The following is a 144,179-nucleotide window of genomic DNA, read 5'->3' as shown; positions in this document are numbered from 1 at the left end:
AAATCCATGCTGGCTATTCCCTATCACCTTACCACCTTCCAAGTGTTTGCAGATGATTTCCTTAATTACTTGCTCCATTATCTTCCCTGGCACGAAAGTTAAACTAACTGGTCTGTAGTTTCCTGGGTTGTTTTTATTTCCCTTTTTATAGATGGGCACTATGTTTGCCCTTTTTCAGTCTTCTGGAATCTCTCCTGTCTTCCATGATTTTCCAAAGATAACTACTTCATCAACTACTTGGTGAAGGAATCCATCAGCAATCACATCCAGGAAAATCTGTGCCCTATTATTATTACTAGCACTTGTCCTCCAGTCTATATTTGGGAAGTTAAAATCTCTCATGATCACACAATTCCCATTAGTATTTACTTCATTAAAAACATTAAAGAGGTCTCTATCCATATCCAAATCAGATCCCAGTGATCTATAGCACACCCCAAGCACTATCCCAGGGGAGGCGCTAGTAGCTTTCTTCCCCAATGTGATTTTTGCCCAGACAGACTGTCTTATCCATTCCATCACTTCTTATTTCTTTACAGTCTACCTTATCATTGATATACAATGCTACTCCACCACCTTTGCCTTTATTTCTGTCTTTCCTAAACAGCACATACCCTTCAATACCTGTACTCCAGTCATGACTACTATTCCCCCATATTTCTGTTATCCCTATAATATCTGGTTTCACTTCCTGCACCAATAACTCTAGTTCCTCCATTTTGTTACCTAGGCTCCTCGCATTGGTGTACAAACATCTTAATTTTTGCTGTTTGGCTTCGCTCACATTCTTTACCCGATTAGGCACAGACATTCTACTGCCAGTATCACCTATTAGACTGGTATCTACACTACCCTTCCTCCTTATGTCCATTCTCCTACCCACGGCTGTATCCTTTCTTACTTTGTTTTCTTCCCTCTCAATGTTAAAATCCGGCATGGAGGTTACCTGAACATCTCCCAACCATCTCCCCCAAATTCCTAGTTTAAAGCTCTCTCAATCAGTTGTGCCAGCCTCCATTCTAGAAGTCTATTTCCCTCCCTACTCAGGTGAAGTCCATCCCAAGAGAACAGTCCTCTGTCCATGAATGTCTCCCAGTGGCCATACATCCCAAAGACCTCCTTATAGCACCACTGCCTGAGCCATCTGTTGATCATCATAATCTTGTCACACCTTTGTGGCCCTTCTCTAGGAACAGGCAGAATCCCACTGAAGATCACCTGAGCCTCGATTTCCTTAAGTGTCTTCCCCAGCCTGGCATAGTCTCCCTTGATACGTTCCAGTGGAAATCTAGCCGTATCATTTGTTCCCACATGAATGACAATCAGTGGATTCTTTCCCGCTCCTGTTAGGATCCTCTTCAGCCTCAGGTCCACATCCCAACCTTAGCACCCAGCAGACAGCACACCCTTCTGTTTTCTGGATCATCTCTGGTTACAGCCCTGTCTATTCTTCTCAGTAAGGAGTCCCCAGTCACGTAGACCTGCCTTTTCCTGGTGATGGTGCGATTCTCTGGTCTAGCCCCAGTTTCCTCTGGCTGCAAGTCCTCTTGATTCCTATTCTCCCTTGCAATCCTCTGCAACCCATCCCGTATCCTCCTGGGGCTCATATTTGGTGTTGTTATCTCCATTGACTCTTCCCCTCTTCCTATAGGACTAGCTGCTCTTCTCTTCTTCCTTGCCCTCTCACCTTCAGCGACCACCTGCTGTGCCCCTTCTTCATTTTCCAACTCTGTAAACCTATTCCTGATCTCTATTTCTCCTTCACTAGCCCGTCCTTTTTTCTGCCTGGTTCTCTTAGTCACATGCTTCCACTGTCCACTTTCCTCACCCAGCAGTCTCCCCTCAGAGTTCTTTGGTCCTACTTCCATCTACAAGTCTGAGCTTTTCCCTTTAGTCTCCTCATGTCTTTGCTCCATCATCTGCTCGAACCCCCTTCTAAATTCAACCAGAGTTTCCACCTGCATCTCCAATCCTCGGATCTTTTCCTCCATCAGCTCTATCAGGCAGCACTTCATGCAGACAAAACTCTTTTCAGGTACCCCCTCCAGGATCATGTACATGCCGCAGCTTCCACATCCAGTCATCTTCATTGGGTCTTCCACTGCTTGGGTCACTACCACTGCTGCCTCTGTATCTGTCATAGCCTTCCCACCTAAATCCTGTTAGTCCGGGAAACAAACAAAACAAACCACCACCACCCACAGCAAAACAACCCCCCCAAGAAGCACCAAAACACTGCCAGAACACCACACACTCCCTTCACTGGCCTGTCTGATCCTCTGCCTGCCTCTTAGTCTTTCCCCCAAACTCCCCTTGCAAACTCCCACTCAAACTCCCCTGTTTACACCTAATCAGGGCTCAGCTTCTCTCCCAGCACACTGCCCCTACCAGTCTCTACACATACAAATACAAATAGCTACAAATACCTTCTCCTCCAACAGAACTCCCACTCAAACCCCACTGTTTACAGCTCTGTTTGCATTCACTATATTGGACTCCAAAGACACAAACTTAATTGAATAAGATTTTTCAAGGATATTGCAGGAAATTGCCATATCTGTCATAGCCCAAACAAACATTCTCTCTGGAAAAGTATGTGCCAAGTACCCAATTATGCAGAGAAACAAACTGGACTACCGTTCATGACAAACATGAGAAGAGTTGGAAGGGGGAAGAAATATCAAAAGCAAGCTCTGGAAAAGTGGTCTGTAATCTTTCTATTTTATGGCAATGGAAACAGGTATGACTCATGGTCAAGAAAGCGAGGAGAAGAGATATCCCACCTTTCACATGCCATCTCTGTATGGGCAGAACACTGACCAATCACTTAGGCAAACCCCTGAAAGATTAGGTTGTATATATAAATACACATTTTTTTCTGTATTTTTTTCAATGCATGCCATATGGACATTTGAGTGCTTCCTACCAATTTGCCTCACGTGATCATGACCAAGGAACAGAAAAATTGGAATGTAAGAGAGATTTTGTTAATAAGCCATTTTAAATGACACTTTTATAGTCCACCTCTCAAAGGAGTACAGTGCCAACTTTGTTGTGAGGCAGATGGTAGTGAAAAAGGTAGATGCGACTCTGATCATTTAGCAGGCAAATTAATTTACGTGACAGTAACCAGCCTCCAAATTGGGTTTATTGACTCATTACAGTTTCTCCAAAATGCCAAAGTTTTATATTTTAAAGAAGCTGAAGGTTATTTTCACAGGTTTCAAAAAAGAAAACCGAATAAATCCAAAGCTGTAGAAGGCCTGCATTAAAGATATGTAGCTTAAGATCAAGGATTTCATAGATGAGCTAAGAATCTTGAGGAAATCCCAAATGGTGATCAAACTCACTTTCTCCAAATGTAAGTGGTTTTAGTTTATTAGTAATGCCACCTCAAGGTGGGTGCAATTAAACATTAATACCGAATCTATAAGTGAAGAAAACAAACTGAAATGTTATGATGATCTATTCCACCAGCATTTAGATACTTAAACATTCATTGTTTAAAGAAATTCCTAAGCCACCTTCAGTTTACAAAAGGTCGAAAGTTCAGAGTGAAAAGTAACCATGGACCCTTGGCCTACCTGTTCAGCTTTCAAAGTTTTATGCCAAGATATTGCTCCATATAAACTAATAAATACCCTCCTTTGGAAAACTCTGTAGCTTGACAGAACAGACTAGATTAAAGGATAACATAGTAGCTTTAACTTTCAAACTCTACTTGCAATTCATTTAGGCAAGCATACCTGTCTCTACTTCTGCTTCACCCTCCTCCCTTTCTACATTTATCTGTTTATTCACTTGTGGACTGTTTAAATCCTAGATTGTGAGTTCACTGGGACAAGGATTTACCTTGTTGGTACAGTGCCTAATCAATGGTGCCATAATATCTGTTTGAGGTCTTTAGTGCTATCACATTGGAATAATAACTAATAGCAATCCTAATTTTGTTGGTTTAAATCTCACTGCTTCCCTTATTTGAATGCAGTTATTTCTGGTGTGGTGCTGTAAATCAGAGATGATTATATACATATATATATATATATACACACACACGTGAAATCAGAGGAGATTTTAAAAGGTTTCTTTAGAATTATAGTGCTAAAAGCTACACAACTCTATTATACTGGTATAGCGAACTCTGATCTTAATTATGAGAGACGCTTGTATGACATGTCATGAAATAGTCCCAATCAGGTACACACACCAAAATTAAAAGCTTAACACACTGATGGTGGACTGGTGCAGGGATGTGGTACAAAGGAAAGCATGGGCTTGAATATGAAACATTGCCTAACAGTGAGTTCTATTAGACTGTAGAAAGTTTCCCAAGGGAAGCTGGGGAAGATCAATGACTTGAGTAATCTAGAATTATTCTGGACGAAGCCTGAAAGAGTCTACTGGGGGGGGGGGGGCAAATAAGTATTGGCAGGGAGATGAAGAAGAGTTATTAAATTCAATAACCACACACCTGCTACAGCAAGCACAAGAAAAAACGAAGGAGGTGGGAGTATGTTGGGGTTATGGGCAGAGGCTTCCCACATAACACTAATCCACAAAAGTATTAGGAGGGAGGTACTCCTGCCATATCTTATGGTAGTCAATCACACAAGTTAGAAGACCCTGAAGCATGTGCTGGAGCTAAGGCTTCTTTCCCTCAACACAGTTTCCTTAGGGAAGAAAAAAGCTGTTTTGATGCAATGCACTTAAGCTCTATCTGATACAGCTAGCTAGGGTTTTTCTGTCAACGACTGTATTACCTTATAGCAAAAAGAACAGGAGGACTTGTGGCACCTTAGAGACTAACAAATTTATTAGAGCATAAGCTTTCGTGGACTACAGCCCACTTCTTCGGATGCATGTTATTCATATAGCTGGAGTAGCGTAACTTAGGTCAACTTACCCCAGTAGTGAACACAAGCCCTAGAATCCAAAGGTTACCACGAGTTCTACACAGGTCTTCTCAGTCAGCTCCAGGCTAGGGCCACCCGCACATAATTCCTGTGGCTTTTCCTCAGCTGCACTCGCCTGCCTAGCTCCTTCATTGCAAGAATTTACTGGAGCTTAACTGCCAGGGACTCCTCAGACAGCACAGTGGTGAAACTAAAAAATAATCAGTCAATATTTTGTACTGACACTCTCTTCCCCTTCCCTTCAGTCCAATGTATTCAGACGAGACCCCCACCTCCCCTCCCTACGAGCATCCTTCTAGACTCTTTAATCTCTAGAGTCTGACCTTACCTCTAGACTCTGTCCACCCAATACAGATGCCAAGGAACACCTGGGTGCAACAAGAAATTCTGTTGGTGATTCCTCACGAAGATGGTGGTAACAGTGTGTGTCTTGTCCTCCTACCTGAGGATATCTAAGCCATGGTGGTGCTTCTGTGAGGTTTCAGAAAGGGGCGTTATGATATGACAGAAATAGCCCTTTTCAGGTGGGGCTCAGCTTTTTCCATCCCTTTGTGAAGGCAGTAATTTGAGCCTCAAATAAGAGCGAGGAGAGAACGGTGAAGATGTGGACAGTAAAATCTCTGTGGGGTGGGGTGCACCCAACCCAACTGGATTCACTAGTGTTCTTTTCAAGTCTGATTTGGATTGTTATACAAGCCTATCACTATCTAAGTATTTATTTTTCCTTGGATGACTGAGCTGTTCAGTGCGTAATTCATCCTCTCAAGGAAGTGGATGAGATCAGGCTATTTCTAGTGGGTGGGTTGTGCCCATTTGATCTGAGCTGCAGGGGCTTCCACACATCATTGAATAAGTGGGCTCCTGCATGATAGTGATTACCCTTAGTGTGAAGAGAATGGGCCCCCTCTCTCTGTAGGCGTAATGATGGTGAGGTAACACAGTATGCTTGATATAACCAGCTATGATACAACAGCATAGGAACATAGGCTAATTTTACTACCACTGATAAAATAACAATGTTCTTAGAAAAACTACTTTGATGATATAAAGGACTGACAAGGCCTTAATACTTTTCCCATCTATAGATCAATCTAGCCACAGGTGCTGCTAGTGTAATGCTTTCTTTTAGCATATAACTATTTTAACCAAAATAATATGTAAAAGTTTGCAGCTAACTCATGCATGTTATACTAACACATTTACTATACACAGGTTCAGATATACCAGCAGACTTGGGTTGAAACATAAAACTTATCAATATTAGGAACTAATTAAAGTCTTCTGTCCACAACAAGGGAAGTGATTTTTCTAACTATTTTGCAGAGCTAGACTCAGCTGTACTATTTATCATGCAATTCAAGAGGTCTGTAAATGTAGTTAAAATAATTTCCATGAGAATTATTAGCAGTTTGTAACTAACATAATTAATGGGAACCCACTAGCTAGTCTGGTGGTTAGGGTACACACTGAGGAGGTGGGAGATCCAAGTTCAAATCCCTGCTTTGGTGATCAATTATTTATAAAAAGTGGAATAGTTTCAAAAGCTATTGATCAGTACCAGAATATTCCATAGCCCAGTAGTCTGGGCACACAGCTGAGAAGTAGGAGACCCAAGTGGAAATACCTTCTTAGAGAGGAAAACTGAACCTGAGTTTCTCACATCCTTGGTAAGTACCCTAATCACTGGGCTACGGTTATAGGAAGGGTAGCATTCCTACTACCTCCTCGTCCCATCATACCCACCCTCCTGTTTTCTGAATCAAACCTTCTAAAAGGAATCAAAAAATCAATTTCAGATTGAATAAAACATGATTCATAGGTTCCAAGGCCAGAAGGGATCATTGCGATGATCTAATCTGACCTCCTGTCTAACACAGGCCATAGACATAATTCCTAGAGCAGATATTTTATGATGTTATTGCCATGAACTGTGACCGTATAGATCATTGTTGCAACCAGGGTCCTATGGTTGCACCAGCTCCTGTACAGAGGAGGTCAAGTGGGGTGTCTACGGGAAGGTGGTAATTTGTTGGTTATGATTATGCTGTCTGTATGTGTGTATCATTTTTGTATTTGAAGTTATGAATATTGGCTAGCTATGTACTTGTATCTCAATGTGCTTGATTCTAAGTAGCCTTAGTGAAGCATTTGGTCAGCTTCTTGAGAAAGGACTAGTCTCAGTAAGTGCCCAATCAAGAAACATTTAACTGACAATGAACTTTGGGAGACGCCAATCCACACCTGAGCTTTCCTGGGAACATTCAAACTAACATGTAAACAATGGCGTCGGCCTGCAAAAAGCTGAATCGTTCATGGACATGTGACTTGCCTGGTGGCTACAAACTGCATCTTGTTGCTGTGACTTTGCACAGAAGAATAAAGGTGTTTCCGCCCACAAGAGAGAGAATATAAAAGGCCCTGGAAGCCTCTTCATTTTGTCTTCAGCTGGCTCGAGAGATGGCCTCTCCACCCCCAAGAGATGCCTGAAAGAAACTGGAACAAAGGACAGTAACTAAGGGGGCGTGAGTGATTGCTGGACCAGACTAGGAAGGAGTCCAGTCTGTGAAAGAAGCTCATTGGGACATTTCTGAGGGTGAGATTCACCGGTATTCAGTTTCCTACTGTATTAGGCTTAGACTTGCATGGTTTTGTTTTATTTTGCTTGGTAACTTACTTTGTTCTGTCTCTTATTACTTTGTTCTGTCTGTTATTAAATCCTACTTTTTATATTTAATAAAATCATTTTTGCTTATTATTGAACCCAGAGTTAGTGACTAATACTGGGGGGAGCAAACAGCTGTGCATATCTCTCTATCAGTGTTATAGAGGATGGACAATTTATGAGTTTACCTTGTATAAGCTCTATACAGAGTAAAACAGATTTATTTGGGGTTTGGATCCCATTGGGAACTGGGTATCTGGGTGCTGGAGACAGGAACACTTCTTAAGCTGTTTTCAGTTAAGTCTGCAGCTTTGGGGCACATGGTTCAGACCCTGGGTCTGTGTTGGAGCAGACTGGCATGTCTGGCTCAACAACGCAGGGTTCTGGAGGCCCAAACTGGCAGAGAAAATGGGCTCAGAGTTAGTCTCAGCACATCAGGTGACAGTCGCAAAGGGGTCTCTGTGACCAAACCCATCACAAAAACATCCAATCTTGGTTTAAAAATGGTCAGTGATGGAGAATCCACCATGTCCCTTGGTAAATTATCCCATTGGTTAATTACTCTTACTGTTAGAGCTCATTATTAAATATTTGTTCCCCATGTAGGTACTTATAGACTAAACAAGCCCTCTCTTAACCTCTTCTTTGTTAAACTAAATAGATTGATCTTCTTGAGTCTATCTCTATAAGGTGTATATTCTAATCCAGGGATAGGCAACCTATGGCACACGTGCCGAAGGCGGCACGTGAGCTGATTTTCAGTGGCACTCACACTGCCTGGGTCCTGGCCACTGGTCTGGGAGGCTCTGCATTTTAATTTAATTTTAAATGAAGCTTCTTAAACATTTTAAAAACCTTATTTACTTTACATACAACAATAGTTTAGTTATATATTATAGACTTATAGAAAGAGACCTTCTAAAAACATTAAAATGTATTACTGGCACGCAAAACCTTAAATTAGAGTGAATAAATGAAGACTTGGCACACCACTTCTGAAAGGTTGCCAACCCCTGTTCTAATCCTTTAATCATTCTCCCAACTCTTCTCTGAACTCTTTCCAATTTGTCAACATTCTTCTTAAATTGTGGACAAGAGGACTGGACACAGTATTCCAGCAGCAGTCACACCAGTGCCAAATGCAGAAGTAATATAACCTGTCTACTCCTACATAAGATTTCCATAATTATGCATCCAAGGATTGCATTAACCCTTTTGGTCACATATTGCACTGGAAGCTCATGTTCAGCTGATTATCCACCATGAGCCTCAAATCTTTTTTTCAGTCACTGCATCCAAGGCTACAGTCCCTCAAACTGTAAGTATGGCCTACATTCTTTGTTCCTAGATACGTACATTTACAATTAGCCATATTAAAAAGTATATAGCTTTCTTCAACCCAGCTTATCAAGCGACCCAGATCATTCTGTATCAGTGACCTGTCCTCTTTATTATTTACCACTCCCTCAATTTTTGTGTCATCTTCTAACTTTATCAGTGATGATTTTGCATTTTCTTCATTTATAAAAATGTTAAATAGCTTAGGGCCAAGAACTAATCCCTGCAGGACCCCACTAGAAACACTCCCATTCGATGATGATTCCCCATATACATTTACATTTTGAGACCCATCAGTTAGCCAGGTTTTAATCCATTTAACATATGCCATGTTAATTTTATATCTTTCTAGTTTTTTAATCAAATTATCATGCAGTATCAAGTCAAATGCCCTACAGAAATTTAAGTATATTATACCATCACTATCATTACCTTTATCAACCAAATTCGTAATCTCCATAAAAAATCAATTTAGTTTGACAGGATCTATTTTTCATTAACCCACATTGATAGGCATTAATTATATTACCTTCTTGGATTTTTTTATTGAGACCCAATTAATTAATTTGACACAGATGGATGTTTTCAATTTGCTGAATTTTTTTTTTTTTTTGCAACTTTTTGATTTGGTTTGAGTGAAATGAATTTTTGTTTGTTTGAAACTGCCAATGAACAGAAAAATCAGTTATTTACCCAGCTCTATGTATAAGGCCACTCAATGGTTTGTTTATTCTCAGTTAGGGCTGGCATACCATTTACAGTAATTTGATTAATGTAATCCCTCTCTTCTCTGCTAGTAAATTATCCACAAACCTATTTCAGTTTCTATGAATTTGCTACTAAGAATTATTGAACAAGCTTATGCAAACATGCTTCAACCTATAGGTAGGTTGTAAAGCATTCCCTACTACTGTTGCTTAGAGAGTTTACCATTTGTAATTTACTATCTGTACTGCGTGATTGGTCATTTAAGGCCATAGAATTGCATTTGATTTCTGATTCCTGCATGTGTACCACTATGGTATCAAAACATCTGTCTGGATGACTCCCAGAACCACACAGATCTTGGAAGAGGTTGCATGAATAATCATGTAAATATGTATGTATATGAGTATTTTGACATTCTCTCTGTGAACATTCATTACTAACAAAAAAAAATCACTCAGATGAATGTTTAGAGAAAGTGAATAAATGGGGTCACAGGCACTAGGAAAACAAATTTGTGGTTATTTGAATTGTTTGCAAATACCCTTTTCCCCCACTATACACCATTTTCTTCTTCTCAAACAGGCCCTTGATTCGAGAAAGACATCATCACCAGCTATAACAAAGTGCAATATATCTTTAGCAATACAACAGTTTTCCAAGCCTTCTAATAATTTTTTTACCTCAGTAAATTTCTTTTTATTATTTGTATTGTAGTATCACCAGGAGAGGCCTCAACTAAGATCAGTGCTCAAAATGGAGACAGCTCTTGCCCCAAAGAGCTTACAATCAAAATAGACAAGGTGGACAAAGGATCTGTCAGGAGAAAGAGAGATACATTCAAGCAGAAAATTGGAAACTGAGTCACAGAGAGAATGGGCCAGATTTGCACAAAGTGCTCGGTACCCAGAGTTGAGACCAGAAGGGAACTGCTGTGTGCTGAGCATAGGAAAATCTGGGCACTTCACTTAGGTTCATAAATGGAACTTGCTGGGTATGGAATTCTCTATTAAAAAAAAACTGGCTATAGGTCACACAGGAAGTCTATGGCAGAACCAGGGAGTGAACCAAAATATCTTGCCTTAACCACAAGACCAAACTTCTCCCTGTAAAAACCTTTCAGCAAAGGACTCCCTGTCTCCCTTTATCGAAGGCCTTTCCTTAACCTTTGCTGAAAAGGCACTTCAGGACTCCCTTTGGAGAGTATCACTGCCTCTTAAAGCCTTGCCATCCTTCAGAACAGAGGAATTCACCGGTCCCTAGCTGCCAAGGGAACAAGAGAATGGGCCTTGAAAGCTGTCTCAACTTCCTTACTTGGGAACTTTTATATACCTGCCAAAAAGTACAAATAGGAGTGCAGTTTAAAAGAGATGCGTTTCTTATAACTAAGAAGGTCAAGATCATACATCATTTTTTAGTACATGCTATCACTGAAGACCTATGAGTTGCCCAACATGTCAAAGGAGAAAAGGACAGTTTTTCAAATCTCTGTTATATTGGTATTAATAGAAAACAGCAAGATGGTGCAGTCATCAATAAACTAAAAATATCCCTGGTGCATAGTCAAAAGCAAAGTAGCATAGGGTTACCATATTTAGTGCCTCCGAAAGGAGGACACTTTAAAGGGGCCCCAGCCCCGCCCCCGCCCCAACCCCGCCCCCTCCCCAAAGTCTCCGCCCCCTCCCCAGCTTCCCACGAACATTTGAGTCGCGGGAAGCCTGAAGCAGGTAAGGGTGTGTGTGTGTGTGGGGGGGAGGAGGCGCGGCCCACCCCCGGCACCGCAGGTCCCCAGCCCGTCCCCCGAGCCGGCACCCGAGTCCCCGGCCGGGCCCGGCACCCGGCCACCCCGAGCACCGCCGGCACCCGGCCCGGCACCCAAGCCCCCGGCCCGGCACCTGGCCCCCCCGAGCACCGCCGGCCGAGCCCCCGGCCCGGCACCCGGCCCGGCACTGCCGGCCAGGCCCCCCGAGCCCCCGGGCCCCCCCGAGCACCGCCGGCCGAGCCCCCGGCCCAGCACCCGGCCCGGCACCCGAGCACCGCTGGCCGAGCCCCCGGCCCGGCCCGGCACCCGAGCCCCCGGCCCGGCCCCGGGCCCCCCCCGAGCACCGCCGGCCGAGCCCCCGGCCCAGCACCCGGCCCGGCACCCGAGCACCGCCGGCCGAGCCCCCGGCCCGGCACCCGGCCCGGCACTGCCGGCCAGGCCCCCCGAGCCCCCGGCCCGGCACCGGGCCCCCCCGAGCACCGCCAGCCGAGCCGCCGGCCCGGCCCGGCACCCGAGCCCCCGGCCCGCCGACCGCATGTCCGATTTTCCCGGACATGTCCGGCTTTTTGGGATTTCCCCCCGGACGGGGATTTGGAGCCCAAAAAGCCGGACATGTCCGGGAAAATCCGGACGTATGGTAACCCTAAAGTAGCATGAAAATTAAAGGAAAAAAATTGCACTTGCCAATAGTGTCCTAAAAAACCCCTTTTAATGTAGACTCATTCTATACATGCTGAAAGTCAAAAAAGGCCTTGTGTGTGTGGATAAAGAGTGTTCCATTTATGAAAGCTTTCTATACAGTGCTTTATTGGAAAGAGTGGCTTTATGAGTGAAAAATCAATGAAAAAGAGTAATACATTACCTGACTGACTATAGTATTGTATTCTTATACAACTGGACCGGAATAGATGGGTTATAGAGTGCCTCAACTTTAAAATCCCACCTGTCCTGCAGTGTGAAATCCACTGAATGACACTGAGTTTCTCTTAATAAAAAAACACTTTTTCTGCCAAACAAGTGACATTTTAAGGCTTTGTGACTGCATACAACAGGCCCGAATTCCAATACCTTGCAGCTTGTGCAGTCATGTATACATATACATTTACATTTCCCACTGCACCTTTGTGAGGTTATTTGTACCTGTGCAAATCAGGCCTGTTAATATCTATATGGATGTATTTTTAATCACCAGTGACCGATGCTAGATCAGGCACATGGAAGTAGTTCCCAGCATCACTGCAGCTGATCTTCTACTTTATTGTATTAATATGAATCTCTTGGTGTCAGTCTTTCAGTCACAGTGAAACAATTGGCTAGATGAAGGAAAGACAAATGAGTAAGTACAATGCCAAACTCTCCTGTGTCACAGCTAATCTACTGGAACTACAATTTCAAAAGTTTCCTGTAGGAATTTATGAACACATAATCAAAAGGTAAGATTTATCTAGAAATGACAGATATATACCTTTGGATGACTTTGGCAAGAGAAGTTGCTGCCAGCCAGAAAGTGAGATGTTCTCTAATATGACTGGCCTCGCTGCTAGCTTATGTCAATAAAACCAAGTCAGATGCTAGAATCCCATATAAAGCAGAAAATTAAAAAATAAATACAGTAACTTCACCAGCCACGAAGATGCCCTGGAGACTGTCTAGGCCCAAGAGATAATCAAAACAATCCTTTTTTCCACTTTGCCTAACTCGAATTACAAAAACAGAATTTTCTAGCAAATTTTAACAAAGAAACAAAAATTCATTTTTGGAAAAAAAAAAAAAAATTCCCATCAGACATTCCTGAAGCATATACCACAAAACAAGTGGTCTTATTTAAAACACTGCCCAGCAAGGAATTGGGAGACCTTAATCTTTCAGCTTAAACTTCTGCTTTTCTTCATGCAATGAGAATTCAACATGCACATGGTATAAAAGAAAGAGTATGTATACACAGCCTGTGTTTTTCTGGGACACAAAACAGTTCTTATGAGTATAGTGCACCTCCTCAGCAATAAAAAAGGGAAAACAAAATATAGCAGCAGTTAATATTTACCAGCTCAAAGCCAGGTAGAGGAAACAATCTGCAGCTAGCTGCAAAATTGCCACTTTAGGACTGCAGTTGCTGGTCTCAACCAGATTTAAAGAGCCAGCCCCCCAGAAAGGAATGCTGGGGGAAAATGTTCCTATATGAGGGTAACCTAGCCCTGGGGATAGTTACTAGGGACTAGACCAGGGGTAAGCAACCTATGGCACGCATGCCGAAGGCGACACGCGAGCTGATTTTCAGTAGCACTCACACTGCCCGGGTCCTGCCACCGGTCCGGGGGGCTCTGCATTTTAATTTAATTTTAAATGAAGCTTCTTAAACATTTTAAAAACCTTATTTACTTTACATACAACAATAGTGACATATTATAGACTTATAGAAAGAGACCTTCTAAAAACGGGAAAACTTAAATCAGAGTGAATAAACGAAGACTTGGCACAGCACTTCGGAAAGGTTGTTGACCCCTGGACTAGACAATCACAAAGAAAGGGGCTTCTGGGAAAGAGGCTGGTTCTGTGGTTTACATTCCATCACTACAACACAGTTGTTATTCACATGATAAATATGGGAAAATCACAACCTAGAAAGACTAAATGTTATCAACTCACAAATGAGATTGAAATCCTTAGAGACATTGTGATCTCAGTTACACTGAATTCAGTGGACTTGCTCTGGCTTTTCAGTGATATAACTCACATCAGAATCTGGCCTAAATCCATTCAGTCCAATCACTTTCCCCCAAGAGTTACTCGCTTTCTAGCTGTGCTCTTATAGGCTTATTCAGTCCGTCAACCCTATCACTGACAGTGTGGCATACTCCTGAAACCAGGGGAAAGATATATTATTTTAATTATGTTGTATTTAAAACTCTTTTTCTCTCATGTAAAGAATATAATGTTCAGGCTAATGGAGTACTTTGTACTTGCAGAAGAAGATTTTTGCAGTTATCAAACCCCCTTTACTTCACTTTGGCATTTAATGACCAGAAAAGCCTTTTAGTGCTCAAATACATCTTCCTCCATTAATATGTAAGCGAGGGAATGGTCCCACTATTGTGGGAAACTTTCCTGGCTTATACACTACCCCAGTGAAATGGGCTAGCGAAAGGATCTGAGTCCTCGCTCCCATATTATTTATCCAGAGGCCTGCCTGACCTCAAGGGCTCCCCTTCCACTCTCCTGTGTGGCAGAGTCTTCGTAACCCAAACAAGACTGGGCCCAGGATTCCTGGGGGGGCTCAACCCCCAACCTTATCGTGGTCACTTAAGGCAGGGGCTAGGCAAACTTTTTGGCCCGAGGTACAAAATTGTGGTGCAAAACTGTATGGAGGGCCAGGTAGGGAAAGCTGGGCCCCCCAAACAGCCTGGCTCCCCCCCATCCGCCCCTCCCACTTTCTGTCCCCTGACTGCCCCCCTCAGAAACTCCCACTCATCCAACTCCCCCCCCCCACTTCTTGTCCCCTGCCCGCTCCCTCCCGGGACCCTTGCCCCTACCCACCCCCCGGGACCCCACCCCCTATCCAACCCCCCAGCTCCCTGTCCCTGACTGCCCCAACCCCTATCCACACCCCCTGACAGGCCCCCCTGGATCCTCCCCATCTAATCTTCCCGTTCCCTGTCCCCTACCCCCCCAAACCTCTGCCCCATCCAACTGCCCCCTGCTCCCTGTCCCCTGACTGCTCCCCAGAACCCCCTGCCCCATATCCAACCCCCTGGCCCCAGCCCCCTTACCGTGCTGCTCAAAGCAGCATGTCTGGAGCTGCACCTCCTGGTTGGAGCCAGACACGCTGCCCTGCATGAGCGTGCAGCCCCACCGCCCAGAGCGCTGCCTGCACGGTGGCGTGGCTGCAGGGGAGGTGTGACAGTGGGGGAGGGGCCGGCAGCTAGCCGGGCAGGATGGTCCCGCGGGCCATAGTTTGCCCATCTCTGGGCTAGGGTGTCCCCACTCCAGGGTGCTATCTCTGCACTGGACGTTTCCCTGACCCACTGATCATTACATACAGTTCAAAGCAAATACAATTTATTAAACAGCAATCAGTTAAAAAAAATAAGGAAAAAATTGGAAAGGTTAAAGGAAAACACATAACCCTGCTCTGTGGCATGGGGACATCACAACCAGAATCTCTGGAATATAAGGGAAGTTCACAGTCTGCTCCTCACAAGTCCCAGGCCTCCTTCTCAGGCCCTGGCTGTGCTGCAGGGATGCTGTTGGTCAGACACTTGCTCTGGTGGTGGCCGCACGCCCTCAGGCTTTAGGTGGCAGGACCCTTCTTCCCAGCATCGCCCCCACCCTGTCGGGGTTACGATCCCTCTCCAAAGTCTGGCCTGCAAGGCCTCCTGGTTGGTGGCGTTTCCCTGTGCTGGGCTCGCTGCCCAGGGTCCCTCTCGGAAGTAGTTTTTTAAAAAAAAGAAACCATCAATAATTTTGCCCCCTTCTGCTTCCTTAAGAGTACAAAAAACATTAATTATTTCCTTTCTTTCAGTTACTGATGGTATGGGCAGTTAAAGGAGTGTATTTGTAAGGGGACTGTTGTCCGCTTACTAAAACTCGCTCTCCCCAGCTGCTCCCCACACGTGGCTCTGGACTGCTCCAGCCTCAGCTCCAGCTCTACTCTGCCTCTGCACTGCTGCTGCTGCTGCTCTGCCTCCAGCTCCCTGGGCTGCTTCTCTGTAGGGTAACCAGACAGCAAATGTGAAAAATTGGAACAGGGAGTGGGGGGTAACAGGAGCCTATATAAGAAAAAGACCCCAAAATTGGGATTGTCCCTATAAAATCAGGATATCTGGTCACCCTACTTCCCTGGCTCTCTGGCTCTGGTTGCTGCAGCTCTCCTCCCAGCACAGGTCTGCTCTGTGGGCTGCTTCTGTGACTCTGCTCCCAGAACTGCTACTGTTCTGGCCCCTCTGGATCTGGTACAGCTCTGCTCCACAGCTCAGCTTGGGCCCCGGCTTTCTCCTTAGCTCCGGCCCCACTCTGTCTGACCCAGGCAATTCCAGCTCACATGGAGGACAGGACTCCCCTGGCCTCCTGACTCCCTGATTAGCCTGCCCACCCTGTCAATCAGGCTGACGTGGAGCATTGGCCTTTCCCCATAGTTCCTGGGGACTGTCAGTCTTAGGGTCCTGATTTCCCATTGATCCTTCCCCTTTCTTTTGGTACTGGGAGCTAGCCAACCAAAACACCCCCACTGAGTTTTAGTAAGCGGACAACAGTCCCCTTACAAATACACTCCTTTAACTGCCCATACCATCAGTCACTGAAAGAAAGGAAATAATTAATGTTTTTTGTACTCTTAAGGAAGCAGAAGGGGGCAAAATTATTGATGGTTGTTTTTTTTAAAAAACTACTTCCTGTGAAAAGTGATGTCTTTTAAACATGGTGTGATTAGAAAACCAAATACTTTTGTCATTTCCTGTGCTGATAGTAACTTAAGCCTGGAAGGGGCCTCCTGGGTCATCAAGTCCAGTGCTTTGCAATGGCAGACAATCCTGTCATAATACTCCCATTCATAAACTCATCAAGCTCCATCTTAAAACTAGTTAGGTTGTTTGCCCTCACTAACCCTGCTGGAAGGCTGTTCCAGAACTTCACTGATGTGTCATGTCCTTTTTACAATAGACCAGATGGTGACACTTACTCATGCGGGATACCTTACACCAGGACTAGTGCCATGATGTCAATGGAGCTACTTATGGAGTAACATACTCCAGAAATAGCCCCATTACAGGTATAACAGTCTGACTCTACTGGAATAGAGCTTGTAGTAGGACTAATGTTCAAGTGGTTGACTTTCACTTTAAGAGCCAGGACATTTTTTTTTTCAAGCACCCAAGTAATTTAGGAGCTGAAGTCCCATTTTCAAAAGTGATTTAGGCACTTAGGGTCTGATTAATAAAGATATTTAGATGCCTAAAGATGCAGATATGCACTTAGTGGGATTTTCAAAAGCTCCTAGGTGACTATGTCCCATTTTTGTTTTGTTGTATTTTGTTTTGTTGCATTTTAAGAAATGTTTTTGTTATTACAGAATCTAATCTGCATTTTTCAGGATGAATGTGACTGTAGAAAAACAAAAATATTTCTAAACAACATGAAAAGTGAATGCACACTAACAAATTTTTTGAACTAATTAATTATGGCGCTTAAGGTAGTTTCTATTTTCAGCATTTCTTCTTTACCTCATAGTTTGCTTTGAAGTCCTGCCACCTATTGGTTAATCAGTGCAATAATTTTATATGATGGATTGTTTTCCTGCAATGCCAGAGAAGGAAAAATACTAACAAAAAAAAGTTACACTTCCTTTACAAAAATTTGACAGCTTCAGAATTCCCTGAATGCTGAGAAGTCTTTTAAAAAAAAAAAAAAACAACAACAGTTAAGCAATCCAGCTTCTTCCCATCCCAACTGCCTTATAATTTATCATCACCTACTATCACCCTATATGTCTTAGGCTGCCTACCAAACCTTGACTTTTTCTCTAAAATGTCCAAAAATTCACACAAATATCAAAATACCAAATCCCTGGGAAATTATAAAAATCTCATTTACTAGTCAAAGGTTCCATAGACTTCAGCATTATTTACTATTAAAATGTACATATATTTATTGCTACAAAATAAAGTTATATATACAAACATGCATGTGCTACATTTACTTACTTAAATCCTCAACAACATATGATCAACTCATTTCATAACAGCAAACAGATCAATCATCACATTTTGATTCATAAACATATTCTTCTCCACTGCCAACACCTCACACTATGAGAAAATGTTCAGAACTCTAGACTTTTAAGAAACAGTATATAACATCAACAATATACTTCCAACAATATATTTCTACCATAAAAGACTACAAGAGGTGAAGTTAATGCTGTGTGGGCAATGTACGACAAGTGGGGTGATAGTAAGTGATGAACAATGATAGAGCAAGGGGAAGTAACTGGAACCCTGTTCATTTCTGGACTTTGCAATGTTAGAATCTTTATAAATGAAAAGTGATATTTTTATGGGGAATGTTATTCAGACTCAACTGAAACTCATTTTCAACCGTTAACTCTTTTTAACTAAGATTTTTGTTTAGTGGTTATGTTACTTGTATGTGTCACTATTAAGTTTTTGTTGGTTATATTTATCATTATCAATGTCAACGCACCCCTTAGCATCCCTAACATCCTCTGGGCTAGAATGAACTAACAACTGGTTCTATTTCTATTTATATGTGTCTCATTGTTTCAGCTAACAATTGAAGCTCTCTCTATCCCCTGCCTTCCTGGCCAGAATAAAAGCGGCAGTGTCATATTGGCACTTGCTGAGAAAGCATGTGCAGAGGAAGCAATGATCATCTTATAGTAGCTGCGGCTCAGGCTATCCAACAGTATCATTGTCAACACAACTTACCCTGACACCTCTAGCAAGTTGTGTTGTGATTATTCACACAAAAGTGTCTGTAAAGAGAAGACAAATATTTTAACAAAGGTTTGAAAAAAAATATCACCAGCAAGTAACTTGCAATCTGTTAACAGTTCAAGGAAATACAAGGAAAACAAAACTGCTTAATTCAGAAGCCTTGGTGTGGTCTGTTCATTATTTTGTGTGCCCAAAAAGAATTCACGAAAGAGCACTCAACACACTGACAGTATGACAAGGGCCAATTTGTGGATAACTTGTCAACAGCTTGAATGAAACTCTAGAAATCCATAACAGGTGCTCAATAGCTATAATCGAGTGACAGATGGATTAGATATATGAAACCACAACAAACTGACTGAATGGGAGAGGGAATGAGGGTGAGTGTGGGGGGAGGTTCATTAACTCTGGAAGAGAGCAAAAATACATGAATTATTAAAGAAGCTGCATGAGCCAATTTATGTGTATGCTTCCTGCTCATCTTCAACATGACTGGGAAGAGGCTCTGCTGTGCCAGCTGCACATGTGCAGGAAACTACACACAACAGCCGCGGTTTCATATCTTAACTCTAGGCAGGGCAAGCACCAAAGCTTGGCATATGCTTTTACCAAAAGCACTGTTTTATTTCAGGACGTGTATAGGAACTGATTTAGCAATTTACTTAACTGTAAGTAGTCCCATTGAAGTCAGCAAGACTATCCCTGTTCTGAGACTTAGGCCCATGCTTATGCCCAGATGCCTACCTGTATCTTTAGGGGCTTGCTGCCTAAATACCTTTGAAAATCTGACCCTTAGAAACTTCAGAAAATATTACCCAAGATCTATTAGACCCCTCAGTCGGTCTCCCAGCTAAAACAAGGTATTTTTTAGTGTTTGGGGTATTCTGGTGTTAATTGTACTATAGGGCGAGGTTTCCACCACATCCATTTGGGGGATCTCTTCAGTAAAATACATTTCACGATCAGAAAATTTCCCCCCTAATATTTAGCCTAAACTTCCCTTTTCTCATTTTCCTCCTGTGCATCATACAGTGTAACAACACAAGCTCAGATTTGCGAAGTCATGCTATCAAGACACAGTGCTCTTCAGCAGTCTAGGGAAGGAAACAGGAGCCTGACAAGTGTAAGAAGTTTGCAGTGTTGTTATAGCTATCTTGGCCCCAGTATATTAGAGAGACAAGGTGAGTGAGGTAATATCTTTTCCTGCACCAACCTCTGTTGATGAGAGAGAGACAAGTGTTCAAGCTTACACAGATTTCTTTTTTAGACCTGAAAATATTACCTCACCCACCTTGTCTCACTTAGGCTAGGTCTATACTACCCGCCTGAATCGGCGGGTAGAAATCGACCTCTCGGGGATCGATTTATCGCGTCCCGTTGGGACGCGACAATCGATCCCCAAATCGGCGCTCTAACTCCACCAGCGGAGGTGGTAGTAAGTGCCGCCAACAAAAAGCCCCAGAAGTCGATTTTGCCGCCGTCCTCACAACGGGGTAAGTCGGCTGCAATACGTCGAATTCAGCTACGCTATTCACGTAGCTGAATTTGCGTATCTTAAATCGACTCCCCCCGGTAGTGTAGATGTACCCTTAGTGTAATGTGTAATGTTGGTTTGCTTTTTAAAGTGACCTAGCAATTGTTCCTGAGGATGGGCATGTGTGATCTCTCTCATGGGAGTGGATTCTGTGAAGTTTTGCATTGTGCTTGAGCAATGCATAAAAGACACTGGCTGACTGGTTATTTGAGTGAAAAATAAAGGTTTGTGACTGCTAAACAATATTTCCATGACTTTTGCTCTCTTTACCATAATCATCTTGTGATTTTCCAACTGTAAAAGAAACTACCATTTTCAAAATTTCAGTCTGGCCTATGCCATTTCCTTGTCATGTAATCCCCAGTTTCTGCTGGATCAGAAATCCATGTAATCATAAAATACAGCAGTATTAAAAGAGTACAATGGGTTTTGAACTCAAGCCATTGTCCTTGGCTTCCTACACACAGGTATTACTAATAAGCCAAACAGCTTACTCCAATAATTCTGCTAGACAGATCATAAAGAATTATCCTAAGCTTATTCCAGTAGAAGGCAATGATTCTCATACACACAACTCAGTATAGCTTTACATGTCCTATTATCTTCTAACACAAATGACTGAGCTCCTTATAGATACAGAGAGTAAATAACAATAATGTGTCTAGTCTGTTCATCTCTTTGTTTATTCAGTATACACAATTTTTCGTACCCCTTCCAACTCACAACCTTTTTTGTGGCTGAGCCTTAGAACTGTTAGGATGTTTATGACTAATGTAGCAACAGTATGAATGTCCTGCGCATGATGGAAACCAGGAGTCATAAGGTCCACTGTAAATGAGTGAGGGCAGTGTATACAATGAAAAAGGAGGATTGATTGATCTATCTATAAAGAGACTTATATGGCCCTTATCTGAGTACCTACTTAATGGCACATAATAGCTGTTGGACTTTTTAAGTTTAATTAATATCTTTCTTATGTAGGGAACCCAGTTACTTCTATGGATAGAAAACGGTTTCCCTAGGATTTTACAGTGTATTAGGATTTATTTGGGTATAAAGATACTCCTTCATGGGTAATTTAGGAAGATGTATTTATCGCTAATTCCTGCTACATGCTATTACTTCTGAATTACTTTGGGCTAGATTGTGCCCTTTAGAGCCATGAATGGAATGCAGGTGTACTCAAGGGAAAAAAGTTACATTTTAGAAATGAATGAGTCCTACATTACTGAGTATCTCTTTCTAAATGTATGGTAGCTAATTGACACTGCCCCAAAATGTACAGGCATTTGTTTGCCTGTACATTTTCTTTGGAGATCATGAACACCTTGTGATATCAAAATCAGGGGTCAAAACTGATTCTTTGTTTCAACTTTAGGGATAATTACCTGTATTTCACATATGGAACGACCCTCAGCTTCTAATAATTAAGGAGATAGTCAAGTCTGACAGGGCATAGATACAGAGTGAGTAAATTATATACAGGTGAAATATAGTCCTATGCAGAGGACCAGCAGGTGTCTGTGCATCATGTAAGTCCCACTTAAGTTCTGAAAATCCCATAAGTGGGATTTCAGTGGTGGATAGATTTTATGTGAGCCCATAGGTGGGTCATAGACCTTGTGCTCGCCCAGGAGGGAATTTCACCTCTACAGAGCAGTGACCAAGATGAGGAAAGAAATTAAGAAGGAAAAACTAGTACACCTCATAAGATCCTTAGTTCAGGGAGCATCATGTTGTTAAATGCTAACACAATGGCTAGTACAATCAGACCCCAAGTCCTAACTGGAGCCTGGAGAACCTCCCATCAAACAAGTAAATAATGTTAATACACCTCTACCCCGATATAACGTGACCCGATATAACATGAATTCGGATATAACACGGTAAAGCAGTGCTCCGGGGGGGCAGGGCTGCGCGCTCCGGTGGATCAAAGCAAGTTCGGTATAACGTGGTTTCACCTATAACGCGGTAAGAATTTTTGGCTCCCGAGGACAGTGTTATATCGGGGTAGAGGCGTATTGTGGCTCTTTGAAATAGTTTGCTAACAGCATCAGCCTGTGATAGACCAGTAACGTGGAGTGAGCAATTAAAGTTTATTAAAACAAAACCACCAGAGAATGGTTTCATGATGTAACCTATTGAAGAATTTGCGAGCCCAGGATGGCACTTTTATGTGCTTAATTGTTTCTCCCATTGAATTAATGAAGCTTGTCAGCCTGGAAAACTTGAAATTAAAAAAAAAAATCTGTTCACCATGCGAGTTTCCCAAACTTGTTCAGATCTGATTAAATGTCTTTTTTTTAATTTTGGCCGAGAAACCCATTTTATGTATATTAGCCTTGGATCTGGCAGGGCTGCCCCATTCCAGATAAAGTAAAAAGCATATGCTGATTGCATGCTTTTGTGACTATGCCTCCTTTGTAATGCACACTATAATTATCACCATGTAGAGAATTTTTGCCTGTGCGTGCCACAGCTGCTTGTGGGTGAAACAGCAACTATACGTGAGTACACAGATGTTCATCTATTTAACCACTTCTTTGCAATACAGGCCTGAGATAATTGCTTGGATGTCAGTGCTCTTCAAACATCTAATTCAGTGCTGAGTCTTCAGGAAACCAATCAACCTTTGGACTAGCTCATTTTATTAAATAAAAACAAAACTAGTGAATTGATCTGGTGCAGTTGTGACAACTAGGAGAGATTGTCAACTCAGTCTTAAACCTGTAAGGAGATTATGTTTTGAACATTTCTCATCTCCTCCTAACCTTTCCTGGGAATGTCAGTAACAGCAACGGCCTTCAGAAGAATAGATACAGAAGGAAGGTGATGGGATACACTTTACTGGAACAACATAACTGTTATTATACACCAATTCTGAGGGCCACAAAGGTCCTTTCTGGGCTGTAAGTGAATGAATTGATTGCACATATGATTAACTCTTTGCACTTCCTTGAAAGAATTTCAAAGTGCTTTACAAACATCAGTTGGGTCTACTGCCATCAGTGGTGGTGGGGACAGTATTATCATCCTCATTTTGAAGACGGGAAACTGGGGCACAGGAGAAGTAAAAGTTGTATTTCCAATCACGCCCTTCCAGCCTTCACCTTATGTACATCTTCAGTTGCATACACATGTAATTGCATGTTAACACAGCAGATGCAAACATCTGTATTCAGTCTTTAAATAATCAAGACACCCATGTGAACCCAAGAGTGAGAATTTGCACTGACAAACATGCACCTCATAGGCATTAGGATATTTGAAATGTGAATGCAGGTGCGAGCACATAGAGGCAAGTATGCAGATATGGAGGCTCGTGTCTGAAAATACTTCCTTAATGACTTGCCCAAGCTCACATAGGATGCACAGGAGCTAGGAACATAACACAAGCCAGTGGACTCCCAGTCCTGTTCCTTAACCACAAAGCCACCTTCTTCCCTGTTCTTGTGGAAGGATTTTTTTTTTTTTTTTTGAGGGGAAGATGTTCTCTGGAATTTCTCCATCTATGCTCTTCAATCTGAAATGCCTCAAATTATAGCAACCCAGCAAAATCCATTAATATACATCCTGGGTCATTAATCCCTGAATAGCCCCTAGGAGCAACTGAGGAAATCTAGAAAAACAATTGCTTTTAATATAAATTCTCCTAGCTGACCAGTTCTTGGGCCACAGATTCAGGCCCCCATTCAATTTTGTTAGTGCTTTTAGCCTGAAACAGGGTATGTGAATTTCATGCAAAACAGTTCCCACGTAACTCACTGTAGCCCTAGCTACCTGTGTTTATGCTTTGCAGGCCAAAGTGCTGGGAATATGAGTTTCACCCAAAACATTCCCCACAGATGTCTGTGCTGACTAAGTTAAAGCACTGTAAACGATGCCATTGATTGACCCAAGTTGACGTTTTAGGTATTATCAGGAATCACTGACCCGGGGCATGACTCTCTCTAAAAAGATTTAACTCACAGTTTGTTAACAACATATATACTTATAAGGATAATCAGATGTTGTTATATTTAAAATCAAAGATTGGAAATAACCCTTATGTGATAATACTTGTATAAATTGTACTAGCCTTTCTATATATTTCATTCCAGTGTTGGAGCAATTTCCCTATTATTAAGATTTAATAATATATATGTGTGGGGGAAGGGGAGAAGAGTTGGGAGGGAGGATGCACAAACTCTACCTTAATTTCCAATTCTTCCATACCTTCTCTGGCTACACACCTACCACACAGACTGACAGTTTTGAAAGCCAATCAAATTGCTCTTCTATCTTACACAGACAAAATCTAATTGACAGAAGCTGAGTCAAGATTTCAGTGATAAGGGTTGATACAAGAGGGGAAAAGAGTGAAAAAGTATTGAAATGTTGGTGGTTAGACAAGTTTGCTCCAGCTAATGCTGTGCACGGCATAGGAGGCTGCATACCCTAGCTTCTATCCCTTTTTGTAAATCAAAGTCTCCAAGAAAGCCACTTCTCAGTGATACTTCTTTAATATACATCCTCTCCTTTGCCCCATGTATATTTCATTTTGCAGTCTGATAATTGCAAATATGAGTGGAGGCAGCCTGTACCATCTGGCTTGTTAATAACAAGTAGGGGATAAAAATATCTAATGCCTTGATCTACATACATATAAGAATTACCCCATGAATAAACAGCTCCCTAAAACCCCAGCCTACCAGAACAAAAGAGAATAGTCTGGGTTTAGCTCATTTTTTAAAAAAGTGTTGATGATCACAGAGAGAACAAATGACTGAGAAAATAGAGGAATAGCTACAGAGTTGCTTGTCTGAAGTTTTGGTGGAACAAAAACTAAAACGTGGGAAAAATAAGGCAAAAATCAATGTATTTTTCACTCTTCACACTGAAGCATAGCAGGACACTGTACAAATAATATAATTATATTTGCCGCCTTCATGAGCCAAAAAGTTTGCCCAGTACTGTACAATTGAAGTTTTGGTTTAAAACCAGTGACAGATTAATCATAAATGAATCTCAGAATTGAGATAATATGACTTGGGGGCATCACAGCTAAAGTATATAAAGTTACATGTCCTGAAATGTGGAGTAAGAATTGGAAGACTGACATTATCAGAAAGGCGTACAAGTTCATTTACATATGAATGGCCAAGACCATGCCAAATCTTGCATGTAAATAGTGCAGTATTGTAATCAAAGCTTTAATTAACTGGAAGCCAGTGTAAAGCTGTCAGCATTGGGGAAATAAACTCTGATCCTTTAGTCTGGATGAGAAACCTTGCTGCTGTATTTGGAACCTCCTGGAACTTGCACAGCACCTTATCAGACAGGCCTGCATTGTCTCATAATCTGGTGGCGAAAAGGGCATCGTTGATACTAAGTCGGCATTAGTCTCAGACAGTCAATGATGGCTGCATTCATCCTCTGTTCCCAAAGTGACAAGAGAGAATTCAATTGTATTGTGGGAAGACTGAGCAGCAGGACAGCAATTTTTCCAATTTTTTCACCCATTCAGAGTTAGAATAGTAAGGATTAAAATAACACAAGAGTTTTGGAAGGGATATTCACCTTCATGCTTCAGGGCATAAACCAACCTCTAACTGATGGGGAGACAGGAGGCAACTTTCCCTGTAGATGGGTTATCACATAACTGTTTACTGCAGGATTTGTTGCACTTTCCTTTGAAGCATCTGGTCCTGGCCGCTGTTGGAGGTATGATACTGGACTTGATGGCCCACTGGTTTGAGCCAGCCTGGCAATTCTCAGGTTCCCAAATTTTAATCTCTACTGAAGATGAAAAATTGTCACCAATAAAGGGCCCTTAACCATAAACTCAAATACCTGAAAGGTAAAAGGGCCACATGGCAACACCTTATCATTTGTTTTTAAAAAGTTGTGAGTCACTGAGTTTGTAAAACTTCTGTCGTACCAACTGTGACGGGGTTGGGACTCACCACCTGACGCCTCCTACTGGTTGTCTCGGGAATTAGCTCTGTCCAGTGGAGCACCCCCTCCTGGTGGTGTCCCATCCGTCATCTCGCCCTCGGTTGGCGTGTCCGGAGCCGCGTTGCTCCCAAGCTCTTGGTGTCCTCTTTGAGCCACTGCCCTCCGGCAGTGCCCCTTAGTCCATCCTTGAGGGGGTGGGGGGGGAAATCAATCAGCTGCCTCTCTGCATCTTGGCCGATGTGGCCAACTGCACCCTCAAAGTCACTCCCCTCTTGGCTGGGTTTTGGTGCAGCTCTAGATGGCTGCTCCATCAGCCAGATGCAAGGCAAAGGGGGAACCCAGGCCTGCCCACTACTCTGGGTCCCAACCCAGGGACCCTCTAGTGGCAGCCGTCCTGTCCTCCTTCTCTCCCTCTGTCTGGCCACGTCCCTGGACCGCTTCCCCTTCGGCCCCTCGCACCGGCTAGGCCCTTCCCTTCAGGGCCTGCAGCGTGACAGACTCCGGGCTGGAGTTACCCTCTGCTCCCCCGGGCCTGCCCAGCACTGCGCTGTCCCGGGTGCTAGTTTCCCGGCCTGGAGACAGACCTTCCCCTGTTGAAGGCCTGGGACAGACTGCCTGCTCCTGTCCTGAGCAGCCTTCTTATAGGGCTGAGCCTGGCCTTGATTGGCTCCCTCCAATCTAGGCCCTGATTGGCTCCCTATAAGTCCTTCCCTGATTGGCTCCCTGTGTGTGCAGGCCACTGGCCTGCTGCAGCCCAAATTCAGGGAGTGGGGCAGCCACCCCACTACACCAACTAACAGCATTAACTGGACAATATTGCTGGAGGAAATTATGCAATCCAGGCATTATAGGAATAAAATGAGAACCATGATAGCAGCATAAAATAACCCAGCATCGGGAAGCATGTAGGTGCTTTGATTTTATACCAGAGCTGTGGGGATTTGTGTTGTATCTCTCAAGAGTAAAATGGACACAGTTCTGAGGATGCTGAAGAAAGGAACCATATAGAGGTCACTCCTGCACATCATGTTCCATAGTATTCAGTGCTACCAAAAGCTAAAGATTGACATTTTATCAGAATAAGTGAAGCAAGGTGGCCATCAGCAATGGCCATAATACAGGGCTTAATCCTGCAAATGCTTCCTAATGGGCATAATACTTCCATGGGAAGTCGCATCTATCTCAATACTACTTCTCTAACAGTATAATAATTACTTTGCTCATCAGTAGTCCTCCAGGTGCATTACAGATGGGGAAACTGAGGTGAACTGACTTGCCCATGATCACCCAGAAGGCCAGTGGCCAAGCTAGGAATAGGCTCCTGAGTCTAATACTCTATTCGTTAGGGAACACGGCCACCCTACAGGAGGCACATAAATGGACTACTCACAACACTAAAGCTCTAAACTCCTCCCCTGCTCCCATGAAAGATAAAGTCAGAGTGCTTGACATCAGCCTCTCTTTTGCTTCTAAGTCCAAATTTTGCACTCTGTGGAGCTTCTTGTTTTAGGGCAAACAAGAGAGTATGCTAGAGTTTGTGAGAGTCCAATTAAAGGAGACCAGGGCTCTCAGATTTTGAGCCACAACTCCAACTTTAGCAATAAAGTGAAGACAGACATGAGTGGACTCAGTCCCTGTGGCGGGGACAGTCTTTCCTTTGGCTGAACTGATCCACATCTTCAATTTAATAGGAAGTTTGAGGTTGGATTTAGGCTGATTCTTATTCTGGCTTTAGCAGTTTGTTCATCAGTAGTAAAAAGATGTCTTAACGGTAACAGACATGTTTGTCTGGCCATTGATTTAAGTTTGGGGCATTCAAGGAGTTAGATTGTCTTTTATTGTATGCTTATACTGCACCCAGAACAACGAGGCCCCAATCCTGACTGGGGTCTCTGGCTGCTATTGTAATACAAATAAATTATAGTAAAATAATGATCATAACATAAGTAGTAACATTCAGTGTCCAGTTTGAGAGAGATGTCAAAAGGCCATGAGTCTGAGAAAAAATGGAGCCATCACCCTCTGTAAATCAGGCCCTTTTAAGATGTCTCATGCTGGGCACTCAAAATCACTAGTTTCATTTGAAAGTCTTGACCAATAATAACAAAGAGGTAAAATAATAGTAATGCAAAAATAATTATACAATAGCTGAAAAAATCCCCCCAAATACTTGGGCAGTATCCCCCATTAAAATCCTTTAACAATGAAAAACATTTGAACAAGAAATATGTATCACTAAGTCAGACAAGAAATCAGGCTAATCCTTAATGAAATTATGCATAAGCTTGGCTGACTAAGAATGGCTAGAACACAAGAGGCAAAAGAAAAACAAACCAAAATGAGATTTTGAAAGGTAATGAAACTAGGTCACTGTCCTACATTACATGAAAGATGCATGCAGATCCATCACCCCAGCACTGTTTTATGCCAGATGAACAAAGGAGATTGTCCACTAAAGTCGGAGTAATATATCTGCATAAATTATAAGGCAAACTTTCAGCACAGCAGAAGTCCCAAGGTGATTAGAATTTACACCACTGAATAATATTTTAAACACAGACAGTACATTAGCCCACAGAGAAGCTTACGTTCATCATACCACTGCATCATCTCATCACTTCACATAGTCAGAGGCTATAAGACTGGGGGGTGGAAGTGCATCTAGCAAAAGTATACGCACCATATTAAAGGTAAAGTTTGAGTATTATTGGAAATGTGCATATTATAATTACAGAGCTAGGCCAATAGAGCATGGAGGAAAAGGTGATTTATTCCCACTTAATTGCTAAATATAAATATAATTGCAGTAGAGAACAGAGTTGGATTGCTACACATTAGGCTTGAAGACTTTGTCTCTGCCAGTTAAGATGCCAATTTGTTTTCATGGATTAATCAAATATCAGATTGTCTATCAGATTGTGTATCAGATTGTGACTTTGGCTGGTCTTGTTCTCCTTTCTGGTATTTGAAGCGCCAATTCAATAAAGCACTTAAGCTCATGCTTAAGTCCCATAGAAGTTATTGGGACTTAAGCACATACGTAAATGGTTTGTTGAATGAGGACCTATGGAAGAACAAGTTTTTTTACACACACACACACACTCTCTCTCTTTCTCTCTCTCTCTCAAATCTGCATAAATTATAAGGCAAACTTTTAGCATAGCAGAAGTCTCTAGGTAATTAGAATTTACAACGCTGAATAATATTTTAAACAAAGACAAATAGTGATTTAAACCACACACACATACAGGTTTTATCATCCATTTTGCCTCAGAATGATTTATTAAATGTGCTACAATAGCAGACTGGAAATGTTTTAGAGGTTATTTCAGACAGAAGGTCTTTTTTGTGTTAGATTAAAAATAATTTACCTGGGCTTGTTTACATAATTCGGCCTCTGTCGTGGAAGACACTAATTTCAATGCTGGACATAAAAGCAATAATTTTGGTGGCTAGTTAAAAACCTATCCTGTAACAGTCTTTATGTAACAACAATTAAACTATTTCACATACCATTTAATATTTTCTATCAAAAGCCCCTGGGAAAAGTGTGTTTGATTTCCTACTCACTAATTTCAGAAGACTGTAAGCACTAGAGAGGGTATGTCTTCTTGTGGCTGCTGCCCCAAACCCACAATTTTGGGGCCAGTGGTCTATACCACACAAGATGATGTCAGCTTTATCATGAACCGGAGGGCACCATGCGCGTGGGAGGATCAGATGATACTGTGGAGCTCAGTCATTTGCCTGGCCCTGCCTCTTTCTTATTTCTGTGATTTGACGCAGGTAGTGCACTCACACAAAGGCTTCTACAGGGTCACGGCCTGTCATGGACATTCCATGCCTACCTCTCCATACATATGTATAGATGAGACCTTCCAGAAGAGGAAATAACCTTAATTGTTTCAAATAAATATTAACACGAATGTCAGGGTCTTGCTTATATTACTAATTAAAGGCCAGATTTTGCTGTCTTAGGTGAGTAATCCTATTCACCTGGGAAGTGAGCAGGAGGTGGTCCTAATTGAACATTTACTTTCAGCGATTATGCTGGTAGCTCTAAGGTATCTTGAACCAATAAGCTGATGTAACACAAATGATAATGAACTCCCTTGGACTAGAATTTGCAAGTGCAGCATGATTTAGTGATTTAACCAGAACTGGAAGTCAGGGGATATGGGGCCACATTCAGAGCCCCATATTAAAAGGGTGATTTTAAGGAGTTGCCTAAACTCTAACTCAACTAGCTTAGCATATATTAAAGACAGTGGGTATGATCCACACAGTTACTAGGGTGCCTACGTCCTGTTTTCAAGGGACTAAGTCCTGTTTTTAGGCACTGCTGCAATCCACAAAATTTCTGCTCACCTGCTGCCTCACCCTATAGACCAGTGGTGGGCAACCTGCAGCCCGCAGGCCGCCTGCGGTAATCCACAGCTCCCAATGGCCACGGTTTGCCATTCCCAGCCAATGGGAGCTGCGGGAAGTGGCGTGGGCTGCAGGGACGTGCTGGTCACCGCTTCCCGCAGCTCCCATTGGTCGGGAATGGTGAACCGCACCCACTGGGAGCTGTGGGCGGCCATGCCTGTGGACAGTCAATGTAAACAAACTGTCTTGCAGCCTGCCAGCAGATTACCTTGTTGGGCTGCGTGCAGCCCGTGGGCCACAAGTTGCCCACCATTGCTATAGACAGTTAAACTTGGTGCCTAAGTTTTTGCCTTTGGACATGTGCACTTCAGCCTCACTTTAGGCTCTGGGGCACCTATCTCCCCACATGGGCATGTGCACTGATGCCTCACATTACGCATCTGGACACCTATCTTCCACCTAAACCCCAGAGTGATTCAGAAACAGGGAAAGACAGGCATCCGGCTTCCCAAGTTATGTGTGGGGAGCCCGATCTGGTCGGTAGCCTCTGAACAAGCCTCCTAGACTGGGCCCCTCAGGCAAGTTTGCACACAACACTCAGGACGCACAAAACACTCACATTTACACAAAATCCTTTTTCTACTGCTCTGGTAATGTACAGGGATAATTTATGCTATAGTGATGTAAAGGGGCCTACGTGTAAATGAAAACCAAGGACTCAGACTCATTTACACACATATCAACTAGGTGTGTAATGTACCTGCTGCACATATTACCTCCTTATATGGTCCACTGAGTGAGCAAAAGGTGGTCTAAACTGGTGTGGTTTACCTGCAGAGGGTGTGGAAACAAAGGGTGAAGGAGAAAACTAAACAACAGTAGCCCAGTTTTCACTTTACCTTACAAGTCAATTTCACCTTCTTCTTAGAAATAGACTTGAACCAAATTTTTAGATCTAAACATCCCTGAATCTGGAGACAGGTTGGAATTCAAACCTGATATGGATAAGGTTGTCAACTTTCTAATTGCATAAAACCGAACACCCTTGCCCCACTCCTTCCTCAAGGACCCGCCTCTTCTCTGAGGCCCTGCCCCCACTCACTCCATCCCCCCTCTCTTTGTCACTCGCTCTCCGCCACCCTCGCTCACTTGCTTGTTTTCAATGGGCTGGGGCAGGGTGTTGGGATGTGGGAGGGGGTGAGGGCTCTTACTGGGGGTACGGGCTCTGGCGTGGGCCTGGGGATGAGGGATTTGGGGTGCAGAAAGGGGCTCTGGGCTGGGGGATGAGGAGTTCAGAGTGCGTGAGGGAGTTCAGGGCTGGGGCACAGGAGGGGATTTAGGATGTGGGGTCTGGGTGGTGCTAATCTCAGGCGGCCCTGGTATTTCCCGGTGATGGAGGAAGTCCTCATGGCTCCCGGGAAGCAGTAGCATGTCCCTCCGGCTCCTAGGCGGAGGGGTGGCCAGGGAGCTCTGCATGTTGCCCCCGCCCGCAGGTGCTGCCTCCATTGGCTGTGGTTCCTGGCCAATGGGAGCTGTGGAGCCAATGCTCAGGGTGGCGCCTGCAGGCGGGGGCAGCGCATGGAGTCCCCTGGCCAATCCTCTGTGTAGGAGCTGGAGGGACATGCTGGCTGCTTCTCGTGAGCCATACAGAGACTGCCTGCCCCGCTGTGGCCAACCGGACTTTTAGCAGCCTGGTCAGCTGCACTGACCGGAGCTGCCAGGGTCCCTATTCAATCAGATGCCTGGCAACCCTAGATATGGATCCGAATTTTTCAAAAGGCCCCTCTATCTATAATGAGCTGTACCAAAACCCCAGCTCCAAACACTTCCAGATGTCAGGGGTGTCCAAAATTCACACGTGGATCCAAATTTTGCATCTTGGGCCTATCTCTACTTCCAACTCTGGACATGTTTGTTTTTCCAGCATTTGAATAATTTTCAAATGGTGTGACTTTGCCCATCTACATCAATTCTACTCCACTATCTTCCCTAGTTTTAGCCCTTCCACAAAAAGCAACAGAGGGTCCTGTGGCACCTTTAAGACTAACAGAAGTATTGGGAGCATAAGCTTTCGTGGGTAAGAACCTCACTTCTTCAGATGCAAGAAGTGAGGTTCTTACCCACGAAAGCTTATGCTCCCAATACTTCTGTTAGTCTTAAAGGTGCCACAGGATCCTCTGTTGCTTTTTACAGATTCAGACAAATACGACTACCCCTCTGATACTTTAGCCCTTCCAGTTTCACATTTATTTTAGTGAATTAAAGTCATTCTCAATTTAGCCACATAAGATTGGAGTCTAAGAATTGACATGTACATTAAAGATAGTAAACTATTTTCTATTAACAAAACTAAATTATCCTGTTTCCACTTCAATTGACAATGGAACACAGAATCAGTTAGAAACTGGAAATATCTTCTTTCTAAAACCAGCAGATTCTTCATTTGTGCAATGTCTAACCACTGCAAATCTCAGCAAAAAATTGCACTGAAATGGTAGGTGGCTCCTAACTGTTACAAACTTTACAATGGCTTTTATGTTTAAATACCATTTAGCAGCTGTTAAAGGTCAGCACATATCCTTTCCTTTGCTAGTGTAGAGTCTGAAACTGCCAAGAAAAGAATGCCTGGTGCATTAAATAATGTTTAAATGTAGTAATTATTTTCTTGATTTCTTTTCCCTGGGTAATGAAAGGGATCACTTAAGTATTTCCATTTTTTTTCTTACTTCCATCTGACAATGTAAAACACTAATTAAAATATTTGTACCATAAATTTACTTACAGGGATGACACATTTTGTACACAAAACAAGCAAAACATCTGACACATTGTATTGTGCCAGGTGCTGCTAAGAATGTGCAATACAGATTGTCATCTGAAGGCTCAACACCCCCTCCCCAAAACTTGCAGCGATGTTTCATTATCAATTTTATTTCCTACCATACACCAAATGTACAGCACAGAACACAGTTTTGTTGCTTTGATGTAAGAAATATTAATTGTATGAAGAAACAGTATACAAACTACTCCAAATTAAAAAAATGCATACATCATTGCTTTTTACAAAAGGTCTAATTTACAGTATAGCTCATCAATGCAGTTTAACACAAAAAAGAAAAAAAAGAAAAAAGAAAAAAAATCAGTGCACATTACAAAACACATCAAGTACAAAGGAAGCAAATAAATACGAACATACTTCACAAAACATCCTGAGCAAACAATCCAAACACAGACAAATTAACCTGAAGCCATCGTAAATCATAGTAATAAATATATAGGTTGGCAAGAGATTTTTTTTTAAATGTAAATTAAATAAAATATATAACAAATTTGTTAAAATATGTAGTTAATTACATTTTAGTCTTTGTAATGAGTGAACTCATTTTGTATGCATTTAACAAGTATAGCAAATGTTTGCTTTTTTTTTTAGCAAGTACAATAACTTTAATAGCAAATTTTTGTTTGGTGTCCTCCTATTTATATTAAACAGCACATACGGTAGCTTTTTGAAAAATTGATTTAAAAATAAACACAGCTTCTAAGAACATACATCTTCTTCTGTCTAAACTAAGATTAGAGGGTTAAACCAACCCTCAAATGAAAAGCAAGCCCCACCTAATGCAGAACAGTGACCACAGTGCATGAGTTGAATCACCTTTGAATATTACTTTTTGTGCAGGAACAGTAATAATATATTTGTATATGTCAAGCCTGTGAATGCCATCATATTCAGTCTAAATATAAATGAGGCTAATAAAAATAAACACTTTCATTGTAGCACAGAAAAATTAAACACACGCTAGATCCATGTATACATTTACACTGAGGCACATATGCACATGAGGTGTGTGTGCATACAAAAAAGGCAGTTTAGCTGGTTGTTTATACCTTTTTTTTAAAAAAAATAAATATAAAAAAAACTTTTGAAACAGTGCTTAATTACTTACAATCCCTGAAATAGACATTGCCTCTGGTATAGCAACTACTAAACTCTGATTGATTCAGAAATTCAAAACCCAGGCTAACTGAATACAGATGCACAGCTAAGTACCTTTGAACATGTGTGCGTCTGTGTGTGTCCATATGTACTGTAGCACTTGGCACCCTACCAAAAGACTGGCAACCGATTCAATACCAACATTGTCTTTGTGTATAAGGAGGGGTTAAAACCAACCAGTGCATTGCTACAGTTCAGGTTAAGAGAAAACCAATTACAGTGAGACTGGAGTATTATTTTTCTCCAGGTTGCCGCCTTCTAAGCTTCTCTCAGTTCCAACTAGTACGATAAATGCCATTTCAGGGGAGATTTGTTGGATTAACTGGTATGTACAAAATCTTCAGTTTGGATGCTTTTGTGTTTTGCAAATACAAATGCATAATCATATTGGTCGCTTGTCTAATGTAACAACATACTGTACTAAAAAAGTACTAGTCGTATCAAATCATCTCTCTTGTTCAGGGATGATTAGTTTTTCTCTCTGAACTAACTTGGAAAAAAACTGCATTGTTAAAATAATTCTGAAGTTCTTTTGAAACATTTTAAATAATTGTTTGCGTAGGCTAAAACACACAGCCAAGTCAAATGCTTTGCTGATTGCTATATTTCATTATTGCTAACAAATTCTTCAACACACTGTGTTCCAGCAAACTGTGCTTTTTAGAGCGCAGGTTCCCCACTAGTGGGAGCCATTTATCTTTTCATTCCTTGCTTCCTCACATCTTATGTTACTGCAAACCCATTTCTGATACAAAGCCATTATAAAAAAGCAGGATGTGATGAAAATAAAACTAGAACAACAGTTCGGTCATTTGTTACTTTCATAGTATTTTTTTTCTTCCTGTACAAACCCAGCAAGATATTTAATTTACAGTATAACTTTCAGTCTATTTAAAATCCCATTGGAAAATAAATTAATAAACACATTTGTAAAAATATGGCAGGCCGCAAAAATGCTGTTAAAAGATAAAAAAACACAACTCTTTGATTAGAAATAAATAAAAATATAAAAAATAGTTGCACACACTTTTTACATTCACTTTACAAAAACTGAGTGCAAAAGAAGGAAAAAAAGGAATTGTACTGAAATAAATACAATATATTAATTGAGTGCATTGCTGTTAATACAAATAGTCTGTTGTGTTTTCCTTCCTTTTTATGTCAGCTGGGAAAATTAGTGCAATGTTGCAATTGTAAATGCAGCACGGCAACCTACACGCCTTAGCAGTACATGAACTCCTAACAGATCCATCTGGAGTTTACTGCTGTTAAGTAATTTCTGTTGCCCAGCAGCCTTCACATCCTACACATGGATGCCCTTCACTGCCTGTTTGATACTTTCCAGCAGAGCTTTGCATTCCGGGGAATAGTCCCGTTCCAGATTGCTGTACATGTCTGTGAGTGTATTTACATATGCTTCGAAGTTCTGCTCACTGATTGGCCCCTAAATGAAAACAAAACATATTATACCAATTTCAGAAGCCAAAATTAAGGCCTCCTCCCCCCAAAAAGAATGTTAACAGACAATATGCAAAGTGACAATATGTCGGTCCTGTTTGAAAGCGACTGGGGACAGCTGAGGTCAGACGCATGGCAGGCATCCAAGTTACTGATGGGTTTGTTGGAGGTGAAGGGAGTTTAATTTGTTGTGGGAACCACATGCTTGCCCTCTAAGGCCATGTCTTCACTACCCGCCGGATCGGCGGGTAGCAATCGATCTATTGGGGATTGTGAGGCATTTATCTTAGGTGTGCCCTGCTCTTTAATTCTGGCCAAATTCTGTGTGCCTTACTCAAACATGTACTGCCTCAGAGTACAGTGGGACTGTGTGTAAATAAGAGGAGGAGGATTTGGATCTTAATGGGCGTACATTGTTCTTAGCTCCAGAGGCAGTTACAGAACAAAGTACTACGACAATGGTGGGTGGGGATGAAATGGGGTAAAACCTTATGAGCAAAATGCACAATCTGGGTTTTAAGAACAAAATGGGGAGCGTCTGGGTGTGGAGAGAGCGAAGAAAGACAGGTAGAAAGAGAATGCACACACATACTGAGCCAAATCCTTAATGCCCTGGTTCAGCAAGTACTTAACCAGGTGCCTAACTTGAACCAAGTGAGTGGGTTCCACTTACTTCAGTAGGAGTATTAAGCATTTCCTGAATCAGGCTCTCAAACCAAACTTTTATTATCTTCAGTGAAGGGAGTTGGTCAATTCCCAGCCAAATTACAGGGCAGAATCAGTAAACTCCTCGCATGTTTGCAACATTGTGACTGTACAGTAAAATGAATATAGGACTCGATGAGTGCTGTCAGAGATCCAATTGAATAAGACTCTAGAGCCTCATCTCAACGGTAGCAGGAATTGAGAGTGCTCATCACCTTACAGGAGACACTCATTGTTTCACAGGACCAAGATGAAGGCCTAATCTATCCTAGACTATGTTGTAATTCTTTTCCGGCACTGATGCAGTTGTATTGGTGCTAAGAGGTAATTTAGTTGGAATTCAGACATATACAACATTGCATCGTGAAAATTCTTGGATCTGGCTGCACTGCACTTGGTGATGGACATAGTTGGGAGGATGGGGAAAGGTGGATTTCTGCTTCCCTGATCCTCAGCCTGACCAAGTCTGAACCAGCACCTGACATAGCTTAGAGCATATAGGCTCCTGTAAACTAGGACAGTCCCTTAGGGATCCTCCTATGAGTCTGGGATTCCTGAAGTGCAGTGAACAGGGATCTCAAGGAACAGGGATCCAGAGCACAGAGCCACCAAAGGATTCTTCCCTACATCAGGGAAAATTCAGAATGTGACAATCAAACTCATTGCACATAAGAGTATCGATTACAGTTACTTCCAGCCTGAGCTACCCAGAAATGCAAGGTTCCATCCTTAAGGGTACCCATATCCCATTACCAATCCCAGAGACATGCAGTATAGTTTGATTTTAAATAAACTAATGTTTTACACAGAATGGGATTCTATTCCTGGAGGGTAAAGCATGGGCAGTATGTGAATATGGCTCCTCCCACTTGGCCTTTGGCATGATTCTGTTTTGAATGAGAATACACACCAACCACACTGAAACTTGTATAGATGGGCCTTAGGAAAGTGAGGCAAACATTTATTCTTGCATGGATGAAGATTGTCCCATGTTACTGCAGTGCCTCGAAGTCCAGGACACTTTCCCACACCTGAGGACTTAGCTTAACCCTGGATGGGACAGGGACACTCCTTCAGGTTGGGACTAGCATAAAATACGTGCCTTGCATCAAATATTTGCTTTGCATCCTCTTATACCAGGACAGAGTTTGGACTCCACTACCTCTCTATATTTCAAATATTGGAGCTAGTAATATTCCAAACTTCATGCATTTACTGCATCATGCTCGTGTAGAGGGAGAGTAATGAAGCGTGGGGAAACTGATTAAACCCTGGAAGGCAGTCCCATGTGAGATGGAATGGAACCCACATCAGTGATGCACTGAGTGACCACTCTGGCCAAACGTGTAGACAAATGCTCTCAAAGAAGCGGCAATGTTTTTAGCTACAGACTTACCATTTGTGGAAGCTGAATGTCGGCAAGGCTGGTGATGAGGGCTTGGCTTAGGCCAGCTAATTCCTTCAGCAGGCTCTCGTTGTTCTGCTCTATAAGTTTGTTCTCTTCTTCTATTGTTTTCAGATTGCTCTCCATAGATGTGATCTAAAATCACACACACAACAAGACCCTTGGCAGCATTATGATTGGAGGTTGAACCCAAAATGAAAGGTTTCCCTTGGAAGAGGGAGCACAAGACTGTGAAAGCTGCCAATTGAGATCTGAACCTCAGTTATGTTTTTATAAGAGTCGCGCATAACATGGCCACAAGATATTCATAATAGGGGATAAGTCACATTAATTCTGAACCAGTGAACTCTGCTGTTGTTTCACAAGGAAAACTTATTTAAATGAAGCTGTAGACAGTGGGCCTGCTGAGTGAAGAGTGTATTGTGTTGGGAAGATGAGTTCCGAAATGGATTAGAGACCCCAGGTCTCAAGCTGCCAGGGAGGTGGAAGGGTCATTGTGTAGTTGGGAATGGGGAGTGTGGCCTCAGGGTTGGGGGAAGGAAGAAGAAAGCTGATGTTTACATTGCTCTTCTGTTCTCACAGCATCCCTGCTGATTGACTATAATAGCTGCAACACTGGTATTAGCTCTTGTGCTACTTTTCTGCCCTCCCCCTGTGTGGAGGTTAGAGTTCTGAACTGATTGGGAATAGAAATAGGCCAGAGAGTGGAGACAATAAGAAATGAAATATACCGGGGAGGAAATTGAGAAGTTGTGTATGGAACAAATATGATTGTGCAGTCGATCTCTAGACAGACAGATGAAAATATAATTTTTGAAGAACCAACACTGAGGTTAGCAAAATGACATCCTTTTCTGGAGAATAACTAACAAGAATGAGAGAGCTTGGAATGTACACATTTGTGAAAGTTTGCATGCAAAAAACTGTGCTGAAAAGCTCAAGCTAGAGATGCTGGGTCCTGATTCTCCACAGCCTAACATCTTGTATAGTAATTTATATCTGTGCAAAGTGTGTGAAAGTGCAGCATAAATCACCACAACCCCTGCTCTTGAGTGTCTTGATACAATCACAACTGTTGGCCAGGTCAATTTAAGAAGTGACGGGCCAAAGACAAGCAGGGGATGTGCGGATTCAGCAAGTCTCTAGTTCAGGCTATAATGCAGGTGATTCACCAATAATAAATACCACACAATTGTAATTTGAGGCCACTATAAACTATATTGAACTTGTTTGGGATGAAGTTGGATTCATTCTTATTTTTCAGGTCTATTACCCTTCAGGAAGTTCCACCTAGAATCCTAATGCTCCTAACATTCTGAGACAAGTTTCACCAGGTGAAATAGAATTGAGTATATATGTCACCCTGTGTATTTACATACTCAGCTCAACCTGAACTGTGGACCTGCAACCAGCACCTTCACCATAAACTCACTCATATACATATAATAAAAAATGGAAAAAGATCAAGAGATCTGTGCCTTTGCAATAGCTCTTACCCTACCTAATGCACTGCACAGGTTAGCAAATGCAGCCGCTGTCTGCTATCTACTGTGCAGAAGCAAAATTCAGACTATTTAAAATAAAATATTCATTAGCTGAATATGGTGACCAGAACTAGGGAAAACTGTAAATAATAATAATAATAAATATCTACTCTCAGTAGTAGTTAGAGTGTGTTAATAAGAATTCACAGTCTTGTGACCTAATGGCTTCATTATATTACTATGAAGCCTCCTTACATGGGTTCTTAAAATGCCCACAGGATATCATATGCAGGCGTGTGGTTAACAAAAGAAAGTACACATTTTATACAGTAAATATGATTTCCTTGTTTGCTAAGATTAGTTCCCAAAATGCTTAGTTCCTTTTATTCACCCTGCAAGTCTTTTCTACTAATACGCAGGCGTTCACTGTTAAATGGAAAAGCTTGTCAAAAATTATTTAAAGCCACAATGCAATGGCATGTGTGTAGATGAGAAAAAGGATACATAAGCTTAAAAATAACATTACATATGTACATTAGAACTGATTGAATTGTTTGCTTTGTTGTTATACCTGGGTTTGAAGTTTCATCATGTCAGCTTCAATTTTAAGATTGGATTCATTCAGTTCTTTTATTTCCTCATCCAAGTGTCTGATTTCCTCATCACTCTCGATACCTGCAAAAAGGTGAATGGACCAAAGACAGATTTAAATGTGAACATGTGAAAAGAAGTAATATTCTGTGGGTACCTGTGCATTGAACTGTGTAGCACAAAAAAACATGCTTTCAGATTAAACTGGGGATCTTTAAATGGGTTTTTACTGATGATGTTTGTCAAAACTGCACCCTGTGTTGAAGCGTCTTTGAAAGCAGGAAGAGAGATCAAGGGTCAAAGGGTAATTTGAGTTTCACTGACCTACTGTATTTCCCTGTCAGAGTGGGTCCCCCCACTGTTCAGTAAAACAATCAACCACAGCAGGGAGAGAGATGTGAGAGGGAAAGAGGATCTGTGGGCATTGAGAGAGGAAAATCCAAAACACAATCTTTAAAAACAATAATGCAGGGTATGTTGTGATTTTGGTGGAGATTTTTAGATGTAGCAGAAAAGTAAGAGCAGTCCCTCTCCCCCGCCTCCTCCAGGGGGATCAGATCCTCATAACTCCATTGGCTTCAATAGAGCTATGGCGATTGACACCAGCTGAAGATCTACCCTGGTCCTGCAAGGAGCTCTGTATGGGCTGACTGATAGAGAAGGATCAGGGCTTTAGTTTGCTGTGATACATAGTGTGGTTTAAAGTACTGTGAGAGGGAAATTGTAGAGAGGCCAAAAGAGGCAAAAGGAGAAAAAGCAGCACTCACTCTTCACACCTACCAGCTGAAAAAGAACAACCCACCCAAGCCTCAATAAAAGCCTGATCCTGAGATGTACTGAGCATCCACCACCCCCAGTGATGAACGTTTTCCCCTCACTCAGTATCACTCTGGGTCTTATTCTGCTTGCAGATTAATTATTTTTATTTCCATAGCACCTACAGGCCGCTAAGCTCAGCACCCTATTGGGTTGGGCATATTACAAGCACACAGTAAGAGACGGTCCCTGTCCTGTAGACCTTACAGTCTAAATAGACAATATGGACAAAGGGTGGGGAACAGAGAGAAGTGAATTCACTTACCCAAGGGTAAAGAATACCACAGAAGTCTCCTGAATCCTGTCCCTGGGCCCTACCCACAGGAAACAGAATCAAGTTCCCTATAGCTATTTGACAGATGTTCCATTCTATTTAATGTGGGGAGAACTGTCAAAGTATTGCACGGAGACTGAGCAATACAATATGAAGTTAATGGGAACGAGGTAGCTAAACTCTGCTTTACACATGTATCCCTCTGGGGGTTTGTTTGAAAATCTTTATTTAACTGAGGTAACTCCTGCTGGTTTATGAATAACACAGAAAAAGACAAATCCCAAACCTGAATCAGACTTAGCTGTGTAGTTGTGTACCCCACATGTTATGGTCCATGGATGTAAATGATGTGTGAATGACATGTATCTTCTGTGAAGAAATGTTGTTACTGCTTTTAAAGAAAGAGAACGTAAAGGCATTTATACCCATTTTCAGACCCCTTTACATGGTCAGTGTAGTGTAAAGAGGCAACGTGTAAATGAGAATCGGGTCCCTAGCAGCTGTATAAATGTAATCATCATTTGCATGTCTCCTTACCCCCACTTGCTTTAAGCTTGATAGTCATTAGTTCTTCTGAGATTTTGCCCTTTTTTATGGCTTGTGCATTCAGAGGACACCCTGACAAGCTAGAAAAGATAGAAAAAATGCTGTGACCCATGTGAAAATGGAAGCAATCCTTTCATAGCAATATTACAGTGCTCATGTTCAGACCTCTATTCCTAAGGTCATGTCAGCAGCTCCATTATAACCTTGTTACAGGGAATAAAATAATTCACAAAGAGCAATTTTAGCTGTAAAAAATAAATTCTGGCTTGAAAACTGGCACCGAAGTCTCAGCCTCGAAGCAAACTATTTTTACAGACATTTCAAACAAATGAAAATAGCAGTGGGAGCTACTCTAAGGTTATGTGAATGTGATATTTACAGAAATCTTGAGGTCATATTGTCCCATCAATTTTTAAGCAAAACTTTCCATTGTGTTTATTGACGAATTATGCTTCAGAAAAAAGGAGGCAGTAGCATCCCTTTGAATGCTGAGTTTACCAACTAAAAAAAAAAAAAAAATCTGACATGAAGATTTTCACTGTGCCTAACTATAGTATCATTTTGATGATGCATAATAATGACCAATATGATGATAACTCTGGATTCATACTATAGGCTGCAATAGCTTTTTAAAAAGATTTTATTATATATACACCTCTACCCCGATATAACGCGACACAATATAACATGAATTTGGATATAATGCAGTAAAGCAGTGCTCCGGGGGGGGGGGGGGGGGGGGGTGGAGCCGCGAACTCCGGTAGATCAAAGCAAGTTCGATATAATGCAGTTTCATCTATAATATGGTAAGATTTTTTGGCTCCCAAGGACAGCGTTATATCGAGGTAAAGGTGTAGTCACTTTGCTTTTTGATGACTGTCAGAGCTATTTGCTATTTCAAATCTTACAATTTTGCACCAGTGGGACAAAGCCATGGTTTTACTTAGCTTGTGAAAAATAAGAGTTCTAATGAAAGTGGTGTTTCCACACAGGGAGCAATGAGGGCTTCTAAGATTTGAAGAATAGACCACTATTTCTTTGTCTTGAGCAGACTACTGGCCAGAAAGATGTCCCAATGCTAGCAGGCCACCAGAAACTTGTTCAGTCTTCTCTACACTGGGAAAATGCATCATCTTACAAATCATGTTAACTAGTGAAGTTCTTAAGATTTTTTTTTCTCCTTGTAATGTCTTCAGGGCTGGATCTAGAAAGCACAGGTCTCATGTAAGTTTTCTCCTGCATGGGGATGGCTGGTAAGAATTTTGCAATTTGTGTAATAACAAAAATAATGCAATTGTTGCTTTTGCAAAACCTTGTGGTGAAATTTCAATAACATTTTGGATTACCTACTAAAGATACACAATCAATACTGGTAATTTCAAATATGTCTAGCTACCTTCTTGTACCAAAAACCTGTAATCAGACTCAGGAAATCTAGAAAGATCTGTGAAAGTCATTGTCTCCTGGGCAATGTTAAAAACAGTTCTAATCTCATGCAAACTCTCAAGTTATTCAGCCTCCTATCACCTCAACTGCTATATAAACTCTTTATAAGAATTCAGCATAATTTAATTAGATTACAGCTTTATTTTTTTAAAAGCAACACTACAGTGGATTGTCAAGAAAAAACAACAAACAAGAGAGAAAACACAAAATTATACCTTCTGTGGGTGACAAAAACATTATTTACATGACCCAGCCCGTTGCAGCCTGGCAAAGGACAGTGTGGCAGCTCTTGTTTGTTCAGTTTCCAGGATAATGAAGACCCATTGAGAGGACTCTCCTTCTGTCTCTTGGCAGCCAAAGGACAACCAGAAGCAGTGCGATGAGAAGTGTATTTACCTGATATGTGACCTTGGCCATCACAGCCTATCACTGGACATCTACAGAAACACAGCAAAAGAATCCTTATATTTACTCAAGAGAACAGAAGACAATAGTCTAACAATAACCATCTAAGAAAAGGAGTCTAAGTAGCTACTACGCTGTCTGTGCAACTGTATTATGGCTTGAGGGTGGTGAAGTACTGGAATGCGTTACCTAGGGAGGTGGTGGAGTCTCCTTCCTTGAAGGTTTTTAAGGCCCGGCTTGACAAAGCCCTGGCTGGGATGATTTAGTTGGGAATTGGTCCTGCTTTGAGCAGGGGGTTGGACTAGATGACCTCCTGAGGTCCCTTCCAACCCTGATATTCTATGATTCTATGATTGATCCCGAGAAGCACCTGAATGTCCCACTGACGTTCGTGAGAATGAGGGGTGTTTGGCAAATCTCAGGATTAGGCATTTCTAATACAGCTGTATGCCTTAACCACTTCAGCATTGACATCATATAAAACTATGTCAAAGAGAAAAAAATTGTTATCAGAGGGGGGAAAAGAATCACATTTTAACGGGTTTGTGAAGAGGCAACATTTTTTGTTCTTTATTCCAATTTTTGGCAAAAAACAAAAGGTGGTTTTCTGCAGGTGGAAAACTGTTATTTTCCAAATATATTCCAAATACTTGCCAAGGTGAAACCTGATAGTTTTGCAGAGCTCTGTCAGCATTAATGAGAACATGCCTAGGGCCTTTCATATGACATACCAGACGTCTGAAAGACAATCACTAATTGAAATACTAAATAGTAAGAGCAGCACAGGAAATAACTAAGTCCTTTGTTGTAAATGAACTGGTCCTACATGCCTTGGCAGCTGATTGTTTATTTATTTATTTTCACAGAACATATATTCGAGTTAGCAATAAAGTTGATTTATGTAGAGTTATCAGTTCTTGCCTTAATTAAAATTTTACCCCAGTACAGAAGAGGGATGGCATAAAGCCTATATACCACCTCTATCCCCATAATCCACATTTTCAGGGCTTAATGTGTGACTTGTGGTAGCTCTTTGCATAGAGATGGATTTCACCCTTTGTGTCTCCAAGTGTGATACATGAGATTTTGGTGAATGTTTGCAAGAATTTTTTAATTGGATCCAGGCTTAAATTTCACCACTGCTACAGTTTATTGCAGCAAATATAGCAAGATTTTGCCACAGTCTGAAATGTTGTGAATTTTAGACTGTGAATTTTCCTAAATTTTGCCACACTTTGTGTCAGATAGGACTGGAATGAAATGTTCCACCAGTTTCACTAGTTGTGGAAATATCCTTTATCTTAGCTTTAACAGTAGGACACACCCATGTACGTCTAAGAATAACTTGCACATTTCTTGGGATATACCAAGCACCATCTTGTTCTCCCTTTTGGCTGATAAACTCTTGCTTCTGCACTTACTTAAGTTCAGGGTCTTCTTTTTCTTCCTTGGTAGGAGTAACTTTGACACCACCTTTCCTGGCACGAGGGCAACCAGACAAGCTGAAAGAAGTACACAAAAGAAAAACAATTTTGTTCCGCTGACACGTTCCACGATTTCCCACAGCTTCACTCCCAAACAACTGAATGATTCTTACCTTCTGTGTGAAGCATAATTTCCAGTCACATGACCAGAGCCATCACAACCAGGTGTGGGACACCTAATATAATGCACAGAGCAAAAGAGATGACTTTTTAAAAAGGAACAGATAAATTTGTCTTCAGTGGAAGAAACAGCAGTGGCGCTTTTGCTGAACAAACACAACTAGCTCTTGCTGATATTTTTTTCCAGTAGGCAAACTGCTTTCATGTTTTCTTCTATCATTGTTTTTTTAATAGGGAACTTGAAATATATTGTATAATACAGCACTGCAGATTTGAACAATATATGTTAATGTTTTCATAGCAAAATATTTCTTTTCTTATGAAGGAGCAACTGTGGAAAAACAAACATGTAGCTTTTTATTTGTTGACTTCTCTGTGAAATAACTGTTATGTGTTTATTTGATGTCAGACTTACAATGATCAGCACATTTTCAATATAATCTCCATTTTATAGAAGGGGAAATTGAGGCTGAGAAGTTATGTCACTAAAGGTCACAGAGAAAATCAACATCATAGCCAGGAGAAGAACTCAGGAGTTTCTGTTTTTTAGCTCTGTACACAGAAAGGAGACCACATCTGTTTTACATAGGATCTAACTGGGTATTTTATTTGGCAAGTGGGCCTTGATTTTATTTTAGAGTTCAGGGGCTTTTCTGCATGCAGCAAACAGAAGCTTTCAAATTTGAAAGTTTAGTAACAATATATTTCAGCATCCTAATGGAAGGAATAAACCTGTATCTTACTGTTATGACCATACTTTCTCACTGGTGCTCAGATTGAATAGACATGTTGGCTGTGCCAGTGCATGTGGGGCAAAAATCTGTCTGGGGATTGGTCCTGCTTTGAGCAGGGGGTTGGACTACTGATATTCTATGATTCTAAAGTCTACTAAAGTTAATAAGAGCCTTTTCATTGACTACAATGGGCTTTGGATCAGGCACTTGCTGGTTGAGTGGCAGATATTTAGGTTCAAAATGAACCTTGTACATATTTGAAGAGATTTTCTCTTTTGCCGTAAGTGTTCCTTTTAAAAATTCAGAAAGAAGAAACACACCTAGGTGTACAAAGCAGCACTAACAGCACAAGGAAAACATTTACCTTCAGATGCTGTGCCAGGTATTTGTGCATTTTTGTACAGTTTTGAGCACTAAAGCTAAGCCTCCCCAAGGGCCTTTGAACACTATGTTTTTTCCAGAGTATCAGAATTACAGAAACATCTGTGCCAAGTAACCTTGTACTGATCCACTATGGAAATTCACATTGTTCAATAACCCTCTACACGTCTCAACATCTTACCCGTGGTGGAAGCATTGTGGTTGGGTGATCTAAGTACAGGCTTACTGGGATACTGTATTAAACACCTAAATATACAGTTGTAAACTCTCTTTTAAAGGTACAGTTGCACCTTTTAGAAGTGTATTATTCTAGTTTTTTACTGCATCAATATTTAAACCATGATAGTTGGGGGGATCAAGTGGGTTTAAAGAAATGATAAAGAACTAACTAATATTGGTAATTAATCACAGGAATGACTGATCAAGGGACGTAGTGGATTTTCCATCACTTGAACTTTATAAAATAAGACTGGCTGCCTTTCTAAAAGATATGCTATAGCTCAAACAGAAATTATAGGCTTGATGCAGAAATTACTGGGTGAAATTCCATGGCTGTGTTATGTGGAAAATTAAGCTAGATGATCATAATGGTTCCTTCTGGCTTTAAATTTTGGGAACCTTTATCATCTCAGGCACCAGGTAAGGTATTCTGTACTAGTCCTTTTCTGTAGAAATCTGTGTACCAATAAGCCTCTAATTTTAAGTGTCTTCAATCTGACTAAAGTAACCACTTTTAAAATCTGTCCTTCACTGCAAACTGTAGATTAGCTGAAAATCAGAAAAGGTATCTTGCTGGCTTAGTGAGTCAAAATAGAAGGCAAAAGTTTAACTTGATTATTACAAATTGAATGTGAACATTATTGTAAAATATATGCATCTGTTCTTTTTGATGCCATATATATCTGTATAACTATGTGAAATAAAACTAGGACGATGGTCACTGGGGGCTTGATCCTGCAAATCCTTGTGCATCTAAGGATATAGCTACATTGCAATCAGCATTTGCAGTGTACACACACCATGGGTTTTTTTTACTCATGTAGTCCCTGTGAACTAAAAGGAAATACTGATGTGAGTATAGCTACGCAGTTGCAGAAATGTTTTCAGGATCTGGGTTTAGGGTTTCTTTTCTCCTTCCTTCTTCATATATTTTTTCTAGACAATGCTGTAGAAAAATATACCTTTTTTAAAATGGGATTTTATTTAAAATTGGATAGAGCGAAATTAGTTTTTGCTCAAACCTGAAACTGGATGATCTATGTGTAGCAAATAATTTTAGTGGACCCTTTTTTCTCTTTTCAAATGGTCTGGGAACAAATTTTGAGTTTTACTATTTTGCTGGTCATCTGAAATTCGACGCTGAACACTTCATGAAACCTATTTCTGCTTATGGGCTGTTCGTGAACTTTGCCTATAGCTTCCATGACTCACTCGTTATTCATAGCATGTGGTTAGTAACTCAGGTCACATGTTGTTGCTTCTCTTTCCTTATTACACAACTGAAACTTTATAAGCTTTAGTTAAACAGTATCTATGTGGGTATGCAAATGTCACTGTTCACATGTGACTATGTGGGTTTGCATGCAGAGCAGCCATTTATTTTGTTTGTGGGAACACCCATTCAGCTCTGAGTTCATGGAAAGCAAGTAAAAGCGCTGAATCAGCGACTGATTTAGAAATTGGCACCATTTTCACAAATCTTTGTTCTGTCACTCTTTCCACAGCTTTATTCAAACCAAATGCTGGGGAGGTGAGTTCAGCAGACCCCAAGGTTGAAATCTCATGCCACTGTGTCAGCACCTCAGTAATGACTATGCTCTAAGAAAAGTTTTTACCTCTTGCCCACATAGCTGGCCTTTTCCTACTGCCTTTGCTCTGTCCCTAGAGAGCAGGCTTTCCTTGGCTAGAGTCACACAACATATTTTTTACAATGCAGGGCAGCACCTGAATATCATGACTGGAAACGGCTTTGTTTTATTTTAGGAAGTTGACAAACTTTCTAGCTAAACCCTGAACTTAAAACCTGGATTTGGCCACCTGTACTTGAAACGCCATTAAAGCAGTGTAAACGTACCATCATCAGAACTTACTTTCCTCCATTTGGACTGAGGGTGACTCTAAATATGGGCAGGGTGTACAGGCCCACAAACCCCCACTACGTTCTAAGCCATATATGGCAGGACCCCATTTACTGATGCAAAGAGAAAAGAGGGCTGGCAAACCTGTCAAAAGCTACATCTACACTACAGGCAGGGGACTCACACCTGTAGCTTGCAGCGTAGATGTAGCTAAAAAGCACCAACCATCCTTTTACTTCACTCCCTTCTGTTGACAAAAGCCGTCCATTAACTAGGTGATTGGCTGCCAATCCCTCTCCCGACTCCCATGGCCAGCTGTGCAGATTACTGAGGTCTGCTTAAGGCCCTGTACATCTGCCTATCTACTGGGGCCTGCAAAACCCTTTTGTGTCATTTCATGGTGAGAAATATGCAACACTGATTCATATGATTTGACGGCTGCCTCAGTGACATTAAGCTGAGGGTATATCTAGTGCTGGAGGATGAAGACTGAAGATTTGCAGGCTTGGCTTGTTTTGGTTTTCAAATGTCTGAATACTTATCCTAACCTCTTTGATCTAGAAATCAGACGGGGTATTTTGTGAGATCAGATTCTTTGTAAGACTTCGATACTTCCTGGCTCCAGCTGGTTCAGAAATACCATCAGAACAGCCTCTCTTTCAACGTTCGGAGTATCTGCACCAGGTTTGGGGAAGTGTATGGATATGAAGAGGTGCAAAAACATGAAAAACAAAGAAAAGTGAGCCCAACTTTTCTTAAAGGCTTTGGTTTCAATTTGTTTTCACGTTTGGGACAAGGGGTTGAACTGGCTTTTATTTTACAAAGATCAATTCTCTTACCTATTAAATAGCTGCATTTGTTTGGGAAACATGCCAATATGAGATAAACAGCAATCACCAAACCAAAGCCTTTTTTTCTATTGTCATTACTTACTTAAGCTCTTGAGAGTTGGCAGCCATAAGGGATTTTAATGTCTTGTCGGCTAATGGGCACCCGGAAACACTAAGGAAAACAGATGTGAAACATGTTTTCTTCAATATGCTAAAACAGAAAATGATTTTTCTAGAATAGCATTAACTATTTATTATGGAATAGAAACAGTCTCCCCCCCCCCCCAAAAAAAAAACCCAAACCCACGCTTGCTGTTGGCAAATGAGAGCTAGATAATACAGGGTAGTCATTCTTTAGATCAGAGCAGGTTACTTGCTCGGAGCCAGGTTCTCTCTGGTCCCAAAGCAGTTATGTATGGAGCTGGTTAGACTACAAAGAGCTTTCCCACTCTTTTGTGTTGCCAGCATAAAGAGCTGTAGTCCATATTGTTGGGGAAAGGTAAGGACTGCTTCCTCCATACATCCAAAGGGAACGGCAGGAGATGGGACCATTGTCCCAGCTCAGAGAGGAAATAAGGGGCAGCACACAAAAAGCATTTGCAAATTTGAGAACTTCAAAGCCATCTGTACTAAAGTTTGTGGAAACCTACTTTTAAATCCACTGCCAGGTTTGGGAAGTGTATGGATATGAAGAGGTGCAAAAACATAAAAAACTATTTCATGTTTGCACACTCATCCACTTAAGGACGCACAAACAGTACCATATGACTTATCTAACCAATCTCAGCTAATCCATACAGCTTGCATAACAAATAATCACAGTGAACTGTTTGTAATCAGCTAAAAAAAACCTTGAGATATATACCACAAGAAAAAACAGAGGCTGAGTTTGCTGGGTACATTAATTGGCTGAAAATTATTTGCCCAATTATATATAACAATTATATTATTGTTATATATAAAACTATTAGATGCTGACTGTACATAAAGCAGCTCTACTTCCTGTTATGAGTTTTTGTCATTTCTCACCTGCGATGTGATGCATAGTTTCCTGTTACATGACCACTGCCATCACATCCTGGAGTCGGGCAGCTGTGTATAGAAAGTGCAGTTAGAGTTAAGACTGTTTCCAAATGATGTAAATACAGTTCACCCCCCACTGCTAACCAACAACCTGCCACATACTTCACACCAACTACATTTGACATGATCTAAAATCAATGTTATCATCATGACAGTATCACTCTCGATCTAAGTATGTGGGTTAGAACACAGTACAGTTGTGTAAAGTTTCATAACCCATGTGAATCAAAACAATTTTATGTATTTCTGGGTTAGCTGAAACCACCATATGTTTTGCATAGATTTTGCAGTTACCACAGATCATGGTGCAGTCTGGGTAGTTTCATTACTGCCAGCTATTTTTTATGACAATTCATAGATTTTAAGGTCAGCAAGTACCATTATGAACATCTAAGGCTGACTTCATGCATAACAATAGGCCACAGAACCTCCGCCAGCAATGCCTGCACCATGCCCATAACTTCTGGCTGAGCTAGAACATATCTTTTAGAAAGGCATTCGGTCTTGATTTAAAGACTTCCAGTAACGTAATTAGATGTCATTGTGACTTCCAGGACAGACACAACTGACCATTCATCCAACTGCAGCCTGGAGTGAACAGGTTCAATTCCTTAGGAAGCTTCTGGGCTATATTCAGCAATAACAAAAATGATGATATACATGTAGTACATTGGCAAAATTGTTCCATGTCTCCACTAACATCCCACGGGCTTCTACCAGCTGACTGACTTATTTCCATAGCTCAAATTGTATAGGTGTGCACTGCAATGCCACATCTTGAGTTCAATCCTTGCTAATGGCCCTAGTAAGGGGATCATAAATTACAAGATTAGTGTAAAGTGAGTGTAAGTGGCAAAGCACTAAAAAATTGCTCCAAAGTAGTAAAATAAGTCTGACTTAGGCTATGTCTACACTACAAAATGATATCGACCTAACTTACGTTGGCATACAGATATCTTTGTTATTAAATCGCTTGTGTGCATGCGCATTTTGCTTCTTGTGTCGGCAGTGCACATCCTCTCCAGGAGTGCTTGTATCGATTGCATTGTCAGTGTGGGGCATTATGGGACGGCTCCTGGAGGCCAGTAACAGTCAACGTAAGCAACACACTGTCTACACAGACACTGCATCGACATAATTACATTGACTGTGACTCTGCGCCGCTTGGGGAGATGGTGTTACTAAATCAGCGTAGAGAGGCACTTATGTCAGCAGGAGCCAAATTTATGCGAAGACACTTCCACAGCTAGGTGGATGCAAGGCAGCTTATGTTGACCTACCCGTGTAGTGTAGACAGGGCCAGCTTTAGGCACCGCGGGGCCCGATTCAAAGGAGCTGCCACTGAAGTCCCACCGCTGTCCGCGGCGATAGCTCAATCACTGCCGCGGATGAAGGTCCCTCCGCCGAAATGCCGACGACGACAGTGCCGGGACTTCGGCGGCAGCTCAATCAGCTGCCGGTGCTTTCGGTGGCACTTTGACGGAGGGACCTTCCTCCGCGGCAGCGATTGAGCTGCCGCCGAAGACAGTGGCGGGAGTTCGGCGGCAGGTCCTTTGGGACGTTGTGGGGCCCGATTCCAGGGAATCGGCTGAATCGCTCTAAAGCCAGCCCTGAGTGTAGACCAGGCCTTACTCATTGAGGCCTGATTCTCATTCACACTTAAGTCCCTATATACTGCTCTAGTGGTGTAAAGCAGAAAGGACAGGAGCAGGGATGAATTACATGTACGCACGTTGTAAGGCTCTTTATGCTGTTGGAGTTGTATGAAGGGTCTTTAATATACCTGAAAATCAGGGTTTGAGGGGCCTTTATATTGACTCAATCAGGGTCTCAAACCAGCCAGATGTGCTCCATCAGAGTTCTCCAGTGTAGAGGAGTCCCCAACAGGCACAATCAGTGTAGCTGGCTCTACATCACCTCTTGCAGGATGGGTATGGCCAGGGTGTTTCTATGACCTGGCTATTCCAAGTTGCTGGAATGGCCCATTGGGCCTGTTGGAAATCATCCTTTGTGTATAGATACAATTTTTTTTTCAAGGACCTATGTCATTATAAGAACTTCCTCATGATGGAGCCACTTGTATTGACTTGTTCAGTATGTTCTGGGCTCAGTGGGCACACAGTACATACTGTCTGCCCCCAGTATCAGCTATGGATTCTTCATCCAATGTATTAAAAATGTTTCTTGTTTCATTGTCTGGACAGGTGCACTTTAGCTATACATTGCCACTCTGTGTGCAATGTATCCACTGTGTATATGTTAAAACTGGATGCAATTCTTGTAAGTAATCTGATAATATGGTGAAGAAAGGACACCCAGTTATTATGAAAAGAAGGAAAATGTTTTTATCAACATCTGGAAATCAGCCCATATTACAAAGCAATAAATATCACAGAAGGAAAGACATTAGTGTTTTTAATAAATTCACAACTGTTTTTTGTTGTTGTTGTTTTAAAAGTGGCAGAATAAACTCAAGCCTGAGGCCATTTAGGTCATGAACTGCAATTGCAGATACAATATGGTGAGCAGCCAATATGCAGATTGCACTACCAGAGGTGAAAGACTCACTCTACAGAGTTTTCCCTTAGGAAACGTAATTTCCAGAGACAGAGATTGAGTCTCACTGACTCAGTGCCACTGAGTCTGCAAAGCAAATAGCAGGACAAGGGTTGATGTCATGGAGTTCAGCTGTGAATGAGTCTGCAGTGATGTGCTATGGACTATCATCAGTAAGTGGTGCAGACTGCTTTTGTCTTGAGGCGCCTACCAGGGTTGGGAGATAGAGGGGAAAACAGCAATGAAATATGTAGACTGAGTCCCAGGTGAATATTAAATTAGAGACAGAGCAGTCTATGGATGTCAAAAAAATGTTTTAGATGTTGACAATGTTTTGATGTGAATCCAAAGATTTTTCAAGGAGCATGGCCAGGATTTTAAGACATGATTAGTGGTCTTGGGTGTCCAAAAAGAGACAGTTGAAAAAGGACTAATTTTCAGAAGGTGGGTAATCAGCTTTTTCTGAAAACAAGGCCCCTCTAGGGAATCTCAAGCTGAACACCCAAAATCACTAGTCATTTCTTAAAATCTTGGCCTGTGCATGCAAACTGGCTACTGGCATTACACATGTAAACAGACTGGTGAATAACATGACCTTATTCAATCATTTTAAATAATCTGCCTGTTTGGAAGGTCTCAGATCTAATCCTTATAAAACTAAGTTATTAATTTAACTTCCTTAATCAGCACATACACTGCTTTGTTCCCTGCCACTTCAGGCAAATCTGTAGAAGTCGCAGTTGGTTTTGGTTTTTATTGTTTTTAGAAGATAGGTGCCAAGTGACTCTTCTGTGTTATTCTATATGTTTCCACAACTGTGTTGCTTTATCAGATAACAAAATGGCCCAGTCTGTGTTAATGCTCAAAAGCTGCTTCGTTTTCCTACTTTAAATCTGTTTTTTAAAAGGAAGTGAGACATATTATAGTTCAGATTGTGCAAGTAAGGGAACAGTCTGTTTACCCTATAAACACCTTGAACAAGGACTGTTTCTTCATCTATGTTCAGTACAGTGCAGAACCTGCTGTTACTGCATAACAAATACTGACAACAAGGACATGCAGAAAGGAAATGACTCTGAGGCAGATACCCCACATTCATTTGTGGGTTGAGCTCTAGGACACAGGCCATCTTGTAAAAAATGAAGGAGACTGTGGGCCTGATTCTCCACTCACACAAGTTTTACACTGTTGTAACTTCACAGGCTTCAGAGGAACTTCTACTGAGTTACACCAGTGTAAGTGAGAAGAGAATCACGCTCTGTATATTTGGGATCTGGGGAGAGCAGACAGTTAAATATTATGTAATGTACAAGGCTACAAGGCAGAGACTATTTTTTTCTATTTTGAGCAATGGCCTTAAAATACTTTGTCCAGCAAGCACATTATGTTGTTCAACATCTGGAGTACATGGAATGTACCTGGGGACAATGCTGCTCACTAGATTTTTTTTTACAGTCAGTGTTACTTGTCTTACATTCAGCACCAGCATTTAACAAGTCTGAACTCCTGTAATTTATTGTAAATGAACAGCTGAGGTTTCTTTTAAGAATGATCCTTTAATCTAAAGCATATTGAATTTATCCTCAGTCTGTATTATTCTCATACAAAGGAATTTCAGACTCTTGATTTAGTCCTTGAACTAAACTCGTCTGAAGCTGTTTTCCTCCTTACCTTCCTGCTTGAGAACTCTGGGATCATCTGGTAATATGCACACATAATGTAACGTATGGATATGGATGCTGATTTTCCATTATCTTATAGAAGGGCAGCACGCATCTTAGAACTACACTCATGGTGACATCTACATGCCATTCTGACATGGACATCATTGTGCAGTATGTGTGGTAACCTCTGCCACCCTCATTGTCTTTAGCTATTAATCTTTTCTCAGTCTGCACATGGTTCTCTGCAGATAGGCAGGATTGGGTCCTTAGTGAGTTGTTTGTCTTTATGGTCCATATTTTTTATCGGCCCTGCTTCTTTTAAATCCTAGAGCTATGCCCTGGATTCCTACACAAAATCACTGCAGGGGATCTCCATGGAGGACAGAGGGGAATAAAATCTGTTTTCCACAACAGTAATAGGAGTCTCAGAACAGCCACTCTGCAATCATTACTACAATCCACGTGTGTAGTGGTGGCTGCTGCCATTTTATTACCTCTGTGCATGAGAGGTGGGGTTAGACAGTAAATCTATACAGTCATGAATCCTCCATTCAGGCCGACAGTCCTTTCCTGACTTGCCTTGACTATAACCTCACTGCTGCCCAGTCCAAGAGAGCCACAATGGAACACTCTTGTGTAGGAAGCAGTGGGTGCAGAATTCCCCTGCACAGCTCCTCCAAAGCCGCTGACTCACAGACGTTCTGCTGTGCTTAGTGTCTTTAGTCTTCACAGAGGAGAAGAAAGGAAAATGTGACATTTTTGTGACTCACGTGATGAGTTCCTTCTTGAGATCTCTTGGATGGAGCTTGGGTTTTGGACTCGGTATGGAGACATCTCCTGGATACTTTTTTTCCTCCAGGTTTTCTGGGGAGCTCAATGGATCTTTCTGAAATATCAGATAAGAATGTCACAAAGGGTTTTCTCTCTTCCCTGTCTTTCTTATATTCAACCAATCTTTTGTTTTTGTGTATGTGTGTGTGTGTGTGGTGGGGGGGTAACCTCTTGAAGAACATACAGGCAAAATTATCTAAGCTTTCAGCAGTGACGGAGATATGATAAAAGATTAATGCACCATATTTTCAGAGGGATAGATGTTTTACTATGTGCAATGATTTATTTGTAAAATAATTCCTAGAGGTCTGGAAGCCACACAAGATCTTGAGGCTGTATCCTGGTAAACAGGGTTTATATTTGGAAAATGATAATGCTAGCGAAAGAAAAAATCCATAGAGAAAAGAAGGGGAAAATACAGCCCTTGGCCTGAAAGTTATTGAACATTTTGAGTTACAGAACCTATAGTTTTGCAAGGGGGGATTACTCTTGTTTTCTTCTGCAAATAAATCACTGTGCTACTGTATGCTGTACAAATAAATATGATTGTACCATAAACAAATAAATCATTAAGCTGCAGTCTAGGAGATGTAAATGCAAAACTCCCTAAGAGTGTGGCATGAAGTGATGTTTTAATCTTATCCAAATACTAGAGTCTTGTTATGAAAAAAAATCACAAATGTTCTTTGCAATTTTCTTGCAGAACTGTAGGAATGGTCTTCAGTTCTAACCTGGCCTGTTCATTTGTAGATAAAAATTTAAATGTTACCATCTGTTGTTTTGCTGTTTAATGGATATTATAGAGACATAGTAGTCACTCCATTGAAAAGACATTTTGGAAATCTGAAATATTGAATATTACATTTTCACTTTCTGAAGACTTCTCTTTTTAGAATGTCATTGCTTCAAAATGGCTTGGTCTAGAAAGTTCAAGATTGTTTTGTCCTCACTGAGGACTAGTGGGTTTGAAATTTTTTGGAAGGTTAAGTGGTTCATTTTGGAGAGATTCATTCTGAACACATAAACCTTTGAGAAATCTCCAGAGTCCCTGGCAGAACTATAAAGTCTGTAGAATTCCCAGCTGGGATTCATGCCAGTTTATAAACGCCACTGGAGCAAGGAGACACAGATAAGTAGGCTTTGCAGAAAAGGCTTAATAGGACCAGAGATTGCCGCCTAAGATTGGGACAAGAAGCACTTTGGTCCTGCAAAGCTCCCAGACCTAGTACCGTAGGTGCTTCTGGCACTGTACAGTTGACAAGCTCTCCAGGACCAGGGCTGGGGAATTGTGGCACTTACCTCCAGGTCCGGCGGTAAGCAATCGATCTTCTGGGATCGATTTATCGCGTCTTGTCTAGATGCGATAAATCGATCCTGGAAGTGCTCGCCATCGACGCTGGTACTCCAGCTCGGCGAGAGGAGTACGCGGCATCGACGGGGGAGCCTGCCTGCCGCGTCTGGACCCGCGGTAAGTTCGAACTAAGGTACTTCGAATTCAGCTACGTTATTAACATAGCTGAATTTGCATACCTTAGTTCGAAATGGGGGGTTAGTGTGGACCAGGCCTTAGAGGATCTCCAGGACTGGAGAGAACCACAGGGACAGGGACTTCTGTGAAGCTGATAAGCACAGAGTGAAGAGAGCAGCAGAAACTGGGGTGAATGTGGACTGCAAATGGAGCTTCTGCAGGGGTGCTGGAACAATTTGTATAATGGGAATACTGAGAGCCATTCAATCAAACTGTAAACCCTGTACTTAATGGAAACCACTTAAAACCATGGGGTGTGACTGCACCCCTATTCCAGCACCTATGAGCTTCTTCCTAGTGGGGGTGTTGCTTCTGATAAAGCTTCCATATGCTCTCCAGTTCTGGCAGCTCACCTATGCCAGTCTGTAGCTGGTTCCTTTACATTACTTCCTTCTGCTTTCAGGTATTGGCTATCTATTGCCTACTATAACTCACAATATATATACACACATATAAACATCATCATATTATTGATAAATCAATTACTGCTAATTTTTACAACTGCATGTGTGAGGTTAGATTGTTTGGGAATCATCTCATATGCTACTATAACTAACATAGAGAGTACAAATATTTTTCTTCATTTTTTTTCTACACAGTTTTTTCATGGTAATTATTAATACTTTTAAATGGAGGAAATTCAACTAATATTTTAGGCTTTAGGGATTTTGTTTTTAAAGGAAATTTTCAGATAAAGATAACCTTAAAAGATCCCAAAGGTGTAATTATCTATTACTTTATTTTACTTCAATTTAATTTTAATTAATATAATATAAATATTTATTCATTTAAAACATTATTAAAAAGTAAATATAAAAACCTAAACCTGTGAAAGTAAATACAATTTGGAGTTAATGTTAAAAAGCAGCATTTGAAAATTAGGAAATTTAAAAAATGTTGTTCAAAAGCCTAAATATCAGAGTTTTGCCATTGATTTCAAAGGGGTCAGCATTTCTCCCATCAACTTGAACTCTGCCCTTTACTCTGACCACCCTTCCTTATGTACTTTTCAAGTGCTAACTGTTGACCCCTACTATCAGAGAGGAACCTCAGCACTGTAGCTGCCTATGAAGAGCAAATCCATCATTAATCAGAAACAAGAGACTGGTACCTCCCTGCATCCTGCAGCATGGGCCAGAGACCCCAAATAACTTCACAAGCCAGGCTTAATGTCCCTATTTACCTGCTCCAGCCGGACTGCATTTTATGATTTTATGTGTGTTTTATGTTGCCCTCTAGTGTCCGACTCACATAGAGGATAAGGGACCTATTGATGCTCCCATCAAAGGAATTTGTTCTTTATATCAAGTGGAAGATGTGTGTGTGTGTGTGTGTGTGTGTGTGTGTGTGTGTGTGAGTGAGTGACACAGAGAGAGAGATACACCCAGTAAGTGTCTGATATGTGCAGCACATACATTCATTAGATAGTGTTGCTTGCAAGTCACAGAAGGCCCCATTGAGCTGCTTGGGACCCTAAGCAATTGCTTAGTCTGCTTATGCCTAGTGCCAGCTCTGGTTTGAATGTTTTGACTTTCAAACATCTGGGTTTTCAAATGTTAACTGTGAATTCCCTGCATTGCAATTTGAATAATTCCCTGCATTGCAATAATGTAAGAATACTCTTTTATATTAACAGGTACTTTCTTACAATCTTAATTCCACTGTAAATAAAGTTTTTTTGTCTGAGATTCTTTGCAAAAGAAAGACATGTTTTAAAGGGAAGCACATAGCATGAAAAAGGTGCTAATTGAGATTAAGGGGATAATAAAAATCTGTCTTTTTCCTGTTGAAATTCTCTAGTATATGTCCGAAGAAGGACAGAGACAAACATTTAAACCAATAATTTCCCTTAATAGTTTGGGGGATATTGTTATTATTCAAGCAGCATGAAATCCTGGGGGCTGGGGAAGTTAAAAATTGCAGTAGAAACTAGAAGGGAGGCATGATGCAAAGGGGCCATGCAGAAAGACGCTGAAGTTCCTTGCATGCCAGGGGAGGCTGGAGGAAGCAAACTGGGCTATGTTCATGGCCAGCTGGTCCCTGACCATGCAGATCCACTGGCAATAAACACACGTATGGGCTGTCCATTGGCCCCTGAGTAGCTAGTCTTGCCCATACCAACTTGCATTAGCAGCTGCAAGCTACTATTGCAAGTTGGAGCAGAGAATTCTTTCCTTGGCTTTGCACATATAGGGCTGAGCATGTAGACCAGGTACCTGGGCTGTGCACTCCTCTAGTGGATTTCATATTTACTGTGTGACATAAATCCTTTATAGAATGGGTCAAAACCCCTCCCCCCATCATCCATCCCTTTTTTTTTTTCACTTATGGTACGTGGATACTTATCTCAGTTAATTAAGTGCAGAGTACAATTTCTAGACAGCAGAGTTAGAATGAAATGTTATTAGAATTCTAAAGCATATTAGATTTTAAAAAAATCAGAACCAGAGGTCCATTTTCTATAAAGAGAGTGTGTGTGTATTCACATGCGGGCACAAAAGAAAGCAAGCGAGCAATGAAATTCCATTAATGTACAGATGGAAGTTTATATTGATTTCAGCAAAGACCAGAACATAATGGTAACATGAATAACAGATAATAGCATCTGGCACTTTTAACATTTTTAAGCCCTGAAATCTTTGGAGAACTGACAGTTGAACTAAACTGACAGCTCTGGTTATTTCTCGGTGCTTTCCTTTTTACAGAGATGTTGAGCTTTTTCCAAATTCAGAATTTTTTTTTAGGGGGCATCTGGACAGGCTATTTCACTAAGAGAGAGAAAGACAATATTTTCTGGAAATTACCACCAAAATTAAGCAACTGTTGTGCATATGAACCAGATAACAATGAATTAGAAATAGATATTATCATTCATTTGCTTTGCATGGGGATAACTGCCAGACTTCTACTTGCAAAACAGAACCATTGGCCCTGAGACCATTGGCCAAGTCAATGTTCTCTGGGAGCAGAAGTGCTCAGAGCAGAGGTCTTGGGCCAGATCCCTGATTAGGGACAAATTGCACACAGTGCAGTCCATTGAGGTGGTGGGGTGCAAAGATGGCTGTATACTCAACTTTGTGGCCTCCTCAGTGATGGCACTGATGCTGCTTATGCAGTGCCTGCAGTCCCCACACCACAATTGGCCAAAACTGCAGTAGGGGAACAGTGTGGCATAGGGGTGTTCTATCCATGCCCTCTTTCCTCTAGCCATGATCCCTATTCTATGCTACGCTGGCAGCAGGGAGGAGGAGTGGCATGAGAGCTCTTTGCCAGGTCTGCAATACCAGTGGATTCCCTGGCAGTGGGATAATTTTCTCAAGGCTGGATATACCTGCTGGCAGTGCAGCACAAAGGGGCCATATTGCAGGGAAGAATCTGGTCCTCTTACTCACTACATAATTTAAACCACTCTCCAGCCACGGTCTGTCTTTTCTCAATAAAAATTGTTATTCTAGACGCTTAACCCTGGGTTACAGATCAGCATCAGCAGAGTGGGGATCACAGCACTTAGCTCTCCAGGACATGACAGCTACCATAAGACCACCTAACACTTGGCAGCCTGTCTTGTGTAGTCTCGTGATGGCAACTGCCTGTACCCATCCTGAGAGTTTTCTATTCATGTGACTGATACCCTTTTTCTACCAGGCATTTTGAAATACTAGAGGTGAATCCCCATCCTCAGCTCTAGGTGGATCTATCCTTGTTGAATATGTTACTTTATTAAAGTTCACCAATCATGATAATTCAGAAAAAAAAACCACTTCTATAATAACTACAATGCTAAAGTGCTACTTTTCTACTTCATGCAAATACAAATGGGATAGCCATATATTCGACCCTGAACTAAAACTCCAGATCTGAACTATGGGGAACTTTGGGGCTGGAACAGAACTCTGCAACTCTGTCCATTACCAAGATTTCATTTAGTTACTTGCCTATGCATATTCTTCACCACGATAACAAATCCATCCAAACCTTCTTTGAACCCTATTCTGGCAGTTAAGTTCAAGAGAAACATGCAGCCAAAAAAAGAAATAAGAAAACCAGAGGACACTATGCTGCCAACAGTCAATAAAAAAATACACAAAAGGGGCAAAACAAAGACACATAAAGCAAGAAAATTATCAGCACTCTTGGCTCTCCTGGACACGACAGCTACCATACGGCCACCTAACACCTGGCAGCCTGTCTTGTGGAGTCTCGTCATGGCAGCTGCCTGTACCCATCCTGAGAGTTAGTTTTGGGTGATTTATTTAGGTTTTTGTATTTTTGGGCTATTTATTTCAATTGATATTCCCTAATTCCAGCAATATATTGGGAAGTGTGCATTTCTGGAATTTTAATCTTTGGACCCTGCAAGACTCACAATAGAATGATGTGAGCACTGCACACCTGAAACGTGTCAAAGAAATGATAATACTTTTTCCCAGTGAAAAATTATTGTAGGATTTCATGCCTGTATTTATACATACCCAAACACAGAGATGTCTGGAATGCACAAAATAATAAAGTTGCTTGGAAGAATTACATTGCACTTCAAAATTATAAGGTTACTTTTACTTTTTAAAAAGACCAAAAATATACTAGTTAGGTCATGACCCTCCAGCCACTGGAGAGTAGGGATACATTTTCAAAAATGGGTTCTAATTTTGGATGCCTTAGGTTACGCAGGTTGAGAGACTTGCATGCCCCATTATTCTGGTTAAAACGAACAGTTGCTTTACAAGTGCCCAGCAGTTCTAAAAGTAAGGCCTTAGGGCCAAGATTTTCAAAAGTGACTAATGATTTTATGTGCTGTATTTGAGACACCATTAAAATTGGCTTGATTTTCACAAACTGCTGAGCACCCACATTCTGCAAATCAGTCTTCGTTAAGATGTATCAGATTGGGTACTCCAAATCAGTCATCACTTTTGAATATTGAGGCCAGGATATCTCAAGCTGGGCATTCAAGCACCCAAGATTAAAGGCCACTTTTGAAACAGAGGGCTTTAGTGTCAGTTCTTCAACTGCTCTAACTGAAAAGCTGAAAAGATACCTCTTTCTCTTCCTCTTTCCTGCCATGTGTCTTGCTATAGTTGATTGGCATATCCCAGCCCTCCTGTTCACAGAGAGCCTGGTAGAAGGCTGCATTTACCAGAATGCTGCTTGTTTTGAAGGGAGAAGAGGAAGGAGTGGGAAGTGCTGCGTTGGAAGAAGTTAGAGGCATAACCTTGTCCTGGTTTCGGTTCTTTTTCATGCTCAAATCCAGAGTGCCATTTTCATCCACTTCTATCTCAGCTCCCTGATATATAACAGGAAATAGAGAAATGTTTAGACAATGCTCAGTTTGAGACTGCAACATAGCCATGTGGTGCTTTTAACGGATAATTGTAAATGCACGCTTTTATTTAAATTTATCTGAGTCTAAAACCAGCTTTTGGATTTACATCAGTTAATGTTTAATTCTTAGGCAGACTTAAGTGTAACCTCAGTAATGCTCTCCAGGCTTCTGAGCTTAAACACAGTAAGTAGCATTTAAATAAGATGCTTCTAAAATGTAAACTATACATGCTAAATCTGAGTTTATTTAAAAAAAGTTTAGCTTTAAATCTTCTTGATCTTTTTACTCTTAGAGAGAACTATGACCCCCCAGTCACAGTTGAAAGCATTAATGCACTGCTTAGTTCATCAACAGCATTATTATTACATTTCCACCCTCTCCTCTCTCATGCCCCGGAAATATTACAAGATCTGTAACATGGCAGGCGGAAATGTGCTAAAACAGATGAAGGAGAATTTTCCCCTGATGTTTCATACATCAACTGAAAATAACATATTGCCTTAAGCAGAATTTGACTTGGAAAGCACCTTTAAAAAGATTTACTACAAAACAAGTGCCAGATTGTGCCATTAAGGCACAGACCTGCAATAGGAGCAGGGTAGAGCCACACCGGCATAGGGAGAGGTCCAGGAGGCACCATGTACGATTCCTCTCAGAGATCTCCAGCATACACTCTCCTCTTCAATGGGCTAGTTCTGCTGGCTGGTACGTGTGTGTATGCTATGGTAGGCCTCATCCTTGCCCCTCCCTCTCTCCGTATGTCATCTTGAGACCTGGTAGCAGGGGCTGCCACTGCCTTTCTTAGGAGCACAGGGAAGGGAAAGTTCCTTGTTCCCTCCCCCTCTCCTTCCACAGCTGACCATAAAAGCGAATAGAAGACAGAATTCTTGGGCTGGCAATTGTGTCCTTGAAGTGGGATTCAGTAACAGAGGCTACAAATATACATCCTGTGTACTATATAATTTAGGCAGGGCTGACCCTAGGTTTTGTCAGTATCTGAAGTAACAATCCAGCTCTCCCCCTGCCTGTTGGGTTTCCTCACCTCTGAAAACACATCACCCACACACCTGGCCTGTCTACAACCTCATTTAAGGAATTGCAAACCATCTCCCTGTCACTTGTTTGTGGAGTTTCCACTGCCTCTGGGCATCCCCATCCCCTCTGCATGGACAGAAAAGCCATGAGGTGGCGCTAAAGGGCACCTCTCAAATCAAGGAGCAATGTTATATGTGTGTGGATGGGGGCAAATAAAAAGAGTCAGCTTCTGCCACAGCTCAGTTATTAGTCAAATGGGACCATGGAATGAGAATCTGGTTTCAGGCTGTGAGTATGTATGGCTTTCTGGCCTCTGGAAGAGCAGAGACCTATAAGAGTAGCCTTATTGCATAGATTGTCCAGTCTTAACAGGCCAACACTGGCTTTGGGGTTATGGGCTGACATCAGAGTAAAGATGACTTATCAGGCAGTAAGTACAAAGATGTCTGCAGTTAACACTATATGTTCCCATTGCTATTGTTTTATTATTTGTATTGCAGAAGGGCCCAGAGGCCCCAGGTAGGGCTTGGGGCCCAAATGTGCTAGATACTGTATAACCATAGTAAGAGACAGTCACTTCCTCAAAAAGCTTACAATCCAATACAATGGAATGCGGAGTTCTGCTTCAGTGTTGATGGTATGATAGGCCACCCTGACTGGACTCAGATGGAGCACAGGCACCATCCAGGTAGCCATGTACTAATCCTTCAGTGGCACCATTTTAAAAGAATGAATGAAATCACAATGCCCATTTAACCATAGGGTGACTTCCACATTGTGATCCACTTCAAATCATGGTACCAGCAGCAGTAATGACATTTTACTGAAAGAGGCCTAAGATTTGGTAACATAATTAGCAACTTCCTGGCCTTTATAAGCATTTAAAGGCCATCCAACAATTCACTGTTAGTATTGCCCATCTAGACTTTCTTCAGCAAAGGAAAGCAGTTTCCTCAAGCATATTTGTTGGCAGGCTGTGAACGCAGATGGTAGCCAGTGATCCAGGCCTACATTTTCAAAAATCATGAGCGATTTGGGGTGGGTCAATTTTTGGGTGCCTCAAGTTGGGCACCTGAGACCAAAACATACAAAGTCACTAGGCATTGTTGGAAATGAAGAACTTAATGATCAACTCTTGCTGTGGGGCCAAAAGCCTAAGAGAGATGCACTAGCCTAGTTCCAAGGCCTACGCGGCTAGCTGCTTGTGCACAATTTAGAAACTCAAAGGCACCTCTTGTATTTGTTTCTCTTGCATGACAAAGTTCACATTTTCAATCACTCAGCTTAAAGAGAGCTATGCGTTATTATATTTATGGGAAGTAAATACACTTCTAATATGTTCATACTAAGATGCTTTGGTTATATCTTTCTGCCCCTTTTTAGTAAATAGTTTAATCTCCTGTGATAGTTTTAAGCCCTGAATTTGACAGTACAGCTTATCCTGGATAATAACTTAGTAACCACAACATCTTATGCCATCTGTATAATATCAAATACATTTTTATACCAGCATTAATAAACCTTAGTTACAAAAATCCAAGATATTAACTATATCTTTGCCAAGTACATTCTCCAGGATCCGACAATATAGCTTGGCCATGATTGCCCCAGCGTTTTTTGGCTTCACAGTTGATATGTAACTATAGCAATGAAACAGAGCTACAGTAATCAAGTTTAATGACCAATGTAAAGTAAAATGCTAAATATTGTAGTTGGTGACATTTTTCATAATAAAAAAAACTTGAGTTAAGTCTGCACAACCAACATTCACATAAAATTCCAGACCTCTGTGACAGATGGCTTAGGAGAAGAAGCCATGTGACTGGGCTGCAGTACTTTTATAGTACAAAAAACCATAAATAGTGCAGATTCTCTGTCACTGACAAAATATCAACTACTCTGAAGGCGACAACAACAAAAAATTGAACAAAAACAGTCATAGTCCTCCCAAATTAAATTGCAGATTGCAAAATGTCAGGAAATATATATCATCACTGGAAATAGGGCATCATTCGCTGCACCAATGAGATTTGATTGATGGGAAGAACATTTACTGATGTGGCTATTAAGAGATTTTCCAGTGCTTTCCCAAAATTCACACAGAAGTTGGGTTGTGCAACGCGCACCAAATTCCAACCAGAAAAAGCATGGATTGTATGCATTTGTGAAGCAGTGTACAGATGGGGTTTAAGTGAGCTCACAGATGCACACAACAATTAAATATAGTAATGGAAAAATATTCCCTTTTGCTCATAGTCGGATGGATCACAAATTTACAGCATGGCTTTTTATTCTGAACACTCTGCTGCATTCATTGCATACTCCAAATGGTGAGGAAAAAAGGATGGTCACAGAGACTATTCCAATTTTCTTTTCTATTTTCATCCTACCTTCCTCTGAATATGTCTCCTTTACTTATTTTCCCAGTATTTATTTTAAAGGGAAATTAACAAGACAAAAATGCCAAAAGTTTTTGTTAGACTACAGCTACGAAATAAAAAATAGAAGGAACGTATATTTGACTTGTAATATTTGGTTCCTGTTCTAAGAGCAGTTTTGACTTCAGTAAAGACCCAATTTTGATCCTATTGAAATTAACGAGGGCTACAGGAGGACTGTTTGGTTTCACACCATGACACCTTTCAAATAAGTTCACTATAGCAATGTAAAATGTACAAGTTCTTAGCTTAAAAATTGAAGTAAGTATAAAATATAAATCTGGCCAATGAAGGCTCACATGCCTGATTCTTTCCTATATTAAATCAGTAAAGGGCCTGAGTCTAATCTCGTTTATGCTGATGTAAACTAGTAAACAATTTTGTGAAGACAATAAAGTGAAACCAGTGGAAAACCAATGTAAGAACAGACCCATGCTAATGGCATTCAAGCTACTCCTGATTTACTCTGATGTCAATGAGAGTATAATCACCCCCACATGTCTGAGAAACAGCTGGAAAAAGGAGTTTAGAATGAAAAATGAGAGAAAAATGACTAAAACCTATTTCCCCTTTTCCCTAGGATCTGTGCTGTGAAACAGATACAGCAAAAGTGCCACGCTAATATGAATACCACAAAAATTGTACACAAAAATTACTAGCCACTTCACAACAAGGATTTAATAGCTTAGATTAATAACTGAGCTTTGTCGTGAGGTCTCACAATCTGACTTCTTTATTTTATAAAACATATTACAGAACATTTCCTAGTACACTATGAAGTATTGCCATTAACCATTAAAACTGAACTACATTAATCTACTAAATGAACAAGGTATGGCCCATTATGATGGATTTAGCCCTTGCTTTTGTTTTTGTTGGCTCATTTGGTAACTCACAATATTTAATATTCTGCAATGTCTCTGAAGTAACAATTCCAAGTTAGGCCTTTACACTACAGTTTGATCAGCATGGTGAATCATTGTTTCCACATGATTCTCAATGCAGAACTGGGGTCTTAGGGAGGTTCTACTGTAACATGTAGGGCTTTCTATCCGTTCTTTGATTGTCCAGAGAAAGAAAACCACCTGTTATTTTGTTTTCCCACTGTGCAATAGATGCACTTGGAAAGCTCAGTCTGGTTATTACTATTCTAAAATACACTTCATTTTCAATATAAGAAATATCTCTGGAACCAATAAATCTATAAAATTACTATGAATTCTTTAAGTGTGTACACTATATTACTCTTTGAATGAATGTGATTCCTAATGTGCCTGCATTCAAGGCATTATGCTGGGGGGAAACGGTTGCTAACAATTATTTAAAAAATGTAAGCACTTGGGTCCCGATTCTGCAAAGACTTACACCCATGCTTAACTTTAAGCATGCAAGTTCTTCCATAAAAGTAATCTGGAATACTCAGATGCTTAAAGTTAAGCATGGGTGTAAGTGTTTGCAAGATCAGGATCTTATGCTACCCTTGACGCTGTTTGAGACACACACACAAAGACACAGTCCTTGCCCTGAGCAACTTGCAAACTAAAGAAAGAAAGAGAAGAACACTGCAATGATACAATATCTGCAGCCGTGTAACAATGCAACAGCTAGAGCTATTCAGTGTGTCGTTTTTTATTTCAGAAGGTCATGCTAGCCATTGGCCTTGTTCTGCAAGCAGATTGTTCTGTATTTAGATTTGAAGATGTTTGGGGTAGGGGTTTGTCTGGTAAGCATGCTGCCAATCAACTGCATTATCTACATAACTGATGCAGTCGTCATCATCATCTTCATCAATATCCAAGAATGGACAGATGACATAGTTTGTGTTTTCGGGTTTTGTTAAAAACAACAACAGTATTTGAACTTCAAACATTTCAAGCAAGTGTCATTTTTTTGTTTTCTTTCAAGGCACTGTGTGCATATGCCATTTTGTCTAAACAGGTGGGAAAAACACCAAAACATTCAACAGAATGCTTGGCAAGCAGCAGTGATGAGGATAAAGATAGACTGTACTGTGTGCTTCTACCTCTCTGAGTGGCAGCAGTGGTGATGGTTGTAAAACAGAGAAAATTTCTGACAGGACCTGCTATATGCACTTGCATTGTGATAGAGAATATGGGCCTGACCCAACTTCCAATGACCCAACTTCCGTTTGCTTCAGTGGGAGTTGGATTGGGCCCTATGCTGCGAGATTGCGATGCAATGCCTGATTCTTTTATTTGGGTTGAGGACTGTATCTGTATCATTTCTGTATTTCAGGGGCCTAGCGTAGCAGCATCCCAGGTGGTTTTATCTAGAAACCAGCTCCAAACCTGTGAATATCACAGTAATAGTACCTATTTTCAAAAAAAACCCAAAACAAAACAAAAAAAACATTGTAAAGGTTTCCAGGATGGCCACTATATTTTGTATGTAGTTGGTTGCAAATTAATTGAGGGAACTTGGAATCCAAATTAATTTGGACTGAAAGTAAACCCAGTCCATCATGAGATAATTTTTATAGTTCTATCTGGTCGATCCACACTGTACATTAATTGTCGCTGTACTACTTTTCTGGCTAAGAGCACTGCTAAAAGTATAATGTGAATTTCCCCCCCTTCCTTTATTTAGCTCAGGCTACTCACCTTCCTTTCCCCCTGAAACTTAGAAATGCAGACATTTTTCCAACATAGTTGAAGATATTCCAAATTCACCAAAAAAAAAAAAAAATGAAACTTGCTATTTTTTTTAAAACAAATGTAATTTTCCACTTAAGTATTGGATATGTTTAATGAAAAATGACCCATTTTCAAGGCAAAAGGGCAAATGCTTACTAAGAAATTAACAAAGTTTTAGAAACCAAGACAAAATTTGGCAGACATGAAATACTAGAAACAGCACTGGGAAATGACTTTTGTAAAAATAAACTGTTCAGATATATTTACAGATATGCACTTTCAGCTACTCTTTGAGAAGAAATCCTGCCGCTGCCTCTGCAGACACAGAGTAACCTGAATGCAACAGAACCGGTGCAGATCCATCCACCCATATCACTCACATCAGCAAGGTATGCCATTGTGCAATGGTGGGACAATACTTAAAGGCCATGCAGGAGATAAATACCTTTGCAAGTCATGGAGCTCTGATCTGCAGTGGTGCTGTCTGTACTGCTTTATTTATTATTTTTTGGCAAATGGACAGGGTGTAGGAGCAGGGCCCAGGGATCTGGAGCTACACAGTCCCAAATTAAGCCCCTCACACAAAAATTTTCAGGTGTGGCACCTATGTGTATTGCTGAGAACAAATAAAGGAAATAATTAACAGTTGTGTCAAATGAATCTATTGCTGTTATAGATTATTTGTGCACAAATGCAATATATAGTAGATAGAATCCTTAGGATCTTTTAGACAATTTGAAAAATACATAAGATGTGCAAATACTTAAATGTTCCCGTAGCAAATATCTGTCACAAAAATTCAGGAACATTTAAAAATAGTTGTAGGTATTTTTTAAAAATCACTTGAGTTGCGGTATATTAAAATAAAGATAGTTCCCCTTATTGGAGATACAGTTTCCTAGAGAGTCTATTTCCATATTTTCCTCTAAGAGCCCGATTTGCTAAAAGTAATAAATCGCTAAAACCATATAAAAAAGGGTTGTGTGTGGTTTTGGCCACTGACTCAGTTTGAAGGTTACTTGCCTCTGTTCTGGCAAGAAGCTAATTCTGATTCTTCTGTCACATGTTTTGTAGCACTGGGCTGTCACTGTCCGATTGAAAGTCTGGCAAAAGTGGAGGCAGGCAGATGACAAGGTATGCAGATGATTTTCTTTTAGGCTGCTAGTCCTGGGGCTGAGAAAGGAATAAACTGTGTGCCCCAAGTGTCTCTGAGTGTTGTACTATTATGTTCAATCCCACTCAAGCCTACCATGATTTGGCAAACATGAAGCAGGTGTAGAATAGAAAATCTTTGGGTTTTGCGTGGTCCCTTTATTGCTCTTTGCTGGCAAGAAAGGTCTGTTACTGAGTTCAGCCAAAGGCTGGGGCAGCAATTTAATTCAAGCATTGGCATCAACCTCCCTCTCAACACGACAGTAAACCTCTACTGAAGTCTGGCGTAAGAAGCTCTCTGTGGCTAATGTCAGAAATGGATCTGTCAACTAGGAAAGAATCCACTCTTTCCTCTGGGCTCCTGGTAAATACTTCTCTGGGCTGACTGACGTCTAGCTGGGTGGGTATGAACATGGCCCCACATTAGAATATCTGCGTAGTGGAATCCCCCAACATCAATTTCAGTACCCTGGCTGTGACAAATGGAAATCAGACTCAGCAAAATAGGAGAGTCCACTTTGCAGGAGCGCAGAGCTCAGAACACCTAAGGAGGTGTTACACCAGCTACTGGAAAGAAGGGATTTCACACAAAAGAATACCAAATCGCCTATGCGATTGTGGAGAGCAGGAGGTCCAATGAACATTGTAGGCCAACAGATGTGGAAACTCCTTCCAGCCAGATTGAGCCTGATGTCTAAATAGGACAGTGATGGACATATTAGAATGAGATAGATAGATAGATAGATAGATAGATAGATAGATCCTGAAGGCCCACGCCAAGTATAAATATAATATTTTATGTATTATTTTAGTACATGTCTTGTCTTACACCAACAGTTTCCTCCTGACCAGATTGTATAACTATAACCATTCATCTTCTCTTTAGGGCAAGGATATGTATTTGTACAATTTCTAGTACAATGGGGCTGCAATACAAATAATAAACAAAAATGCTTCTCCTATTCCCATGAAGGAGGTCACAGAAATGTATCTTGACTAGTTGCATCAGCAATGTGGTTCTATGTAATGTCACATAAAATAAGGCTACTAAATCATAATGGTAACTCTTGTGAATCACAAAGAACAGTGAGACATCTCAGACCAAACTGAAAACATGACTCCAGTGAAACCCACACAAGAAGCTACTCTTATTAGGTGGCCTTCAGTCTTAAAGAGTCTTGTCCGAAGTATCTCCAAACACAAAGGGTTTGGCTTTCCTCTCACTTACACCAGTAAAAATCAGAATTAACTCCACTGAAGTCAGTAGAGTTACTCTACAACTGCTGTAAGAAAGATCATAAGCAGACATAATGAATATGCTGCTGCTCCACCTTTCTTATAAAACCTCTGTTAATCAGCTGATTTTTATCAATTATTTGAATGGTTGCTTACCACAGGTTTCAAGATAAGGAAAAATCCTTCATTAACAGACCCAGCTCCATTACCTACCAAAAAATTATTTGATTTGGTCTTTCCTCCTCCCTCCACCCTTCCATGTACTTTGGATCCAGTTATGAAGATAATCAAAACCTAATTCCTGCAATTTTTTTTTCAGAAGCAGTTAGTATGTTACTATTTTTTTCTGTCTCTCTTCAAAAGAGCATGCAAACAGAAGCCTCCTTTTGAGATTTAATGCAGTCACTACCATGAAAGACAGTTTATGCACACATTTCAGTAGCTAGCACACCCTCCAGGTTCTTGGACTACCCTACCTTGGCAGCCAGACTCTGCGGTTTGCTGGAGAGGATCTCTGCTGCTTCCCTGCAGCGGGTGGAAAGGTTCAGGATAGCAGCAGCTGCTGCTATGTGGGTGTCTTCACTACATTGACCGTAGCTATAAGAGTTGGCATGACAAGGGCTCTGTGTGTGGGCGCTAGCACTAGGCAGTCGATTAGAAAATTTCACTGGATGTGAAAAATGCTTTGCTGTTGAAGAGAGATTTGATTAGCAATTGCATGTATGTGGTTTCCCCCATTAAACAGATTCATTTTTCAGGTTATAATTTCATACATTAAGTTATGTGAAGAATACATTAAAAACAGCCCTTTTTCTATTGGTTACTTGGGACTGCTCTAAAAAAAATAGGCTCAGGGATCAAATTATTTGATTTTTGTCACCTTTAGTATTTACATTTTTACCATAAAAATTCAAAGGGATAAACTCTGTGGTTCTTACTCAGGTTTTACTCACTCCTGAGCAAAGACTGAGTAAAAATGAGCAGGGATCTCAAGATTTGACCCCAACATTGGTCTTGCAACTTACTTAACAAACATATTGGGGAAAATAATCAAATTCATAAGGATTTTCATTCTTAGAGCACCATTGTGTCAAAATAAGATGGAAGTGTGAAGGCTTAGGTAAAACAACATTAAGGCTATAGCCTGCTTGTCTTACTTCTGTGAGCAGCCCATTATTCAAATGGGATTACTTGGATGAGTAAGGTGAACAAGATTTATTGGAGAGGCTGGGGAAGTGGAATACAAACATTACCCCTTGGGGACATGTGCAGTATCATGTTAACGAAAATCCCAATTTTTAAATGTTAGACTTAAAAAATACAACCAAAGAATATTCAGAGCTAAGGTGGTACTTAATTCATCTTGTTGTTCCTCTTATAGCTGTTCTGGAATATTATGTAGGTACCAGACACAACGAACTCAATTAAGAATGAAGAGATTGCCTTACAGGTGAATAGAAAAGCTATTTTACATGTCAAAAATGGAGTACATGGTTCTATGTTTCTCCCCTATCACTAACATAGACTCTAAAGCAGAGCAGGGAGGTGCCCTTCTTTGCTCTGTGTTATATCATTGACTGTGATAGGGGAAACCTAGAACCATAAATTCAGGTCTTCACAAACAATAACAATGCATCCTTTCATCTGTAGCTCTTAAAGTGCTTTACAATGATGTGTAAAAGAGGAAACAATATTCAGCTGTATTTTAAACAAATACATATCTAGAACCTAAGCAAAAAAGAAGAAATAAGCAAAATCATAATTCTTTATCAGCATCATGAACATAAGAACATTGCTGCACTTAACCATGTGTTTGTTATGTAGCTGGGGATTGAACTACAGAAGTTGGGATCCAGCTATCAATCCCCAAGATTAAATTCCCTTTGGATTTAGTTTTTTCGCCCATTATACATTTGAGGGCTACATTAAAAGTTTAGGTCAAGATCCAAACTTCCCTAAAATTTTGGGATGCTTTGATTAAAAGTATAGGTCAGACCCAAAAGTCATATCATCCCCAAAACAATATTTCTTTTGTATACTGAATACAATTGAGCTCCGTGCTTGAATGTTTCTAAATATTGGATCCATCTAGTGAGAACTGAGACTGACAGCCCAATTCTGCTCTCCCTTATACCAGTGCAAATTACTGTAAAGCCGAGTGTCTGGAAAATCATACTATAAGTCTATGCTTTTTATCAGTTAGTTCAACTGATCTGAGTCACCGAACCTACTTAAACTAGAGTTTGATTTAAGGTGCTTCTTCCATGATCCACTTCAAAGATACCACCAAAAAAACCCCCATGTTATTAAATGAGCGTGTGCAAAATCCAAAGAGTACTAATAATGAATTTATAGATTCTTATTTGCTTAGGCTGCTGAACAAAACTCTACACAATTGCTTTATTATTCCAACCCTTCATGCATTCCCATGTCTACTATATTCATGCACTCTTACACTTTTGTTTTTGCATTGTAGTAGCAGTTGTGTATTGTGCAATCTTCGCAAGCATGATGTTAGAAAATTCAATTAATTATATGATGTTCTTTTGAAATTGTATAATGAATTTATTTGTATATATATGCAAACATTTCAAATATAAGCACTTCAAATGCAACTGTTAAATAGACTTGTACTTGTGCAAACAAATAACTAAAGGAGCATGTCCACTTCTGTGCACAAAATTAGAAATTGCTCATGCAAGTACCCAGTAACACACAAATCTGTTTGTGTTTGAGCATGCCTATTTTACAGGCCCAACTTAGGTTTCTACATTTGTAAATGTGGCCTTCAGATACTCCAATATAAATAGGCTTGGCAGGATTAGATTTTTATCAGTCAATGTCAGTAAACATCGTACAGACACAAAATGATGAAAAAATATTTCCATTGATAATAATTGAAATTTACAGATAGGCAAAGTAAGAAAAATGCTCCTTGAGAACTTATTAGAATTTGGTTTAAGGATATTTACTTTGTATATTTTGGCATGTGGTATTGACAGTTCGTGTTTGAACAGTTGTAAAGATTGAACTTTTTGAATCTCAACATCTACTGTCACTAAACAATTTTTGTCTGACCTCCCCTATTGTCCGACTCCCACATAATTTCCTGCCACTGTGAAAATGTGTATCAATAAAAATTGAAAAAATGTTTTTTAAAAAAATATCAATATTGTCTAAAAATATCAACATAAAAAATAAAAATCAAATTGTGCCATACCTAAATATATACATATAAGCTATTAATAATTTGAGAGCTAAAAACAGGGTCTTCTTTATTATTATTTTTTAATTGCTGCTTTTCTGTTTACCTTAACTATGCCTCTCCTTTGTTTTTTTTGGATTATGTGAGCTGTGTAACATTAGGTTATTTTTTTCCATCTTCACTTTCTTTGGTTATATTTGAATGATAGCAAACAAAACAAAAATTAAGAAATACTTTCATGGCCATTGTTTTGGATCCACATTCCTCTGAACCCAGCTCTCACACAAAAGAAACCCCCTTAGGATTCTACCATTGCCCTCACAGCAATGGCATCTTTTGCCAAGATTTTGTGCACACATTAAAATAGCTGTAACAATAGTGATGTTATTAAGGGTTGACGCAACAGAGCAAAAACTTATTGCAGTTATCTGAGCAGATCCTACAATGAAGAGGATCTATACATGTAATTACTCATAACAGTGTACTAAATTGTGATACCTTACTCACACTGAGTAGTAGCATATTGCACAAATAGTCCCTTTGGACACATCCTCAGCTGCTGCAAACTGGCATAGCTTTATGGATGTCAATGGAGCTATGCCAATTTATGCCAGTTCACGATCTGATCTCTAACTTAAATGGAACTACTCATGGTGGAATAGTACCACATGAATATGGGTATCACAATCTGGCCCAACAGGAAAGCGACAAGTCAAGTATTTTCTTTTTTACCATGGAATTGCTTTTAAAAGCATAATTAACAAATAAGATGTTGTAGTCACTCCAGCAGATTTTCAGGTATACTGATCACAACGGGTTAAAGACATTTGCTAGTGTGCATTATTTCCTGAAACAAGAAAACTCTCAGATAAATAATATTTTTCTTTCAAGAATGATGGGAGTTTCAAGCTTACATTCAAGGAACGGTGGGGTTTTTTGGCCTTGCACTGCTGGTGCCATTGTGCGTTTGCCAAAGACTTGTGCATCAAAGCTGGCATAGTCAAATGGTACTTTCCCAAACTTCTCTTGCTCTTTTGTCAGTGTGGCTCTGGGAGAGGTGGCTGGCTGTGCAGTTCGGTAATTGTACTGAGATAGCTCGAGCTGCTTTGCTAAGTTTGTCCTGCAGAGACTGCCAGAGGGAGAGTGAGAAAAACAGAAAGGACAAACAATAAGAACATCTTTTTCAGTACTTTGCATTGAAAGACAGGATATAGTGGGATGGCACCTGCCAAAATGGATATAAGTGAAGATCATAAGCATTGCCTTTATAGAAGCCTATTTTAGGGTGTAGACGTCAGTTACAAAAATGTATTTTGTGGCTGATCTAGTGGTCTAGCAATCCTGTAACTTACAAACAGAATTACAGTTCTGCTTATAGATTCACTACTGTAGGATGGTGTTTCCTTTCTTTAAAAAAGGACGAGATCATGCTTGGTCTTTTGCACATGAGTCAGCAGGGGCTTGTAGAGCTGTGGATAACTACCATCATTCTAGAGGTGGGCCTTCTTGGCAAATAAATATGATAGAGCATGGTCCAAAGTAATTGCTTCTGCTATTTGTGAGGAAAGAATAATTAACAATGTGTTATTCCATTTATCTACTGTGCAGTAACTACTTGTCTTCAATAATTTCCTAAGGACTTTTCATACGTAGAGTTAAGGCACGTGCAGTTGGCAGACACATTGACACAATATTCTGTAATGGCTCAGAAGGAGCCATTATAGCCAATCATGTCAATAATCCACAAATTAAAGTGCCCCCAAATAGGCCTGAATATAATAGGCCATGATGGTGCTGATGCCAATGATGTGCAAATTATGCAAGTCTACAGGATCAATAGGACTCTCAGACCAAATACAAGCTCAATGAGAGATTTTTTTGGTTAGGATTTTTTAAAGCACATTTTTGCTACTGTAGTATAAAACATAAATTAAACTGAATAACTGCATTACAGTAAAGTAACTGGATGGGTCAATCAGAAATCTGTTATAGAAGAGAAATAGAGCAATGAGAGTGCTTAGCCCACTTAAATACTACTACACTTACAATAGTTAGATGCTGCTGTGATTGCCAAGGGTTTCCTTTGCAAAGGATCTCAATATAAATCAGCATGGAATCCCATGCTGCAAAAACTGGGATGAGCTCACGAAGCAACAAGATCTTTAACCAATCCTCAGGAGCCAAAGCATTGCAGCAGAGGGACAATTTGGGAAAGCTTCTTAACAAGTAACTCCAATCTAATCAAAATAGGAGGCTGGTTAACACTAGGAAGGCACTCCAGAACCACCACTGAAATAATGGTTTTGTGTTGAAATAATATTTTTTAGATTTTATTACTCATCTTTCAAGGACATGCATGTAGTCATTTAATGTTAGTTGAACACACAGGGACTCGCTGAGTGTCCTTTGGTTATCACAAGTCATAATCAGTTTTGCTACCCACATTTTTGTATAGGGTCAGCCTGCTACAATGAACTAGGCTCCCTCAGTAGCTCAGAGTTAAAAGCTGTAAGGAACGAAATCCCTTACAAAATAAAGCACAGCATTTGGACAGAAATACCTGTGTGAGACATGTCATGTGAGACTCCTACCTGTGAACCTGAGCGTGGCACTGTCCAGTTTTAGGAGAATCATGCTGATTTTTTTCCTGGGACATTGCCAATTTTTCAGCTGCAGCAATTGGACAGCCAGAAAGACTGTTTAAAAAAAGAGTGGCATGATTTGAGTTACCAGAATATGAACTTATCTTTCAGTCCTAAAGGACCTTAGAGGATTTCATAAATTACAGATGGCTTCTCCTACCACTGAGTTGTAGCCACCGCTGAGATGAAATGTGGCAGCTGTTTAACAATGCACAGAAAAAAAAATACACACCAATTTAAGCCAAAAAGCAAAGAACGCTGGAGGGTGAAATTCAATGGGGTTCTCGAGGCTCATGCAGACCTTTCATGCCACTGTTATCTCAGAGTGTCACTGCATGTAGGAAGGCCATGGGTGGAGCAGCTGCATTGGGTGGCCTCCTCATTGGTGCTAAACAAGCCTGCACTGAGTGTGTTTGAAGCATGTCAAAGAATCTGTGACTACCAGGGTCCAATAGGCCCAACTCCACCTATCACCCCCTCCCCCCCCACACACAGTAGAAGTAGCAGCTGCTATTTCAGATCCAAATTTGGCTGTTTGGATCCAGATTTGGGGTCCATCCCATTATGCAGAGATGGGTCAGATGTGAAATTTGTATGCTTCTTGGGTGAAATGTTTGGAAGTTGAACCAGGCTAAAAGTTTTAGGCTGTTCAGATCAGAGGTTCTGGGCCAGGCAAATCTCTATTTAATTTTTTTTAAAAAAGGTCTATTTTGCCCTCAATGTCAGGTGAACTATTGAATAAACACTATTACAGATTGATAGGAAGGCGGACTTTGGCAGAAAATTTTTTTTAAAAATCTGGCGTATGATTGTGAAATAGGTACATATCCTGTCTCAAGTTATGTTGTCTCTTTGCTGCTGATTTCCAGTTTGCCTCAATTCCTATCCATTTATAATTAGCGGTACTGATTTATAATATAGTTGGTCTCAAAGGGGCTGTAAATGTGACCGGCGTTTTCAAACAAGAAAATGACTAGAAACATTTCCATTTCCTGTCCCCGACTCCATCCCCTTATTGTTTGTTTATCCACCTGTCGCATCTTGTCATAAACTGTCTTCGTTTTACTCTTATATACCATGACTAGCACAATCAGGCCCTGATCCATGATTTTGGCTTCTCCAGGCAACTGCAATATAACAGTAAAAATAACAAGCATGCACTATGTATGCATACAGCATGTAGGACAATGGGGCTCTGATTTTGGTTGGGGTGCACATCTATTTATTTAATAATATTTCATTTACATGATTAAGTTTCACATATATTTTGTTTCATTACTGTAGTTTTAAATCTCATCTCTGAATTAGGAATCATGGATTCTGTCATACCTGGTACTGGAGATAATATTTTTGATACTATTCTGAAATTTAATATTTAACACAATTGTGTAGATTAATTGCTTGATTATAAATAATATTAGCTATCGGTCAATCAGTGTTTGCAGTACATTATATTGTTCATATTCCTGAATTCCAAATATATGTGGCAATTTCCTCCTAGCTATATATTAATTTGAATGGATGCTAACTGATCTGGATTACCTTCTGTGTGTGTTGCGATTGCTGTTGACATGTCCTCTTCCAGTACATCCTGGAGTGGGGCACTTTAAAACATTTTCATGCATGGCAAGAACTAAACACAAAGAAAGAGTAAAGGGTAGCAACATACATATAGTAATCTCTCTCTCTCTCTCTCTCTCTCTCTCTCTAAGGAGCATTTTCTTCTAGCACCATAAAAAATTCTCAAGTGTGATGCACAAAAGCTTGTCTTCTGATTTTGTACCCTCTAGCTCAAATGAAACTTACAAATTCAGAAAAGATGGTGCTGAGAGGCCTATGCTATAGTCTCATGTTGTGTCATCCGATGGCCCCTGCCTGGTTTAAATCAGTGGGCGGGCAAGCTTTAAATGACGTCAGCACTTTTCACTCCTTATGCTGGAGTAAGAAGATGATACATGAGTGCAAAATCCATCTGTCCTGGACACACTCCTTTTGGCTCTAGCTCCACCCACTTTAGTTTGCATCCCTTACTCTCTTCTGCTCGGTATGTATGTAAATCCACCTTATACCAGTGGACCCTATCCCCAAGCTGTAATTTGCACATTCAGGGATCTCTGACAGCATTTGTGCCATTGGAAGCCATTGTAGTGACAATTGCATCAGTAGTGAATAGGAACATTTCTCAGCTCCCCAACCAGAGTAGCTGTTTTGGATCTGTATTTATCAAATGTGAAGTAAAACATAATTCTATAGCTTTCTACATCTCCCTTCATGCTGTCAGCTCTACGCTATCCTTTTAGGTGTACACTGCCTCAAAAGATTGTCTGATTGTTAATCAACTGGGTTGTTCTGTTAGTAAGCAAATTTTGATTACAGATAATCATTTTGCACCCAGCAGAACAGTACTGAGCTGATTGGAAGTGTGATAATTAACAAAGACTTGCTTTTTAAAAAAAGTTAATGTTGTTGAGGCCTTCCAACTGCAGCAGCCTGGTTAGCTCAAGAGATGTTTCCATAAATACAGATTTAAAAAACGAAAGCTACAATTAAGAAGAGGACACTGGTAAAGTGCAAGTATCCCTTTAATTTGTTGTTACGAATGCCACTACCAAAAAAAAAAAAAAGAAAACCAGTCAGACTGACTAAGTTGTTCAAAGTAATAGTTTCACATTCCATTTTGGCTTATTATATATCATTTCACTGCATCATGTCAGAAGACGACATACCCAGCACAAACCAATGTAATCAGACTGGCACAGCAAGAAATGAATGGGGAATTCAGGCTGGGCTGGCCACACATAGGTTAGCGTAATACAGTCATAGGAGAGAGGCATGCTACGAAGCAACTGCCGGATTCCCTCTCCTTGGCTGGTGGAGGTGACCCGCTTGGTCTCAGTGGAAGAGGGGCATACCCGTCACATAGCTGAATGCACACATCTGAGCCTCCAGTTATTTGACATGGGAAAACAGCACACTCAGACAGGGCTATGTGCCAGCCCAGCTATAATGGCCAGTGTGTGTGTAGGTGTGTGGGTATGACCTTGTTGTTCCTCTCCAGCCCCTTCAGGGAGGTTCGTGCCACTACAGGTGCTAGTTTTAACCAGGCCTTGAACATCACAAGTGTAAGGACTGGGATTGCAACTCTACTCTGCACAGGAGCACCAGAGTGGCAAGCTCATCGAACCATCTCCTGCCTTGTGCATCTGCACAGAGCTAGCTACAATCCAGCCCTGAGTGTTTACATTGAGTGTCCAGTATGAACTCACATGACTTAGAGACTTAGGCCTGGTTCAGTTGCTCTCTGTACTGTAGGATGATACTCACTTTCTAGTGGCACTCTGACTTTATGCGGACAGCCTGAGAGACTGCGGTGATGCGGGTACAGCCCAGTCACATGCCCTGTGCCATCACATCCTGGGATGGGACATTTGGTTTCTCTTTTTTCAGGCCTGGGTGAATCTGTAGAGAAATCAAATAAGGATTTTGTCCGGTTATGGTTTCCTGCCTGCACTCAGCTGAGTGGTCTTAGAAGTGTGAAATAACTTTTCTATATTTCAGATGCAATTTCCTCCCAAGGCTTTAACTTGGACTTAGAGTAACTACACAATCTAAGCATCTCTTTTGATTCTCACATTGTCTCTTTTAAACAATGACTTTCACCTCCCACTATGCCATTGTGTGCTAAACATACGCGGCTTAGGGATTGTGATGTCACTTATTCCATTCAGAGCCTCAAGCAGGACACAAGCCACATCCATTAAGCCAGAAATCTGGCAACAGCAACCAACAGAAAGATCTAAAAAGGAATAAATATTGAAACAGAAACAATCTTTTATACTGTTAATGCCAGGTTCTGGGAAACTGGGATCACCAAATAAAAGCTGAGGGATGAAACAAACAAACAAAAAGCATTGCAACCAGGAGCAGTTCCTTAAATATCCCAGATCTCTAGGTTGTTGGTCCTTTGTTAAGAAACTGAATACATGTCACTTTACATCTGAGAGGCTAGGCAGGCAGCTCCCTCTGGTACACATGGCAGCACTGCTCTGCAGATCAGCCCACAATGAGAGTGCAAACATGGAATAACTGATACCCTTTCACAGGGCACTGTCTCAGCCCACCCTTATAACTACCAACGTACAATGAGGCAGAGGCTGGGCTCCTTAGTGCATTTTTCAACTTCCAATTTCAAGGTACTAGCAGTGTGCAGGAAGTGCCGATTAGAAAGTGTTTATTTTGATTTTGAACGCAGAATCGAAAAGGATGAGAAGGGAAGTAATTCTGATCCAGAAATTCTCTTGTGAGAGGAGACAGACCGCAGTGGATGTATAAATTGCTGAGGATGGTTTCAGATCAATCTGTGATTGACTGCCAACAACATGGAGTTGAGGGGAGATAAACAGCTGTAGTCAAAGACAGGTTAAAGCCACCTAGTAGGCTATTTTGCTAGGCTACGATGTAGAACCAGAAGCAGCTGTGGGGTTAAACTTTCTGGCAAGCCTTTAGATAAGAAAAGTATGGAGGAAAGAAAACAGAATGAACATCAACAGGGAACCACAGTGCCTGTTAGAGTCACAGCAAATCAGAAGTAAGAAGTCACTGTAGGAAATTGTTTACAGCACTAACAGAGGACAACAAGTGGACCTAAAACAAAAAAAATCATTTATTTTAATCTTCCATTAATCTGAAATCTAAGTGCACGTAGTGTAAAAAATTAAGTGGAAAGAGTAGGATCAGTATAAGGTAACAAGTATATTTAACTGGCATAAGCACCACAAAGAAAAAAGGAAAAAAAAAAAAAGAAAGAAAAAGCTGAGAAGGATGTGGAATTCCCAACACAATTGGTATAAGAAATACTGGCCATAGTTGGATTTTGTAAATGAAAAAATTCCAGACCTAGTACAGTACTGTAACAAAAAGCTGTCAGAGCATATGGAGCACATGGGGAAGTAGAGTGAGAGAAGCTCAAGATACTTTTTCTATGAAGGTTATCTCTGAACCAAACTGCAAACTAAGTGCTTGCTTGAGAATAATCAGGAAGGACCAGATTTTGCCATTCTTACCCACATTGTGCAGTACGCTACTCTGCAAGTATCCCCTTGAGTCCAATGTGACTATTCCTGGAGTAAGGGTGAGTATTCCACATGAGTAAAAGGATCAGAATCTGGTCTGAATTGATTATGGTTATCTGAGCAAATGAGGGCAAGGATAAGTATATGAAACTTAGGAAGGAGGCTGACTAGCATGTATGTACAGTGCTAAGGGCATTTTCATCGGTAAGCTGTATGTGACTTTCCACAGAAGAAGCAGGTAAATGCATACTCTAGTTAAGTGGTACAAGAGGGATTATACAGTGGTAACCCTTAAAAAAATTGCCAGTTATCTTAGATTCTAAATGCCTTAGATAACCGGTAAGTAACTTACTTCAGCATTTGCAGTAAATATTGAGACGTACTCTAGGGAATACTGCATATATCAAAGGAATCATATTTTTTTATCAAAGGCAAAAATGGCAACTTTTATAGGGTGACTACTGCTTTACTTTGTGTTTATAAAAGAGAATTCCTGGGAAAGATTAAAGTGAGTGTAAAGTGAAATCTTTTGATGTTCCATAGTTATTCTCAATCCATGAATTCCATATCAAATGTGCCCAGTTTGCCAATCAATACAAGATCTTTTTAATCTCCGGCATTACAAGCCTGACATGGTATCTGAAAATGGAAATGTGTTCTCTCTTTCCTAGATTACCACAAATCATCAGAAACAATAACAATTTTGGAATTTAGATGGCAATTTTTCTGGTGGTGAATGAGGCTGAAGAATATGGCTTGTTACAGAATCTTTACTTTTGACGTAACATCCCGTTCAAAATTGTTTACCAGCTGTAGAATAAATGTTTGAGCCAATATGAGTAATCAAAAATATTTCTTACGTTTGTTATTATAGATTTGTCTCCCACCAATGTCAATAACTTTGGTTTGTCTCCTTTCCCCAGCTAAATGCTCCAAAAGAAACCTGTCCAATTCTTTGTAGGTGCTGTGAAACACATGACCTTGCTCTGCCTGCAGAGCTATCGCTTGTTCTAGCAAACTCAAATTCCCTTTTGTTTTGTCCAGGTCAACTGACATGTCTGTAGTTTCTGATAGGCACTCATCGTCTTCCTCGCTTTCAGGGAATGGATTCTGAATTCTCTTGTCAAAAGGATCAACATGAGATTCCTGCAATTCTCTTAGCTCTGTTTCTGAGTCACAAACTGTTTCACAGGGGCGAAATTCTGCTTCTTCAGTCTTAATTTCTGGAACTTCCAGAATGTCTTGCCGGTTACATCCTGCAATATATCTCTGAGTTACATGGGGCTTTATGCTAGTGTCTTCTGAGAAGTTTGAGGAACTGTCCCATTCATTGTCCAAAATTTCAGAGCTACTTTCATTGTCTTCAGATGAACAGTATTGTGGGTCGGAAACACAAATCTTTTCTTTTCCTTCCGATGAGTTAATTGTGTAACATTCATCAACATCATCACTTTCTGTCTTTAAGGACTGGATGCCACTGTCATTTAGGTTCTCAGTCACCATTTGAACTGGTGCATCTTTTGCTAGTTTTCCCATGTTCATTAAAGATTTGACCACGAGGTCCTGGTAGCGGGTGTAGTTGTCCTTCGTTTGACTGGAGGTTTCTTGCCCAGCTGAATGAGAGGTTTCATCAGGTGATTTTGTAGTATTTTCTTCTATAAGGAAAAAAAGCAAGGGAAAAATGAATGCTTTCTATAGAGAATCTTAATCGTGATCTAACCTGGTTTCAATCTTAAATGGGAAGAGACTTATTTAACAATCGCTGTTTATTTACTCAAGGATACTCTGAAAATCCTTAAGAAATAACACCCCCTTTTACCAAGACAATATCTGAAATTACTGCTGGTATATAACCATCACAAACCCTTCTAAGATTAAATCTGTGTAGTGTGGCTGCAGAGCCCTTTGAAAATAGAATGTTTTTGCATTTTTCTTTGTTGAATATATAACATTCCTTTGATCTATTTTCACTCTCCTCCATGTCTAACATGCCCAAATATTTCTCAGAATGGGTCCCCAATTACTTTTCAAATCACTTCAGATTGCATGAAAGACCTTGACTGAAAAGACTCTATGGTTTACAAAGGGCAAGCTCTTGGTCACCATTACAGTTGCCACACTAAATGATACATCAGGTCATGCACAAGCAAACAGAAATGGTTCTTATGAATAGACTCTTAAAGGACTGCTAAAGACACCATTGAAATACACCCTGTGTTAATAAACATCTTTCTTTGGACGAAAAGCAGCAGCCAGCAGGTAGTAAAGGCTGCGTGTAGGTAAGGGTGTCAAAGTTGGAAGACAATATGCCTTTTGTATCTCATTTAATTTTTTATAAAAACATTTGCTCTAACAAGGACACTCAAAAATACATCTCCATCATCTTTCTTTCTGGTAATTATCTCTCTAAAATCAACACTGGTTTGCCAGGATCAAGTAAATATTGCCATAGTAACTAAAAGCATTTTTGGACGAAGGGAAGAATTTAGTCACAACACTAGCCCCTTCAATAATGTTGATTATAGGGTGCATTCTTTTGTTGGGATCTATTCAACATTAACTGAAAAATTTAACATTTTACTTCCTAGAAAGAAGGATGGATAAATAAGCATATAATATTTGATAAGATGGACCCATCCTCTCCTGAATCAGAGGAACTCCAGGTTTAAATAATAAATTAAACATAGTCTAAAATGCAAATGAAGTTTCTCTCAATAACACAGCGAGCTATTAAGAGAAAGTGTAAAGGGTTATGATAATTTTAAAGTATTATGAACGACAGAAAACAAATAAAAAGCATTTTCAGTGAATATGTCCAATTCATTGAACTATTCTCTCAATCCACTTAACTACCCACATGTGTACAATAATGATTTATAGACATTATACCTAATTATGCATATTTGGGCTGTGTTAGAGTGCCTAACAAAAGCTCTAGAAAGCAACAATTACCTCTGTTGCTTAGCTACATAGTTTAAAATATTCCTATTAAGTGCAGATTATTGTGGAGGGGAAAAGAGGGACAAAAATGCACATGTGCACCACAATGCATTTCACTTTGCTGCTGCCAACCTGTTAGCATTTTGGGTCATTTCCAGTTTACATAATTGTTTGGTTCAACTGTTTGTTATATGTTAAAAGAAAATATTTATTAATTCTTATTCTTCTTCAGAAAATTGGACTCATATTGGGAGAGGTGGCCTCATGCACTATGTGCAGATAGTTGTGTGTTTTGGGTATTTTTTTTAAATGTCTGCAAAGCTCGGTGCAACTTTTAAACCAGCTCATCTCTTACTATAGACTTTGAAGTCATCTGAATGAAAAAGTTTGCTATATTTTCAAAACATGGCATCTAGTAATGATGATTGTGATTCCTTGTGGTTCTGTAATGAACCTCTGACAAATAAGTGTCTATGATTTAATAGCTTATCTCTCTGCTCTGCTTGGAATTACACATACTCCCATCACCAGGCCATTTTGATACAAATGGCTCTAATTTTTTTTATGAACAAGTATGCTTGATACATGCCTTTCATTAATTTACTGGGTAAAAGATTGTACTAACCATATTACCAACAACAAGATTAAAAAATAATGACTCAGGCCCCCCAAAAATCATGAGATTGGTTTAAAAATTATGAGATTTTAAAAATGTGGATTTGGGTTTTTTTAATTGCCTTCTGTTTTTTGAGCCTTTGTGGTTCACATGTTGAAGTTTTTTTCTGTAACCACAAGGGCTGGAAACTTACTTTAAGAAATTAACTAATGCTGATATTTCTTGAAATTGCATCACTCCTGGAGTTGGGGCTTTCAGACAAAAACCAAATATTGTGAGATTCACAATAAAATCATGGGAGTTGGCAACACTGTATCAAGATACAAAAACGTTATTTTAAAACACTCTAACTCTATACCATGCTGTCCTGCTCTCAGAATTTTCCTGGAGTTGTACAGAAGATAGACACAGGAGAAAGTGTGCACATTTATGAGGATTAAAACACTGAAGTTATGGAGGTACAGGGTACAATCTGAATCAGCACAGAAAAAGTCAGTTAAAGCTTTTTGTGAGACTGCTGGTATTATGAGATGGAAATACTTGTAGGAGGTCAGAACAGCCACGAAACAGCAGAGTTGTGCTTGCTTGGTCGGTAGTAAGTTTGGCTCACTGATTGCATCAGAATGGGACAGTCAGTGCACAATTCCCTACTAGTTTAAGATATATTTTAAAAGTAACCCCCCCCCTTCAGCCCTCCACAGGAACTTGCAAGATGTACCCACAAATCTGCATTCCAAAAGAGACCCCTGATAGAAGATTGACCAAAAATAAAATCCTGACCCCAATGAAGTCAATAGCAAAATTCCCATTGACTTCATTAGGGCCAGAATTTCACCCATAGTTCTCTTACCTGGATAATAAATTTGGCTTTCAATATAGACATATAAGTATACATTCCAGTTTTGTAACAGCTATACGTACCAGAAATGTACAGGGTATTGGTTTTCAAAAACGAAGATTATTCTATTCTAAGTAGATGTGGGTATAACTCTAGATCCAAACCCCCCTAAAATTTGGGAATCTGCATCAGAATCTGGATCCCCAATTCTGGGGCTTGAGGACAGCTTCCTCTTAAATAGAGGCACCATTACTTTTTCATATTATGTATGATTTCAGATTTCAGATTATCTGCCCATTTTCCCTAGATATTGACCTTTATAACCTATTGACAACTATTTTCTTTTTAACAAATGCAGTATTGATTCCACTGAAATCTGAGACCACTTTCTTAAGTGTTGGGCTAACAACTTATGCAAGGCTCCTCAAAGAAAAAAATAACTGCCAATTTATTTTGAAAAGTATTCCATTAATTTTGAATATATAGTTGAATGGTGAAGGCAGAAAACATACATACATAATTTATATATATATATATTTAAATATATATGTGTATTATAAATATATCTCATATTCTTCCCTCAGCAGTCACATTTTGTAGCACCTGCATGGTAGAACTTTCTATAAATTGTTGAGCATGTTTGGGTTGGGTATTATAAATACAGTGCAGAGTCTAATGATCAGGTTAAATAGAACACAGATAATAGTCACATGAATAAAATTGCTTTGGTAAATGTTAAAGTCAACATTTTGTTAAGCAGGTGATTGCCCCCACCCTCATGCTGAATATATTAAAGTGAAAATCCTCTCTTTACAAATTTGTTTTTCTAAGTAGTTAGTTTTTCACTACATGTTTAGCCTCATTCTTTGACAGCCTATATTAAGAAGCAGACACCATTCCTTATCTGACCTGCAGTGATGGCAGGTCTCTGTGACCTACACAGCATTAACGACCATAGAAGGAGATGTTGTACAAGGTCCTCGTTTTTGAATTACCATATTTATATCCAGATTGCAATGTATTATCTCAAATCTACTCTGAGCCCAAATCATTCTACATTCTTTTTGAAAGCATTCAGTTTGACAGGCCTCTTTTCTTTGAGGGCAGGGAGTTTACATTAATTTGGAGCCATTCTTCATTGCTACCTGTAGCAGACGTGTCATTTGTTTCGAGGACGTTGACATCTTCCTGCAACTCTGTTCTGTCCTCATTTTCTTCTCTGCATTCCACAGTGGGACTGTAGTGACGGGGTTTCATTAACAGGGACTTCCTTTTATTGACTGGAACTCCTGAAATCTGTTCTTCAGCTTTTCTCTTCTTAGCCATGGAGCATTTGTAGGCACTGCATTGATTTAAAAACAGCAATAATGAAAAGAAATTGGACATTATTGAACAAACAGCACTGTCCTATATTTTAATTTCAAGTAGAAAAAATGAGGCTGGTAAAATGCTAATACACTTGCACTTCCAGCCAGCTGTGTTTAGAGGATGTTTAGTTTTAGCTCTTGGATCTAGAGAGCAGGGCACAGACAAATCCATTGCACCGGTTCTCTTTCACTGCTACCAAAGTCTGGTTATAAAAATATCCTTAATCCCAAGTAAACATATGTTAATTTAAGCTCTGTCCTGCACTAGATGAAATACACCCAGAAAGGGATGAGAAAAGATTGATATTGATTTGCTAATCCTGAGAAACAGCTAATGTGAAAAGTATACCACCAGTTACACTGCAGCATACTGTAACTTTATAACCCTTCTACTTACATGGGTGTGGATATGTGCTTGCTTCTTTTGCATTGCTGCTCGTCGGTTTTTTTTTTTTTTTTTTTTTGGTTTGTTTGTTTGTCTTTGATGGGTGGGTGAGAGTCCATTTTAAGATGAATGCATTTTTTCAGTGTGAAGACTTACATATTTAAGGGCATTTTTTTGGTGTGATTTAAAGTATAAGTATAAGTATATATAAATTACCATGGCCTAGATTCACAAATGTACTTAGGTGCCTAAACTCCAGACTTAGGCACCTAAATCCCAGTTTTAAGCTCTACTGCAATTCATAGTACTCTTACTGAACCCTGTAGGCATCTAAACTCCCTTTTACAGTAAAAGATCCCTAGGGATCCTATATTTCTTCCCCTGAGTCTCCATTCAGACACTTATCTCCCACCTAAGCCTCAGAGTATTTCACCAGCCAGGAGAAGGTAGGTGTTTGGCCACCTATGCCATGTATAGGACCTGATCCAGTAGGCTCCCTCACAGCATGCTTACTGGATCTGCCCCCTCAAGCAAGTTCACACAACGCAACAACAGCTGCTTCCACCTCATCACTTTAGTGCAATGGTTTGTATATTGACCAAAGATGTGGAAGGCCTCCAGTTCAAGTCCCCCCTCTTTCAGAAGGGGAAAAGGGATTTGAACTAGGCTCTAAACCGCTCAGGTGAGTGCCCTAGCCACTAGGCTATGGGATATTCTGCTATGAAGTGCCCTCAGGCTATGTCTACAAGCTAGGGTGTGTTGATTGTGCTGCTTGTGTACACCTACTCATACTAGCTTTCATTGAGCCAGCACACGAATAAATAGCAGCGTAGCCACAATAGCACTGGAAGAGGCAAAGGAGGCATGGCTTAGACATGCCGACTACAAACCTGCCTGAAACGGGTGGGTGCATACTCGGCATGGCTAAGCTGTACCTCCCTGCTGCTGCTACTCAGGCTACCGCAGCTACACTGTGATGTATACTCCTGCTAGTTCAGCCAGAGCTAGTGCAAGTACTTGTATGCAGGGAAATCACACCCCTAGCTCATAGTGTAGACATAGCCATAGTCTCTTCTGTTGAAGCTGTTTCATTGTGGATAAATAATTAAAAAGCTATTTGAGCCAAAGAGAGACAACAAGCAAGAGAGACAGCACAAGCATGAGAACGACTCAATAAGCCGGTGGTTACAGTACACACCCAGGATGTGGGAGATCCAGAATCCCGACCCCTTGCTCTCTGACTTGTATTGTAACACTGGGCTAAATGGTAGAAGGCGGGTCCTCCTCTTCATTGTTGTAGTGAAAACAGCACAGGTGCCTAACTCCAAAGGTAGTGGATCGCAAATAGAGATAGGTGCCTTTCTGCAGATCAGACTTGGGTGTCCCTTCTGTGTGAGTATATGTGTGTGTGTGGAGGGGCCTAGGTACCTAACTCAGGTTTTGTGAATCACAGAGTGCTCCTGTGACTTTCTAGGCTCCTGAAAGCTAGGTGCCATGACACTTAGTGTCACAACACCCTCAGTCCTTATGTGAATCCAGGCCTTTTCATTTAGGGGAGGTTACACTACGTTTTTGCTATTGATTTGTATAGATCTGTACACATTGGGATCTGTCCACAAGAGCTGAAATCAGATATATACTTCTGGTACACATGGTGTGCCATATTCCCCTCTCCATTACACTAACGCACTCCCACCAATGCCAATGGGATTGCATCAGTGTCATGGACCGTACAATGTGTCAATTCACTGCTTTATCTATGTCCATATATCTTGTCTATTTAAGGGTTTTTTTGTGGCTGCCCTATGCCTCATTGTAACTGAGCAAATTTCAATAGGTTTCCAAGTCATATTTCTACAGACATAACATGATGTGCATGGAATGCTGATTACTACAACATTATCTCAAGGGAATATGAAAACAAACTTTGGTTGAACAGCTCAGCTAATGTGCATGACCAGGAACTACAATATATACAATATTTGGTTCCTATAAAATACTACAAATAAATAAGTAAGTAAATAAATATTTTTCCTACATATCATAGGCCAGATCCTTAGACTTTATGGGTGCTGTGCCATTTACTAGCTGAGAATGTAGCCCTGTAACTTGATTATAACTTTTACATATACCTATTTATAGGTCCGCAAAACAAAAATGTGTGTGAAATATGCTATACCTTCCACAGCAGGTTGAGTAATGTAACATTTTGCGGTGGCTATTTCACATTTGTGCAAGCTTTTGGAGTGGAAGGTTAGCAGAAGATCTAAACATATCTTTCAGTTGCAACAAGACCTGAATATCTATAGGTCTGTCAGCTATCTAGTATATCTATGTATTCAATATAGCTCCCACCAGGCTAGCATCTGAGTGGCATGGCAATCTAGGTCAGTGGTGGGCAACCTGCAGCCTGCGCAGCTTCCTGCAGCTCCCATTGGCCAGGAACGGCGACCCGCGGCAACTGGGAGCTGCAGGCAGCCATGCCTGCGGACGGTCAATGTAAACTCTGTCTTGCGGCCCGCCAGTGAATTACCCTGACGGGCCGCGTGTGGCCCCTGGCCGCAGGTTGCCCACCACTGATTTAGGTGACACATCATAGCTAAGAAGTCAAAATGTGACACTTCACTAAAAGATGTGCCTCACAACACAATATTCTGCAACCCTTTTCTCACTTTTTGTATAAGTAATTTTTCATTGTCGTCATTGTTCTCTCAGACAGGAGAATACAGCTATGTAATATGACTAATAGCATTCATATTATATCTGTCACAGATGAAAAAACTACATTTATGGATCAATGTAATCCACTCATTGGTTTCTAGACCCTAGGGAGCATCATAAATCTACACACTGCCCTTGGGTACTGGATTTCGTATTTGGCTCTCTGATTTAGCTGCAAGATTTGCAAAAATCCATGTCTCCAAACAGCTCCCTATTGGTTACACATATTACAAGGCGCAACAGCATAAATTAATCCTTCCAAGATATCTTATGTGTGCTAAATTGGCTCAAGTTCTGATTGTTTTGGATGGTAGCATGTGACTAAACTTTAAGCTTTTTGTTAAAAAAAAAATCCATTTCTGTCCAAGAACCTTTTTGGCAACCCACCACTGTAAACATGAAGGATATGGAAATATGAAGATCTGCAATTTTAGGAGATGTTAGAATGCTACCAGTGTGCATCTTAAACAAAGTGGTTGCTCTTGATCTACTGAATACTAAACTTACTGTGAGTGCCATTAAAACCTGGATGTTAACCACTTGCAGTAGTTAAATGTATTATGAATTTTGTGGTATTTCTCTTTTTGACAATAGTGCATACCACATATATCACAGCACAATAAGTGTCCCTTTTGGAAATGGTGCCCCACAGACACTGACACAGATAGACACACACAGACACAGACACGTCCGCCCACCCACACCAGAGATACGCAGTGTGGATTGAAGTGCATAATGTACCCTGAAAAAAACTGTGTGGAAGAGTTTATTAGTCTTTGTTGCTGAAGTTCTGTAATATTGTATCACTCATAATAGTCATGGTGTTGCAAAAAGGCTGGAATTACGAAAAAGAAGTAGAAAGAACCATAACAATGCTTTATAAGTCAAAACTATCAAAGTTTACTTTTTAAAACTTTTTCATTCATTTGTCAAACTCCAAATTTACCTCCAATGGATATTATGAGGATTTAGGAATTAATACTGTCCTCATTTCCATTGATAAAGCTAATTCCCATACAAGCTAAATTAAGAAAATTTTAGGCTAGAAGTGCCCATTACATCATCTAGTCTGACCTCTTGTGTGACACAGGTGATAGAATTTCACCCAGTTACTTCTGTAATGAGCCCAATAACTTGTGTTTGACTAAACTGTATCCTCCAAAGAGCCTTAACTAAATGGTCCACAGCTTAAGTGGGGGAAAGAAGGAAAGTAAGATTGTCATTCTATTGTTAAAATCTGCTGAATTCATTTAAGCAAATTGGGACAATGTATTTCCCTAGTTACATATTACAAGTTCACCACTGTGATTTCAGCAAAAATGCCACGAAACACATTTGTGTATCACAATATCCTAGAAGGTAGTCAAACTCAGACTTTGGCAGACAACAGGCAAGAAAGAATACCAGAGACAGGGTCTCCTGCCTTCTGGAGTTTCACTCTGGGAACAAACAGCAGGAAAATCCCAGGTGATTATAACTAAAATCAACTGGCATCAGGGGAGATGCAGCTCTGATTTACATTCTTCACGTAACTCCACACTCCCCTGTGTATGATGGATCAACGCGGAACCACTTTCGGAAGCAAATGTATGATAACTTGAAGTTCTGTTTAATTCAAATTTTGAGGCCAAATTCTGCTCTCAATCACATTGCTGTAAATCCAGATCTTAGCCCAGGACGCCCACAGATCTGACTCTTCTCAAATGTGCTGTAAGCACATCTTAGAGCCAGAGGGCTTTTCCTTTATGAAGCAGTGTGATGCATTAGTTTGCCCACATCATATTCCTTTGTCTAACCAGTGCCGCCAGGCTCAATCAGCTCTCCAATAGAGTTTCTAGAGTTTCCTCTTCTCTGATTAAAATAAAAATATTTTATCAGAACCAAATTTATATAGGCTTATTCCTGACACCTTTCTCTGAGAATATAGGTGCCAAAGATTGCAGTGATTGACTCTTTTTTAGGAAGCTCAGCTTATTCTTCACAGGCCAGGAAAGTGACTAACATTTTTAATTAATTAACATTTTTCCAGTAGAAAAATCCTCCTGCCTTTGCTGTTAGTGTCCTTGTAAGTTGCTACTTCTGAATCTTGAATAAAATCAACCAGACGTCCACAGCCAGTTCAAATAATTCACCAAGAACCTATTCTTCCTCTTACTCTCAATCTTATATTGTCTTTAAGGAAAACCAAAACAAAACACCCTAACTTTACTACATGTAGTTGTTTCATACTCTTGATTTTAATTTTCAGTTCATTGTAGTTGCTGACTATTGATCTTACTACAAATTTCCTTATCAAAGTATATTTCTTTTGATAATTTGTGCCTCCTTTCAAAGATTTGCTTTTTTAAATTTGTGATAGTATGTACGTATACATATGCACACACAGACACGTTGTCCATTTGTCTCTAACTGTAGATGTTTGATAACGGGCACCATAGGAATTTGAGACTCAGGCTAGCATGTAGATATTTGTGTCTATCTATCTATCTATCTATCTATCTATCTATCTATAATCAGCTTAGATATCAGCATTCATGAAGTACCCATTTCAGCACTGTCTTAAAAAGTTTGTCTCTCTGTCTCTGTCTCTTTCACACATACACGTTAGCAGAGATCTGTCAGGCTGTAGTTTGTCAAACAGTAAACCTATAATTTAGCTTCTCTATTACTCATCTCATAAATTCAACATCTAATAGTTTTGTTGCTATTTATCAATGGTCTGCTTGTTGTCATGGAACACTGATTCAGCTGTCAAGGTTATTTGGTAATCTGAGGCTCATAAAATGGGAGAAGATTTTTTTTTTGTTATGAGCCCAAAGCCAATACGTGCTTTCCCCTAATTTAACTGTTCTTAAATGTTATGAATAATAAATCATTTTAGTACTGCCTATAATGAGCAGATTTTTTAAGCAAATGAGTCAGCTACTAAAAACAATCCTGTATCAGATATCATAATACAAGCCACGAAGTTAAAGTACAAGACAATTGCTTGTGTGAAAAGAAGAGCCTCAAGTAAAGTTTTCATGCTTATAGGACACAGGCATTTTTGACAATTTTATCCCAAGTGCTTAGGGTCTTCCCTTTCCTTTCTTTCTTCCCAGATTGTGCCCGGGTGAATGGTGGGGCTAGGGAGAGTGGAACAGTGCTACACCTTCCCTAACCACCTAGTGGCCAATTTCAAGACAGTGAGAAAGCCGAATGGCTGCAGTGAACTCCCCTCTCCCCATTAAGCATTCCAGGGCACACAGCAGCCATTCTTGTTGCTGGAAACGGCCCTGCCTGCCCTTCCCCATAGGTGGCATGATTGTCAGTGGAGGATTTCCCACCTTGCTGTGAGTCTAGGAATTTTTCTTTCTTGGCAAGACTGGTAGATATCCGGTTAACTTTTTCCAGTTTCCTCACAGTCTCCTGCAGACTGCCATGGGTGAATAAGAGAGTGCATATTGTTTAACAAACAAATAAAAGAGGAAGAGAACACTGTCACACTTCCAGTTGGTATCCCAAGCAAGAGGCTTCAAGGGACCAGCTCCTGGGGTAAACCTCAGCACAGGACTGGTGGAATCTATAAGCTTGTGGGGCAAGAGAGTGTCTTAATTCTTCAATGACTGAGTTCCCCTTCACCTGCTCCCTCATTCCTCCTCACTGGGTGGTGGGATCCAGCATCAGACTGAAGCGTGAACAGAGTGACGCAGCTTCAGCGAAGGGAGTCAGCCCTCATTCCTTGGCTCCAGGATCTGAGGTGATTTAACCCCATGCCAGACCCAATTAATGCTTGGTAGTTAAAGGGCGGGTCAGCCTCCTCATCCTCTAATATTAACTTTAATTCAGTTGTAGGCTGCAGCTTTAAATCCTAATCAAAGTTACAGTCAATATTTTACCTGATAGCAACAGAAAATTGGAAACCTTTGTTATACATTTGTATCATGCAGATACCCTGGAATACACAGTGACAGTCAAATGCTACTTTCCTTTTACCATTGTCTCAGCTAAGTTACACAGATCCTCCTCTCACAATGGAATCAGTGGCAGTAAAGCACTCAGTCACTGCCATCTATTATGTATATTTTGTTTTTCTACAATGAGTTTTAAGGTTTTTATTTTATTCTGTTTTTAACAGTGCAAAAGTACTGAAAAAAGCAGAAATGATGAAGGATTCCTTCCTCAGCCTGTCAATAATTTGCAGTCTCCTTCTATGGCTGTTTGTTGGTTACCTAGGAAACGGATGTGGATGGAATTTGATTGGCTGTCTTAACAGAGTGACTGTGAGAGCTATAAGCAAAGTTTTAGGTTGTAGATGTGTGAGTGCAACAGACAGCAAATGTACATTCTTGAGAATGACATAAATCATATTTCAAGGATGGTGATGGGTGGGACCAATTGGTAACACCTAGTGCACAAAAGGAGAGGGCTCTCTCTTAGGGACACATGATGAGACTGATCACATGGCAGTTGAATGGACACTGGCTCTGGGCTAGAGATTGATTTTATTGGTGAAATCAACCAAAGATGTTGAAGGTAAATGCAAACAATGCAAGGGATGCCAATGATGGAAGGCAAAAACTCAGAGAGCAGCTAGCCAGACTAATACAACGGACAAAGAGAAATAATACTATTAATAGAACAGCATTTGCTGGAACACCAATAGTTGGAGACCAGTTTAAATAGTGTTAAGATGATAGGCCCGACTATGTGACTTAAAGAATCACAAAGACTCAAGGAGCATTTGTACATTTTGTAGCTCCATAGAACTAGAGTGCCCTGCCTGGGCTGCTATCAAGAGGAAGAGAGACAGAGCGATGATATTACTATGATGTTTCTTCATAGATACAAGATATAAGTTGGTGTCTTCACAGGAGTGAATTGGAACACTCAAGTCTCCACTGAAGGTCAAAATTCAGGGATTTGTGTGGCATTTCTAATTCCATGCAGTTATTTACTGAATGTGAAAACACTCGGCTTTCCTTACTATACTCAAAGATACATCATAGAAAGTGGGCCACTGTATATTTCTCTGACTATAATTGACATGGCTCCTCCATAGACGTTCATATTTATTTAGCAGACATTACTGTTATTTTAAGGGGGAAAAGGTGATACAATTTCTGGCAGAGAATACTAATTTTGTGGGGCAGCATGCATTGCCCAGTCTGAACTGTGAAGCCTGAGTCCCTACCGGGTTTACTTCCTTGGGAGATAGAAAGAGGCACCCAATCAAGGGGATGGGATGGGATGGGATGGGATGGGCTAGTAGACTGGGTATGATTTGTCCGAGACCATGGGTAGGTATTCAGGGCAGCTAACCTCTCCTGCCACCACAGCTACACTTCTCCTATTTTTCATGTGCTAGCTCAATCAGACCTAGTGTGGGTATGTGTTTTAGAGCTGGAATTTACACTTCTAGATCTAGAGTAGACATACCCTAAGAGGTGCAGCACAGCCCAAGAGAAGAGGAAGCTAAGGTGCCTTTGTACCCTCCCAATCCAGGGTTGTTCCGTGTCCCCTGTGTAACGACAGATCTGGGGACCTTTATAGGTTACACAACCTGGCCCCCGCTGCCTGTGTGCTGCCGAGCTGCCCACAATCCTTGTAGCCTTGTATCCTGATGCCTCAAAACAAAACACAAGGAAGGAGGATGCAAGTCCCTCCTACAACCCTGCCACAACACATCCACTATGCCAGGGCTTGCAAGGGGATCCTCAGAAGACAGCCTTACAGCTGTCTACCACAGTGCTTGTACTTGGAGAATCTTTCCTTGGCCAGACATAGGGCTCATATTAGACACTGACTAGGCTAAAGGAGATGAAACAGATGTGAAGCTTTCACCCACTATGTTTATCATCATGGTGATCATCATGGTGATAATCATGCTCCCTTTGAAATTAAAGGCAAAATCTCAAGTAACGTGAATGGGCACAAGTTAGTTAAATATTTGTGAGGAAATAAAAGTATGAATGGGCTAACTTAACTGAAGGAGAAAGCTGGTTCTAGTTGCTGTGTGGAGAGATTTTTGCAAAATTGAGCATTTGTATACATTTATTTTACAGCAATAAAAATACTGAGAATAACATTCAGATATAGAAGTTATTTCTAACTAGGGCAATGGTATATGGAGATAGTGTGTGCCCAGTAAAAATTACATTATTTTACAAACAATTCTAGTCAATCACATGTTGGATAATATTCTGAGGTCTTCTTGCAGTGGGAAAGCACATTCAAGAAAACTGAAACATAAAGATAAACAATTGGATCATTAACTCAATTAAGACTCATTTAGGCACAAAGAAGGACACTTGAATACTGTTTTTCACTCTAGAGTACTATTTTTGTGCGATAACAAGAACCGCCTGATGTTCAGTCATGGATGAGTTGTGACTTTATGCAAGTGTTAAAATAATCTGTTCAGCTAGCAGGGAATCCAATGTGGGATATTACTTCTGAGAAAATGGGTTAGTTCCATTGATTTGTGATTGGCTGACAAGATACTGAACACAATTTGCCCTGGCTGCTAAGTTGTGGTCAGCATCATGCTATCTAAATCAATTGTTCACAATTGTGTTCAAATATCACAACATTCTGTAATGCAGATAAGGCCTTAGTAACTCAGAAACCAGTCTATAAACATTCAGATCCTTATTCCTATTAGAGATACAGGGCCAGATTCTTGATTCAGCAAAGAGGATCTGGTCAGCAAAGAATCCCTCCAGTGAAGGCTAACTCCCTCACAGTGTAAAGCTGGCAGAGCCAGTTCCTCCCACTCCCAACACGAGGATCACATTAGGAGAGGGACGGAGAAAGCAAGGAAAAGGCATGATGGAGGTCTGCTTTGCTACAGAGATTCTCCAGTGGCTGAAGGTCCTTTAGAGACTGTGTTCCAGTGACATAAGTAGGAGCAGCTTGTAAGCTGCTGTAACTCAAGTTGGAGCTGGAAAGTATGATTCTTTGATGGTTCCTTCCTCTACCCTATACTGAATGGAACACGGACACAGGGGGAGCTCACCATTTTGTTTTTCATGAACGAGACAGACCTTCCATCAGGTTTCTTAAGTACATATTTGAAAAGAATTTAAATCAATAAACCATATCAAGGAAAGTCAGGCGTCTTTTGTCAGAATTGGGGAACCGATATATTCTTTTGAAAGGCTTGGTAGACAAGTCCCATTTGGAGGACATTTTGCACTTGGGGCAGCCTGGGACTGCAAATCAGTGGAATTACTCCTCCTTTATACAGGCGTAACTGAGATCAAACTCTATCCCGATTTATACAAAATAAATAGATAAATATTATCTGCATAACAGAGATATCAGACTGGTGGTATTTCTGCTCTCCCATTTGCCTCTCTCCTTCCTCTTTGGACACCATAGTGATGGGTGTGGTATGAATGTCTTAGTAAATCACTGACCAGATAAGAGTGATTATTAGATACATTTGCCATTACTTGGTCATTGAGCCAAAATCAGGCTGAAGTAGGTGGGGGTAGCTCTCAGGGGAGTCTTTGAGCCATACCGAGCAGTGACTTAAATGATGGACCATAAATGGGATGGGTGTAAGTGCTCAACTAATATATAGAAAGTTGCACTGATTTGACTTTCAATAGGTTTGAATGTTATTGAATGTAACTTACCAATTGACAGGATGGAAAGTATGGAATGAGGGAAATTGTATCAGGAAACTTTAACTAGTGTCTCATCATCATCTGAACTCCTGCCATCAGATGCAGACCTGGCATAAATGGGACACCCACTTATGCTAGGTCTGAAAAATCCCAGCATACTAAATCAGAAGATAATTTTTTTTTACTAACACCTGTTTGACCAAGTTACATCATTTTATTACTTACACAGCCATTATACTAATGCTGAATTTGACCTGCTGAATTTCTCTGGACCTTTAGCACTAATTCTTTCCCACCACTTACTTTCAAAAACTTCATTTTCCTAAGTCACTGTTCTTTCTGGTACCATATCATTTGATACATTTAATTTACCCCCTTGATTTAGCAATATGTTGTTATGGATTATTTTCTTCTCTTACTTTTTTTGACTAATCACTGAAATTAATCCATGGACATCAAAGAAGAAAGGGCTACTAAAGCCGAGGAGCAGGGAAGGGGATCAAGGAGTAACTGAAAAATCGGAGGGAACATCACTGAAGGATGGTAGTGTGGCAAAGCTTCACATAGTGCCAGCATTAGAGTGGAGTTGTTCGGGGGTACAATACAGATTGGTGAAGGTTGACAAAAGGGTTAGAAGAAACCCTTGGTGGATTAGAAGAAACAGCTGAAAAGACCAGAGTCCTGATTCTGTTCTCCCATGCCAATACATAATTCGATTCACTTTGATAGAGTTACTCCTGATTTATTCTAGAGAATCAGGTCCCATGAAAGTACTGGAGAAACAAACGAACATCATGTTCAGGTTGGGTGGATGAATCAGGAAGAACAGAAGAGCAATTGAAGACAGTGTGAGGAGCAGAATCTAGGAGGACCATGGTACAACCATGAGAATGGAATGAGTGGGGTGAGAGTGCTCCCTCAGCCACCAGGTGTGCCGCACTGCCTGGTCCATTTGTGTGGTATCTCATTCACAAAATACACACCGTCTGTTTCTTTTCCCTGTGTGTGCCGTTAATTTTTAGGTTCCAAGCACTGCAGAACACAGAATAGGCATGTGTCAGAAGGAGCCTGCCACCCCACCATAGCAGACTGATTCCCACTAAGCTTGCAGTCTTCTGTTTAACACTACTACCTAAGTGATCAAGGTGCTATAGCTAGCACCCTGTCAGATCTTGGAACAATGATAGGTTAGGCGTGGGAAACATGAGGAACTGGGAAAGCCAAAAGAGCATCAGAATGTTGGCGTATAGTGGAGGAGGGTGGAATTTCTGTGAATTGTCTACTGTAAAATCTCCCCCTCCTCTTTTAAATGACAAAGATATCTTTCTGGTCAATGGACTTGAGTGTAAAGGGGGCTGGAATCAGATCCAGTAAAAATAAGAGCCAGATATTGAGCTCAGTGGAGTGATGATGATTTAGCCCAGCTGAGGATCTGGCTATATATATATATATATTTGATTATGCATTTATATACAACAATAGAGTGGATCACATCTTGGAAGGTGCTGAGTATCTGCAACTCCCATTGACTTCAGTGGTATTGACAGATGCTCAGGAGCAGTCAACACTTGGTCCAGTAATATAATAATAATAATCCAACAATAACAACATTTATGTTTCCCAATTTCTACCATCTCACACAAGGAAATAAATGTATTTTTCCCCATTCTGTCTTCAACAGATGCATCTACTTGGCTCACAGATTATATTTGTGAAAGGGTATGAAAGCAGGGTGTTTGCTTCTGTGGGTTACTATAGAATATTTTGGAGTTGAAGGGACCCATACAGATAGAAAGGGTTACCGCTGAACAAGGCCAATTTTCTTCCCATAGTGAGAAGTCATAGGAAGAGTTCAATTTAGGGCTGCATGAGGGAAGGACGAGTACACAGACTGAACAGAGATGAAAGGAGTGCACAGAAAAGATGGGGAGGAAGATAAAAGGGAAATAAGGACTTATGGATACTAATATAGAGGAAAATAAGCTCAATAACATGGGGGTTATTAAAGTTACTATATATATACAAATGAAAGGTTTAGCAAAGAAGAAAATAAGAGCGCTCAAGGGATATACATAACGATATAGAGAAAAATATATCATAACTAAAGTCTGGCTAGAATGTGATATTAAAGGATATAGTTTATTTAAAAAAGACAAGCAGGAAAAGTAAATGAGGTGGTATAGCCTTATTGGTGAAAGAGGATTTATTAGCCCCCATAAGAGGAGATTGGGGAGAAATGGGTAATGGCGTTGAGTCATTATGCATTGAAGTTGGCAATGTTTCAGACAGTAAACTAATGTTATAGGCCACTTGACCAAAAGGAACAACTGGACTGTGAAATGACTGAGCAAATAAAAAGAAGCACGTAAAAAGATCAGAGTGATAATAAGTCAGCAATAATTGAGGAAAAGGCATGCTGTCATAATGAAATCGACACATGCCTCAAGCTGATTGTGAAGCATGAGGCTAAAGGCCAAGTACCTTCAGACCCCGATATGTACACATATTTTAGCTAGACCATAGGCTCAGAAGTACATTAGTGTGCTTCTATAATGGCTTTTTCATTTTTCTTTAAATACCATGCTTGTGTAATGTAATATGACTTAAACAGAGGACTCTCCACCATGAAGGAGATCATTAATAACAACGGGACAGAACAAAATGATTTTTGTCACTACTTTTTCTTTTCTTATTCATTTCAACTGTTTGTAAAGCATGATGCACTATTGGTATTACAATCATATAAGAACATAAGAATGGCCATACAGAGTCAGACCAAAGGCCTATCTAGCCCAGTCTCCTGTCTTCCGACAGTGGCCAATGCCAGGTGCCCCAGAGGGAATGAACAGAACAGGTAATCATCAAGTGATCCGTTTCCTGTCACCCATTCCCAGCTTCTGACAAACAGCGGCTAGGGAATATAGTAGCCTAAAGAAAGAGAAAGCGCTGATGAAAATATTACTGGAACCCAAGCTACACTGTTCTACAATGCAACTCTGCAGTCCTTGTAAACAAAAAGGGGAGTTTTGTATCCATGAAGGCTGCAGATTTGGGCCCTTAGCAAATAGACAGTTTAAATTCAACAAAGGTCAGTTTGGGGAACATTATTTTTTTGTTGACTGGAGCCAAAAAAAATCTTCAACACAGTAGTACAAACGGAATCAAGGAAAAAGGACTAATGACCAAATCCTAAAGTCCTAATCCAGTTTTCAGCCAGTCCCTTACTCAGGGGAGCTTCAGTGGAACAACTGACTTCATTGGGAGCCTGAGCAAGAATTTGGCTAAAGCTTTTAGAGAACAAAACAGTCAAGAACATCCACATGATTCTGGGGTTCCCTATACATGCTAAACCACACAACCTGGCTCTGCAGCAGGGTGTGAGGTTAGCCTGCTACATATAGTGAATGCTTAAAAAAAGTTACCTTAGAAAAAATATGTTGAGTAGATCATGTTTGTTGGAGATCTTGTGAAAATCCAAACCTTCCTCTTTTGTGCACTCCAGAAGCAGTGGGAATTTAAGCTGTCCACTTGCCAAGGATCCAAACCTGTTCCATTCTGGTTTTGTCTAAAACCCTTGTCATAGCTATGCTGGTCCTGTGGGTTACTACAGCTTTAAAAAGCTGGAATAATATTTAAAGAGTTAAAAATATCTCCTTGGAATGTTGAAAGAGTCACTGTCATATATTTTTTTTCCTTTACTTGACATCTGCAGGTTATCTAGGGTCCTCTCCAACCTGCTCTTCCCTGGCTGAATGCAACCCCTAACGTCAGCCAAGGTCAGCAATTTAACTGGTGATTTGCCTCTATTTCACAATCAACATAGAACAGGCAGAAGTCATTGGCTGACATGAAAAGCTCTGGGTGGCTTGCAGTCATCCATAGAGAAAAGACCAGCCATAAAAGTAAATGACCATGTTGGGCTATAAAATTCTGGGAGTCTGTCATTCAGTTGGAGACATTAGGATGTTTGGGACTCCCTAAGAATATTCAGGGTTAGTATGAAAATACTTATTGTATGATGCAGAAAACTGAAGTTGTGATGGAGAAGACAGTAACTTGTTAGCAATATAAAATCTTAGAGGAGAAGGTGCAGAATAAAATTAATAATGCAAAAGTTTTTATTTACAGTGGATGGACAACATAGAGATGTGCTCTCATGTGGCACCAACTGCAAATAGTCTATATCTACCCATTAGAACATGGCTTCTTGGGTGTAAATGACATGAATTTGGCCCTTAAGATAAGACTACAGTTACAGAAACAGAGAAATTGAGAATAATTAAAGGTTTTTAATTAAATTGAGCATTTGAAGAGAAAAGACAAAAACCAAAAAGATATGATGTTGGTGCTGGGAAAGAAGCCTTAAAGATGACTGGCTAGAAATAAGTATAGTAGACATAAAAAAATCATCTAGGAAAAAGGAGGCTCATAATGTGTTTATCAGTTATTGAACATATTAATTACTGACAAAGGAAGTTACTACATTACATAGCTAAAAACATTTAAAAATAAAAATGGAGATAATGTATCAAATAAAACAAAATGGAATAGGGAGATAAAACATAAAATAAACTCTTTATACACTGTAAATAAACCCAATACATAAAGATAGGCAATACTAAAGGTAGCAAAGAATAAGCATGGAAAGTTAGGGACAAATGAGCCTGAATTCATTTTGCATTTTAGTATTTACAAGACTTAGTCAAACTATTCATTTTAAATATTATGATTTGCAAATGCAGCCATACAGATGCTTAAATATAGGATCAGATGCAGATCCTTATTTCTGCTAATTCATTAAGTGATTTGTTGCTATCCACTAGACAGTAAAGGCAAACAATTGTCAACCTATGAATTGTTTGCAAAATATTCAGTTCATTATTTGTTGTTTGTAGTCTGTATTTGGTCATCAAAATCATGTGATATTATTTCTGCTCCAAAAGATTGGATGACAAACTTTTAACAAGGGAGGAGAATGAATAACAAATAAGGAACTCACATACATGCATATACATTCAAGGTATTGCTCACATACATTCATGAATATCCTTGTTTGCATGTCATTTTAGGTATTTGTATGAAGAACAGCCATTCTTTGAATTTGTGTGTGAACAAAAACTCATTGATACGAGTATTTGAAAATGGAAAATTTGGGGCACAATCAAACAGTTAATTTAAACAAATATCCTTGTTTTGGTAATAGTAGTAATTTTGCAATATTAAAAAAAAGTGTAAGGTAACATCTCAGAGATGGGATATATTTTCCTAGATTAGGGAAGTAGTGAGAGGGGACTATGAGATGGGTAAAAATGTTAGGTCCAGCAATGCACCAAAGCAAAAAAAATCAGACAGAATTATGAAAAGTTGCCAAAGCTGTAAGTCCAGCCTTTTGATGGCTAATTAAGGGGAGACTGGAAGATGGAGAAAGAAACAAGGGAGGATCTTAGACATCACAGACCTGTAAACTGGGCTGCAGTTATGTTTTATATTTATAACTTGTTTTATTAGTGGTAATGAGAACGGTTGACATACAGGACGTAATAATAAGGATAGGTGAATTTCATCATTAATATTTTATTAGTGCTGTGAACAGCATACATTTGCCTCATTCTAAACTACACTGCACACTGATAATTCGGCTTTTTGTACTTTGGTATCAAATATCGGTGAAAACAGAAACAGATTTTTTTAATGTTAATTTTAGTGAGAAAGTCCTCATTGATTGTTAGGAAAAAGTTCTGGTTTAGCAATTTACCCCAAATTCTTGAAGAACATCATAACATTGGCAGAAGGGGCTCAAACAATGGACAAAATTTATATGGGTTTCAGGAAAGTGTGAAAAAATATTGTATCAGAAAGCATGGGATAGCAAGAAGAGGATGGTCATTTTAATGGCTCTTTAACCTTCTAATTTCTAATAGGCTCAGGATTGGGGAGACAGGATGAAAAAAATCTTTCCCTGAGTAGAGCATGAACAGTACACAAGCATTACTTGTCTCTTTGTCCTCAAAGGCAAACAAAAGTTTAAGACATTGGGTGTGGTGGCTCTAGGCTTAGAGCTCTTTAATGCAAGATTGGATGTCAATAAAACCAACATCATTCATAACTTTGTCTCAGATGAAATTCATGAATTTAACTACATCACTGAAAGCTGGTTGAATGACAATGGGGCTCTACTCTGGCAGAACTTGACCCCGCCAGTTACGCAGAACATCATGATCCTAAAGAAATCTCAGGAAGAGAGGTGGCAATGTTTTCTACATCCAACCCTCAATTGCAGGAAGGACCTGTTGTCATGGACAGAATCATCTGAGAGCATGCTCCCAATATGCAATTTCCTGAGGCAAAGTAAATGTAGATATCCTTGCAGCGTATATACCACTGTGCAACCTAACTGGCTTCTCTCAGAATTTACGGAGGTGCTATCAAGCGAGGTAGTAGATTCACCATGGCTCTTCATTTTGGGAAATACATTAAAGATTATTAGGTGCTCAAATACTACACTATAAGTATGATAGACAGACAGATTTCAGTGTCCACATGGTTCATGCCCCAAACATGACAAACGTGGACTTTTTACAGGTAGTCTCCACATCTACACATCTTTACCTCCAAAATACAAGGGGATACGATCTTGACCTCCTCTTCAGTTTGGCAGTTATAACTGGGAGCATAAGAAATACTGTATTACAGTTATATCATTGACTTCTTCAAGCAAAGATAGGAGCTTTCCCATCTGCCTAGAGGCAGAATAATTTTGCCCGTCTGCTTTTGGAAACTATCAAATTCCATAGGTTTCTAGAACTCCAAGCTAGAAACTAGTGATCAGCCATAGGTCAAAACCATCAATAAACCAGTAGGACACTATAACCCATCTTCTGTCCACAGCTGTTTAGATGATGGCCCCTAAACATCTCCTCCCCAACATCATTATACTTCACTTATGTCCTGTAGCATATAAAATGGGAAGGAATAAGTTTTGAACTACACAGATGAAGAAATAAATCTGAATTGGACTGATGAATTAGTATAATCAAATGCTACTGAAGGAGAATATTAAATTCCTTTTAGCATTTATCCCTATTTCTGCAAAGGCTGAGCAAATAGAATTGGTCTGGATAGTAGGGTGTCTAATGAACCCAGAGCGTCTTCACATAGTTTCAGACTTACAGTTATGCTACTTTGCAGAAAAGCTCAACTGACTCCAACACTACCTCACTCTCAGGGAGCAGAATTGGAGCCAAAGGGGGAAACCATACTACTTTCCCTAACTGAGTTTAGGCCAGTAATACAAGTTGTGGTTCTAAGGGTGCTGGGGAAAGCCTGAATCAGCAGATGCAAAAGGCATCCTTGCTCCTCTTGGCTAATCAAAACCAGTAAGGAATTGACAAAGTCTGCGTAAAATAGGGTACCTACCAGGAATTCAGAGCATGAAACAGCCCCGTGCAAACAAGAAACCATAACTTGGTGCAATCAGCCTCAACAACTACTGCCCCACCTCTAATCTGTTGGGTTTTTTTTTTTTGAGTAAGATCACCAAGAAGGTAGTGGTTAACCAACTGAAGCCACATCTCAACACTTATTTTTTCACCTCATTACACCCCTTGTCTGAGCTGGTCTGCAAGGCTACTTCCCTCTTCTTATGCAAATCCTTCCTAGAGACCGGCTTCTCCCATGAAGCCTATGAAAAGTGAGTCACCAGCAATTACAATTATCTATTTTTATATATAACGAGAACAAACATGTCTGCTTCATCATACACTAAAATTTTCTGAGTAGCTATGTCATCTACCACTATAAATCTCTGCCCTTCGTTTCTCCACATTTTCTAGACTATTGTTTTGTTATCACCTTCAATCCAACAATGTCTGAAATTTGATTGTAAGTTTAATGGGGCAGGGATCATGTCTTCTCATCTGTACTGTGAGGCACCCAACATGTTACTGAGCACTGTAAAATAATAATAATAGTTTAGACTCCTTTCAGTATGACTTCAGAATGCAGTTTGGCATGGATACAGCATTAATGATGCTGATGAACTATATCTTGAGGGCTCTGGGCAAGGACCAGACTTTCATGCTAGTGCTGCAAGACACATTGGGCTCCTTCAGCATTTCTAATTATGATGTTGGTCTACTCGCTTAATTCCTTCCTATCAGAGAGATAGCACAGGGTGTGATGGGCTGTTGTTCCTTCTCACCAAGTGAATATCCATGTTGAATTCCATGGAGCTCTGTCCTATCATTTCTCTCTTGCCACTAATATGTTGATGATATCCAGCTCTGTCTGTCTCTCACTCAAAGTGGACAGATCAGCCTTTCTGTTGTTCTAGAGTGTGAAGGAATAAGGGTTCTGCACAACCAAAAAGAAACCTGCTCAGGAGGTGATCTGGTGGGAAGTGAAAGTACTTGTAGAAGTAGCAGAAACTGTGACTTCATACACCATTGAGGAAATCTGCGCTCCATTTGTCCAGGTAGTTTGAAATCTTGGGATCCTAGTGGACACTTCACTAATCACAGATATTTAGACAACAGCAGCAGCCCAGAATGTTTGCTTTCACCTTCAGCTAGCCAGGAGATTGCACCCCTTTCATTTAGATATGGACCTAGCCAAAATGATTCATGATTTTGTTATTTCAAACCTGGATCAGTCCAATTTGCTTTCCCTTGATCTGACCCAGATGTCAGTCCCTAAAATACAGATGGTTCAGTATACCATCTATCCCATCTGTCAAGTGGAGCAGACTAATGAGAATATATCACACTAATACTCCCAAGTCTACTATAGCTTTCAGTCCAATACCGAACACAATTCATGATCCTGGTCCTTCTAAGTTCTCTAGGTTCAAATTATCTTAAAGTCAGCCTCTTCTTTCTTTCCATTTCAACACAGCAGCTGGTTTCAACAGGAATGCTATGACTGAGAGATATCAGGTTCAAACATGAATTGGTTTCTTCTCCTGAAGGATTATTGGGGTCTTTTTAATTTAGGAAATTATGCTTAGATACAACAGTATCTAACATCTGCGGTATCTGAATAATGATGGGAGCCTTAGAAATGTGAAATACTAATAAAATAATAGTAAAGATGATGCATGAGGAAATCAGTTCAAAACAACTTAGACAGTTTTAGAATTTGGGGTACGTAGGTGGATTGCAGAGTTCATTGTAAAGAAGTTCAAGGTGAGGATATTGGGGATAAAGAGCACTGAAGGTCTGATTCTCCTCTCATTTACCCCAATATAAATTAGGTGTAACTTCACTGGAGTCAATGGAATTACATCAGTATAAAACCAGTATGATGAAAGGAGAATCAGGCCCTTAAGGGAATGTCTACACTTCAGGTGGGAGGTGTGATTCCCAGAAGATATAGAGAGACTTGCGCTAGTTCAGCCTGAACTAGTGTGCTAAAAATAGCAGTGTGGATGTTGCAGTATGGGCAGCAACTTGGGCTCTCTGCCCGAGATCAAAGCCAGAGGGCTGGGCAGGCTTGGAGTCATGTGGCTAGCCCGAGTTGCCACCAGTGCCACAACATTCACAAAGCTATTTTTTAGCCCACTAGCTCAGGCTGAGCAAGCGTAAGTCTGTGTGCTCATGCTAGGAATTGCCCCTCTAGCAGCAGTGCAGACATACACAAAGGTTTTGTCTACACTGCCCTGTAGCTTGGACTATGGGGATTTGAATAGCAACAGATGCTAAAGTGCTGCACAGTACCTCTCCTGCGTAGACACTGCGGGCATGAAGTAAAAGGTTCCTAGTTTGCATAAATGTAGTCATGTTTGAAGAGGACAACATTAATGTGAATTAGGAACCTTTTAGTTCATGCCTGAAATGGCCACACAGGGGAGTTACAGCACAGTACTTTGGTGCACACTATTATTCTCAGCCCCATAGTCCAAACTCTGTGTAGGCAGTGCAGATATAGCCTAAGAGACTCTAGCTGAATGAGAGAATATAACTCGGAATCCATAACAGGAAACAGACCAGAGGGTGATAAAGGATAATAGAAAAAAACCCTCACAAATCTTCTGCACCAGTGAAAGGGACACATTGGCCTTGGGGTACCTTACAGAATATATATTGGCAGAAGTTATTCTGGCACTGTGTGAAGCTTTACAGTAACTACAGTTGAAATAGCATGTGTGATTCAGACCAGTCTATCATAAGAAGGATGACATAATTAAAGGAACCAGTTGAGAGGGTAATTATGTGTTTGGGAATTAGGAGGTATGTAAAAAGATGCAAATGTTTGGCTTATAAAGCCTGAGGGGAAAAAAGAGGCAAGAGGATCAGATAAAGTGGTATAAGATTCTAAAAAGAAAGGAATGGGTTGATGCTATAAATTATTTGATATAGTAACTGGTTCAAAACCAGTCATGAAAATAAAGAGGAAAAGGGTGTCAATATTTAAAATAGTCAGGCAGAATTTCTTTGTATAAAATATGGTTCCTAGGTCAACTGATGAAACCTGGGGAAAGGGAAAATGTTCTGCCCACTACATGGGTGAAAATCGTGGCCCCACTGAAGTCAATTCAGGTTTTGCCATTGACTTCAATCCTTCAATAGGATTAGAACTCCACTCTATATTTCTGTTCTGCTTTCGAGATCTTAGACTTCTATCATGAAGTAATATCTTTATGAAGTTGGCATTCTTCTTCCCTTTCTGGAGTGTTTAATCTTTGGACACATGAAGCCTGTTTTTTCCATACTTAACCTAACCACTGAAACAGATCAGTTAGTCAGAGAGGGCCTCAAAGCTTTAGAGTACAAATCCTTTGAAGCTGACTGGTGATGAACTTTCTGAGCACACACAGTGATTCTCCTTACACCATTTCAGAGAGCTCAGTTTTGCCACTGACTTCAGTTAAGAAGTCCTGAGCATCCCTGGAGTTCACATGAAATAGATTTTCAAGTAATACCACATTTTTCTGGGTCTACCTTGTTCATGTAATATCATTGATTGTAACCTTTCATTTAGCTTCATTGTTCATTTTGATAACTTCTAAAGTTAGAATAGGGCAACAAAAGATGTAGAACCAATCAATGTTATGAAATTAATAGTAATACAATTTGAGCGTATAAGCTTATGTAGTGCCTTTCATAAAGAAGTATCCCAAGGCACATTAAAATAAAAACTCAATAAGAAGTGAAAAAGTGCTCTGTCAGATGGGATAAACCAGGGAAAAGGGTAAATTAATTAAGCTTGGATTTAAACCAGTCAACACACCATTTTGAACGTTGGTCAGAACAGAGACAGATTCCAAATATCTGTTTCTAAAACCCAGTAAATTAAATGATATTTTCAATTTTGATTTCCTGGGGAGGATTTGCAATGGATCTTTTATAGTTTCATAGGTAAGTATAACGACTAAAATGTATGCACTACATTTTCAAAAAGCAGTCTATGCCTCTCTCATTATATATAATTTTTGCATACACAATTTTTTGTGCTCAAATGTTTTTGTTATCTGATTTGTACATACACATGGCAATCTGACTAGACACCAACTATCTCATTTGCATGTGCTAATATTGGGTTTGTTGTCCCAAAATTCAAAGTATAAAGAGGTTGGATTAAACCCTTGTTGAATATTTATCCCTATATTTTAAACAGGTGTATGTTTCTTCATGCTCTGACAGAAAGACTAATATGTGACATGGAAGTTGCTAAGATAGTATGTGTTTCACAGAGAACACCAAAATTGCTTGGGAAAACCTAGTAAACTGGTAATGCATAAATTACAGCTTCCCTGGTGTTGAAGAAACTTACACATCTTCTATTTTTCAAACATTTTTCTCTTATGAACACATGGACCATCCTCATTTTTGGATGACTGCCTCTTCGGATTAATGCATCCTTCTGGTGCATAAATTAGGGATGCACAGAGGGAAAAGGAGACGCACTAAATCTTAGGAAACATGAAGCAATACAGAAAAATGTGGTAGAGTTGAGTGAATAATTCACAATAAATATTTTATCTGATAAATTAGCCTTTTTTCTGTTCACGGAATATCTGAAAGCAGCTTAGGAGTTCCTGATATTTACTCATCATTCAAGTTTATTCGACAAACATTTGTTTTTTATTCTATGGAACAATTGCAAACAACTTGCTGTAAGTATTCTTCACTTAGCATTCAAAAGTTGAGCTATGTTGCTTAGTTGTGATTGGCCAGATAAATCATGTGGTAGTTTCTGTTCTCTGGTTGGATGAGAACACAAGCAGTTATTTTCTGCATGTGTCAATAAAACTCACTAGCTCACATGCCTTTTGAAGAGGTTTGAACTTGGCCATATTGAATTCATTAAAAACCTTCAGTGAATACTGTGGACGACATTTTGTAGTATTTACCCACTTGCTGTTCTGTGCTCCTTTTGTCATAATTGCTGACAAAGCCCTAAGAAACTAATGTAATCTCCTGACAATATTTTTCATGATGGAACCTTTGAGTGCAGGGGACTGGACTCGATGACCTCTCGAAGTCCCTTCCAGTCCTAGAATCTATGAATCTATATACATCAATTTTGCTACTTGCTTCTATCTGAAGTTCTAAAGTTCTACTCCTAATGTTGAACCTGAATTGATTGTGCTTTTCTTCTGGGGAAGTTACTCTTCAAGAATTTGCAGTTATTCCATATCTCGTTCTGAGAGAGATTTTTGAACAGTTAATGGAAACTCCACTACACATTTCTTAAAATATGTATGAATTTTAGAAAATAAACATTAAACAAACAGTTTATTTCAGTATACTCAGGTATTATGGTTAAATGTATAATTCAGAAATTAATCATTTAAGAAATTATTGAGGATCAGAAAGATCCCTGTCAAATTTATGTTTTTGACCAGATTGTCATGGTTTATGGAAATATGGAAAAGATCAGCCTTATTTTGTACTGCTTCAATAAAATACAAAACTTCAGCAGGTAATAAACAAATAAACAAATTACGCATGTTCAGCTGACAACAATTTACAAAGCCTGGCTAGTTTGCTAAAGTTATTAACTAAACCTATAAAAGTAACAATATTTCATGGAATGCTCAATATGAGGATCCTGAGGATTAACTAGAAACTTAATAGTATCAGAGGGGTAGCCGTGTTAGTCTGAATCTGTAAAAAGCAACAGAGGGTCCTGTGGCACCTTTGAGACTAACAGAAGTATTGGGAGCATAAGCTTTCGTGGGTAAGAACCTCACTTCTTCAGATGCACTTCTTCTGTTAGTCTCAAAGGTGCCACAGGACCCTCTGTTGCTTTTTATAGAAACTTAATAGGTTCCCATAAAGTCATGGGAGATATATGCAGAGAATACACCGCAGGAACATGCCCAATTTGTAGTAATTTTTAATTGTGATGAGAGAGGGTTTATTGATAACCCTTCATTTTTACTTTTGGTTCACTTAAAAAGGGGAATCTTCATCAAGCACTCTTTGTAGGGTAATTAATATATCACTACATGACTGCATCATTTACTGCATTCCTATTTTATCCAATGTGCTATATATAAGGAATGATCAAATAGTATAGTCAGATAATGAAGCTAGAAAATGTAAACCACATGAGTTCTTACCTGAGCTCCTGAGCTATAGAGTCCACTTGCACTGTTAATAAAAGCAGAGAGAATGAATGAATTAGTTTACATTTCCAGTCCTATGCTTTCTGCAACCTTGCACCTGTCCCTCTGTGATGACAGAGGAGCGGCTATCAAAACACAGGTGATTCTTTATTTCATGCTAACCGCAGGATCATAACTATTACTGGCAAACGTTGACCAAATGTGTAATTCCCAGGGTTATTTTAGATAAACTCCGCACAAGATGAAGATGATAATCTTCAGCACAGCAAAGCAACTAAGGCACTTTTTTATTACTAGGAGAACGATGAGAAATCTTTGTTTTTCTGAGTGTTAATTTGATTTGGGAATGAAGAAAGCTGGTGTTTACAAATACCTGCCCACACAAGGATACGCAGCATATTGACAGAGCCAACAGGTGGTTCAAAAGATTACTCATTTTGCACAGGCAGTATCAGTTGTTCCACGTCTGGGAAAATGCACTTGCTCTATTAAGCCTGTGTGTGTGTGTATTTACACTGAATAGAATATGTTAAATGAGACCCAGTCAATCAGATTATAGTTTCCAGCAGTCTTTGACAGCTAGAAAAGCCACAATAGAATGTTGAGATGTGCTGCAATAACTTCATTACTTTGTGGCAATAACTCTGTTTAGGGCCTGATCCTAGTCCCACTAAAGTTTATGGGAATTTTGCCATTCATTTCAATGGGAACAGTATTGGGTCCTGTTTTAAAAAGTTTTACATCAAGAATTAAGGGAGATTTTTCTAGCCATAGTCCTCTTTATTTCTGGGCAAAGGATGGCATTGTTTTTAACACATTTCTGTCAATGCACCTCAGTCCTGACCTGCCATCACAGTCCTGGGCTGAGATCCTGATTCCATTGAAATCAATGGCAAGAGTCCTATTGATTTCAGTTTCACTACCTGTCTTCTCATGAGCAGAGACCGCCAATTTGTAGTGGTTTGGTGATGTGCCACTAGGGAATTAAAAAAACCCACTAACCTCACTTGCACTTTTGGTCTCAGCCACAACTTGATCTTGGAGGTATAAAATTAATGCATTTATCCCCTGTGCCAGGTAGACTCATAGTAACCCAGGACTACTGAGCCTTGACAATGAATCAAAGTACTTAATGGCCTCTTTGTCACAAGTCCTGAGCACACAGAATCTCCACTGAAATCATGGAGAGGTGCAGGTGCTCGGCACCTCTGAAAATCAGGCCATAGGCTTTATAAGCACAATTTGCTTAGATGGCAGGCAAAATTTTATGTTTATTTCTGCATATGTTCACTTTCCACTCACTATCAAGGGTCACAAAAAGCATTAGGAATTAAAATGCGTAGTTGTATTGCTAGTCAATCATGTTTTCCTGGTGTTTAGATCATAAAGGGCCTGTTTACTTTGCAATATTTCATTCCCATCTGCTCCTTAGCAGTAAGTATAACTTTTTTATCATAACTTTGCAGAATTAAATATAAAAATCTACTTTAAAAAAAGCCCAGTAAATTCGGAGAGAATAAAGAAACACCATCATTTGATTACAACTAAGTTTGCTTCTGTGCCACTCATACAGGTCATTTGTAGTCAATTGATGGCAATGAAAAATTGTTCTTTTATCTGGTTGATAAAGTTTAGCATATTATTCGGAAGACATCATTCAACTTCAGGCAACTCTACTTCCTTTACAAATCCTTAATTTGCATGATGAAAGGCATTCCTTTACAAAGTAAACTATATCCTTTACGTGCTTTCATAAATATTTGTATTAAAATATGATACATTAGAAAAATATGTCCTCTTTTCTTTAAACCATAGCTAATAACATTTTGCCTCTTAATGCCAGCAGCCTGTGTCCTGGCTTGATTAAAAAAGCTGCCCTAAGGAAGCCATATACACTCTGACTACACATTAGGGGCTGTACACAGGAACTATCATATTTCATGGTGTGATGGATATAGGGTCATCAAACGTGCTTGCTAACTCACCCTTGGTTCCTTTTGAGCGTGTGCGCAGCTTTTTATCTTCACCATCTGCATCCATCTGTAACATTAACACAACATCTTTAGTTCCTTTTTGCCACTGAGAAAGAAAAGCTTCAAAATGTGTTATAAAGTTTCCAATGCCCAGACAGTAATGGAAAGGAGAATAACCATGCCTTATTAATCCTGTCACAAAGATAAAAACTCATCTCTGAATATCTGATAAATAATCTATAGGAGATATCTGCAATGATTACATTTGTTTAATCAAGCAACTAGTAAGAGTTACTCTTTAAGATTTGAGGCCAGTATCTACAGGTGTTTATTGCAGATGTAAAATTAGACACTGTGAAATACTATGCTTGCTGCTTTCAGGGTTTGCTACAACAGAATTTTAAATTTAAATCTTTACTGGAGGATGGGAACTAGAGAGTATCTAGTTAGTATTAGCACCTGCAAATACCTAGTGCTAATGTTGTAAGTTAACATTTCTGAGCGTCTTCACCAGAACTTGAGAAACCTATTTCTTGAGCTATCAAAGGCAAGATATATTCTATCAACTGTTAAAATGAAACAATCAGCAAAATGTTTTTAAGACCGCTCTCTAAAGCAGTATTAGAAATGTCATCATTATGTGGTATTCTATATTTTTCACTCACTCTGCAGTAATAATAACATCTTAATAAGATTTTTACCCAAAAGAATCTCTGATTTCGTACACTCAGGTATGCAAGCATACACACAAAGAAATACTTTGCCAATGAAATGAGCTACATCTTGGGTAGCAAATGGGCCAAGGAGGCAATGCACAGATTTGGATGAAGGACAACATAGAGCTTGGGATTCATATTTCATATTGAATCAGGGCTAGGGTTCAGGTTTTGATTTCACATCACTTAAATATTGTGAGCTGCTGCCCTAACATTTCTGACTGAAATAACAGAAACCTTGCAAGACCAGCTGTTCTCTTGACATTTTTGGCTACATACAAACCAGAATCAGAAATACGCACCTTTTGGTCTTGGATCTAACCCAGAGCCAAAATTGTAGGGGCAGATTTTCAATCCAAGGATTTTATTACAAATCCCTGAAATTCTAAAGAGATGAAGATTTGATGTTTTGGTGTGGAGAGTCACAGTGTAATTTTCACCAAGGATAATGGGGGAAATCTGTACTCTTTCCAAAAATACCATCAAATGTTTAGGGTATGATCTTTCAAGGGCAGGCTTGGTGTAGAAGACTATGCAAAGGATTAGGCATTCCTACATTTTTATTCTATCTCTGTTACTGACTAAATGTTTGTCCCTGTGCAAGTCACTAAATCTCTGTGTGGCTCAGTTTTCCCATCTCTAAAATGGGGATAATAAAACTCACTGTGGAAGAATCCATTGTTCTGCTGATTAATCTCTTAGGATCAAATGCAAATTCCAGCACCTGGTTCTGGTATCTGAACCAGGAAGTAGAGAGATGTGTAGGAAGAGTTATTTTCCCATAGGCCAGGAGATAGCAGCAGTGCCACTCTATGGAGACCACTTCAGCCCCAATAGTTGAAGTAGCCTATGCATGGGCATTTGTGCACCACTAGCTACAAAAAGTGGCAAGATAAAAATCCATGTAGCAGTGGATTCCCTGGCTCTTCCTTCCCTGCTGTCTCACTGTGCACTGTTGTGGGAGGGAAGGGATGGGATGCTCAAAACAGCACTGATTTTTGCTGCATATAGGCCCTCAGAGTCATGCAAGAAGGGGCTTACCATTTTTACAATGCTCTGAAGATGTAAAGATGCTTTAATGTTAAGTTCATGGAAAGCAGATAATGGAGACATTTTCAAGGTCTTCTCTGAGAGGCCTATAGGCAGTAGGACTGAATTTATCTAACTTAGAAGGAGAAAGGGCTGAGTCAACTCTTTTAAAGGTGAAAACACTTTCCTAATCTGGCCCTTTTCTAACTCATTCTTACAGATGACTACACATGACATGTGCCATATGACCTCGCACTTCTTTACAGGAGAGAACACAGTCAATTACTTGAGCAGATAGTTGAAAATATTAGATAAATACTTGAACAGTTCTGTTGCTTCTACCTGTGCTTGGGAAATCTGAAACTAAAATATGTATTGATCAAATATGCAGCAGTAAAACCAAAATGTTACATTTCATATGATTATATTTACAGACTATCATTGTTAGGAGAAGGGATTAAAATGTTTGGGGGTTTTATTTAGCAGTGGCTGAAGGCTCTCAGTAGTTGTTACCATTCTCAAAACCTGAGAATGAGTGGGTTGCAATGTGACTGCAATGGTAATGGGAAACATGGCTCTGTTCGCTGATGCTGAGTTGTGATTGAAGGCACTGACCTGCCATAGACTTATAATAGGGGAGCAGGTGTGGCAATGATGGACTTTAATTTCCTTTAATAAACCTTTTATGTGCCACACTTTTACTGCCATTCTACACTCTCCAAGGTCCTGCACATAATAGGTTCATTACTTTTGATTACTGTAGTCTATTGAGACAAACAACTCCAGAACACACTATATATTATGTTCAGTTAAACCAATATAGACTATTTATCCATTGTGCATTATTTCACCTGCAACTCTACAGACAAAATTAACAACAGCTCCTCTAAGCTAAAACTATTAAAACCACTGGTACTCCTTTGTCATCATTTCATAATAAATACCACACCAATCATTGGGCTGCTCTTTTAATTATGAAACAAAAAGTGTCCACTGCTTCTACTGAACAGCAGTTACTTGGTTTTAAATAGCATGTTTCATGGTGATGAATATTTAAAATCCACACAATGAGTGAAAACCAACAATAAAATCAATGTAGGTGATTTTTTCTATTGCTTTTCTTTCTTTAAAATCATTTGAATTTATGACAGGTGTTTAAACAGTTTAAGATTAAAATGGTTAGGCCTGCTTAGGATTGGGCACATTGCATTCAAAAATCATCATCATCTTGCGAGTGTGTCTGTTGCATATAAAGTGGTTTGACTCGCACAAAGTCCCTCCTGTTAAAGTAAAAATTACACTAAAATAAATATGGATAAAGCTGTGAAAATAATTAATATTTTGCAGCTACCTTCCTTCTCTAGCTGAAAATTTCAAGGTGATGTCCCAGTGAAGATGTTTATTGTTTTTTTTATATTTTTTTTCCAGAGACCATTTGAAATAGGCAAAGCAAATATTAAAAGTTCACTGTTTCTTACTTTCATGTCTTCTGTTTTTAAGTGGAAGAACACAGTCAACAGATACTCAACCATTCCAGCCTTTTAATCAGCTATGGCAAAAAATATGAAATGATGTTCTTAATGCGAACATCTGCCCAATAGCTTTAAAGCCAACTTTTTTCTCTGCAAGCAGTTTTGAGACATATCTTGCTATTGCTACTTACACTAACAGCCTGTTTCTTTACGGTGCTGAAACCAATGGGAGTTTGGCACTCATGGCCACTAGAGCCAAATGGCCAAAAAAGCCAAAGAAAAAATTTATATACAAAATTACACACCTGGCCTTTACGTTGTGAGGCCAGGGTTCTTGTTTTGACTTTAACTAAATTGTTTTCCTCAAAGTTTGTTACAGATTACTAATTTCACTAATGTTTTTTTTACTGAACATGCAAAAACAAAACAAAAAACGTATTGGTTGGGACATACAGTTATTTGGGGCCAGTAAATATGCTCCCAGAAAACTGACCTGGGTTACTGACCAGTACATCTCAATGCTAAAGGGAATTCATTTTTACGAACAGACAATTCCACAGGGTCGAGAATCTCTGACTTTATTAATGCAGTAGCAGCTTTTGCCCTTACTGTTCAGATCGTTTCAGTGTTCCTGGTTATAGCAGTCAAATCCTACTCACCTTACTCACACAAGTCTCAGGGAATCAGATTACTTGTGAGTCGATCATGTGAGTACTTGTATGAGTGAGGCAACAAGGATTTGGCTCCAGTTTTTGAGAGGGTTATCATTCGGTCCGAGGAAACAGCGCTGGGCTGAAATATGGTATATCGAATACAAAGACCTCATGTTGAAAGCAGTTTGTTTATTCTTTACAAATATTAATATAATATTTTCAGAACTCCCGAAAATAATCCCTCCAGTACATTAGTTGGGAAATGAGAGCAGGTTGGATGAAATTCACCGCCTGGGGAGAGCTAGCTCAAGGTCTATACACCACTTAAGTCCTATTTTATTCTCTGCACAAGGATGAATTTCACTAAGAGAGCTTGAGACTCCTGGCATGGCAGTCTGCAACCTTTCATCAGACTATAGTTAATAAAATAGGAAAGAAAAGGAAGGAAATCATCCCCAGTTTTAGCTGTAGTCCAAAAAAATAGAAGATTCTCAGAGACCTTTTAACTAAAAATACCTCTGACTTTGAAAATCAAATTTGGTAAACAACTTGTCTAGAGCAAGTTTTCATTGATTTTGATATGTTTGAAACAAATAGAAGCCCTAGGATTCTGTCTGAGTATTAACTATTTGCATACACATTTTCAGTGTATATTTCAATATACATTCCAATTCTCATATACATACATATGCAAACAGAGCTAAAAGATTTATTATTATTTATTCAAAATGTTTGATAAATATGCTTTCATACAATAGACAACTAGGATCCACTGCACAATCATTTTCCTATTTAAATAAGTCCCTCTGAATACTTTTAAGAGAGTCTCTCTCTCTCTCCATTTTTTGATTTACAATGGTGACAAGAGCTAATTCCATTCCTGTCATGATATTTTAAAATGGGAATATTATTTTTAGGCAACCATGCAGTGTTATCTCTCATGAACTTACTCACAGGCGGGCTGTGAGTATTCTCATGAAAAGTCAAACACTACAAAGTCAGACTCTGCAAAGCACTGTGACCCGTAGCATATGTGTGCAGTATTGTGCCCCATGGTGATCTAACAAGTGTGAAAATTACTCATCCTTCCACAATAAATAATAAACTGTGACAACTCTGTCTTGTCGGTGCTCTTTGCACTGAGGCTGTGTGTTTCTTTCTTTTTTCTTTAATAAAAGCTACCTTTTAAAACATACAAACTAACGGGAAATTATTATGGCAATTAAAAAAAATAAAACAAAACCAAAAGCCACCAAATGAAACAACAAGAAAATCCCAAGGGAAAACTCAGGTAGGTTGAAGACTGAGCATCAGCCTTTGACTATCTTTTGGTTTTTTAGGTTTGTGTCAGTCTTATTATCATTTCAATATAATTTCTGATGTCTGCCCCCAATATTAAATTCTAGAGGAGCTTACTACAGATATACTACTCTCTATGCAGAAATCTGATTATGTGCAGTGAAAAAGAAATATTTCATACTTTAGAGTATTGCTAGCGTAAGATACAATTACATAATTTTCAGGGATGTGCCTGTATTGAGGCCTAATCTCAGGTTGATGAATCTAACAGAAGAAGACTTTTTTTAATCAACAGGAAGAAAAAAACCACACACACACACACACACACACACACACACACACACACACACACACACACACACACGTGATTTTCAAGACCATTTCAGAAGGCATGTGATTACTCCTTTCTGACATCATGTCCTTGATTTTGACACTGTTCATGTTCCTTTACCTTATAATACTATCCTTGATTCCTCTATGAGAAAGTTGATTGGCGTGGAAGTGATTGCTTTAAATGTGTTCCTCCCACAATAATTAAAATAAATAAGTGCAAACAGTAAATCTAAAGTTGAAAGCACATTCAGTTGCAGACTACATAATATGAAATCCATCCAGGATACAGACTGTTATGCAGAGGGCCAAATGCTATGTATGTTTTTGAGAAGGAAGGTGTTTTTCATATGGGACTTAATACTTGAAAATGAACTGCAACGAAATAAACCTTAGACCAGAGACAAGCTTGGATAGTTTGGTAATGAGGATGATTTATTTTGATTCTCACTTCTGATTTCTGAGTTGTCACTGCTGTTGTATACTTCATCCATGCAACTTTGCACAACTGGCAGTGCTGAATATAAACCAAAGCCATATGTTTATGTCCTTTTGCCAAACGACTACAGCAAATAGTTCCATTATTCCCTTAGGTAACCAACGTGTGCCAAGGATTTCTATTAGTCTGCTTTACCAAGGCATCAGAGGGCAGAGTCACAGCTTTATGAAATTAAGGGGCAACTGCCAGCTTTGTATTTTTAGCACAAATTTTATAAAATTTATCCTGCATAAAGATTGCTTGATTCAAGCTGAAATGTGATGCTATTTTTTTCACATTTAGGAGCTTTTTAACCTGAAAAATGTTGAATTTGATACCTTCCTTCTATATCTTAGACTACACATGGTGGAAAATATACTAAATATTAAGAAATTGTTTCTTTTAACCACATTGTAAAAAACTGTGAATTACATTGAAGAGAAACCTACTAAGATACCTGGCAAATGGGATAAAGCATGTGCCTCCATCTTATAGAAAGAAGGATTTAAAAAAAAAAATAAAATCAACATGTATTATCAAATCAGATGTTTTATCAACATAAGTCATCTCTTTCAAGTGAAATAAAAATGGTATGTTTTAAAACATATTTTCAGTGATGAAAGGTTTGTGCAGCTTGCCAATTCATAAAGACAGAGTTGGGATCTGAAACTAAAGAGCAGAACTTTTACTTATTTAAAATGTTCAGATACTTGACTATGGCTAAACATTGTTATCCTTGAGTCTTGCACACTGGTATATTTTAAATACTAGCCAAAATAAACACATCTGCAATAGAAATAGCAATGCTACAAATAGATCACATATTTTCCTGAGCTTAATACAGAAACATACTTTGACTGAAGTTCATTTTCATGAATGAATTCTCCCACCTTTGCCTGCTTCCAGGTGAAATTCTGTGCAGATTCCAAATGACCAAATCCGTCACTCTGACCAAGATACCTTTTCTGATTTAACAAACTATCCTGAAATTCATTCTCTGAAAGAAAGAATGCAGATACACTACATAAAACACAGATGAAGTGGGACTGATTTACATCAAATGGGGAAAATATCCAGGTGCAACACTTTCTAGCATAGTATTGTCAAGTTACATTGTAAACACACAAAAAGGTTTAATGCTGCTATTAAAAGGGACAAAATAAAAGTCAACTCTTTTTTTTTAAACTACCTTTGGTTACAGTGTTAATGCACTCATTCAAAGCTTAAGAATTTGACCTTCAGCAAGAAAAGTTTCCCATTTTACTATATTTAAAAATACAAATCCATGCATTTTCATCACAGAAGCATAATGTCTTTTCAGATATTTCTTATAACTCCTTGTTAAGCAAAACAAAGTTTTGGTACCTGGTGTGGAATGGGATGTATTCGCAACTACTGCAAGCTTTAGTTGTAAGTTTGCTGAGTGTTAGTTAATTATTTAAAAGTGCTAATATTTTAAAATATTTGCAGTATGCCAGTGTTTCCTATATAAATGAACTGAACGAAAGGAAGGAAGTTTCCCTGATCCTGATTTTACAGACTTTCTCTGAGCAAATTCCCACTGAAATCAAGGGGAGCTCTGAGTGAAGATGAGCTGCAGGAGCAGGGGTATGTGGATGTACAATACTGCAAGCCTTATATTCAAAAGTGCTGAAAAATCTACAGCTCCTGAAGACTTTAGTGAGAGTTTAGAGTACTGGGCCTATGGAAATCAAGCCCTTTGTGTTCAGTTATTTGCATACAGTCTATCACTGCCCCGTCTACCCCTGGTGACAAGAATGACGTCATTTCAGTTTAGAAGCACTTGACACTTCAGAGTTCCCTTTGAAATACTGTACAGTGTATTTAATCAATACATGCATGATTAGTGCATACAGCACAGCCTGATGGCAAAATGTATCCTCCAATGTTTGAAACTTCAAACTCAAACTTTGTCTATTCAGTTGACAAAGTTTGATGAAGCCTTGTCAATACAATTTGAAAAACTGGAATGCTGTTTCAGGGTGACTGGGATTTATTTAACAGCTAATTTATGTCTGACTCTCAGTAGATCAAGTCTTGCCTTAAAATCCTATCAATTGCTTTAATTAAAACGGATAAAACTTTATCAAGTAGCAAAACAGACAATAAAATAACATAGCGGGAGAGGGGGGAATGACAAGTAGCACAGCAGCTAAAAGGATTTTAAGCTATTATACCCAATAAATTGTTGGAGAAGGTGTTGTTTACCCTCAGAAGCCTTTTTTCATTATTTTAGTTCAACAGAAGTTTAAAAAACACAAGAGTTTTAAACCTTCCCACCTGCCTTTTTCTCTTTGTTTGCAACACACTAACCTAAAACAAAAAGATCCCTGAAAACAGACATATGCTGGTGAACAAAGCTCTTTCTAAAGCCTGAAACTTAGCAGCTTTTTGTCTAAAATCCTATCATGTTATGTATTTATTAGCAATACATTTTCCATTTATTTTCTCAAAGATTGCCAATAAAGACCTAAATCACATAAGGGAGTAGCTGTAAACCCTCTGAGTTCCCTAATGTCAAACTCATTAGCATCCGAATAACCACACAGCAGCACATCATCTGCACAATTGCAATTTTTTACTACTTTTAATAGCGTTTCTCAAAGGGCTCATTTTCAACTTTCTTCAGTGGTTAGTTGGTTCTCAGGGGAAAAGGAGCTTCCTGACGCTCACAGCTTCCACTCAACAACCAGGCCGTTTGCTGTCAGATGCATCAGCCCTCTGCCCTAACCCCATCTGCTGTCTCTCTCATCCTGAGGGACTGAGAGTTAAGACAGCACAGCTGAGATCCTCTTGGCAAAGTGCACAAAGGGCACAAAAATATATAACTTTTCACATTTACTTTTACATAATAACTACCTATATTTAAAAAAAATATAGAAAAGGACTTTGTGGGAAAAGTTCATGCAACAGTGCAATTTTCTATTTGATTCCTATCTGCCTTGTGTTATAGATCATCATCTATCTTTATAAACTAGAGATTATTAAAGTAGGATAACAAGAAGACTACAAAACGCACAACAAAACTCTCATAAGTTTTAATTACAAATATAACTTTGTCAATAAACAGGGTGACCAGATGTCCAGTTTTTAAAGGGACAGTCCCATTTTGGGGGACTTTTTCTTATATAGGTGCCTATTACCCCCCATCCCCTGTCCCATTTTTTCACAGTCACCCTACCAATAAATAGTTTTAGATGTGCTGGACCTCTGTTTGTTTCAGATAACGAGGGATTAACCACCTTACAGCTGATTCCTGGGTAAACACACACTTCTGGAGAAGATATGATATTTATTTAAAACTGTATATATTGTAATGCAGCTGTCACATTATCAACAAGGTATGTCAGATTACATTGTGTCACAGGATGTGACATACCTAATGCAACGTGATGTGTGTGTCACCTGTGTCACCAGTCCAAAGAACCACTTATATTTCAAATACAATACAAATAGGTAGGATCAGATATTGCAGGTAGCAAATTATTTCTTTTATACAAAGGATGGATTATGATTTACTCCAATACCTAACTATTCAAAAGTAATTTGGTGAACAAAATATTTATTTCACTATAGAAGTGTAATCAATAGCCTTTTTTAATCCACTAGTTCTAAGAAAATTAACTATGGGCCAAATGCTGAGAGACAGTGCAGAGCCCAAGTAAAAGAGCTTTAGGCTGCAGTGCAGGTCTGAAAGATGATATCCTTCACCCCAACCCATTAGGCAATCTCTACAGCTGGCCAGCAGCCTCTATTGTCCATCCATGCTGGAAGAAAGGCAGGAGGCCACAGATATGGATGTGGTTTAATTAAGCTGAACTGTATTCACTTATAGTATCTGGCATATATAATGGAAATGTCCCGTTAATCTGTTGCTCCAGGTTCTTACAGTGGCATCTATCACCATAGTACGCAAGCAACTCCTAATGAAGGGGTCTGGCCCAATCGATCCAGGCTTTGCATGAACCCACTGAACAAAGTCAATGGAGAGCTGAGGAGACTTATCATGAAGATCCCCTCCATAATGTGCACAGGACTGGAGATCTACTCCATGAGGTCCTCACTACTGTCAACACCACTACTACCCATGAAGCTGTCATAGGATTTCTAACTACATATGAGCCTTATATACCAGAAAGGATATATGTCACAATAAAGGACAAATGGACACTGCAAATTCAACTTGAATGGTAAAATCTACATACAAAAAAGATGGAAAGAATATTTAATTTCACTTGTCATTGCTACTGCTCCAAGCTGAAGCAAGTCACCCTGAATCTTTGCTACTAGTCTTTTTGTTTATAGCCACTTCCAATGCAAAGCATAACATTGACTCCAAAGTCCAAACCTAATAAGATCCATGATTCATACCATAATGCTGAAATCACAGCTTGGACTCTGATCCTGAAATCTGATCCCTCGGCCTCTGCAGTGTCTCACTGATCTCAACGGGACAGTGTACATGGGTAAGGATCCAGTCCCCTGGATCAGATCACAAGATCACGCCCTTCATCATTTCTAAAAATGTTGCTGAAAATGTAGATGATTTGACTATAAAATGTGAGTTTGTTTTCTCTGTCAGAATAGGCAATGTAATACACAAACTGTAAGATATCAGGAAGGAAAATATTCCCTCTGAACAACAAGATTAGTTTGCTACTGATGAATTTGATTTTCTTTCATTTACTGCACCCCTAGATGATCAACTGTAATGATGAAAGTATTAAACAAATTGTCATTTAGAGCAGTTTGTGAACATTCAACCCAGAATAAAAAAAATACAAAAGGAAACAAAGCCCACCACGTTTATCAGTGCAATTTAAAAATCATTATTCATATGTACAGTAAGTGGCAATGGTTTCTCTTTGCACAAGTAACACAACATATTCTAAGAAATTTAAAGATCTATAAATACCTCAACCGTAAACTTGAAGAGACAAGATGCAACAGAAAACCAAATTCTAATCCATTTGATTTATTCTGATTTAGGCCCTGGTACTGCAAAGGCTTAAGCATGCGTGGAACTTTACACAGGGCAGTAATCTCATTATCTTCAATATTATGCACACACTTCATGTCCTTGTTCAGCAAGATGCAGAACCATGTATCTAACGTTAAACACATGTGTAGGGCTGGTGGTTTCAATGGGACTACTCATGCACATCAGTGTTGGCAGGATTGGGACTTTAGATTGGAATGTCCTTGGGGCAGAGAATTTGTCTTTATCCTAGTTGTATTAAATGACCAGCGCACTTTTGCGCTACATAAGTAAAAATCCATTCTAATTACATTGGTGCTTTATTTCCAAACATCAGGCTTAACTTTGTTTTACCTATTACTGCATTGTGATGAACATGAGGTCATTTTGCCTGTGCTGGAAAGCCTTATAACACCAGCAGTTGTCCTTTCAATACCTGTAAAAATATACCCTCAGCCCTCCTTCTCTCTCTCTTTTAAACACTGCAGTAATTCCAATGCCATGTGCAAGATCATATTTCGCCTTGCAGAAGGGTTTAACTTTCACCTGATTTAAGCAACAAAATATCCCTCAAAGATGCCTGAGGCCTCACTGTAATTAACATAACTGCATTTAGATGTTATTCATGACTGATAATTCCAACACCTTGTGCAAAAAAAAAAAAAAAGGTTGCATGCTGTAAACATTATAAACATATTCAAATAAGCTTAACACAATCTGCCATGCTTATTTCTGCCTAGATCATGGACCAGTGAAATGGTTAATGCAAATGGATTTATAATTTGCTTTGGGGGGCCAGTTTCTTCTCCTTATTTATTAGCCCAGCTGATGGGGCAGATTTGATGAGGCACTTCTGGAATAATTGAGTCATCACACAAAGAAGGCTGCTAGCATTCAGAGTGGTTTTATCAGCAGCAAGCAGGCCTGATTACTGACAATTACACTCTGATCCGGTGATGGAGGAGAAAGAGCCAACGAGTGGGAAATGTCCGTGTTTCTATCCAGGAATAATTTCTACATTCATTTTACATGCTAAGTGTTTCCTATCTCTGCATAATAAACTGTAAACAGGAATAGATGGCACAATGTCCCTTAATATTTCCTGGTAATGAAGACACAAATGTACAGTGAGTGCTGATAAATATAGATGAAACATAAGCTATTCTCTGAGTCTGTATTGTTACCTTTAAAATAAATTTATTTTGGAGGTAAAAGCATAATCATAGCTAATGCAAAAAAATGACAGAAGATTGAAGCTGTCCTTGTAACTACACAGAAACTTTGTAAAAGTCCTGTTAATCACTGCTGCTTTAGAGGTTCACAAGCTGAAGGTGATGCACAGGAAAGTACATCATTTTGTTTCTCAACAGTCAACTATGTAAGAACTCTTTTGGTTAGACACAGTAAAGGAGAGCAACAACAGTGACCTCCATTAACACTTCAGAGAGAGCACATCTCAATGCTAAACTGACAAACAATGACGCTGGCACTAGAAGACATCTTCACTATGATAAATTCCCAATTCCCTCCCATCAGGCCTTTAAGAAGAGAGTGTTTATAATGAATAATAAAGTTAGACCTTAGATTGCATGAGTTGTTATGTTTAGCAATGTATTACTATCTTTAGGATGATTTTTTTTTACCAGTAAGATGGGGTTTATTAAAAAATTTTTAAAGCAGAGCCTTAGAAAAATCTGTTTCCTCCGTGACTCAGAACACAGGGGCAAAAGCACAAAGTCAAGAGTTGAAATGTGATTTTGTATTTGTTGATGGGCAACTATGGATTTCAGTTGGAAAATGTTTATACCTTAATCTATCCAGTATTTTTTCTTTTTTAGAGTTGGTCAGGTATGAAACACTGAATAATAAACTTCTGCGTGCTTGTTTATTCTTTTTCCTCTTTTTAAGCTACTTCATAACTTCAAAAGGACTAAAAGTTATTCTCTGGTCTCCTGTGGTAACTATGGTAACTATTTTCATTAAACTAAGCACTTAACTTCAAGGCTTGTGTTATGATGATATGCATTATTTTGAGTAAAACTACACCATAACAACCTTATGATTTCAGAGCACTTTTTATACAAAGTTCAAAGAGCACACATTCTGTCACATAGGGGTGCTTTTATTTTAAAACGTATTTACTCTTTTAAGTCTATGCAATTTTTCCTACATAGAGGACTCGATGCTGCAAGGTGCTGAGTGTGAGGAGCTGCGGCAATTGATTTCAGCAGGAGTTGACAGTGCTCAGCACATCAAAAGGGGGTGCTTAGCAGTCGCAGAACTGAGCCCAAAGTGAAAAGCCTGGCTTATACAAAAAACTATAGTCAGTTACATTTGATTCTTATGTTTTCAGTTACATAGCAGCAGCATTCATACAACTCAGGAAATAATTGGGTAGCACTATTCACTAGCCCTGCTACTTAGGGTCCAGTGCTGAAGTTCTTGCATATGTAAAATTCATATTAAATTCGATGGTACTCAGTTGACTCCCAGGGGAATTTTGTGTAGCATTGAGCTGTTAAAGATGTTCTAGAGCAGATTAGACTCATCACTTCTCAAATATTTAAGGTTTTAATCTCTGTTACTACTTTTATTGCCTGTGGTTTCTGGCTGTCCTAACCAAATTTTGGGGGAGTAACTTTACAGCTAGAATTAGTATAAAGAAACTCCTTATACAGTATAAGGAACTGCAGCTAATTAACTTATTTAATTATTGTCTTTTGTTCATTTTCAGACATGGAGCCAATGGTACAATGAATCTAAAATACAAGTTATTATTTAGAAAGAGACAAACACCACTCAGTGTTCAGATGCATTCATCTTCTTCAGTGGCCTCTCTCTTCATTAGGCATGACAGACGCATTCTAAGGAGTGGGGAAACTCACACAAAAGGAAGAAGTGTGCCATCCTTCAACATGCAAATCACACATGTTCATTAACTTCAGGAGTGTCATGTGAAGTACAGTCTGTCACCACCTAAGAGACTTCAATGACCCTAACTACTAAAGACAATTAGACTTGCTTTCACTGTTGCACTACCCTTAGGTTCCCGGGACCATGGTGAGCAACAGAGAAAAAACTTGAAAAACAGAGCAAGAAAGACTATTCCTATGTGACAATTGAACAGGGCTTTACTTGCCTGATACCAAAGCATTTAAAAGATTTATCAGGTTGGATTCCCTTATGTGGCCAAGATGTCTTCAGCACAGGCCCAGAGTGTGTGTGTCTGAAAGTCTTTGTGGTTTTGCCCAGCAACCTATATGTTTAAGGGTCCATTCTAGTAACCAGGGATCGTTGGTGTGCAGCAACATTCTGACTATTCTCTCCTTTTCCTGGGCTATGCCAGGAGCCAGGAGAAGGTTGGTTTAAAACCACTACAGCAGCTTTATGCCTCCTTGGGATTGTCCTTTCCCTCAGGAGGCTGGATAATATTGACCCTTTGGTGCTACAAGAACAGTGCAAAAATCTGTACCAGGACCAAGGTTCTGTCACATCATATACAAGAGAGGCACCTTGAAGTGGATGGGGCTTCAGGAAAATGTCATCCCTGCCTCTGACACTAGTGTATTTTGCGACCTTGGTCAAGTCATTTAACCTTCCACTAAAAATAAGAACAATGATGCTTATCCTACTTTGTAAAGTGCATTTTGCAGCTATGGATGAAGCATGTTATAAAAAGTGCTAAGTATTATTATCATCATTCATTTAGTTTACCAGCACTTTAATACTCCAGCTTCCTCTGAGACTCATGCTGCTACCTAACTAGTATATTATTTAGGTTCCCCCCCCCCCCTCAAATGGTTTTTCTTTCTCTTCAAACTTTTCTCAAGAAAAAATGTGAAAAACAATATTTCCAAGAAGAATGGCGACTAAGGAACAAATGATGTATGGCAAGGTAATTTGAAAGATGTGGCTGGTCCTTTATCTGCCATATTTTTCACAAAATCAGGAGATTGTTTCACTATCCATATACCCGGACACGTGTCCTGTAAAAGTCAGTTGTGTTAATGGCTTAAATGCTTTAATATTCGGTGTAAATCATTCTCTCAGCAAATATACTTAGTCCTTTTTGATTTGGATGCTTTTTCTCTCATTGATGAAAACATAACCACAATTATGTGCAGTTTTTTTGTAAGTGTGAATTCACATACTGTATAGACACAGTAAACACTAAATAGCATTTAAAGGAAACAACTTCTAAAGGGAGAAGTTTTGGCTGATACGAGTGTGACAGACACAGAGTAAGAAAAGATCTAAACACACTTCTAAAGTTAACCTTGATACTGAATGTAAAAAAAAGGGTGCTTTAGAAACCTACCTACTGTAACTATTATATCCTATTAGTAAATTAATAATGCTCCAACAGTCATTCTGTTATGGAAAATTCAGGTCATCTCCACAGAATATGACTATCTAGGAGATCAAATATATGTATCAAATGTTATTTTGTTTGTGTTATCAATAATTGGGATTCTATATGGTTTACATTCAGATTCACTGGTGAAATCCTGAGTTCACAGAGGTGAATGATAAAACGTCCATTGACTTCAGTAGTTCATATTCTTATTGTTTATTTTCTGACAGCACTCACATTGTGCTAGGTGCCAGCCACCAGCCACATGTGTATATGAAAACAGAACTCCTGCCTTGAAGAGTTTAGAATTTAAGATGGTTATAAACTCCTGAAATGTCATAAACACACACCCAGATGTGGTACTTTTGAAAATGTCCATAGCACGCTTATGATTTTAGTTGATAGTTCTATTACTTTTGATAAGGCCTGAATCCTGAGTCATGAGTCTGAATATGTTACCATAGGCTGTCCTGTCCTTTGGATCCCACATGAAATCAAGGGCTCTGTCTCCTCTGTTGGCACTCCAAATCCCAAAGTATTAGCAGAAAAGTGTAGGAGCTTCTGGCTTTTTTATGCAGGGAATATTCCCTTTTATTTAACCTTTACTTACTCATTCTAACAAAAGGGAAATTTCTTTTTGGGCTGTCTGCATTGTCATTGATCAGCAACATTTTCTAACACAAAAAGAAGTACACACTCAGGGTAGGTCTACACTATGAAGACTATATCAGCATAGCGATGTCATCATAGCTATGCTGGCATAAGCCCATAGTGGTGCAGCCTACAATGATGGAAGGGGGTTTTCTGTCAGCGTAGGAACACCACCTCCCCAAATGATGGTAGCTATAGCGACAGAAGTATTCTCTGTTGACAGAGCTGCATCTATACTGTGGGTTAGGTCAGCACAGGGGTGTGGATTTTTCACACTCTTGACTAATGTAGCTATGTCAGGGCTGGTCTTCACTACCTACCCGGATCAGCGGTAGAAAATCGATCTCTCGGGGATATGTCTATAGCGTCTCATCGGGACATGATAATTGATCCCTGAATTGACACACGTAATCCACCAGCCCAGGTAGTAGTAAGTGCCATCAACGGGGGAGCCGCGGTGGTCAATTTGCCGCCATCCTCACAGCGGGGTCAGATCAGATACGTCAAATTCAGCTATGCTATTCCCGTAGCTGAATTTGTGTATCTGAAATCGATCCTCCCCCGTAGTGTAGACGTAGCCTCAGTCTAACTTTTAAGTCTAGGCCAGGCCTCAGTTAAGTGATAACAACATCCAACAGTGTATCCAAGGCCTGCTTTATGTGAAATAACTATTCTCTACCTTAAATTGTATATGCCATATATTTCTATGTATTGTCTACAGATTTTTGAGACTGTCCTCACAACAATCAAAGAAAGGGAAATATTTATAATTAAAAAAAAACCTCCAACAGCAGCCAAATGGGTGTGTACTGATCTCTGAACATCCTTTTTAAGACTGAAAACCTTTTGTGCATTAGGTACCAGTCTAGGCCCCTTTTGGGGGCCACACCTGAGAGTGAAAGTGAATTATCAATGACCTTTTTTTAAAAAGAATCAGTGGTTTAACACTAATTTCTAATCAGATCCTACAGAAAGGAACAGCTCGCATGGCAGCTGTACTTTTCCCAGGGTTAATTACCTTTCACTGCTCTCTACTAATGAGTCAGCTGTTCCTGTCATCACACAACTACACTGTGTTCATCTGTAGCGCTAGTTGTGGACAAACACAGTAGCTAGAGCTCTGTTTACATATTGGGGATGTTTGTTGTGCTAAGATTTTGCAAAGCAGTTTTTTAAAAAAAAACACACCTGAAACTCCTTTCATTTTCATATCTCTTTTCATGCAAATATCTGTTATTCAGAAGGCACCAATGTTTCTCCCAAGGTCATTGGATTAATCAACAGGCCTGAAAAATCAAGCCACCCAAACTAAGAGACATGCATGGGATTTTTTTTATTACTAATGTAGCACTTTATTTTGAGGAGTCCAAACATCTATATTTATCTGGCATGTCCTCCATGTACTTTGAGTAGGAAAGTTTATTTAAAATATACTGGTGTGTTAAGTGGTAAAACCCTTTGTAAAATATCATTAACTAGCAGCGCAGACAATACTGGATACAATACTATGTTAGGGAAATAGTTTATTTTACGATTGTGACAAAATCTAAGCTTTAAATAATCTTTTCATGATATTTTCAAGCCATTAAAACAACCAGAAACAAGTAAACATGTTTTACCTTGGGGGAATAGGGTCATCTTCTGTATCTGAAACAGAAACTGGGAGATCCAATTTTCTCCTCTTTTAACCTCACTTCTAAGGACCGGATAAGACTATGTAAGGCTCATTAAAATCAGTGAGAGTTTTGCCATTGACTTCAATGGGACCAAGTTTCAACCAATATTTATAAGCTGTCAGTGTCCTTAAAGTACAGTTGAATTCTAAAAAAACGTCTATGTGAAAATGTCTGATTCTATTGGCCTGCTCCGTGTGTAGTTGGATCATATTTGTTGACTTCAGTGACAAAAGTAAGTTTGTACAGCTTTTTATTCTGTTCACACTGGAAACCCAACACAACTATAAAAGAGCTCTGTCTGCTGCATCTTCAACAGAATTGTTAACATACCTTTTGGACCAAATTATTTCCTGTGTTATACTTGTGCAACCCCACTGAAGACAATGAGGGTGACAAGGTGTAACTAGGGTCAGAATATGGCATGCTGGAAATTTATTACTTGTGACAGTGCAGAACAGAAAGATTTTCCAGTTCCAGGGTTTGCAGGGAAGGCATTTAGAAACTAAACAAATTTGATCTGGAAATGTTGAGGCAACAATAAACAGAGACTTCCAGATACCACTTTTAGAGAGTCACTGAGAATAGCAGAACCACACTTTAATTTGATGAGAGCACTCACTGTTGACCAATATGAGACACTCATTTCTCCATTGCTCCCAGAAGCTCAGTGAGTCCAGGCAGTGAAAGACCAGGAAACGTACAGTTAAGGGCATTCAAAATGCATTTGTTTGTTTATCGATTTATTTATTTATTCATGCATTAGAAGAAATTCTCACACACAGTTTTGGATTTTAATGTGAAAATGAAATTCTTAGAAGTTCACTAACCAAGATGAAAGACTCACAGAAACCTCAGATCACTCAGGTTAGCCCAGGGACCTCCTTCCCTACACTATTTCCTTCATCCAACACACTTTCTATTCTGTCTTGCAACCCCAATGGACCCTCACACACTTTCTCCCTCCTTCCAACATATCTTGTATTACCCTTCTTTACCCTTAGGAATCTTCTAAGAGATGAGGTGGCCTTTTCCTCTATCCTGAGCAACTTCAGGCTACACAGGAAAAAAAGGATGGAGTTTTTGGTTCAACTTCCAACCATTCCTGTGGTGCAATATGGTTAACTTGGGACGCAGACTACAGTAAGACTCACTGGTGCCTCTATCTGAAGCAGGAGGACTGTTTCTTCTCCTATCATGAATGGACCAGGGTGCTGGAAGACAGTTTGTTCTTAGGCTGAAGATGTGCCTACCTGCTGGCTCCCACCTTGGAAATGCAAAAGGGAGGAAGCATGCCAGATACTTCCCCTGACGGCTTTGAGGATAAAAACCATGAAGTCACCTTCATGGTTCGAGTAAAAATGTTTTCTTCACTCTTTGCCCTTTAAATATTACCAGTCTAATATTACCATAATATTAATTATGATATTTCTACATTCTAAGGATAAGGAATACCAAAAATCACCATAAAAATGGGGAAAAAATGTTAAGTTTTGAAGGGCACACACTGGCCCATAGTTGCCTTTAAAATGTTCACATTTACCATTTGAAAATGATTAGTTACTATTATAGTATTATTCCCTATACTAAATAAGTAAATATGGGAATACTTATAGTATTATTATTTATAGAATTCCCATTGAGTTGTAGACAAATGCTGCTTACTTTTAAACAGCATTTGAAAATAGTTAGACATTAGTCTAACTTACTCTGGGCATTACATGAAAAGCAACTTGGCTGGTCACGCCAGGAGGAGGACAGGAGGCAATGGATGTGGGTTAATTAGGCTGCCACTTTATTCACATAAAATATCTGGGAGGACCCAACAATAAATTGTTCAGTGCAGGTCATCAGCCTTCCCTTATTCATTTCCACATAATCCCGCACCAGCTTTACTGCTGCCTTCCCCTCACAGGAGGTGAAAGGGAGCTGGAAAAGGAGTGGGGTGATCAGTGCCCCACTGTTCCAAATATAGGAGCCCTCCTGCCCCCCCTTCTTCAGCTCCCTTAAGGGATGCTTGCCTTCAAACCCTTTTCAAATTCATTTTATCTAATAACTATATCCCTTCCATACTGAAAACCTGCACTGGATGTCTGCTATGAGTTGTATATACTAAGTTGTGACATTGTAGCCTAAACCGCCTGCTCTGCCTCACCGAGTCCCAAGCCAGCTGCGGGGAAGGCAAAAATCCCCACCCTGAATCGGCTAATTTGGCAGTGCTGGAGAAATTCCTTCCCACCACACAAAGGGGCAACTAGCATAATGCCCACAGTGGGTCGAGAGGAAACCTGGTCCTTTTGCAAATTTTGTGGGTGGGCAGAGGTGGGTGCTGCCTGCTCGATCCCAGTATGAGAGACTTTTACATGAATGCACAGAATATAAATATCCCCCAGTCTTCTGGTCATCAGGAAGGGCAGTGACGCTCTCCTGACCTAGCCTGACTGCTTCATGCTCTTCTCTTTTTCCCTGCTCCTACTCTGTAAACTTTCCCCCTGTCCTCTCGTCTACCTGTTATAGGGAGAAGGGCCTTTTAAAAGAGGTAAATACCCTTTTCCACTGGCAACCAGACAAGTTCTCTCCACATAGATGCTGCTGTGAGCACATTTTTAATAGCAACCACTGAAAAGATAAATGAGGGAAAGGTCTATTGTGAGGAAAGCGGTCATGAAACTTGTTGGTTTTGTCAAGAAACCACTATATTTTGCTAAGATTCGCTTGTAATTGACTTGGATTTTTACTTTAACATTTATCTTTTGAAAATGATTAGCGTTACTGCAGCACTACAGTATTATTCCCTATAATAAATAAATATAGGGAATATTTGTATTTATTATTATTATTATATAAATAATTCCCATAGTGTTGTAGATAAAAGCTAGTTACTTTTAAACATCAGTTAAAAATAGTTGGGTATTAGTCTAACATTCTTTGGGTACTATATAAAAACAACTTTTTAATGGCAGCCACTGAAAGGAAAAATGAGGGGGAAAGTCTATCATGAGGAAAGTGGTCATGAAACTTGCTGATTTTGTCGGTAAACTAGTATATTTTGCTAAAATTCACTTGTAATTCACTTGGATTTTTACTTTGACAGGGAAGAAGTGAATCTGTTGGTTTGTGTTCACTGAAATTGTACAAACTGGATTTTGCACAGCCACAATTCTGAGCACCTTTTTTAATAACATGTTGGTCTTCATCTTAATCCTCAGACACATCTATGTGTTACAGGAGACACAGAAATCCTAGATGCTTCATAAAATACACCACTATCAAATAAGTATATACATTGCAAGAAGAGGCAAAATGCTAGGGCTGGATTTACTCATGCAGTTGATCTCTGCTTAGAGTAAGAGTCAGGAAAGGGTAATGGAGTACCAGGGGGCTGGTTATGGCTCCCTGATTCTTAGGGCCAATCTGGGTCAGCCATGGACATGATGTGAGTTAGGGCAGGTGAACAGCTGCTCCAAGTTACATCAGTTGCACACAATCTCACAGAGACCACATGGCAGCAGAGGGTCAGCGTGGGGTAGCGGAGCTCTGCTCCATTCTCCTCCTTCTATTGGAGGGGTTCTCAGCTGGACTTTTACAACCAATATCTAGTCCTTTTGCCTTGCCTGAGTGGTGCAAAGTGCCCATATTCTTTCTGAGAAACTGTCCCTATAACTTTAAATACAAATATTCACAGGAAAAATGAAATAATAAAATATTTTAAATATAAGAAATACACTATATAATCCTCAAGATATTAAACATTATATCAGGATAAATACACTCCAAGCATACAAATATATATTTTTAATTCATATAACATTCTCAATGACTGAAGTCTTAGAGTGCAACATCATACATGACTTCTATAATGTCAGACACATAAAAAAAAAAACCCAGCCAAAGAAAATTGTACACCTGCCCCTTCCTCCAATCCACCCCACCTACAACGTAAGAGCTGGAGAAAAGAGATTAAAGTTGCATCATTCCCTGAAGTTCCATGGCTTGATGCTTTCAGACCAAAGGGAGAAATGAATTCCAGATCTGAGGGGTCCTTTCTTGAGAACACCCTGTCCACTGATATTAGATCTGGAGTTTATAAGTTTGAGCAACACATCTGATTTCATGTAGCTTTTTCTACCATGTATCAATATGAATCTGAAACGGTTAATCAGTTGGTAGTTTTCTTTATCTTTTATTATCTAATTACAGGGCAAGGAACATCCTGGGGAAAAAATTCTACTCTCCAAACACAGAACAAAGGCTTAACCCCCATACACTCCAGAGGATACAATAAAGCTTAAGGGCAAAATTCTCCTCTCAGACACTTCCAGGAATACTCAGCTTTGGTATCCTGATCCCTATCCATATTGACGAGAGATGTGCACATATCCAAGTTCAACAATACTATGTGTATGAGAAAGGAGACTTTTGACCCAAGTTTGTAATACATCATCCATGCCTCCCTTGCTCTATGAAATTGCAACAAGAAGTGAGAATCTGTAGGGACAGGAAATAAGGACAAATGTGATGTGTTTATAATAATTATGGGGGTTAAAGTCTTACTAGACTGCACAGGAGACACCAATACCAATAGCTATATTACTGGGTCAACAACTTACAGTTTTTAGGATGTGGATTTTGAGCAGCATTTTAAAATAGGGATAGAAAATCAGTGAGGGAAGGAGATTATTCTCAAGAGCTAATGAAGTAGCAGCATAGACATCTCAGAGAAGAGAGGAGAGGGCGAATAAGAAGGGCTTTCTAGAAGAAGGAGTCACTGGTGTAAACGAAAAGATGAGTTAGATGTGGATGTGGCCTTGAAGAAGAGGACCATGATTTAATACAAATGGGGACCCAGTAAAGGTCTCTTTACTTTGTATATTAGAAAGGGTAGTACAAGATTAACTCCATAGAGCTGCCCAAGGAGAGAGAATACCCAAATGACAAAGCACCAGTACAACACAGTGTTTAAGATTAATCAGGGCAGATGTAAATTCATTTGCAAATTTTCCATGAGATAGTGCCTCTCTATGAACTATAATGCCCTATTTTTAAATCTTGTACTGGACAATATTTTAGAAAAGGAATAAGAGTTTTGCTTATGAGTGTAAGCTTTTTCATGTGAGCTCACTTCTGATGTATGAGAAGTACTTCTCTATTAACCTGAATTACAGCAATTCTACCTTCATGGTTGGCTTGTTCAAGTTTAGATCCACTATTTGTGATGAGCTGAGTGTGTTGATTGTGTGATTATGGAGTGCTGTCTATTTGGGAACACTGACGGAACCAATGACAATCCTACTGTATTTTAAACATTTCTTGCCATCCTTACTAGCACTTGGTTTGTTTTCTTCAGTGTGTTCTGGTTGATGCAAGGTTTCAGAAAATACAAAGAAAAAGAGAGTTCCCATAAAATGTTCTAGCATCCAAAAATGCCTGTGTTGTGTACCACAGACATGCATTTGCTCAATCAAGTTTGGTAACTGTGTATTCAAAGAAGCATTTCCACAATCAATTACACAACTTGTGTTTGCAGAAGTGGGGTTTTGCAATCACACTCAAAGAACCGTTTTCAGTCTCATTCAATTAGTTGGTGGATCTTGCAAAATAATGTCTTGATATTAAAATTCACCATATTCAAAGACAGCTTAAGTAAGTATATGAACAGGGGGAAGGGAGACTTATTTCCTGAGTTTCAACAGATGTCATACTTAATTGGTTGTGAAATAAACCAGAGCTGCTCTCGGCCTGTTTCCCTAGTTTCAGCAGTGAAGACATTTTCAAACATGTGCATTTCCCTCCTGTTTGCCATAATGAGGGTGTGGGGTGAGACTCAAACCTCTAAAAGAAGTAATGCAATATGCATGCTGTATGTAGGCCTTTAGATATACTAAACTAATTAATCAGAAGGGAGGTTTGCATCCTTTGCTCCTGTGAGATATATGGCAATGCAGCAATAAGGAAGACAGTGCAAGTGAGGGACAATTTGCCTGGCTTAGACATCCAGGTTCCTGTAATAATAATGAACAGCCCCTTAGCCCTCCCATCTGCTCCAAGGTTTTCCAACCCACCCTATTGCATCCGTGGCCTGTCAATGTGCTGTTTCACCTCTTCCATAACTGTGGTGCTGTCCTGCGACATTCTGGCAAAATCCAATCATTTCAGTATAATTACAGATCAAGTGTCTCCTAGACACTCCCTTTTCTCTTGTTGAGGTTTCCTGTTGGAAGGAGCCAGGGGGCATGACACCTACCAAGTAAGCCAAATGTCAAGCATGACCCAGAAGGGCTAAACATGCTGAACCCCACAAGAAAAAAAGAAAGCCATGCTTGTTACTGCCAAAATAAAAACAAGAGTTTACAACAGTGCCTGATCACTTGCCTAAGGGTGGCTAATAATAAATATAGGTATGTGTTTCAGAACGGCTGTGGCAAAGTGTTTTAGGCACCTGTTTTATCTATTAGTGAGTGCAGCCCTCAGAATTAAAATGTGCTTTTCATCTGTGTGGTGAAAGGCAAATGTAATGCTAAATATGCAACAGAGGCTGCCCTGTGAAACACAAATATCATCAAGTTCCAAAAAAGTTCTCTACAAAATATATTCAAACAAAAATTTAACAGGTTTTGTTTAAAAAAAATGAAGGCCAAGGTCAATCTGTTTAATTCACTTGTGACAACCAAACTGAACAATATTTGTTCTTCTAGTTTAGACTTGGAACCCAGGTCCCAGCGGTGAGAGGACAGAGCTTTAATCCCTAGAAAAAATTCAAATTCCCAAAGTGCACGATGGAAACCAATATAATCCCTCCTGAAGTCAGAAACAAAACCAGAAAATACTTTCTTTACTATTAAAAACAGCACCAACCTCCATGATCTCTATTCTTTAATTTTTGACAGGTCTGACTTTCGGCAGATGACCTCACTTGTTTGTCCCTACATGTTTTCCAAAATATAAAAGTGAAATAGAGTCCCAAGGGCACTGTACTTGAAAGGTTATGAGAGTTAGAGAATTTTAACCATGCCTGCCAAATCAGCAGATGGCTTGTGATTATAATTATATGCATCAATAAAACGAATAATCTTTACAAAATTTGAATTTCTACTAAAGTAAGGGATTTAGTAAGCAGATGCAACAGAATGCATTTTCTTTAACCCTTTTTGTAGACATTGCTGCCTCTCACACAAATAATGGGAAGAGCCCTCCATAAAATAGCTTGACCACCCACTTTAGTATTATGATTTTATTCCTTTTACCAAGTATTGCTGTTGTTCAGATGGATTCATGTGTTCAGCTTCATTTTGTTCATGGCACTTCTGGCATTTATATATAGGATGATTCCCTCTTAGACCAGTATTTCAAAATGACACTTAGTACTGTAAAATTTTAGAGACACAATGAAAATGTTTTGTACTGAATTCATCCAATATGTTAGAAAAACAAAATACCCATACCAGTAGTTTATATCGCTCGGATACTCCATTCAGTTTAGGATTTCATGGATCTCTATAGTTTGTGTTCTAATTTAGCCAGGCTGATTAAGTTACACTGCTGGGCAGTATAATATTTTCTCCACACTATGGAAAAATTGTTAACCCTTTTTTGTCATGTGAAGTTGTATGATGCATAATAGGGTAAGTTAAAATATATATCATAATCTCAGATTTCACTTACCACAGTTATCTTGCAACTGATTTGTGTAAGAGGATCTGGAATATGTATGTAAAATAGTGACAAAACAACAAAAATAGGAATTCAAACTTAAGTCTGAACTAATGGTAGAAAGTCAAACTACATTAGAATTAAAAACCAAACACAAGGAAGTGAGTTAAATTGACTATTTCTGGATTACATCATAAAACACTATTTAAACACAACATTCTTGTTTGCAAATGCCTTTCAACTTCTGACATAATAAAGGGAGAAAAGTTCACAAGGTTCTTAAGTATAATTTTTTTTTACCTATGAGAGAAAAACACTCTACATCAAGGATATTCTAGTGTCATAAAATCACATAATATATTTTGATTTAGATGTATGTATTTGAATATTTTAAATACAGATTTTTAACTGGCTAAATATGTATTTTGAGAACATACGTTATTTTATTCAATATCATAGTATCTCTGATGCTGAGAGTCCAAAACGGTATTTTGACGCTTTTTAAAAAGTGGATTTTTGACTTGAGGGATGACAGAGCCATTACTCTGTATCATGTAAATCCTTCTTAGCATAAGGATTATTGACCTGATAGTCCATAACGGTGCCTTTGGAGCCATTACCATTTTGTTGTGCCAATCCAGCTGCTGTACATGTGCCCCGATGGGGGGGGGTCTATTTACCTTTTGATAGATGCGGGGTTTACATAGGTGACTCTTACTATCACTAATGAAAGTTACCAGTGGAAACTCCTTGCAAATTAGGAAGAAAGTAGAACCTTAGATCTTCACAATATCTGACATTTTGAAAAAGTTTTAAAAAACTTGTTTTCTCCAGGTATAGGACGACAAATAAGTGGCTCAAAATCAAAACTCCTTGGTGGAGGGGAATGCTTATGTAGGTATATAAACATCAAAAATTGCCTAACAGATGTTCTCAAGATCTATTAAACAAATTAATAATGCCCTGATGCTCCAAACTCTTACACAAATGCTTAATTTTATTCCACTAAGCAGCCCCATTGACCACTTGCATGTATAAAGTTAAGAATGCGCATAAATGCTTGCAAGAAAAGGGCCTTCATAAGTAGTTACCCGCTTGAGAATTAGCAAGCCAAGTTATGATCACAGAGCAAGTTTTACAGAAAGATTATCAATCCATGTACTGTACGAGGTTTGTAATTTAAAATGCTGGCAAAAAGTTAACTTTAGAAAGACACATACACTTTCATGAGCAAGAATGAGAGACTTATTAACAGAGCAATTGAGATCAATTTTGCTTCAAAGATGATTTATTTAGGTGCTAAAGAAAGTTAAGAGGGGGAAAAACCCTCAACATTAAATAAGCAGGATCTTTGGTCTGAAATGATTCAAGATTATTAAAATTCAACAGCACTGCCTGTGCCTATACAAAGTTTACAATAATCTACAACTATACGCATATGAACTATATGCACATGGAATGAGATTCTGATCTCAGTTACATAGGTATAAATCCAAAGTTAATCAGCTGATGTAAATGCAGTTATTTCTGATCTACACCAATGTAACCACAATCAGACTTTGGCCCAGAAACTGCAATCAGATCTTGGTCTATTAGGACATAAAGTTTACTATGCATGTTATTTGATACATTTTATGTCATAATACAGCTTGATGTGATGGGTCTAAGCCTCAGAGAAGATTCTCTGTAATTGACCTTGGAGAGGCTCAGCTAATCAGGAATATGAGGTGTTTTGGAATTATTAGCTTCAAGAATTAAAGTCACAGAAAGACTTAAGTTAGAGGAGTCAAATCAAATATGTACGGTCATACAGCATCTCAAATCCATACATAAAACTCCAAGTGATGTAAATTGGAGTTGCACATGGGGATCTAGGACAGTGTATAGGCCAAAACTTATGGTATCTTATTAGCATTTAAAAACTCATATATTACGTAAGAATATGGGGACCAGGTGGCCAACTTCAACTGGTGTATAAGAAACAACTTTTGCGTATCTACCACCCTAGATACAGAAAAAAACACCTGAAAACTTAGGGAAAAAGAAATGGAACCACGGGAAGCTATTAATATTTTAAAATGGTATAGCTTAGACTGTCTTATTAATGTATTATTATCTTCATAGTAATATAGCTATACTGTATGCATTGCTTTTGTGAACTCACCAGGCCACACACTTGTATTTTGTAAGGATAATTTCCATAAAGGCCCGCTGAACTTGCTCAGAATCTGTGGAGGCGACAGTACTGAATACTCTTTACCCTTGTTGACACAGGTATAAAAATAGCCTGATGATCACATGATAGGGCTATGTTCTCTTTTAAAGCTGGTAATGCTGCACCTGAACTTGAAGAACTCAAACACCATCAGGCACAATGAGTTATACGCTTAATATCAATTAGCAAAGTTCAAAGTAGAACTGCATCAGAACCCTTTAGCTTACCAATTCTCTGCTGACATAACAATTACTAGCTAGCTACACATTATAACACTTAGCTTAGAAAGCAAGCTTCTTGTCTGACTACTGCATTTTCCATGTTTTCTGGGATAACATATGGAACACATGTTGCTGAGAAACAAACACCTACTAGCATATGGTTTAAAAAAATTAAACAGAATTATACTGACTTAAGCTTGTTCACACCCCTCCTTACTCACCTCCCCAAATTTTCTAAGTAGAAGATACAGAAAGATGCGAAAGCTAGATTTGGATAGTTGACATCAACTACAACTTAACATGCAATGATTCTTAACGTACTATAAATATTGTATAATTGTATGTGATCTTTGTACATGCAGATTACATATATGTATAAATAGTAATGTCATATTTTTGTCTTAGTTTATGGTAGCTATGATAATATTACTATTCTTCCAGAGAAGAATGTCTCTGGATAAGTGTTATGTCTTAGTGAGCTGACTTCTGTGAAGTAGAAAGAGTTTTAACTAAATGAACAGATTACTCTGACATGCCTTTATAACATTCATTGACAACTGTTTCCCCAAATGTAATAACTTTCAAAATTAAAAATAAAATCCACTGTAGTACTGGATGACTTCTAATTATGTTAACTGTTTGCAAAGGAGGGAATGTTAGTAAATGGCATTTTTCAACATATTTGAGTATTTTAGAATAAAATGTTACTTAATTCACACAAGCATCTTGTAATAATATATTGCTATCTTGACCTTATATATGCCCAGAGCATACAAAGTCTAAAGTAGACAGAAATCATTTTAACAATGCACACAAAATTTTCTGGCAACTTTCTGTTGCCATTTTCCAGGAATATAAAGAGTCCTGGGCTATTAAGCCTAAACATTGATAGTACAGATTTCATCAAGGGATATACATATTAGCAAATGTTATTATACAGGTTATCATCTAGATTTTCTGCGGTATGTACCAACAAAATGAGTATTTAGCAACAGATCTTCAACTCTTTCTTTAATTTCAGCTTAAGTAAAAAACAAGTACGACACAGACAGCAGCATTTAAATTCTGAGGACTCTCTCTGAAAAAATAAAATATTTAACAGCTTTCTGCCAGTATACATGGTTCTAAATACTGTACCATTTATTGAGGACTGTAAATCTTTGGCCAGTAGATTGGAATATGTATGCATTCAGAGCTACACATTTCTATTACACAGATTTTTACAGAGAGGGAAAAAGAAAGTTCGTGTCTGTAAAGTTGATCAGATCTGAATGTACATTTGGGGTAGTGCTTATAGTGTGGCAGTTATGTCAAAGAATAATTTCTCCCATCACATCCTAACCCACAACATCAAGTTCACTGAACATTCTGTTCCACTTTACTTTTAAAAAACTTTTGTAAGATGACAAAGACAGAGAGAGAGAAACCATCACTGATTTCAGAGACATTTTTCTCCACTTCCTGAAGTGATACATAAAGAAAAAAAAATCCCTTCACTGTGACCTACTTGTCTAGAAACGGACTTTCAACCCCATGGTTAGGCTAAGATTTGCTCTACTTTTTCCCTAGGGCATAATTGTCAGACTGACTTACCGTGTGCCTTTTAGCCTTTGTTCTGCCTCTCACGCTGACATCAGGGAAGCAGTGATGTAGAATAAAGCAGGGGTGGGCTAGGTTAGTCCACTGTTTGTGTCGTTGTGTGGTGTGCAGGGACACTCTGTGATACTCTAGTGAGCTGCTAAGCTTTTTTTGTAGGCTTTGTGTCATTTACTTAACGACCAATCTCATTAGCTGCCAGGGTACAATGGGCTGATGCATTTTCTATGTACATACTCTGCACAGTGACCCTCAAGGTTGCCGAAGGTCTATTTAATCAGTCAAATGCTGAATATATTTGCAGTAAATCACTAAAAAATAAATGGGACCACAGAGATATCTCATGCGGGTTTACTATTTCCTGGGAGTTACTTGCAGGTAGTAAAGTGGCAGCAGATTTAAGCAAAAACCAGGGTAAAAAAGGAAGGGGACACTCACTAAGGTTCACAATGGTGACCTTTAATTTAGAAAACTTTGGGAGTACTGTACTGCTGTCTATGCTTGTTAATTTCTCCATGCAGTTCATGCTTCAGTGTAATCATGTTATCACAGTTAAAGCCCTCTAAATAACAGCAGCAGCCACAAAATATACATCTTTTAGTAGGGGTGTGGGGGGGATTATTTATTTATTTATTGCAGGCAACCTCAGAGCTGGCATCCTTGCATGTCTGCCCTCTCTTCAGTTACAAGGTAAAAACCCTTTTAACTCCTATGAAAAATGAAATGCTGAAAAGCCCTATGAATGACGACAGCTGTCCATAAGTATCAGGGAGAGTTCTATTGTCCAACTTGTCCCTGGATAAAATGAATACTTTACAGCAGAGGCTGTTCAGCTTGGCTAAAGAGTATGGGGAGAAGGGGAGGAGGTCACTGGAGATTTTGCACACTAATTTAATCTGGGAAAAGGACAGGCACTGCATCTCACTTGAACAGACTGGCGGCAATCTGGGCTCCCACAGAACTATCTCCTTTTGCCTGTG

At 39.6% G+C, this 144,179-nt stretch overlaps 1 protein-coding gene across 2 annotated transcripts; it reads right to left on the bottom strand.

Annotated features, from left to right (window-relative positions):
• Positions 1–35,471: 35,471 nt before the first annotated feature.
• ST18 (ST18 C2H2C-type zinc finger transcription factor) lies at positions 35,472–120,795 on the bottom strand. 2 transcript variants are annotated; one of them, XM_054017121.1, is made up of 21 exons: positions 120,731–120,774; positions 113,876–113,930; positions 111,885–111,915; positions 87,380–87,576; positions 82,701–83,495; positions 80,093–80,227; positions 78,311–78,401; positions 76,718–76,822; positions 75,041–75,246; positions 71,398–71,609; positions 62,122–62,367; positions 55,495–55,610; positions 50,451–50,513; positions 49,525–49,593; positions 45,392–45,454; positions 45,216–45,296; positions 43,605–43,826; positions 41,935–42,023; positions 40,288–40,391; positions 38,224–38,367; positions 35,472–36,108 (listed from the first exon to the last, which is right to left on the bottom strand). In XM_054017121.1, the coding sequence occupies exons 2-21, from the start codon at positions 113,928–113,930 to the stop codon at positions 35,968–35,970; spliced, it is 3,165 nt and encodes a 1,054-aa protein (XP_053873096.1). In that variant the 5' UTR covers positions 120,731–120,774; the 3' UTR covers positions 35,472–35,967. The 2 variants fall into 2 exon arrangements, with proteins under 2 accessions (XP_053873096.1, XP_053873095.1); XM_054017120.1 differs by lacking the exon at positions 76,718–76,822 and having other exon boundaries at positions 75,041–75,255; positions 120,731–120,795.
• Between the last annotated feature and the right edge of the window lie 23,384 nt (positions 120,796–144,179).

The sequence above is a fragment of the Malaclemys terrapin genome, chromosome 2 (genome assembly GCF_027887155.1).
Source record: "Malaclemys terrapin pileata isolate rMalTer1 chromosome 2, rMalTer1.hap1, whole genome shotgun sequence".
NCBI classification, from domain to species: domain Eukaryota; kingdom Metazoa; phylum Chordata; order Testudines; family Emydidae; genus Malaclemys; species Malaclemys terrapin.
Note: the sequence above shows the minus strand (reverse complement) of the source record. Positions and strands in the feature narration are given on the sequence as shown.

Coding starts and splice junctions, on each gene's coding strand:
- ST18 (XM_054017121.1), bottom strand. CDS start 113,930: ATGGATGCAGATGGTGAAGATAAAAAGCTGCGCACACGCTCAAAAGGA. Junction 45,297..45,391: donor AATTATGCTTCACACAGAAG/GTAAGAATCATT, acceptor TACTTCTTTCAG/CTTGTCTGGTTGCCCTCGTG. Junction 36,109..38,223: donor ACATTCAGCTTCCACAAATG/GTAAGTCTGTAG, acceptor GTTTTCATTTAG/GGGCCAATCAGTGAGCAGAA.